The sequence below is a fragment of the Cricetulus griseus genome, chromosome 6 (genome assembly GCF_003668045.3).
Source record: "Cricetulus griseus strain 17A/GY chromosome 6, alternate assembly CriGri-PICRH-1.0, whole genome shotgun sequence".
NCBI classification, from domain to species: Eukaryota; Metazoa; Chordata; class Mammalia; order Rodentia; family Cricetidae; genus Cricetulus; species Cricetulus griseus.
Window position 1 is genome coordinate 154727488 of NC_048599.1, and position 138225 is coordinate 154865712.

Below are 138225 nucleotides of genomic sequence, written 5' to 3' on the forward strand. Positions count from 1 at the left end.
ACATTATGTATGTTAGTGGATTGAATCTATCTTCTAGGGGCAGTCCATCTCCCAACCAGGCATTCCCAAGGCAGCTCGAGTCAGCAGGCACTTAATCAGAAGGTCTCTCTCGAGGCCACTGTTGCAACTGTCAGTTCTCTTTATCCACCCATGTGTACCCGAGTTTTGGTTAATTGGAGTAATGATGTTGGAGGGCGTCGGTGGCGCACGCCTTTAATCCCAGAACTCGGAAGGCAGAGGCAGGCGGATCTCTGTGAGTTCGAAGCCAGCCTGGTCTCCAGAGCGAGTGCCAGGATAGGCTCCAAAGCTACACAGAGAAACCCTGTCTCGAAAAACCAAAAAAAAAAAAAAAAAAAAAAAAAAAAGAAAAAAAAGAAAAAAGAAATGTTGGAAATAGATTCTCTCTGGGGAGATTAATGGTATTCAAGACGTGGGTTGGCCATTCTCTTCATTTACATAAGATAACAAACCATTCTTGCCAGTGTCCTTAGGAACAGGACATTAGACTTGGTCCTAATTTTTACATCCCTCATCTTTACCACTACTCTTGGGGTGTGTCTCTTCCCTGCCCCCTCAGGTCTCTTGCCACTTCCTGGGCCTTGACTGTGTTTTCCCCGTCTCCTGTGTTCTAGAAACTGGGGATTGAACTCAGGGTCTTATGAATGCTAGGAGAACACTCTGCCACTGTTACACCAGCAGCCCAGTTTCTGTCGTCTGACTGTCTTCCCCACGGACTTTTCTCGGGTTCTATTTTCTCCAGAAAAGTTGAAGGGGCCTAAGAGACAGACACAGAGCTCAGGCTTGGACTGAGGAGGCGTAAAAACATGGTTTTATTCCAAACACTGCGGTGTAGTAGTGGGAGTGGGAAGGCAGGGTCAAGTGTGGGCTCCCAGACCCGCCTCTCAACCAAGCCTCAGACCCTGCTGAGATCTGGAAAGGAGGCCGGGGTGGAGTGTCTGCTGGATCATCACTGAAGGGTCACAAATAAGGGCTGGATTTGAAGATGTGGTTGGTGGCATCTGGGTTGGTAGGTTAAGTGGGAGAGGCAAGTGACAGTAGGACTTTCGTGGAGTATAGGTCAGAGCCAACAAGATCTTAAAGGAGGGTCATCGAGGTCTGATGTGAAGGGTCACAGTCTGGTCGGGGCACAGTCTGGGGTCAGATGATCATTTTAGGTGTTGGAAGTCACAGTCTGGGGTCAGGGGTTTCTGTGTGGCGGGGCCAAGGTCTGGAGTCACAGTTTGGCATACTCGTCTCACAGTTTTGAGTCCTGATGAATGAAAGGTTAAAAACAGGCTCCCCGGGAGGTGTGTGTGTGGGGGGGGGGGGCAGGGAGCTGCACAGTGATATGAGGGCCATGGCCCCGAGAGTGGGGGCGAGGCGCGGCGTGACCCCTCCCCATCTCCCGCCAAATCAGGTGACGTTAAAAAGCCCTTTTCGGGTTTAAAAAAAAGTCGGTGGGCTCCAAGAGCCCCGCCCCCTTGCTCTCAGGATGGGTGAGATTTGGGCGACCAAGTCCCCTCTGGCTCATGGTTCCCCCTGGTCGAAGGACGCTGCTCCAGGCGGGGTCCGGCCAAGTTCGTTTCCGTCCTTCCCAACCCATGTGGGTCCTGTCCGCTATAGCGCGCCCCCTTGGGCCGTGGCCTGCGCTGACCGAGGGGGCGGCGGGGGGCCCCCGGGAGCCGCGTCATACCTCGGACTCCAGGCTGGAGAAGTGCGCAGAGCCCCTGCGTGTGCCCAGGTCCCCGCCCCGGTGTCTCCGGTGCGGTGCGGGAGGCAGCTGCGGCCCCCAGTGTGCAGCGTGCGGGCAGCGGCGCGCATGGCGGGAGGGCCCGGTGAGCCTGCGTGTGGGGGGCCGCCCGCGGGCAGGTCCTCGTCGTTGGGTGCGGGCGGCGGGATGTCCAGCCGCCGGCCGCGCGCGGTGTCGGTGGTGGTCGCGGCGGCGGGCGCGCGGTGCGAGGCCGCGGCGGTGAGGGTGCGGGCGCGGACACCCACAGCGTGCCCGGCGCCTGGGGGGTGCCCGGCGGCCCAGGGTGGCGGCGGAGGCGCCCACCAGCCGCCGTCTAGGCCGTCGTGCGAACAGCTTAGGTGGCGCGGCGGCGGCAGCAGCTCCAGGCTGGCGCAGTGGCGGCAGTGCCACGCGGGGCCGCCGCGCGGGGCAGGTAGTCCCAGCTGCCGGCGCGCCAGCCCCCGAGCTTGTCGACCGACCAGTAGCGGCCGGGCGGCGGCCCGAGACGTTCGGCATACGGGTAGGGGAAGTCGGCGAACCACCAGGGTTCCAGGCCGCCAAGCGACGCTCCGCCCAGGCTCTCCGAGTCCTCGGAGTCGGAAGGCGACGGCTCGAGGTCCAGGTAGGCGCACGGGGGTGGCGCGGCGCGGCGCGGAGGTGGTGCGGTCGGGGCCCCCGCGCTCGGGCCCCCCGCGCCCCCACCCAGCAGCGGCTGGCTCTCGGGGTCGGAACGCGGCCAGCGCGTGGGCGCAGGCGGGCTCTCGTCCTCGAAAGCCAGGCGGCACAGTGGCGGCCCGACGGCGGCAGCTGCAGCGGCGGGCGGCGCGGGCGGGGATGGGAAGCCGGGGAAAGCTCCGGCCGGGGGCTCGGCCGGCTCCTGGTCGCGCACGATGGCGAAGTAGGAGGGTGGTGGCTTCTGCGGGGGCTGTGTGGCGGATGGGGACAGCGGGCGTCCGGCTGCGCCTCTGGGTGCCGCGCGCGCCTCGCCGAGGCCCAGCCCCTGCGGCTCGATGGGACCGTAGTATCGGTGGAAGCCGTCGGCCAGCGCTGCGCCCCCCGGAGGCACGGTGCCCTTGGCCCGGCGCCAGCGGTCGGCGGCGGCACGCTCTCGGGGGACAAAGGGTGCCGGGCCAGGGGGCGGGCGCGCGGTGGGGTATGCGGGGCTGGGCAGCGGCTGCGGCGGGGGCGGGGCTTGGCAGGCGGTGGAGTAGCCTCGGCGCTGCAGCAGCTGTACATGCCCTGGTGAAGGGTGGGGATGGATCAGCCGGAGGCCTGTACCCACTACCTCTTTTTCAGCACTGGACCTTGCCCATTTTGTCCTCCCCCTCCCCCCGCGTCTCCCTCCCATTCTGCTGGTGCTTCCCCTATCTTCACACTCCCTTTCCTACCCTGGAGAAGGCCAGCAGGAAATCCATGCGGTGGGTGGGCCCCAGGCAATGCCGCAGGCGCCAGTACACCAGATGTTCCCAGGCGAAGACCAGTAAGGAGAGGCCCATGGCCACGAGGAGCATGTAGAAGACACCTGCCATGTTGTCAATATCCAGCTTGCTGCTCATCACCTCGATTTTGTCATTGTGGCAGATCCCGGAAAGCCACAGCCGCTCCAGCATTTCAATCTCATCTGGGGATGGGGTCAGAGTCACTTACTATGAACACACCCTCCTCTGATAGAGCCCTGGCCCCAGCCCATCCTCCCCAGGATGGAGGGCCAGCCCTCCCGTCTCCAGGGTAGGACTTCCTGCCCAGAGTAGCCGCACCGTCCCCCAGGAACTGCAGCAGAGCCAGGTCGATGGGCCGCTTCCAGCGGGAGCCCTTGTGCAGGGCGATGCCATAACCAGTAGTGGCAAAGACCTTGCCAGAGCCGATGGTGACCAGCTTGCAGCCCTCATCCTTGCGGGCCATGTAGTTGAGCACTGCTGCGTCATAGATGAAGGCGTCCAGTTTCCTGAGGACAGGGACATGAAAGACAGAGTCAGTCTCTTTTAGATGACCTCATGGCACTACAAGAACCCCTTTCACCTCTAACCTGCAAACTCTCAGGAGCTCTTGAACAGGTACCTCTCTCTCCTACTGCCTCTTTTCAACACTGGTAAAGGATAGGCGGGGCTGCCAGGCAGAGAGAATAAACAGGAGGAGAAATCTGGGCTTGAGAGGAGAAGGAAAGGGACACACCTGGGGCCAGAAGCCAGGCAGACGCCAGCCAGACATAGAGAAGCAGTGAAAGTAAGTTATAAAGAAGTAAGAAAGGGAATAAGCCCCGAGGCAAAAGGTAGACAAAGAAAAACAGGTTAATTTAAAACAGCCAGAAGCCGGGTGGCGGTGGCGGCGGCGGCGGCGCAGCGCGGCGGCGGCGGCGCCGGCGGCGCACGCCTTTAATCCCAGCAGAGGCAGAGGTAGGTGGATCTCTGTGAGTTTGAGACCAGCCTGGTCTACAACAGCTAGCTCCAGGTCAGCCTCCAAAGCCACAGAGAAACCCTGTCTGGAGAAAAAAACAAAACAAAACAAAACAAAAAAACACCAAAAAACAAAAACCAAAACAAAACAGCCAGAAGCATGCCTAAGCTAGGCCGAGCATTCATAACTAATAAGTCTCTGTGTCATGATTTGGGAGCTGGTTGGTAGCTCAAAAGAAAAAGACACATAGTCCTCATGAGTAGGCCAGTTGAGAAGCACTGCACTGAACTTCTAACCCATCTCTTCAGCCCTTACAATTATTTTACATTTATTTCGGGGGTACATGTGTGCCATGGTGCATTTGTGGTCGGAGGACAACTTGCAGGTCAGTTCTGTCCTTCCATCCTGTGGACTCTGGAGATTGACCTCAGGCATCAGGCTTGGGAGACAGTGTCTTTATCTGGTGAGCTATCCCACCAACCTTACTGTTTGAATTTTTATTTTTTCATTTATATGTGTGGGAGGGCATGCCATGTGCACAGAGGTTGGAGACCAAGTTACAGGAGTTGGTTCTTCCTTTCTGTCACCCGAGTTCCAGGGATTGAACTTGGGTCTAGAGTCTTGGCCCTATGTCACTTTTGTTTTTTAATGCATGCCAGCATAGGTAAGTGCATGTGTGTGGAGGCTGAAGGACACCTTGGGTGTCATCCTCAGGACCACAGTCACCTTCTTTGAGACATGATGTCTATTGAGACAGGGTCTTACTATATACCAGCTGGTCTGGAACTTGATAGTGGACTAGGCTGGCGTGAAACTCAGAGATCCACCTGCCTCTGCCTCCTTAGTGCTGGCATTAAAGGTATGTGCCTCCATGCCCAGCAAGACATACATTTTATTGGCCTAGAGCTTACCAAGTGGGCTATACTGGCTGGCCAGAAAGTCCCAGAGATGTATCTGTCTTGGATTCCCTAGCACCAGTTTTTCCAGTCTGCATTTTATGGTTCTGAGGATTGTTGATTGAGCTGCCACCTCAACCCCAAAATTACTTTCTATGGAGGCAGGGGTCTTGCAGAATTCTGAGACTGGCACTAAGCTTCATATCCTCCTGCCTGAAGCTTCTTGAGTACCTGGGATGACAGGTCAACATCATCAGGCCTGCCCTCTGTGTTTATTCTTTAAGTGGTATAGATACTGGGGTTAAAATTTGGTCACACTTATTATAGACTCCAGATAACTTCTGAGAGGGAGGGGCCTCACCTTTTCTAGCATTGTCCAAAAATATTCTGCCATGACAAAATGGACCCTGTGCATGGACATGGTAGCCAGTGTCCATATAGAGCTTGAAATGTGGCCAGTATGAGGAAATGGAATTTTAAATACTATTTCCTTGATTTTTGTAAAGATTTATTTACTTATTAATGTACACAGTATTCTGCCTGCATGTATTCCTGAAGGCCAGAAGGGGGCACCAGATCTCATTACAGACAGTTGTGTGCCACCATGTGGTTGTTGGGACCATTGGAAGTGCTCTTAACCTCTGAGCCATCTCTCTGGCTCTATGTCCTTGATTTTTTTAAATTGAAATACCACTGGATAGAACAGATCTGTGGGAAGGCAAGATAAAGACATGACTAGAGGCGTCTCACAGAGAGGAAGAATCCTTCAGGAAGGAATACTTAACCTTTATGTGCATGCGTAAGTGTGTGTGTGTGTGTGTGTGTGTGTGTGTGTGTGTGTGTGTGTGTATGTGAGTACCTCTCCACTCGGCCCTGATAGCCACTGACCTATGTCACAGTCCCTAGCCCGTCAATTGATACAATCCTATATTAAGCTTCTGAGAATCTCATGCATAAATGCCTTGTGTGTGGACAGAGACGAGCCTGTCCATGCATTCACCTCTGCTGGGGAGGCCCACCAAGTAGATTCCTGGAATTGAGGTGAGACAGCCAAAGCAAAGAAGAACTTGGTATGGTGAGGTAGAGGTTAGGAGGCCCCAAGAATTACCTTTCATTTTGGGGAGTTCATTGAGGGTTACACTATGAAAAGTGGTCTTAGTTTTTTCTCAATCCCTAAATGGCAGAGGGATCCCAGCTGACATCTAGGAGCGTGTGTACATAGGCAAGCCTGCAGGCACTTCTGCCTTGTGGGCAAACTGTAATTTCTCTAGATTTCTCTTTGTTTAGGAAAATGCCCATGAGGGCAGAAAGTGAATTGCTCTCCACATTTAAGTGGAGATAATTCCATGCTTCCTGACTTGGGCTGAGAGGAGAGATAGAAGGCTGGGAACAGCATCTGCCTCCCGAGTGCTGGGATTAAAGGCGTGCGCCACCAACGCCCAGCACCAGAACTCAGTTTTTAAAGATTTTTTTTCTATGGTGTATGAGTGTTTTGCCTGCATGTTTATGTAGCACATGCATGCAGTGCCAGAAGAGGGCATTAGGTCCCCTAGAGCTGGAGTTACAGATGATGGAGAAGCATCAGGTGGGTGCTGGGAACTGAACCTGGGCCCTCTGGAAGAGCAATGAGTGCTCTTAATTGCGGAGGCATTTCTGTAGCATTCCATTTATTTATTTGCTCAGCTGTTCTGTGACCTAAGCATACTTCCCCTGTCCCCTAAATCTCTATTTAAATTCAACCTTGGGCTGGAGATGTAGCCCAGTAGGTAGATAGCCTGCCAAGAATTCCCCTGTGAGGATCTGGGATCATGACTCAGTGGCAGAGCCCTTGTGTCAAGTGGGGGTGGGCTTTGAGGTCCAGTGTCATCTGTCTGTCCGTCTCCTCCCCTGCCTGATGCCTGTGGATCAGGACATAAACTCCCAGCTATCGCTGTTGCCATGATGATAATGGACTAACCTCTAAAGCTGTAAGCCAGCTCCCAGTTAAATGCTTGCTTTTATATTGTTGCCTTGATCATGGTGTGTCTTCACAGCAATGGAACCTTGACTAACACATCTAGCAATGTTCAAAGCCAATCCACAGCATTGCAAAAAACAAATTCATGTTTTAGCCAGATGCCTTACTTCTGTTATCACTTGAAAAGGTGGGGCAGGAGGATTGCTGTGAGTGTGGGGCAATCCTAAACTATATAAGGATACCTTTGTGTAACAATTTTTTCCAAGATAAAAACATTCAATTCTGCTGAAAGCTCTTTCAGCAGAAGATGAATAACTTAATAGCTTCAGGAAGTCTCTGAAACTGACAAGATTCACTAGGCCCCTCCCTACCAGAGCAGTTGATAAAGCTGAGAGTCCCTCTCAGAAAAGCCAAGCTGCAAAGAAAAGTCTGAGACCAGACCAGCTGCCTGGAACAAGTAGAAACCAGCTGAGCTACCTGGGAGAGGTTAGGCCAACTGAGGCACCTGGAAAGGACACTCTCCAACCTGTTGCTCTGTCTACAGCTGTGCACTGTGCTCCAGGTTCCCAGCTTTGTGAACTGTCTGTCACCTGTGCTGGGGTGGGCCTTGGTGATGCAGCTGTCTTAGAGTCATTTCTGCTCCTGTAAGTAACCCCTCACCCATACTCCTGTAAGTAACCCTTACAAGACTCATTAGTTCACTGTGTTGGGCTTTGGAGGGATCTGTACTTTGGTTTGTCGTGGGCTCCCTGTCTGGGATGAGTAGAGGAATGTGAATGAGTAGATGTGTCTCCCCAGGAAAAGTTTTGTCAGACAACATAATTGGTACCTACAGTAGAACCAAAGATGAGATGGGGAGGATCCGGTCCTGGCTATGGGTAGCAGGCATGCAACTGAGGCTGAGCCACCTGAGGGGGCACATCGCCAGAGGAAATTCCAGCACGGTCGTCCTCTCCTGTGTGTGTGTGTGTCAGTGTGCCTTTGTGCTATGACAGCGGTTGCGTGGTTCTTTCAGGTAGTGAGACATGTCGCTGAGGCTGAGCCATCAGGACCAGGAGTATCTGTAGGAGGAATCCATGTTGGAATCTTCATCCGTGTGATGTGGGGTGGTGTGCCTGCTTGATGAGTGGGGTGCACATGTGCATACCAGGATGCCCTGAAAACAGTTAAAGGGTTAGAGGGAATTGTGAAGAGTTTGAGATTGGTCAAGACCTTTGGCAGGCAGCAGCAGAGCTGGCCTGACCTCTGCTGTGTAGTTAGCAATGCACCTGGGCCGAGATTGTGTGGGGACAATTGTGACAAGAGGGGGACTGCAGCAGCATCCTCCATGTTAGCATCTGATCTGGCACGTGAATTAGATAAACCAGAGGATGAGGTGTGCATGCTGGCTGGTTTGCCGCTTCTTAGGGTCGGAAGGGAAAGGGGACAAGTTAGATCTGTGTCACAAGCCCTTCTTGGGACCCAAGAGCTTTTGACCCGAGGGAAGATTCAGAGAGTGAGGAAGAAGGGAACATGATAAAATCAATAGAAGATACCCTGAGGGGCTGACCCTTAATAGGAAAAGGAAAAATCTGTGTCCAACATAACGACAGAGCCTAACCTGTAGTGCAGTACAAGAAACTAGGGTGATCAGAAAATTCTCACAACTTGAACTTCTGGAATTTAGGGAGACTTTTTTTTTTTTTTTTTTTTTTTTTTTTTGAGACAGGATTTCTCTGTATAATAGTCCTAGCTATCCTGGAACTCGCTTTGTAGACCAGGCTGGCCTAGAACTCACAGAGATCCTCCTGCTTCTGGCTCCCAAGTGCTGGGATTAAAGACGTGTGCCACCACCCCCTCCTGACTAGAGAGACTTTTAAATAAGCAATAAAAGAGCCAGTTAGAGCCTGGCCTGTGGGGCTGTGGGATATGGATTGGATGGGAGCCATCTGAAAGCTGAGCAGTGTCACTACCCACCCTTCCTGAAAGCAAAAGCTACACAGTGGGAGAAAGCATGAGGGGAACAGTCCCTGACAGACTGGCTTGTCCTTAAAGCTGCTAGGAGTGCTTAGTTAGTTAGTGTCCTCTGAAGTCCCCATAACTATCTGGGGCGGGAGGAACGCAGTGGAGGGAAAGGGGCCATTGAGATGACTAGGAATAAGGAAAGCTGTGTTTGAACCGAGGCTGGTGTGAGGTTTTAGAGACTCTGCTGAGCCCTTTGGTGGAGCGAGGTCTTTATAAAGCACGAATGGCTTTGGCAGATCTCAGTGACTTAGACCAGCATGTAGAGTGTTCATAAAGTGAGACTATGGTAAAGTGGAGAAAGAAGTGTCCGGGCCACCCAAAGACACATGTGGTACCATCCAGCTGGCATTCCTAAGGGGAAAACACATCAGGAAACCAGATTGTGTGCTATTGGGCTTCTGGGTGACTTTAAAACCAAGGAGCAGTTCACAGAAGACAGCCATGATAGAACAACAGAGGTGAAGACCAAGCCTGTCCTGGGGTGGTAATTAAACTCCCAGACTAAGAAGGATTCCCTCCAGCAAAGGATTATACTTGAGGTGGAGATGGTTTTCCAGCCAGGGCCTCCCCAACAGCCAGATATCATGAATGGGGGTCAAGGGCTACAGCCACTTTTACAGTGCCAACCCAGGGCCATTCTGATGCAGGGAGCCAGCGGGTGCAGCAGAGGAGAGCAGGACCATGTTCACCTTTGACCCTGTGTCCAGCTGAGCGGATTAAGTCAGGCTCATTGAGTTTATCAGGTGTGGAGAATGTAGGGAGACCACATTGAAAGCTCCAGGATATGGAGATGAAATGGTTCAGAGAGTGACCGGGGATTACAGGGAGCTAATTAAGTTACCACCTCTCCTAACTATGCTTTGTACCCAACCTTGGAAGCAATTGATCCAAATGGATGGAATCTTTCCACCTGTGTTAGACCTGCTATGTCGACTTTAGTGTCTGCCTAGGTGTGAACCTCTGGGTTTACCTGCCACTTCCAAGAACAGACGGCAACAGATTTTCAGAGTGCTTCACAAAGGTTGTCTTTGTAACCTCACTATTGTTATGGGATGGTGGTTCAAGATGTCCCTTGTCCTGCCCATCCTCTGGAAAAGGTCTTATTATAGAGACATGGGACTAGTGGTTTGCAGATTTGGAAAGCCACTGGAGAGACAACCTGGTACCATGGCACGTCTACCTCCCTTACAACCCTACTAAGGCTAGATTAAATAAGTGGGGGGAAAGGTTGGTAAAACAATAGCTACACAGTTTAAATCCAAAAGATAACCTACATGGGTGGGACAGAACATTGCTGGAGGCCATTAGGTTATTGAATGAAAACCCTAGTGCCAGGGGTGGGCTTCACTTCCCTGTAAATTGCTGGCCAGGAAAGCCCCTGAAACCCCACAGACCATAAAGGCTATGGCTACTGCTGTTGGTTATATACCCCAACTAGATGGTAAGACCATATTTCTGAAGACGCTGCACATACGCAAGCTGTGACTACAGAACATGGAGAAGTTAAGCCGGGACTGAATAGGAAACTCCCAGCCTGCTGGCTGGCTTCTGTATTGCCAGAGGGGACCATGTAGGCTGCTGGTAAACTGTCACCAACATTCCCATTTGGCTATGGACCCTTAGTTCTGAAATACCAGCATGCTAGGCAGGAGGTGCCTGCTTGTGCAATAGTGGCTTGGCTATCATGGGTAAAACCAACAGCCTTCCAATTGGATTTAAGGCAGGCTCTACAAGAGGGAGTTCAGGTCTTGTACTATAAACCAGGAGGTTATAGGTCCCAATGGAGAGACAACTTCTTTGGTTTTACTAAATGAATGTGTTGTGGCTGTCAAACTGCCTTCTAAATGTGCGCTTACACCCATAGATCATTGTTGTTGTCAAGCGAAACTCATAACCATTGGTGACTATGGCACAGTGGCCCAATTCTTAGCCACAAGTGGACATCTATAGTCATCTCCCTCTAAGATTCAGGAATCATTGTGGAAGAGGGAGCAAAAAAAATATAAGAGCCAGGGGGAAGGAGAGGAATGTTGTATAACTAATTTCTTCAAAATTGAAACATTCTATCATGCAGGGAAACTCCTTAGCAGGAAAGTAAACAACTCAAAATAGCTTCAGGAAGTCCCTGAAACTGAGCAGCTTCGATAGGCCCCTCCCTGCCAGAGTTAACAGTAAAAGCTGAGAAGACTCTCAGAAGAGAAAAGCTGTAACGACGACCCCGAGAGCAGACCAGCTACCCGGAAGAAGCAGAAGCCAGCTGAGGTGCCTGGGAGAGGTTAGGCCAACTGAGGCACCTGGAAAGGACACACTCCAATCTGTTGCTCTGTCTACAGCTGTGCACTGTGCTCCAGGTCCCCAGCTTTGTGAACTGTCACCTGTGCTGGGGCAGGCCTTGGTGATACAGCTGTCTTAGAGTCATATCCCATAAGTAAAACTCATTGATTCACCAAGTTGGACTTTGATCTGTGTGTCATGAGCTCCCTATCTTGGGTGAGTAGACAAATGTTGTGTCTCCCAAGGAAGAGTCTTGTCACACTACAACACTGACTAAAACAGAATAAACAAACCCCCGGCCATTTCTTCTATCATTTGCTTGAGTGTATATTGAAAATTAACAGTTCTGCCTTCAACCTTGCTTACCTAAGCGTGTAATCCCGCCCTGCAGACAGAAGTTCCATGTTTTAACTAGCACCCGTCTCCCCAACTTGATCTTGTCCTGTTTTCTCCTGTTCCCAGCTGGCTGTAGCTTAGCAGTCCTGTGCCATGGGACATCTCTGCACCCCTGTACCCTTGGCTCCCATACCCACCCGTCACTCTCTTCCAGCCACACTGGCCCTCATACCCAGACCTTTGTACTAGCTGCCCCTCTGGAAAGTCTCCCCAAACAGCATCCCACCTCAATTCCTCACTTTCTTCTAGTGTTTGTTCAGAGCCTCATACTTAACACAGAAGGCCTCATCACAGGTCTCCCAAACTTTTTATTTTACAAGCACGAGTCCCCTGCAATACAGCATAAAATGTTACTCAGCTTGTAGTCTGTTTCCCTGCACTGGATTTTAAGTTTCATGAAAGACTTTCCTGGTTATGTTTTTGTTTGTTTTGTTAACTTGACACAAGCTAGAGGTATCTGAGAACCACAACTAAGAAAATACTTCCATAAAATTGGCCTATAGGCATCAGGTGTTTGGTGATGCACACCTTTAATCCAAGCACTTGGGAGGCAGAGGAAGGCTGATCTCTGAGTTCCAGGCCAGCTGGGGCTACAAAGTGAGGCCCTGTCTCAACAAATGACAGTGTCTTCTCTTGGTCACTGTGGTGACCAACAGCCATGAGTGGCAATTTGTACCTGCATCTTGAAAATTAAACATCTGCCTCTTGAGTTAGAGCAACCATATTTCAAGGGCTCTCTGTCTTGCTGGACTCCGAGTCTAATAGTTTCCATCCACTGTAGGAATATGCTGCTGTACTACATATGGCTGTCTGCTGGAGAGAGGGAAGAGAATCAGTGAACTATCACTAATATCATAGGAAGAAGAAGATAAGATATTGCAACCTGAGTCATGAGCAGGGTTCTATAAAAGACCATACTGTGGAATTAATAAATCACTAAAAATTCTGAGACCAGAAGTGCCAGGTGTGGTAGAACATGTCTACCATCCAGCATTGAGAAGGTATAGACAGAAAGATCACTGAGAGTTCCAGGCTGGCCTGGCCTACAACATAGAGACCCCTCCTCAAAAAACAAACTTCTGCAAGAAGAAAACATTCAGGGAGATGGCTCAGAAGTTAAGACTATTCTTCCAGAGGCCCTGGGTTCAATTCCCAGCAACCACATGGTGGCTCCCAACTGTCTGTAATGAGATCTGATTCCCTCTTCTGGCTTGCAGGGACACATGCAGACAGAACACTGTATACATAATAAATAAATAAATAAATAAATAAATAAATAAATCTTCAAAAAATTTCAGATTGTTAACAGAGAATTAATTGGAAGTTTGTATTAGTTAAGCACAAGAATGCTCAGCCATTAAATAACTGAGACAAAAATGACAATTGGTAACTCCAGGAAAAACAAAGAACCATAGAGAGGAAGTAATCACACTTCACTATTTGCAGCAGCTGTGAGGGCATTTCCATAGCGCTAACAGAAACACGGGATTCAGTTAGAATCAGAGTGAAAGGCTGGGCTGATTTAAATGTTAGAATGAATATTCCATTGTGTAAAGTGGATGTAAAATGTTGAAATTAAAAATCAAGCGTTAGCTTTACAAACATGGAATTTAGAGATAAGGAGATTAAATAGCAAAATGATACAGCAAATGAGATGAACATGGCTTTTTTTTTTCAGGTGAGAGAAATAGAGGGTAGGCAGATGTTTTTCATTACGAAAGCAAAGTCTTGGGTTTGGCCTGGTGACAAAGGCCTGTAATCCAGCATTACAGAGGAGAAATCAGAAGAAGCAGAGTTCAACGCCAACCAGCTACATGTTAAGTCGGGGACAGCCTGGGACTCTATCTAAAAATGAAAAAAATCATCCTGTATTTCATCCTCTAAACTCTGGATGGGTAATGCTAATAGAAATAGAACTGAAAAATTTAAAAGTACAAAACAGCTTCCTGGGACAAAACAGTTGAGCAAAGGCAGGAGATAACAGTAAGAAACACAGATGTCCTTTGAGAGTCCGTGAAACTTGTAGGGGTGAGAGAAGGTGATTCTGAGAGAGGCAATACGGTGGGGAGGCCGGGGTCCTGTCAGCCCTCGGGGCTCAGGCCCACCCTGGCAGCAGTGGGAATCCCGCTGTGCCTCTGAGTCTAATGATAGACACCTGACATGGTTGTGGGCCCAGTTAAAGTCAGTCCCCTCCCGAAATTCATAGTCCAGAGTCTGAGCCTCTAGCACCCAAGGATGTGGCTATCTATAGAAAGGTCCTCACAGAGGTGCCAAAGGTCAGGTGAGGGCACAGGGCAGCCAAGTCCAACATGGCTGGCATCTTACAACACAGGGAAGTTTATGATTCAGAGGCACAGATCGGGAAGAGGAGCCGAGTGGCACAGAGCAGGGGTCACCCCACCTTTGAGTGAGGAGCTGAGAGGCTTGGCCTTCCAGCCTCCAGAGGACACAGAAGCTTGAAGCCTTGCAAACTCTCCAGCACAGAGGAGCTACAGCGAAACCAGAAGATGTGGCGGCACACATGACCTACACCCGCTGGGGAGGGTCAGTGTAAGGTCAGCCTCAGCTATGGGGCGAGTTCAAGGCCATCATGGCCTACCTGAGATTCGTCTTAGGGGGAACAACAGAGCCTGATGCATACCAAGCACTCTAACTTAGAGGATGACAGGAATGGAGCCACACTGTGGCAGGATGAGGGAGTTGTCCTGTCCTGCCCTGATGCCAGTGTCTGTTAGCACCTGCAGTTTGGTGGTACTGTGAGCACCTCCCTTTGAGTTGGCTGTGTCCTCAAAACCCCCACCTGAGACTGTCCACAGACACACACATGTGATGGCTACTGAAAACAGACAGATGTCACCCGCCGAGGAGGCACTGTGTATGGTTACGTGACACTGGCTCGGGCATATCAGCAAGTACCCAATGAACTGTCACCAGTGTCTAGCAATTCCCTGTGATGTTCCTTGGGGATCAGAAGGGCAGGGAAGTTTTCTGGGGAGCCCAAGGTTCTCCACATCACAATCTGGGTGTGCCCCCAGGATAGAGATGCACAGCTGTGCAGCCACCCTCACTAGATGTACATCTCACTGCTGTTTTATTTTTTATCATTTTGGGTTATTTTGTTTGTTTTTTGGTTTTCCGAGACAGGGTTTCTCTGTGGCTTTGGAGCCTGTGCTGGAACTCGCTCTTGTAGACCAGGCTGGTGTCAAACTTACAGAAATCCACCTGCCTCTGCCTTCCGAGTGCTGGGACTAAAGGCGTATGCCACCAATGCCTTGCTCATTTTTTTTTTTTTTTTTTTTTGAGACAGGGTTTCACTATGTAGCCCCAGTTGGCTTTGAATATGCAGTAATCCTGCCTCAGCCTCCTGAATTCAGTAATCACAGGAGTATACCACAGCACCCAGCACAGAACCTAACTCTTTTATTTATTTAAGATTTATTTATTTATTATATGTACAGTGTTCTGATTGCATGTATGCCTGCAGGCCATAGAGGGCACCAGATCTCATTACAGATGGTTATGAGCCACAATGTAGTTTCTGGGAATTGAACTCAGGACCTCTGGAAGAGCAGCCAGTGCTCTTAACCTCTGAGCCATCTCTCCAGCCCTATTTGTTTGTTTGTTTGTTTATTGAGACAGGGTCTTATTATGCAGTTCTGGCTGTCCTGGAACTGGCTCTGTATACCATGCTGGCCTAGAACTCAGAGAGATTTACCTATCTAAAAGACATGGGATAAGGATTCAAACTATTTTTACTCAATAAAGACTAGGAATGTGGCTGACAGTTTTGCATGTTAAAAAAAAAAATACAGGTGTCCTTGGTTCTTGGAAGTCAGGGGAGGCAGACCTTAGATTTAGTGTTTCCTGGGTGGTCCCATTCTGCTCATGTCATTCAAATCTCCTTCACTCCTTTCTTCTCTTCTTCCCTAGTACCCTGAGTGATTACAGACTGATGACACCATACCCAGATGGATGTTCACTCTTTGACTCTTGAGCACTGAGTCAGGCCAACAGAATGCTGTCCTGTCTGTGCCACGTCACCTGCAGAAGGCAGCTGGCACCGTGAGGTTGTGGTGGAGAGGAGGGCTGCTCTGTCCAAGAGGACCATGGAATTCCTGGGGCCTCCCTAGAGGGAGGGGCTGAGGAGAGGTGTCAGCTGACTGTCTGGGAGGCTGGCTAAGGAAGTAGATTCAAGGGTGTGTGGCCCGAACCCTCTGATGTGTTCTGTTCATGAGGGTCACTAGGCAGGTTCCTGTGTGCTGATGCAGCCCTGGCAAGCTATGTGCTGGCATCATACCTGCCTACTACTGTGCACGGGGCAGCTTTGAGCTCAGATGCACTGGGAACTGAAAAGCACATTGGGTTTCAAAGACCAAATGTTGGAGAAACGTAGGCATAAGATCTCATCTACTTGACCTGGTGTTAAAGGCCTTTTATCCCAGTATGTGGGAAGCCAGGGCAGAAGGCTAGGCGTTCAAGACCAGTCTGGGATACACACAGAGACCCTGTCCAGAAAACAATAATATGCAGCCCGAATCATGTTTATACTGATGTATCCAAGTCACATTTTGGACTTGTTCGGTTCCATAGAACATATTTGAAAACAAAATGTCTTTACTTGCTTCTTTTTGTCTCCCAGGGTGGCTGTAGGGTATGTATGGCTGCATTCCCACTGGACAGTGCGGGTGGAGTCCAGTCCCCCAGCACACACACATTCTGAGCAGAGAGACACATTCCAGACAGTTATTAAATCAACAAAGGTACCCAGGGGAGGCGGAGAAGCCTGGGCTCTGATGGGGTCCTTAGGAAGTGGATCAGAGCCACAACCTCAGTGGGCCTGGGGACTCTAGGTGACACGTGAGTGTCAGGGAGCCAGGGCAGAAGAGGGGGATGAAGGGGAAGACGGTCAAGAGAGTGGGAAGGAGAAGATGGCAGAAGATGAGGGAGAGGAGGGGACAAGGAAGGAGAGGGCCAAGGAGAAGGGTGAGAGGAGGAGGGAGGGGGGATGAAAAGGGAGACAAGACAAAACTAAGAGGAGGGTTCTTTTCCTTCTTCCTTCCTTCTTTATTTTTTGAGACAGAGTTTTTCTGTCCTAGAACTCACTCTGCAGACCAGGCTGGCATCTAACTCAGAGATCCACCTGCCTCTGCCTCCCGAGTGCTGGGATTAAAGGTGTGATCCACCACTGCCTGGGTTTTTTGTTTGTTTGCTTGTTTTTTTTTTTTAAGCTTATATACTTTATTTATTTATTTATTTATTTATATACTCAGAGCCTAGTGCGTGTTGGCTCTACCACTGTGTCCCAGCCACAAGGAGGAGGGGGTCACTGAAAATAAAAAGTAAAATTCCTGGCAAGATAAAAATAAAAATTTAAATGATACTAAAAAAAAAATGAAGAGGAGGAGTAAAATAACATAATGGAGAGAGTTGAGAGTTGAATGTGATGGCTACTAGCCAAGTAAGGCTGTTGTTAAACACTAGAGATTTGACAAGTTCAGTCCCAAGTGGTGGTACACTCAGGAGGTAGAGACAGTAAGTAGGATCTCTGTGAGTTCCAGACCAGCCAGAGCTACATAGTGAGACCCTGTGTTCAAATCCATAATAATGACAAAAAGAAAGAAAGAAAAGAAAATGTGTCAAGTCCAAACTGAAGTGTACTGGAGCCTAAAATATGCCTGGGACCTCCCCAAAGGTAGGTATTTTGTCAGTGTTTATATTAATTAATTACATGTGAGGGAGACAGCATTTTTTAGTTAATCTCACCTCCTCCTTTTCCTGTGGTTACCAGAACACCCTGACTTAGACAGACACTTAGCTTCCAACTCTGTTCCACAGGAAAGGATGGAGAGACTAGCACAAACCCTGACTTACAGAGGGAGAAGGCCTGCACTTCAGCCCCAGCTGTGATGGGCTAGACCATTCCATGGCAGAGGAAAGAGCAGTTTAGGAAGGAGGCCATAAGGCTGAGATCGGGAGAATAAAGAAGGCAGTGGGCCGGCTGGGGGCTGCCCAGCTTCAAGACAGAAAGGAGCAGAGGGCAGTGGGAGAAGAATTCTGACACAGCCGGTTCCCCAGACACTTGCTGACCTCCAGTCAAGGAGGGAAAACAAACCACACCAGGTGCAGCAGGATCCACGGCTCTGCCCAAACCCAGGTCACCTGGTTCAGAACCCACTGCTGTTGGTGTTCCTGAAAACTAATAGAATGCCAGGCCCTGGGGACCAGAACCACAGGGGCTCAGCACAGAGGCAAATGGCAAGGTCAAAAGACCAGGCACCTCTGACCAGATGCTAGGAGCTGAGACAGCTTCAAAGGACTGCCCCCTTCTCTCTCTCTCTCTCTCTCTCTCTCTCTCTCTCTGTCTCTCTCTGTGTGTGTGTGTGTGTGTGTGTGTGTGTGTGTGTTATATGCTTATATGGAGGTGTGTGCATATGTGTGTAGAAGCCAGAGGTCAATATTGGATGTCTTCAGTTACTGTCCACATTTTATGTGTGTGTATGGTGTTTGTGTGCCTGTGCAAGTGCACAGAGGCCAGAGGAGGACACAGTGTGATCTGCTCTGGTGCTCTCTACCTTATTACCTTGAGACAGGATCTCCCACTGACCCTGAAGCTAGGCTAGTAACTCGCCAGCCCCAGCGGCCCTCCTGTTCTGTGCCCCTACTGTGTCAGTAGTTCCTCTCTGGGATGCCCACGTCCCCATCCACTTGTCATTTACATTGGAGAAGGGGAGATGGAAAGGCTATAGAGATGTTCACTAAGTAAAGTGCTTGTTGTTCAAGCATGAGAACCTGGGTTTAAATCCTCATGACTCAAACAAAAGCTGGGAGCAGCAGCATGTGCCTGCAACTCCACATTGCAGAGCAAAGATCTCAGATGCACACTAGCCACACAGCCTGATGGAAGAGCTCCAGGTTCAGTGATGAGCCATGCTTGGAGAGGTAACAGTGGGTAAAAGCTCTTACTAAGCAAGAGTGAGGACCTTTGGTGTGCCTGTGCACTCATCTGTAACCCAGCACTGTGTGGGACACAGGACAGGATGACTGCTAGGGCTGTGCACGGAACAGGATGTGCTCTATGGAGCAGCAACAGCATTTGTGTGACCATGAGGAACTAAATCAGCATAAAGCTCTATATTGCAAGTTCAGTTGAACAGAAATGAGTAAAGAGCTTGGATCCTCAATACTGCCTCTGACCTGTCTTGCTGCCCTAGCACTGTTTGTTTTCTTTTTTTGAGACAGGGCCTCACTATATTTCTCAGAGTGGCCTTAAACCCTCAATCTTCTCGCCTCAACCCTCCCAAGTGCTAAGACGACAGGCATGAACCACCATGACTGGCTTGTCATGATTTGTCATCCCAGGAGATACAGAAACCAGTGTGTTAAAACTGGCTTTAGTGCCGGGCGTTGGTGGCACACGCCTTTAATCCCAGCACTTGGGAGGCAGATGCAGGAGGATCTCTGTGAGTTCGAGGCCAGAGTGAGTGCCAGGATAGGCTCCAAAGCTACACAGAGAAACCCTGTCTCGAAAAAACCCAAAAAGCTGGCTTTAGCATCCTCCCAATCTGGGAATCTGCTTTGTTGCTGACCATGGTTTCCAAAGCCAGGAACCAAACCTCCCCCAGAACTGCTCTAGAATGTACACATGAGTGAATACTTCCTGCTGTGGGCTCTGGGAAGTCCCAGATAACCTTGGGCTGACCCTGTTCTGTGCCTTCCAAAGACTGGCTGGGTTCCTTTTCTTGTAGCTCAACAATCCCCCTGAGACAAAAGGGGAAACAGATCCAGCCAGGATTGCTGCTTGGGAGGCGAGCAAGAAGGTGAGTTGAGAAAGGAAGGCTCTAGATGACATAATGGCCTCCACACTGTTCCTGCTCCCCTATGGTCCCCTCTACAGTGCAGTGAAGGACACGTGGGGACAAGAACAGAGGTGACTTTGGCACAAAAGTCAGCTCTGATGTTCTCAGGGGTCACTGTTTGTCCTACTCTTCCCTCTCACTCTAGGTCCCTGTCCTTCAGCTACCTGGTCTTCAGATGTCCCTTCACACCTACGTCAGGGCCTCTGAACACCTCTGCCTGCAAGGCTCTGAGTCTACCCTAAGAGCATACACATGCTCCCTTGGAGGCCACCAGAGGCCTGGTGACCATGACCCTGCTGAGAAACCACCCTGACACCTGGTGACTGTGACCCTGCTGAGAAGCCATTCTGACACCTGGTGACCATGACCCTGCTGAGAAGCCACCCTGACACCTGGTGACCATGACCCTGCTGAGAAGCCACCCTGACACCTGGTGACCGTGACCCTGCTGAGAAACCACTCTGACACCTGGTGACCATGACCCTGCTGAGAAGCCACCCTGACACCTGGTGACCGTGACCCTGCTGAGAAACCACTCTGACACCTGGTGACCATGACCCTGCTGAGAAGCCACCCTGACACCTGGTGACCATGACCCTGCTGAGAAGCCACCCTGACACCTGGTGACCGTGACCCTGCTGAGAAACCACCCTGACACCTGGTGACTGTGACCCTGCTGAGAAGCCACCCTGACACCTGGTGACCATGACCCTGCTGAGAAGCCACCCTGACACCTGGTGACCGTGACCCTGCTGAGAAACCACTCTGACACCTGGTGACCATGACCCTGCTGAGAAGCCATTCTGACACCTGGTGACCATGACCCTGCTGAGAAACCACCCTGACACCTGGTGACTGTGACCCTGCTGAGAAGCCACCCTGACACCTGGTGACTGTGACCCTGCTGAGAAGCCACCCTGACACCTGGTGACCGTGACCCTGCTGAGAAACCACTCTGACACCTGGTGACCATGACCCTGCTGAGAAGCCATTCTGACACCTGGTGACCATGACCCTGCTGAGAAACCACCCTGACACCTGGTGACTGTGACCCTGCTGAGAAGCCACCCTGACACCTGGTGACTGTGACCCTGCTGAGAAGCCATTCTGACACCTGGTGACCGTGACCCTGCTGAGAAACCCCTCTGACACCTGGTGACTGCTGGTTTGTGTGTTTGATGCTCACTTTTCACTATAGACCCTCAATAACTGAGAACAAGAAATATCTGTCTAATGTCCAGCACAAAAAGGCAAGAAGAAAAGAAGCATGCCGAAATACTAAGTAAAGAGAGCTACTGCACTTAGCTTAGGAAACTGCAGTGCTGGGGAAGGACCCCAGGGCTCCGGACATACTAGGCCAGCCCTTTGTTACTCAGCCACAATCCAGGCCCTTAACTAGGTTTGCCATACTAGAAGGCTGCCCTATGGGGCCTGAATTTAACTTTATCCTTATGATTTAGACAGCTAACATAAAAAACAATACCATCCTCTCCCTATAATCCAAGTATTTGTTGCACAGTTCAGAACTGATAACTATACAACAACTATAACAAAGACCTGTAGTGGAATGATCTTTGTGTACACGATGAAGATGTGTCTTTGCCAAACCCCTTCCCGTTGGTTTAGTAAAGAGCTGAATGGCCAATAGCTAGGCAGGAGGAGGGTAGGTGGGGCTTCTGAGAAGAGGGAAAAGAAGAGGAGATGAGTTTGAGTCTAAGAGCAAGGGAGACGCCAGAGGAGATGAAGAGGAAACAGGAGGTACAAGATGGAAAAGAGGTAAAAAGCCACGAGACAAAACAGATTAATATAAATGGGGCCTGGTGGTGGTGGTGGTGGTGCACACCTTTAATCCCAGCACTCAGGAGACAGAGGCAGGTGGATCTCTGTGAGTTCAAGACTAGCTTGGTCTACAAGAGCTAGTTGCTAGTTCCAGGACAGCCTCCAAAGCCACAGAGAAACCTTGTCTCAAAAAGCCAAATATATATAACTGTATATATATAATAATATATATATATATATATATATATATATGAGCTAGTGGTACAAGCCTAAGCTATAGGCTGAACTTTCATAATTAATAATGTCTCCATGTTGTTTTATGTGAGCTGGCGGCCCAAAGAAAAATCTGTCTACAAAGAGCCACATTGTTTTGAGACAAGGTCTCAGTCTATATCCCAGCTGGCCTGGAACACACCAAGAGCTGCCACCACTTTAATTCCAGATGGTAGAATTAAAGGCACAGGCCACCACTCCTGACCAAACTTTGTTCTTACATCAAGGAGAAGCCTTTGTGATGCTCACTGTACACATAAGAAACAGATTCAGGGCATTGAATCAAGTGTCTAAAGTTACAAAGCACAAAAGCCCTGACTCTTCCAGGCCCCCTTAGTGAGCTGCCCCAAGCTGACCTCAGACACAAGCCCCACCCCTTCCCAAGTGCTCTAGGGGCCCCACTGCCCGAGTCTGCGCTGACCCTGCCTTGAGCTGTGTGAGGGCCTCCTCCACTCGCGGCTGGTTGTATCGCACCATGTAGCTGTGCATATCAGGGTAGTTGCTACGGATATTCTTCTCTGTGGACCCGTTGGGCACCGTCCCAAACTTCAGGGGTGGGTATTGCTCCTGGGGCCTCTGGAACTGGAACAGAACGGGGAATTGTTAAGGTACCCTCTAGGAAACCCCCAATCAAATGTCCCATTCTGGAGAGCCAGCCCTTAATTTGCTGGATCAGGAGTGGACTAACCAGTCTATTCAGAAATATCTCCGTGTGTTAAGCACAAATGTAGCCACAGGGGTGTGGCTCAGTGCTGGTACAGCCACACTCCCTTACTATATAAGGTATGACAAACACTTTCTGTTTATTCTGCTATTCTACCTGCATTCCACTGAAAGCAGTGCTTAATGCAACCTATTGCATCTATTTCACAACCCTCTAACAGTTTGAGATACTGGCTTAGCCATTGTAATTTCACAGTGTCCCTCATGGCTGCTACCCCTGTGTACTGTGGATGGGTACCACAAGGCAAGAGTGCTGGAGGCTGGGTGTTTAGAATGTTTTGATGGAATAGTTTTACGGATGTTGAATCTAATCAGTAAAAATTTGGAGTTGACTTTATTGTTGTTCTTATTTGAGACAGGGACTTATTATATAGCCAGTCTGTCCCTGAATTCATGATCCTCCTGCCTCTGCCTCTGGAGGGCTGCAATTATAGGCATATATCATTAGCCTGAGACTGATTCCTGTATGTCCTGGTGTTAAGTGTTATTTCTACATTTCTAGTAATTCATTACTGATATATTTTACTCAATCATAGTCTCCAATGGATTAGCAGTGCCACAAATTCAGTCTTCATTACAGTGTGCAGGAGGCACTTGTCTAGAAAATCCTATTTGGCATTGCTGCTCCTGGGACATGGGGGGCACCGTCTTTCCCCAGGAAGATTTAAATCATTCATCTCCTTCCAAAACATTCCATCTCTACTGCTCTGGGATCGCTCTTGGGCAGTCTCCCAGAAACCCCTCTGCTCTGGGACAGGTGACAAGTCAGCCCTGCCTCCTGTACACACCTTTCGATCACTGAGTCCAGACACGGTGTCCACGTACTCCTCCTGGATCATGAAGGCAGCCAGATTGGCTGTGTAGCTGGCAAGAAAGATGACCGCAAAGAAGGCCCACACCAGAACCATGATCTTGCTGGTGGTGCCCCGAGGGTTCTCCACTGGCACCGAGTTGTTGAACACCAGGGCCCACAGCAGCCAGATGGATTTCCCAATGGTGAAGGTAGAGCCACCAGGGCCTGAGGGGAACCAGGACAGGAAAAGAACCTCACAATCCTTCCACTCCTCAGGAGAGGAGAAAGGACGGCCATTCCTAGCTTTACCCCAGAGGCTACTGGGAAATACAGTTCTTTGTAGGGTCGGGTAGGAAGGGGACTCACGTTTGCCCGTGGCCAGGCTGCGGTTATAGCCCACAGGACTGAGGTACTCAAAGATGAAAACGGTGACGGCGACCACGGTGAGGCACATGACGAACATCATCACCCACACAGCTGGGCTGTAGGGCTCTGGGGACACGGGAGGCGTCAGCCAAGCAAGGGCTTGGGGGACCAGGTAGAGCCCAGTTGACTCCATCCTGTTCTGTTGCCTTTTCTTGTCCCTACTTCAGGGACAGCCTATAGATTCCTTGTGGTAATCTTTCCTAAAGAGAGCTACTGTGGCCACTTCTGTGGTTTTCACCTCCTAAATTAGATGTCTACTAGGTGTTTCCTGAGCCCAGGACCTGAGTCTCCACCTCTCCAGCTTTCCTTCAGGGCCATTCATTCCATCCCAGACCCTGCCTTATGGCAGCCACAACAACCTAGCCCCAGGCCACACTCCTTGCTATCCATTGTCCTTATTCATAGTTGACAAACTTTGCCCTTGCTCCTTGCTCCTGTCCCTCAAACTCCTTGAGCCTGTCCTCCCCATCCCCAAGGCTAGTGAGGAGCAAGCCTGGTCTTCTCTCTGGGACCATCTCCCCAGCCTCATGGACCCCAGAGGAAGGGATCTTTCTCCTTCTGTCTTCTTCTCTGAGGAGCCTTGCTCAGACTGCCAAGAGCAAGGGGAAACTGACATGACCTGCTGGCCTTGACCTCTTGTCCACCTCTGTTGTCCCTGCTCAAGAGATGGTATTTCTACCCAGTGTACCACAATGTGGCTTCCTGATCACACCCCAAATCCAGCATTTGACCTTGCCGCTATGCTTCTGCAGCAGCCCCCTTGCCAGCTTCCTGCTTCCACAGAGCTATCAGCAATTCACATCTGAGCATACATTCTTCATTACCTTCTGAAGGCAAGCCCTTGCCACCACAGAAAGAATATAGCCCAAACTCTCTATCAGAGTGTCCACAGTCCAGAAGATATACTATGACCCCTCAGCCTTCTGGCCACCTCTCTTACCCATCTCCTCACCAGCCACACAGGCCAGTCACACATGTCTCAGTCTTCAAACCCTCCATGCTGGTCACCTCTGTCTCCAATGTTCTTTGCTTCAGATCTTTACAAAGATGAAATCCCTTCCTCAAAAAGGCGTCTACCACTCTCACCAACCTCCACCCTATGCCTCTCTGTCTTCATCTCAGCCTAATTTCTCATGGTATCTATTACCATTGGAACTGATTTAGCCTATCCCCCAAGGAGGCAGGCAGCACCTAGGAGACAAGAATTTGTCTGTCCTAGTCACCACAGTCCTCCAGGTCCCGGCTTCAATATCCAGCACTGAGGTAAAACTAAACAAACAAACAAACAAGCAAAAAGCCCTACACATTTTTGAGACTGGGTATACCTGGCCTTGGAGGGCCCTCTTTAGGAAAAAAAAAAAAAGAATATAAATCCTCAAATTCAGGAGACAGGGAGAGACAGAGATGAAAGGGTGGCTACATATTCAAGGCAAGTCCATATCTTAAAAAAACCAAAAATCAGCTGGCCTTTAATCCCAGCACTCTGGAGGCAAAGGCAGGTGGATCCCTGAGAGATTGAGGCCAACCCAGTCTACAGAGTCAGTTCTAGGACAGTTGGACCTACACAGAGAAACCCTGTCCCCCCTCCCCCCCAAAATATAATTGGACTGGAGAGATGGCTCAGTAGTTAAGTGCACTGGCTGTTTTTCCAGAGGACAGGTTCAATTCCCAGCACCTACATGGCAGCTCACAACTGTAACCCCAGTTCCAGGGAATTTGTCACACTCACACAGTAATACATGCAGGAAAAACAACAATGACTATAAAATAAAAACAAATCTTTAGATTAAAAAAAAAATCTGGCCAGGTGTGGTGGGGCACACCTTTAATCCCAGTACTCAGGAGGCAGAAGCAGGTGGGTCTCTGTGAGTTCTGGGTTCCAGGACAGCCAGATCTACATAGAGAGACCCTGTCTGAAAAAAAAAAAAAACAAATCCAAACAACTTGAGTGCAAACCCAGGATCAGAGCTAGGGAAGGTACTGCAAGGGAGGCTTCTGAGCTCAGGCTTGCTGAGCTTCCTGCCGAAATTTCTGCTAGGGAAGGTATTTCTCCCATTGTACCGATCAGGATCCAGAAGCTTGGAAGTGATGTCACTTCATGGGAGTCACAGGGAACTGGGACGGGACTCAGGGCCCACACTGTTGGAGACAGTTGTTCCAGCCTTGGCTAAGTGTGAATCCCTGTCCTGGCTGGCTCACCGAGGAAGGCAGAGGGGGACACAGTGCCATTGCTGCGTGCCACCATGACGCTGATGCCCGTCTCTACAAAGGGGACAGAGAAGTCCACGATCTCGGACCGCTCCTCATTGATGGTAAGGGAGCCGATGGCCATGTCCGCACGCTGATAGAACACCTGGGTGGATCGAGGAGTTGGCAAGGGAAGCAGCTCAGGGGACAAAGCCTGACCCTGGGAGACAGTGATGACGTGGGAGACAGACTAGGAGGTCTGGTTGATGAGTGAGGATGGGAACAGAGGGGCAGGGAGGTAAGGGAGAGAGAGCAGAAGCAGGGACAGAAGAGGTCTCCTCTACCCCACCTATTGTCCGCTTCAGTTGCTTAAGGCCCGGGGAACCAGCCTCCCCACCCGCCCCTTTCTTGGAGTTCCACCCCCAAAAGTCCTCCCCATGAATTCTACCCTCCTACCGTCACCCCAGGAGTTTCACCTTTCTAGTCCTCTCTCCAAAGTCCCTTCTGACTGCCTCAGAATTTGCAGTTCTCTTGGCCCCACCCCTGAAGATGCCCTTACCAAGCCCAGCAGTCTCCTTTGGCCACGCCCTCTGCTCCAGAATGCCCTCCTCTTGGCCCCTGTCCCTAGGATCCTCAGATTCCTCTCCCGCAGTTTCTGTCCCGCCTCTTACCTCACCAATCATGCCGTTCCAGACACCATCGATCTTCTTTCCATGCTTGCCGTTAGTGACTAGGTAGAGGTCATAACTGAAACCAATGGTGTGCGCCAGCCTCTTCAGAATGTCAATGCAGAAACCCTTGCAGCACCGCTTCTCCGGGCGGGGAGCGTCAAGAGGAGGGCTGCGGGGAGCGACCAGGCTTGAAGAGGTTGGGGACCACTGTTAGGCTCTCCCATGAGGTGAGGGACAACAGCAGCTAAAGCTAGTGCTTTCTTGGGAGACTGAAGCTTAAGAGTTTTCTGGCATCCCCCAGCTGGAGGGCCGAGGGGCTGGGGCCTGACCCGCTCTGCTGGGGAAGAGGATTCTGAGGATCCAGGGCTGTCACCTGTGGGTCCGGTTGAGCTGGCTCCTGCAAGGGACCGAGTCTCTGATGCAAGTACCGCTGATGGGGTCTGCTGGCTCTACAATGACAAAGGGTCTCTCTTCCAGCGTGGCCACAGTGAGGTGCTGTGTGTCATCCACTGGCTGCAGGAAGCGGCCATAGCGGGACCATAAAGGGTACTTGAGGCGGAGGGTCTGTTGTTCCCAACTGCCCACCTTGGCAAAACAATAAAAACAACAACAAAACAGTCATGCTTCCTGGGAGCATTCCAGGATGTCCTGGCTTTCCTAAACTGTGGGTTCCATCTTCCTCCAGAACTCAAATTCTTTGTTCCTTACTCCTTCAGACCAGATTCTGGCCCTCAGTTATGGTTTTCCATAGGACCTCGGAGTCTAGACCTGTCTCTCCTCCCTCAGATCAGGGATTCAGACCCCAGTCCTCCTCCCCCAGACCTTGGAGTCCAGGGGCCCTCCCATGTATGCCTGGAGTCTGGGCCACTCACCACTTCCCATGTCCTGTCTCTGGTGAGGGAGATGACCACCAGTGAAGGGTTCACCAGAAAGCCATCTTCATTGAAAGAGTAGTCTCGGTTATCCCAGGTGATGTTCATGAAGTACCTGCCCAGCAGAAAGGGTGCAGCCAAATGAGGACCTGGGTTGGGCTCCTTGGTTGCTGAGGACTGAGCCTCTTTTCTGTTACCAGCCCCACTTCATCTTTGAGTTCTCCCCTTAGGTGCCAGAACTCCAGGACCAGGTCCCATATCTCAGCTTGGTGTTGACACCTTAAAGTCCTTGCATGTCATGATTCCAGCTGTTTCTGAAACTCCCTGTCTATTCCCACACGAAAACTCTTAACAGCACTAAATACAGTGTCACTTAGAACATGGGAAGCTTAACTGTCTCAGGCCTTTGTAAGGGCTGTGCTGTACCTATAAAACCTTTCTCTCATCATGACCAGCTCTGATATGTGTACATACTCAGCTGGAATATCCCTTCTCCTGGGATGAAGCCCCGGAATCTCTGGGGCTCCTAAATATCTTCACTGTACAAGAGCGCAGCACGCTCTCGTACCATCCTTCTAGTCTGCTGTTCTGCTGCCCCTCCATCCAGGCTTCATTCACCACCTCTCCTCTACCCCCTATAGTCCTGGACCCTCCCCTGGGCCTCCTGCCTGGCTTTCCAGTCTGTATCCCACCCCAGAGAAGTCTTTCTATACCTAAAGCTGATTCTATGGCAGCCTCCCCTCCTCAGGACCTGCTGCTGGCTCCTAGAATCCCAGACCAGAGTCTTAAGCTGCACAACTGTGCACGCAAGGCAAAGCTTTGGTCCCACCCACCTTCCTGACCTCCTTAGCCCTCATCTGTTCTATGTGTGCCTGCATTTTTTTCTTATCTTTCTATGTGTTTTGATCATGCCTGGAATGAATGTTCTCCATATCTGGTGGACCTACTGAGCACCCTTAGATTGAGCTGGCCTGAAGGCCCCACCGGTGTCTCCTTTGAGCCATCTCATTCACACAGATGGATGAAGCCCGGTTGGCTTTAAGGCCTTGCTCTTCCGTCTTAACTCACATATTCCAGTGTTCAGTTCCATCTACGTGCAATGATTTTAAATAAGTGTGTGTGTGTGTGTGTGTGTGTGTGTGTGTGTGTATGCCTGAGTGTACTTACGTGCTCCACATGTGTACAGGGGCCCATGAAGGCCAGAAGAGAGTAGTATTGCATCCCTAGGAACTCTGTGCGTGTTTGTGTGTGTGTGTGTGTGTGTGTGTGTGTGTGGCTGTAAGCTAACCAATATGGGTATTGGGAACTCAACCTGGGTCCTCTGCAAGAGCCGCAAGTGCTCTTAACTGCTGAGCTATCTCTCCAGCTCCTCCCTCTTCTGTAACATTTTATCCTCTAACCTGATATAACTCCCTAGGCCTTTGTGTCACACATGCCCAATTTATTTTCATCTCAGAGGCTGCCACATGTGGGTAATTTTCTTGTCTGTTCACTGCTTGTCCCCCTCCCCTTCCCCCTCCCTCATTAGACTGTCAGCTTTGTGACAGCAGGGTATGTATTTGATTTTTTTCAGTTTTTTGAGTCTCTCTCTCATATATATATATATATATATATATATATATATATGCTGTTCATGTATGTATGTATGTGTGTATATGTGTATATGTATATATCTTTGGCTGGCTTGGCACTCACTATTTAGATTAGGCTAATTTTGAACTCAGAGCTCTGCCTGAGTGCTGGTACTAAAGGAGTATCCCACCACACCCAATTTTATTTGATTCTTTTGAGCCAAAGCAGTGCTTGGCACATAGATTCTCAGTAAAGGGTTTTTCAATGGATGGATGTTTGGCCAATAGTTCATCCATAGGTCTCAGTTTAGAAATCTCCCTGACACTGTACCCCACCCCCCAGTTATGAAGCCTGTATTGGGAGGTTGATTGTCACCAACCAGTTTCCTCTTGGGATGCTGTTTAACAGTTAAACCTGTAGGTTCTAAAATTATGAGGAAGGGGAAACTATGGATTAAGATCTGAACAGAGGCTAGGAAAGGTAAGCCCGTGTGTGTGTGTGTGTGTGTGTGTGTGTGTGTGTGTGTGTGTGTGTGTGCATGCTTGCACGAAGACAAAATCAGGAGATGAAAGAGTAGCTGGCCCGGACTTGGCCTCAATTCCTGAAGTCTGTTCTGTGCGTGTTTATCTTCCCAATGAACCCTCTTTCTCCTGGGGAAATTTAAATGAGACTGCTTTTTGCAACCAAAAATGTCCTGGTTGGATACGATTCCTCCCCCACGTTCCCTAAGGCTGCTGCTATCTCCATTACTGCAAGCCTCACACTGTGTGGTCATTATTCCCATCCCTGTATGTCACCTCTTTAGGCCCTTGCAGTCTTTGAAGAAGTCTGTGGTCTTATTCATCCCTGTGTTCCTGGGGCCCAGCATGAGCCCTGGTTCCTAGCAGGCGCTCAGTATTTATGAACACAGGATGCTTCTCTCACCCTCTTGTTCTGGGGTCCTGATTCCCAGCTCAGCTGTCCATTCTCTTCCCTAGGGCTTCTGCACCTCCTCCCAGGCTCAGCTGAGCTCAGGATTAATGGCCTTCCTTCTGCATTTTGTTGCTACAAGCCACAAGAACTGTTTCCCGCACTTCCCAAAGCTTCCCGTGGTGGTGGTGGTGGTGGTGGTGATGCTGTCACGCTCACTTTTCTCCTAAAGTCACAGTGTGCCAGCTGGACCCATGGCCACAACAAGGGTGGATACACCCAGCACTTTGCAGCCCATCCAGGCCACATGCAGGGGTGGTATTAAAATATCTAACAGTCAGCACAGCACAGGCCCTAGCCAACCCAAAGGGGAATCTAGCCAATCGGCAGAGATGGTTAACTAGTGCCTTGAACAACCAGTGTGTCAGTCCTGACCATGTGACAATGTTTTCAGTCACAAGGTGTGAGAACTGTGCCCTCCACATTACTTGAAGTTGCTTGCTTTTTGCTATGTGATTCTTCCTTCTATAGACTATGCTCATTCTGCCTACACCCCAACTTCTACTGCACAAGAGTAGAAAAACAGAATTACCACATGGAGCCAGCCAGACACTCACTCATCTATGGGATGTCACATGACAGAGGAGCTTCTGCTTGCATGGGCCACTCCATCACTGGGCCTTTTGTTATCACTGAGAGTTATCTCATGGAGTTTTTTTTTTTTTTTTTTTTTTTTTTATCCAGTCTAAGTGGCTATCAATTATCACTGTTTTTACTTACAAAACAAACAAGCAAACAAGCCCAGAAACACTGCCAATTAAAACATAACTGGTTGATTGTAAGGCATACCTTGATTTCAAAGACATGAAAATATAAAAAAATTGAATATTTCTGTTTTAGATATTTTAGCCTTGTTTCCTGCCCCCATCTTCAGAGTGCTGGGATGCCAAGTCTATACTGCCACACTGAACTAAAATTATACATTTTTTGTTTTGAGACAGGGTCTCAAAGTTGGCCTCCAAATTGATATACAGAAAAGGATGACCCTGAACCGCAGTCCTGAAATGCCTGGGATTATAGTCTTTCACTACCATGCCCAGCCTTAAAGTCATGAAATAATGGTAACAAACTCTGTACACCAGGCACGTTCCAAAGCACCTGGCTGAACCCCAGGAAGGCCTCTCCGTTGCTCCCGTTTTTACAGAAAAGGAAATGAGAGCCAGGGTGAGCTCCATCCTAGGTCACTCATTAGTTGAGTACTCCAAGTAGTCCCCAATCACCTGTGCAGGCTCTCCCCGCGGTGGGTGCGATTCTGGGTGCGGCAGTCATGGCCCAGCTCAGGCAGGAAGCCATAGTCTCGCAGCAGGGCTTGGGCACCTCTGGCCACCACCGCCACACCAGCAGCCACTCGACGTGCCAAGTCGTCACGCCAGCCAGCAGAGCGCACTGCAAACAGCCCTGCAGGCAGTGGAGCTCCTCCTGGCAGAAGAAGGGGCTCCCCAGGGACCCCGGAGCCCCCGCCTCCGGCCAGCTGGGGTCCCACCATGAACCAGACGTAGCCAGGCCCCGTGAGGCCAGCCTCCTCTGCTGCCCGGAAAACAGGCTCAGCCTCCTCGCGGGCGCAGAAGAGCAGGCGGATTTGAGCGCTGACACTTCGGAGCTGTGCGCCCAGGACGGCCTCACCAGCCCCCGGGTCCAGTGTCAGCGCTCCTCGATGCTCCCAGCCCACTAGGCTGCCATCAGTCAGCACCTCGATGTATGACAAGAAGGCCCGATGGCCTGGGGCACGCGTGGTCACTGCCACAAAGGATGTCCAGTCATACTCCTCCAGCACCTCAAAAATGACCTGCAGCTGCTGCTCTGTGGAGGAGCCGAGCTGCAGGAAGGTGGAGCCCTTCTCCTGCGGAAACAGGGAGGACCAGTGAGCCGACCACAGTTGCCTGAGCCAGTGGCATCACAGCTTCCACTATGGCTGCTAACTAGGCCTGGCTCCCTTTCCTTCTGCAGCACTGGCTTCGTCTAGGGTATGTTTGACCACACAACTGAGTTCTTCCAGGCTCACCTAAAAAAACTCACCCTGAACCTTACTCTCTTTTCTGAGGGCAGCTGTAGAGACCCAGAAGAAAACTCTGAAGGCCTAGGGTCTCACAGTCACAGGAAGGATGGAGCCTATGTCGCTCAGTATATGGAGGAATGGTAACTCCAGTCACAATGTCCCATTTGGAGTTTGATGAATGAGAAACAGCTTACTGGGGTGAGCTGCTAAGGTTTGAGAGTTTATCTGTGGCAGCATGTTATGTCACCACCATGAATTCACCCCACATCTTCACTCTAGTCCCAGTTGCAATGAGCAAGGCTACAGGCAGTGAGGATGCTGAAAGGTACTCTTCCTCCCAAGTGGAGTGGGCTGTCGCTTTAATTTCCCTCCTGCTGGCCCCCATTTCTGTCTCCCTGTTGGCTTCTGTTCCTCAGTCAGAACCCTAAATAAATGTAAGCGGTCTTTATGGTGTTCTTTCCTTTTCTGTCCACGCCTCCTAGCAAGGTCATTTAGCACCACGGGTTTAAATATTGTCTCAAGCACTATCCAGAATGGTAGCCACTAGCAATGTGTAGCTATTCAAATTAAAATTAAACTGAAAATAAAATGTAGTTCCTCAGCTGCACCATGCAAGTGCTCAACAGCCACCTGCTGGATGGGGCAGACACAGTCCATCTTCATCACTGCAGGAAGTTCTGTGCAATGTACCCAAGGCTCATATCTTTGTTTACAACCGTTCCTGTGAGCTCTAGACAAACCTATACTACTTTCTAGTCATCATCCATAAACCAGGACTTCCACAAGTATCTCAGGAACTTGCATGGCAAAAGCAGATTTCTTGACTCTTCACAACTCTCCTCCTCTTTGTGCCCCCAAGTCAGACCCCACTTCCTTCCCTCTAGGATCTCATATCATCAAATATACAACAGAAATGACCCCGAGTGCTTAGGCACTCCTCTGTCCTCTCCCGAGTGCTGGGTTACTGAATCCACCACTACATCCAGTTTACATGGAGCTGGAGGTGGAACCCACGACCTCATCTGTGCTAGGCAAGCACTAAAGCAAGTGAACTACAGCCCCAGCTCCATTCTTCCCTTGTTTCCATCATGCTCACATCAGGGCCACTTCGAAGGTTTCCTGGCTGTGGTTCTAACCTAATCTTAGTTATTTTCTTTCTGATGACACCCCCCCCCCACACCAAGGCTCTCCTCATCGTCACAGCTGCACTTGCCTAGACATCTGCAGCTCTCTGGCTGGCACGTTGCTGCTCCCATTCTTGTGTCTTTTAGTTTGTTCTCCAAACAGAACCAAAGTGATCATTTCAGAATATTAATTGGAACACATCTCTTCTCAATTGAAAACCTTCCAATAATTTTACTTTAGAGCCCAAATCAAAGAAAGTACCCACTGTGGCCCAAACACAAGGCCCTACATGACCCAACTCCCAACTCGATGTCTGTCTGAGCTCATCGTCTGCCTTCCCAGCTCCTCGGCTCCAGCCACTCTACCTTGTTCCTTCTCACACACATAATGCTTCTTGTAAGATTTTCCCTTAGCAGTTGTCCCTCCTGGGGACACACTCTCCAGTTCCTCCATGCCTAGCTACCCCTTATCATCCTTCTGGGCCAGCACAGACACTGCCTCCTCAGGAGGCCTCTCTTGATTACCATCTATTGGAGCCTTAACCTCAGTCATTACTGGTTTCCCCTAGGGCAGATTTCACTATATGTGGCTTAGTTTGTTTTCTTTATTAGAGTGCAAGTTCCATATGACCCAACCTCCCCCAACTCAGTTTTATAATCCAGAACCTAAACATAGTCCAGGCCTCAAGCCTCTCTGCAACTACATGCACACAGCCATCAGATTTTTTCCTTTGGCATATGCCAGTGGTTTGATGCTGGGTACAAGACAGCTGTCCTGAGAAGAGGGGGCTTCCCAGCATGCAGTGGAGACTCACAGAGGACCTCACCCCTAAGCAGGGTGTGGCTATAATAAAAGTACTAGGTCCTGGTATTCATTCTAGCTTAGCTGGAGTAGTGAGGATCACACTTTCTCCCACCTAACAGTGGGGGACTATATGTATCCCTGAAGGTGATAGGTTGCACACAGAATGGATAACAGTGTTCAGTGGGTCACACCCAACAGCAATGGAGGCACAAGGGACCATGTGTCAGTGTTGTATGGAGACAGCAGCCAGGCCTACAAATCTGCCTACACATCAAGCCAAGGACAAGGATGCTGGACAGAGGTCTTTCCCACAATGTTTTGGACAGACCTGTGAGTGGTAGGATGCAGTAGTGATCCAGGTACAATGCCACAGGTCTTTCTAGCTGGGAACTGACTGGTTTAGGTTCCATTCACCCAGATGGCTCCATCCTCCAGCCAATCCCATTTCTCTGTTTCACTTGCTCCCCCTCCAATACATTCCTTCTCAGGCTTCATCTTTCTTAGTCTGCAAACTAAGCTAGTCCAAGCGTCTTCTTTGGTAGCAAAAGCTCACTACAACCCACTGTCCCAAGGCCTCTGGAGGCAGGTCTCTCTTCGGCCGCTACCAGCTCCAGTGTCCCTGTGTGTCACTTCATGCTTCTGGTTTTCACTGGCTGGGCTTGTTCCTTGCTGCAGCCAGTTCAGAGCCCCTCATTTCCATACTTTTACAGTTTGACATGCTGCTTTTCAAACCCCACTCTGAGGGCCTATTCTTCTCTTGGCAAAGCCCTTTCATTACATCGCTTGGACCTGGTCTACCCTCAGCCCTCCCCACGGGTCCCTCTCTCCTTCCTTGAGCACTACTAGCCTTGTCCTTGGGCCTAGTATGCCATTCATCAGTCCACCTCTCAGAATGCATGGCTCTGCTCTCATTTCTAGAGCTGTAGGCACCATCCTTCAGCTGAGCTATCCACCATGCTCTCCTTCAGTACTTGACTCTCTTCTCCCATGGTCCCTGTCTCTGTCTCTGCCTTCCTGGACACCACTACCTCGCTAGACTCTACCTCTTGCTGAACCTCACTCCTTTCCATAACTCTAGTGTCTGACCCTGTCGCCTCTCGTTAGAATCTCTCTTCTGCCACCGGTTCTTCCTCAGTCCTCACTTGTAACCCACCTCCTCCGTGGTTATCTGACTGTTGTAGGTGCCCCCTGGAAGACGCTGTGAACCCTGTAGGGCACAGCCCTCCAAGTCAGAATCCTCCTCTTCTAGACTTGACTCTTAACACCCAAGTGGAAATTGACCAACGGACGGCTCCGCCCCCAAGCTATCCTAGGTCTCGCCTCTCAAAGTCTGCCTCCCAAGAGTCTTGCCCTTCAGCCTCCCCTAGTCACTGCCGCCCCAAGTCAATCTTCCCGTCCCCGCCCCCCGGCCGAAAGGCCCCGCCCTTGGCCGGCCCGCCCCCTCGCGGTCGCGCGCACCTTGGGCGTGAGCACGAGCGCGGCGCCGCCGTGCACGGCCACGATGGGCAGCGAGGTCTGCGCCGACAGGAAGTCGAGAATGGGCGCGACGGCGGGCGCGCGCGAGTCGTCCTCGAACACCACGCCGTGCACGCGCAGCCCCGACAGCAGGTCGCAGAGCTGCAGCACAAGGCTGCGAGGGTCCGAGCCGTTGAGCACCAGCGCCACCGGCCGTACGTCCAGGCCCGGGCTGCGCACTGCGGCCGCCACGGCCGGGCCCAGGCGCGCCGCCTCGGCTGCGTATGCGGGGCCCGAGAAGACCAGCGCCACGTTGAGCGGCGCGCCCCGCCCGTGCCCCCGCCGGCCGCGCCCGGCCCCGGCGCCTCCTCCGGGAACGGGCTGGCGCACGCGAGCGCCAGCAGTAGCAGCATCTTAGCGGGGCCCCGAGGGCCGCGGGGGCCACCGGCGCCGCGCATCGCCTGCGGGCTCCGCCGGGCGGCCTCTGCGCGGACGGGAGGCGAGGGCAGAGCCCGAGGGGAGGCACAGGAGAGACGGGGCGAGAGGGGAAGGTTGGGTGACAGAGAAGAGGGAGGGGCAGACGGGGAGAGAAACAGAGATGAGGGACAGAGATAAGGGGGGACCGAGACAGGGGGAGGGGACAGAGAGATATGGGGAAGGTGATAGAGACAGTGGGACCCAGATAGTGAAGAAAGACGCAGAGTCAGGGTGAGAGGGGAAAGTTGGGTGAGAGACGGAGAGGCAGAAGCATAGAGAGAAACAGATGAAGAGAGACAGCAGAAAATGGAGAGTAGAGAGGGAAAGAGGCAGAAGAGAGAGAGACACAGACCAGAGACGAGAAGAGATAGCGGGAAAGGCAAAGGAGGGAGTGGAAGGGAAAGATGGAATCCAAATAGAGGGAGGGGTAGGGGTGAGACGGAGGAATGGAATGTGGGAACCAGGAGACACAAAGGCGGGAGGGGGTGAGTAATGGGGTCAGGGAAGGTACAGAGGTAAGCGGGGGAAGACGGCAGGGATGGAATGGACAGTGATCATACAGATGGGAAAGACACCCAGAGATGGGACAGAAAACGGGAACAGAACCAGAATGAGGGCAAAGGAGAGGGGGTCGAGTGAGGAGAGATGGAAGGAGAGGTTCAGATGGACACAGACCCAAGAGAAGGACCCAGTGAGAAGATGGTAGTGAGGCGTGGAGACGTGGAGAGATGAGAGAGTTGCGGGGTATAGAAGGCAAGCAAGCCAGGAATTGGAAGGCAGGGACCCAGAGCCACCCAGAGTCAGGCAAACACCAACCTCAGGAAGAAGGAATGAGATGGAGGAAGGCAAGCCGAGCAAATGAAATACAGAGAAGACAGAAATAGCGAGGCAAGGCAGAGACCCAGACCCCCACCCGGGAGGTGCCCAGCACAGACATGAAAGCAAGGCAGAGCCAGGTGGCAGAGGGAATGGAAATAAAAGGAAGAGAGTAAGGGGGGAATGAGAGAGGGAAAGGGGGTCAGGTGTGTGGGGGAGAGAAAGAGGGGAAAATTAGTAGGCTATCCAAGGAGAGACAATACCCACCATCCCAAGCCATTCTTAGCCCCCTCCTCCTGTCGCTGCCCCCTCCATTTTCATTCTTGATGAAACTGAGTCACAGGCCAGTCTTGGGGTTGGGGGCACAGCTGTGGAGCGCTGGTGTGGGGGGTCCCTGGCTTCCAGCCCAGAGCAATTTAGTAAATTAAATGTTGCCTCCGGTGCCCCCTGTTGAATACTAGTTGCCTGGGGTGGGTGGGCTAGGATCCAGGCTCTTGGTACTAGGTATGTGGAGGAGGCCTTGGGGGCCTGATCTCTGCTCCCAGAAAGCACTAAGGGGTCTTTCTGAATGGGTCAGGGTCCAGATACAGAAGGGTTCTCTCATGGCTGTCAGTCTCATGTCTGGTTGCCATGGTAGCACAGGCTTGTCCATTCTAGACAGCAAGGGTTGGGGCAGAGGCCCACACCCCCTCCCCTGCATTTAAACCTCATCTTCCAAATTGCCATCCCACCTTTCTGGAGGTCCTGAGCCTCTCTCCCCCTCTTCCCCCCAGAAAGGGGGTGTCCCCTCCTGCAGGCCATGCCTTCTCCTGTCCCTCCTCTCCATTGCTTTTCCTTCCCTAAGCAGCTGGCCCAATCTGTGCTCAGAATAGCCCCCCCTCCTCCCCAAAATAACGCACAGCTGTGGCCTGGCCCCCGCGGGGTTAATACTGGCTCTCCTCTCCCTTCCTGGTAGCTGCTCAGCCATCAGCCCCCTCCTTTGCTTCTCAGACCCTGGCTTCTGAATTTTGGGGTCCAAGGTCCTTGTGACTGTGAGGCCTAGGAGGGCAGCCTCAACCCCATCCCATCATGAGGCACTGCTTTCCCATAAAAGACTCCTGAGGGCAACCTTTCTACCCAGCCCTGGTATCAGTCCTCTGAAAGCAAAGTCCCCAGAGCTCACAACAGGGCTGGCAAAGTCCACATCGACCTCCACCTCATGAATCTAGCCTTCTAATTTCGTCCCCACAGGGGCCTAAGAAGCAGTTCCCCCAGCCTTCTCTGTCAGGAGTCCTGGCTCTTCTTTCATAGGTGCCCTCCCTAAATTCCTGACTGAAGAATTGGCTTGGCAGGTGCCCACCTCACCCAGCACTGAAGTCCACTCATTTCTTTCTCAGGACCTGGGTATTCCGGCCTCCTCCAGCCCCAAGAGCTGGGAATCTTGGTTCCTGTCATGTTCTCCTTTAAGAAGTCCCCCTTTTGCCTCAGACCCCATCAGTCCCAACTTCCTTGCTGCCCACTAGCTCTGACGTTCCCAGTTGTTCCTCTCATATATTGTCCAGAGCAAAAGGAGGAAGGGGGTCTCTGTCTCCACTGCCCCCCAATCCATCATGGGAGTGGGGAGAGGCTCTGATCAACAGCTCCCCCTCCTTGTGCTGCAGAAAGCTGCCTGTCCCCACTGCATACACACGAACCAGTGTCTTCTCATCCCAGTCCTGGAAGGGCATTCCAGAACCTTGAGGAAGGGGTGACTGCTTGGGGCTGGGTGCCGGTCACTGGATGCCCTCAAGGTCCTTGGCAGGGGTATTAATAGCAGACTCATAGCTCTGAGGTGGGAGGGGAAAGCGAGAGGAGAGAGGGATAGCCAGCCATGGGGAGACTAATGCAGGGAGGGGTTGTAGAGAAGGTGAGGTAGAGAGATTGACAGAGGTGGGTTTCAGTTAGGCACAGCTGGGGACAGGGTAAAGTATCTGGAACAGAGGCCTGGGGTGATTTTGAGGTGTAGAAACCTAGGAAAGGGGCAGAGAGTGCGCACAAGAGCAGATGGAAGACAGTCCCTGAGGGACGAGGGGGCAGAGACGTTTGGTTTGCTTGCATTCAAACCCCTTCCCTCCTTTAGGTTCCTGGCTAACTTTCCCTGCCCTAGATTGGAGAGGGTCATATCCCCACCCCCACCCTGCATCCCCTGCCCCAGTCTTACCTTTTCATGACCCTGTTCTGTGGGGGGGATTGCTGGGGGGCCAGGACCAGATCTAGTGTCCAGAGACCCAAAGATTCCGTGGAGTGTCGGGGAGCTGGTTGGGGGCCAGGCCCAGGGCGGCAGCGAGGCAGCAGCAGCAGGATCAGCAGCAGCAGCAGCGCAGGCAGCAGTGGTGGGGACCTTTTGCCTGTCCCGGCTCTGTCCCTCCTCTTCTTGATCCTGCCCTGCCCTGTCCGCCAAGGTTGCGGCCACCAGACTAGGCAAGGATGAGGCTACACATGTTGCGCTGGAAGTTGGGCCCTGGACATTGCGGAGGCTGTTGGGGTGTCCTCTTGCGGCCTGACCCCATGGGGATCCCCCTCCACCCACCTGGGGTGCCTCCTCTGCCGGCTTCAGTGCAGGCTCCTCCCCTGGCTGGCATGTCCCATCGCCTCTCCCTGGCTTATTGGCATCCCCTTTGTGCTCTCAGCATCCCCTCCCTTGTCTCTGTCTGTCTGTCTGGGTCACCTCTGAAGCCAGTGGCTCCTGTGTGTTTGTATAAGGAGCGTGAGGCTGCCTGTCAGGGGAACTGCTTGTCCATTCCTTGCTTGGCCACCTCCGGACCTCCCCCCTCCGTGCCCCCACGTTCAAGCACAGGCAGAAACACACATGCACAGCTCTCTCTCTCTCTCTCTCTCTCTCTCTCTCTCTCTCTCACACACACACACACACACACACACACACACACACACACAATTTCACTTCCCTGGGATTTCCCCTCTACACCCCCGGAGCTTGATGAGGACACACACACACACACACACACACACACACACACACACACACACACACACACACACACACACACACGCTTGCGCAGGGCCCCCACAGGGGCGCGTTGTCACTGCTCTCAGTAGCTGTTTGGACAGACAGGAGGACACAGGCATCCGGGGACACACAGACACTCGGCTGGATGCAGGCAGGAGGCACAGAACCCAGGTGCACACCATCCATCCAGGTTTGGAGGCTCAGGGAACCGATTGGGGGTCCGTGAGGTGCAGGCAGGAGGCTCAGGGTCGGTCCAGACAGACAGACCCCTCCTTCCTCAGCTACAGCCGCTGCAACCCTTACAGACACACCCCCCCCACCAACCAGCCTGACACCAAGACACACATCCTCACCTAGCAGATGGCTGTAGCACGAGAGACCCCTGGGGGCCAGGCGGACCCACCCAGGCTGACACCCCTCAACAGGGCGCTGGTGGCTAAGGAGGCTGCGGGCGGGCGCTGGCGGAGGGTGGCGGGAGGCAGCGGCAGCGGCAGAGGCAGCGGCAGCGGCCACGCTTGCAGGAGCCAGAGCGTGAGGGACTCACACACTGGCTGTGTTCTCGCACACTCACTCAGGATGCGATTAACATTCAGTCCCCGTCCCTCCCTGCCAGGAGACCCACAGCCCTCCCGCGCCCCCCCTCCAGGCTTCCCTAGGGACCCTCCTCCTGTTAGGGCTGAGGGAGGGGGCCACTCTTCACCCCATTTGGAAGCCTCTGTCTTCCTCATGGGACATAGGACTGAGGGGCTGTGATGAAACCAGAGGACTCAAAGGTGGGTGGACAAGGACATTGCCTGGTACAGACAATTTGGGACCTAGATAGAACGCCGGGGGGTTCCTGAAATTGCCCCTTCTCTCTTGTGGACTTCAACATCCACCATGCTAAGACTCATACTGTGAGTTCTATAGCCCCAGAGCAAGATGCAAGCTGGATGTCTATCGTAGAGCCAGGAGTCTAGACTCCCAAGTCCCTTGACCCTTGGAAACATGTCCAAATGCTAGCTCACCTTCCTTATACCCATCGGACTAGACCCTAGTCTTCACCCCCAGACTAATGGGGTAGGACCCCAGTCCTCCCACCTCAGACTGCAGCCATCTTCCCTTAAACCCATGGGGCTAGGCTCCCAATTCCCTCCTCCCCTCAGACCTAGATGTCCGGTTCTCTCTCAGACCCAGGGGTCCAGACCTTGGCACTCTTTCCTGTGACCCAGGGGTTTAGATGCTAACCATCCTCCCTCCACCTCAGGGGTCCAGACCCTCCTAGGATTCCAAGCCTTGATTCTCCTTCCTTAGAGCACAGGTCCAGGCCTTAGCCCTTCTCCCGATTCTGAGCAAGTCCTTACAGTTGATCAGCGAGGGACTGGTCCATCACAGCCATGACTGCTCAGTCCCCTGGAGGGAAACTGCCTGCTTTGTCACAGACACTGCAATCCTCACCACAACCCTGCCTTTGAGGGACCATAAAGTCACCTCTTGCCTCTGGTAGGGCAGTCCTTAGCGTCTGCTTTCAGGACTCTCAGACCCCTGAGGATGGGAGCTGGGGGTGGAGGAAGAGAAAGGAGTGAAGGAGGGAAAAGAAGGAGGAGAAGGGAGAGAGAATATGGATGTGTGTGGGGGGATTATGGAGCAGGGGCTGGGACCTAGACCTGTAGCAATCTTATCAGACTTCTGCCCTTACGTCCACTATTGGAGTCCTGTTTCCTGTGTCCTAAGATCTGGGAGGACATGGGTGATGATGTTTCTGAAAGAGCCAGGACCTGAAATTTTGGGTCTTAGAAGAGAATGGGATTGTGGATGTAGGTTAGACTGTTGAGCAATAAAGTGATTGCTGAAGAAAGGGTTGTAGAGGCCGTAGGCTGGGTCTGGATCCCTGGGTGTGTGGCAGGAGGGACTGGGTCTTCTCACTGAATTAGAACTAGAGAACACTGAGGAAGCCAGAGTCTACCCTCGGGATTATTGCCGTTGTTGTTACTATTAGAGGTATTAGTATCAATACTTTGTGGGGGAATAGATTGTTATTGTGGAGGCCTGGAACTGGGGATGCCTCTGCTTCATTCTCCTAGTGGTAAGATTTCAGGCTGCACCATCACCCTAGGGAGCTCTAGGATCTTTAAGGTTCAGAACTCAAGTTCCGGGATTCCTGCTAAGGGCGGACTCTCTCCGTGTCCTTTACTAGAGAGGAGAAGTCTGGGAGTGTGGGATCCTAAAGACCCTACGGATTAGTAGAAGACAGTTGGGTTCTTCAGTACTACTCTGCAAGGCAGGTGGCGGGCGCCAGGGGGCGCCAGAGAACCAACCCGCCCTCGGGGTGGAGCTCCAGCCCAGACTCCTCCCTTTCCACCCTTGGCCCTCCTCCCTTTTCTCCCTGCCAGCTCTGCCACCAGCTCCGGCCTCGGCTCACCTCCCAGAGCCCCCTCCCCGGAGCTGAGCTACCGAAGGGCTCCTCTCCCGCCCTCATCCCAGCAGCACCGCAGCTCCGGGGCAGCCCGGCCGGTCAGCCTCCCCCCAGCTCAGTCCTGCCCGAGCTCCCCAGTCATGAACCTCTTCCGATTCCTGGGAGACCTCTCCCATCTCCTAGCCATCATCTTGTTACTGCTCAAAATCTGGAAGTCCCGATCGTGTGCGGGTGAGAGCCCCTCCCGCGGAGAGGGGGCGGGAGCGGGCCGCCCTGGGGCACCGGGAAGGCTGGAGCCCGGCAGGACAGAGCCCTCCCTGCTGGGTATCCGTGTAGATCTAGGGTCACCAGAGGGTCAGTTCCCTTTCCTAGACTAAGGGATGCACATAGTTTGGTGGGGGTTGGCTTCGGGCTCACAGTTCAACCTTCTGCAGCACCCTTTGGGACAACTATGGGTGTTCGGAGCTGGGAACCAGGAGCCATGGCAGGCGGGGAGGTGGCTGGGAGTTGGTGACGTGGACTGTAAAGGCCAGGAAGAGAGCGGGAGGAAGGTGATTGCCTGAGAAACTGAAGTCAGGCAGGTCTTTCCCTAGGTCCCAGCGTAGGTCCAGACTGTCAGGGGACCCTGAATGAGACAAGGGTACCAGCGAGGCCTAGCCTGGGACGGAGCCTCGGTCTGTAGTATCTTTGAGGCCGGCTGCCCCCTGGCTGTGGATGGTGGGAAAGGGCCCGTGCTCAGGCTTCAAGGCCTTTCAGGGACCGCTGTGTTCCAGAGTTTCAGGCAACCTGGCCCATTCGCCGCACTTTAGTTTATTGCCCAAGTAGCCTATCTCAGCTCCCCCTACCCTGTTTCTTGTTCTCTGACTCAACCAGGCATTTCAGGGAAGAGCCAGGTCCTGTTTGCTGTGGTGTTTACTGCCCGGTATCTGGACCTGTTCACCAACTACATCTCACTCTACAACACCTGCATGAAGGTAGAGCTCCAGTCAGCCCCCTGTGGCTGCGTTCTAGGACAGGGGTCAGAGAGGAGTCAGCAAAGAGGCTTGGGCCTGGAGTTCTGGTCTGAGGGAGGAGGGCTGGGGCCTGGATATCTGGTTCTGAAGGAGAAAGAGACTCATTATCTAGACTCCTTGGTCTAAGTATGGAAGACTGATGTCTAGACATTTAGGCACGAAGAGAGCTGAGGTCTGGACATCTGGTTTGAGGGAGGTGGGCTGGGAACTGGATTTCCCATGTCTGTGCCTACTGGATGGAAGCTCCACCTGTAAGTTGAGCTGCCTGTCACCCTCTCATCAGGTGGTGTACATAGCTTGTTCCTTTACTACGGTGTGGATGATCTACAGCAAGTTCAAAGCTACTTATGATGGGAACCACGACACTTTCCGGGTGGAGTTCCTTGTTGTCCCCACGGCTATTCTGGCATTCCTGGTCAACCATGACTTCACCCCTCTGGAGGTAGGTTTCTGCTGGGACTGAAGTGGCTGGATGGCAGTGGCAGCTGAGAGCAGGCCCCCTCAGTGTTTCCCTCATGCAGGAGCTCCGTGGCAGACAATACCATGTGCTGCTCTGTGCAGCTGAGTTCATATAAAGTGGAACCCCATTTTCAGATGAGGGAACTGACCCTTAGGACATCTGAATGTCCAAGGAAACCCAGTCCAATAAGGACTGGACCCACCAGGGGTCAGGAATGGGGAGCAGAACTCTAGAGTCAAGCTACTTGAATTTGAGCTAAGAAGTGTTGGAGATAAAGTCTGAAGCCTTGTGCATGCTAGGCTAGTGCGTGGCCCTTGAACCACAATGTCAGTCCTTGGTCTTCTGACATAGGTGCTTACTATGGTTCAAAGGTTGGCCTGGAACTTACACTCCTCTTGCTTCAGTGCCTGGATTTTGGGAGCTCCTATTTCTACTATAGTGAATTCAGCCTGTGACTTGTCCTTCTATGCCTCAGTTTCCCCATTGTGAGATGGGTCATGTGAGAGTTATTGAGTTCAGGGTTGCCTATTGGTTATATGAAGAGGCTCTGGAGCTGAGGCATGGGGATTGGAAGCTTGCTGCTTCAACTGGACAGGGGTGAGGCTATGGACAAGTGTATGCCTGCCTTTTTTGTAAAATGGGAAATTTGGGGCTGGAGAGGTGGCTCAGCCATTCAAAGGTAACAGCTAAAAGGACACACAACCAAGAGGACAAAGCGAAGAAGTCAGTTTCTGTTTCTTAGCATCCTTTCATATGGTGCGGGATAGAACCTATCCTGTGCACTCAGCGCTGCAGCCCTTAGCTATATGGGAGGTTAATGTTTATAGAGCGCTGTCTGCATGAGATGGGAAAGACTAGCTAGTGCCCTGTGTGGCACTTCCACCACCAGGTGTTGGCTATTTTGATTTTTACCTTTTGGTGTTTTGGTTGGGTCTGTATGTGCTCCTTGGAGGAATTTTAGGAGGGCCTGTGCTAAGTCTGCCAACTCAGGCCTCGTGGGCTGGAGGGAAGCATCAACTGGAGCACTTTCCCTCTGCAGCCCACCTGTGTCTTACAGGGAGCACACCTCAGTTATGCTGAAGTTTTCAACAGAAGCTGTAATATGGAAGTCCTCAGACAAGATCTGCTAGTTTCAAAGTTTTAGCCACATATCCAAATGTATTTCTTTTTTCTTCTTTTTCTTTTAAAATTACCAATGCCAGCTATACTTCAATTTGTCATGGTAGGGTATTGGGAAAAGTCTTTTTTTTTTTTTTTTTTTTTTTCCTTTTTAGTTTTTAAAGACAGGGTTTCTCTGTGTAGCCCTGGTTGTCCTGGAACTTGCTCTATAGACCAGGCTGGCCTGGATCTTAGAGATTCCAAGTTTGAGTGCTGGGATTAAAGGCATGCACCCAGTTAGCAAAGTTTTCAATTAGCAATAATTGCACCTTGGATAAACCTCACTGGTTATAATCTTGCCACTTTGCAAAGCCCCAAATGTATTTCTAAAAGCACTGTTCAGGCTAAAGTCAACATTGGCCCTCGGGCCCCCATAAGTTGCAGAGGGAGTGTGACTGTTGTGGTGGTAGCCCAGAACTGGGTTCCAGACTCTGCTTCTGTAAATGTGCCACCATCACTGTGTCGCATCAGAGATTACCTAAACTGTTGGTTTATTCTTTACTGTGGCTGAGTTGTGGTTACTGGACTTATTTTGCAGGTGGGGAGACTGAGGTGGGGTAGGCATAGAGGGGTGACTGTTTTCTGAGTTTATGCCCTAAAAGTTAACCAGAAGGAAAAATAACTTTTCTTGGTTTTTAGAGACAGGTTTTTTCCCCCTGTGTAGCCTTGGCTGTTCTGGAGCTCACTCTGTAGACCAGGTTGGCTTCCAACTTACAGAGATCCGCCTGCCTCTGCCTTCTGAGTGCTTGGATTAAAGGTGTGCACTGCCACTGCCTGGCTGAAAAATAACTTTTTGAGAAAAGATTTTGCTGTGTAGGCCAGAATGGCCATAAATTTAAGATAATACTATTGCTTCAGCCTCCCAAGTTCTGGGGTTATAAGCCTGTACCACCACACCTAGCCTGAAAATACTCTTTAAAAAAAATTCCAGCTCTATTTGGGTTTGGTGTTGCATGGGTCTTTAATCCCAGCACTCAGGAGGCAGAGGCAGGTGGATCTCAGTGAGTTTGAGGCCAACCTGGTCTACAGAGTGAGCTCCTAGACGGCCAAGAATACATGTGAATGAATGAGTGTATAAATAAATAGTTAAAATAAATAAAACAAAAGTTTAGACCTTGGGGCTAGAGATAGATCAGCAGTTAAAAGCACTGCCGGCTCATGCAGAATTTTGCTCCCAGGACCTGACCCATATCAGGCAGCTTATAGCTGCCTATGACTTTAGCTCCAGGGGTCCTGTGCTTTTTTCTGGCTTCCACAGTCATCAGTGTATATGTGGCATCACTTATACAGACATACACATAAATGAAATAAAGACAAACCGGGGCTGGAGAGATGGCTCAGAGGTTAAGAGCACTGACTGCTCTTCCAGAGATCCTGAGTTCAATTCCCAGCAACCACATGGTGGCTCACAACCATCTGTAATGAGATCTGGTGCCCTCTTCTGGTGTGCAGATATACATGGAAGCAGAATGTTGTATACATAATAAATAAAATCTTTTAAAAAAATAAGACAAACCTAAAAACAATTCAGAGGGCTGGAGAGTGATGGCCAGCAATTAAGAACATTTTCAGAAGAAAATAGTTCAGTGTCCAACATATGTTGGACATATATCATCTTAACTCAAGTTCCAGGGGGATCCAACACCCTTTTCTGACCTCTGTGGGAACAAGGCACAGATACAGTGCACATACTTACCTGCAGGCAAAACATTCATACAAGCCTGGAGTTGGTGGCACACGCCTTTAATCCCAGCATTTGGGAGGCAGAGGCAGGCTGATCTCTGTGAGGTCGAGGCCAGCCTGGTCTCCAGAGCGAGTGCCAGGATAGGCTCCAAAGCTACACAGAGAAACCCTGTCTCTTGAAAAACAAAAGCAAAAAAAAAATCCAAAACAAAAAAACCACTCATGCATATAAGTTTTAAAAATTTTATGTGATTCATGCCTTTTAATCCCAGTATTCAGGAAGTTGAGGCAGGTGGATCTCTGTTCAAGGAGACAGCCAGCCTTACCTACATGAGTCTCTGTCCCTGTCTCTCTGTCTCACTCTCTTACACACACACACACCCCTCACCACACACAATAGCAAAAACCACTAATACACATCAAACTAAAAATTAAAAAAATTGAGATGTCACAGAATAAACAGATGAACTGCAACAGGCCTGTTTTTTTTGTGCTGTGCTTCCATTCCCCTAGGGTCACCCCAGGGGTTCTTACTTAGTCTTTGGGCCTTCAGTTTATGCATATGTGTAATAAGGATAATAGCAGGGCCCACCTTGAAATAGTAAGGCTGAAGCCAGCCAATGCCCCATGGTGTAAGAGAGGTTCCTGGGTTGTCACCAGCATGTCCTGGTGTTTCTCACTTCCTTCTTGCAAACCAAAACAACCATGGAGAAGCCACAGCTGCACCTGGCTTTGTTCTCTGAGGGGAAGTTTCGGGTATGTAGCTGGTCATGTATCCCCCCAGGTGGGACTTTCAGGGGCTGTGATGACCTGGTCTCTCAAGGGTGGCTTGTTTGTACACATGGACAGCCCTTTGTAGCTGCTCACTCTAGTTACTCAGTGTCTCCCTCATTCAGGAGCTGTGCTGGTGCTGAGGACCCTGGGCGGGATCAAGACATAGGATTCCAGGCCTCACAGAATTCAAAGAGGAGCTATGACAAGATGGCATGCCACTTGCAGTGGCACTAACTAGCATGTAGTCCCAACAGGAAGTTCATGAGCACAATGCCAGCTTCGGCTGTGTAGTGGGTTCCAGGCCAACCTAGGCTTTATAACAAGATTTCCTCAAAAAATATACAAAGAGGCCAAGTTTGGTAGTGCATGCCTTTAATACCAGCACTTGAAAAGTTGGAGGCTCAGTGATTCCAGGTCATTCAGGGCTATGTAGTAATACCCTGTCTCAAACAGCACAGTATCAGGGCAGAGGGATCAGGAGGAGAGATGGTCCAGTGGTCGGTCACTTCCTGAGTTTTGCAGAAGACTTGGCTTCAGCTCCCAGCACCCCACATAGTGGCTCATAACTGCCTGAAAGTCCAGTTCCATTGAATCTGATGCTGTTCTGGTCTTCAAGGGCTCCTGAACACATGTTGTGTGCATCCATGTACTCTGGTGCACACACAGATACACATGAAATGAATAGGGCTGGCTTAGCTGTTATTATCACTTGCTGATCTTCCAGTATAGGATTTGATTCCCAGTACCCACATGGTGGCTTATAGTCCCCTGCTAACTTCAGTTCTGGACAGTTTGGTGCTTTTTCTTCTGGTCTCTGCAGGCACCATGTGGTGCACAGATATATATGCAGGCTAACCATCCATGCACATAAACTTTTTCTTAAAAATTTGTATGTGTGTGAGTATTTTGCCTGCATGTATGTCTGTGCACCAAATATATGTGTGGTGCCAAGAGACAAGAAGGGGGTGTTAGATCTCCTGAGACTGCAGTTACAGTTGTGAGCTGTCATGTGGGTGCTGGCAGGCAAACCCAGGTCCTCTAGATGCAGCCAGTACTCTTAACTGCTGAGCCATTGTTCCAGCCCCATAATTGTTTTTTTAAATTTTACATAAAACAAATAAAAATAATCCCAAAAGGCAAAATGCAGTGAGTCTTGGAGGAAGAGTGGCCAAAGTAGACCTTTTTCCAGGAAATGACTGACTGCTGAGGCTGGAGGGCCACAGCAGGCAGTGATGCTGGAGAAGAGCAATACAAAGGCCCTGAGGCCCAGAGAGGGAGGGGATGGAGCGCCCTGAGGGACAAGGGCAGGAGTCTAGACTTTACTCTGAGCAGTAGCACTCCACCACAGGGTTTTAAGCTAGAGAGCAATGTAGTCTGACTTAGGTCTTTGAAGGTCATATATTTAATATATTAATATATATATTAATGGTATCCCCATGAGAGCAGGATCAGATTTCCATTGTAGAGATGGGACAGGGGTGGGTTTGGAGTTGGGTGCCTTTTGCTGTCAGCGGAGATGTAGATGAAAAGTGTTCATGAACTCGAGCTCCAGTCAAGCCCCCGGTTCTGCTGCTCATGAGCTCTGCGGTCATGGGCAAGGGTCTTATCTTCTCAGGCTTTAGTTTCCTCTCTGTATAAGGTGGGTATCAGGGGGCTGTGATGAGAATACAATGATGGGCTGGTGATATGGGCTCAACAGAGTGGGTACACCTTGAGTGCTAGGGTAGTCTGTTCACAGTGCTCATCCTGTGCTGGTGCTGCCCTGGCTGCCTCACCCTGACCCTTACACACACACCCCCCCCCCCCCCCCCTCTGCAGATCCTCTGGACTTTCTCCATCTACCTGGAGTCAGTTGCCATCTTGCCACAGTTGTTCATGGTGAGCAAGACAGGTGAGGCAGAGACCATCACCAGCCACTACCTGTTTGCACTGGGTGTCTACCGCACACTCTATCTCTTCAACTGGATCTGGCGCTACCACTTTGAGGGCTTCTTTGACCTCATCGCCATCGTTGCTGGCCTGGTCCAGACAGTCCTCTACTGCGATTTCTTCTACCTCTATATCACCAAAGGTAAGCAGGATGCAGGGCTGGCTGAAAGACAGTCTCTCCCCAGTCCCCTATCCCTTGGGCCCAGGGTCTATGTTCAGCCACTTGAGGGACAGGGCTTCCTTTCCTGGCTTCTGGGATTCCAGACCCTGCCTCCCCAAGGCTTGAGTTTTGCCTCTCAGGCTATATTTTTTACAAGTGGAGATCAGACATAGCAGGGACTCTTGATGGTGAAATTCATGAGTTCTCATTGTACAAAGAGTATCTGCTATGTTCAGGGCTCAACCATAGAGGAAAAGGTAGTTGAGGCCCTCTCCTCCCTTAGACCCTACTAAGGAAGATGACACATAAAGAATCTAGTGATTCGAGGAGCACTGAATGGATGAAGACATGTGTCCTTGGGGTGATGAGTTAGAAGGGTGGGACCTGCCTTACCCCAGGGTCCGTGGGCATCTTGAGGTGATGTTTAAGCAGAAACGGTAAGACCAGAAATCAGTATGTGAAGGAAAGAGGCAATAAGACCAGGCCTGTAATCCCAGCACTGTGGAGGCTAAGGCAGGATTGTGTTGAATTTGAGGCTAGCCTGGGCATCACAAAAATACAAAGTCTGGGGCAAGCAAGACAAGAAAGTAGTGATCCATGGCTATAGTTAGCACTACTGAGAATAAAGACGGCTCTTGGCCTCTGCTCAGCACTGTGACAAGGTCGATTCCTGCTCTACCCCCTGGTTGATCTAGACTCAAACTTGTAGTTCAGGATGCAGAGTCCTGGGGGTTCCCTCTCCTTGCACAGCTCATCTACAGACCTTGCTCAGGGTGGGAGGTTGCCGCTCTTCAGGGTGGGAGGTAAGGCCCATTTGTCTCTTTCTTCACAGTCCTGAAGGGGAAGAAGCTGAGCTTACCGGCATAGCCCTGGCCTCACCAGCCTTCTCCGAGGCAGGACAGGAGGAAGAGGAAGGCTGCCGAAGACCCAGAGCCTTCCCACCCAGAGTTGACTTTTTAAAGAGCTCACCTCTCCTGGCTTCCCACCCCTTCAGCTGGGTTTGGGGGTCAGTGGAAGATCCCTATCCTGGGCAGCTCAGAACCTGAGCTGTTTGTAGCCTTTTGCCTTTTAGAGAAGAAAAACAAAAAACAAATCTTTCCACTATTTAGTTTTTGATTCTGATGACTTTTTTCTCTTCTGCCTGGCCCTGATTTTTTATAAACTGTGTTTTGAGTGTTCTCTGGACCAGAGCCAGCAGAGGTCTATTCCCTTCTCTAAGCCACTTGTCTTTCTACAAGATCTTACCCTGCCCCATGGTTGCCAAACACTACATCTGCCAATGCCTGCCTGCCCACCTTGGCTATGACCACGATCCTCCCCATAAGTTCCTGGATTGGTGGTAAGAAGGAAGAAAGTTAAGGAGGGTCTCCTAATTTTTCATATTTTTTTCCAGAATTTGTTAGCTTTTTGTGGGGGGTGGGGTGGGGAGTTGTCCTTTTTTTTTTTTTTTTTTCAAATTAGGGGAAGCTTTGGGCTTAGGCGAGGGAAGGGAGCTAGCTGGCCTGCGGGTCACCACACTCTAACACCATGTTTTTGTATAGAATTTGATGGCTGAGTCTTTGTTCTCTTGAAATAAACTGAGGAAAACTGTCCTCTCTGCTGTCCCTGCCCTCTTTGGTTTGTACTGGACCATGGCTTGTTCTCTTTTTTGCATCATGGACCTTCTGGGGATCATCAGAGATCTTGAAGGAGCAGGAAGATGAGAAATGGGTTTCCTAGAACTCTCCAGTGCACCTTGATGCCTTGAGGTTTTGCAGGGAAGAGGTTGGGAGAATCTCATTTTTTTGTTGGGTATAGAAATAGCCTGATGACTCTCCAGACCTAACTGACAGAGGACCTTGAAAAGCATGCATGTCCTACAGCATGGATGATGGGACAGCCCTCACCCTTCCCTCAAGCTGGCATTTTAAAAAGTTGTTTATGTGTATGAGTGGTACCTGCATGTATGTCTGTATACTACTTGTGTGCCTGGTATCTATAGGGAACTGAAGTTAAAGCAGTTGTGAGCTACCATAAGCATGCTAGGAATTGAAACCAGGTCCTCTATAAGAGCAGCCAGTGCTCTTAACTGCTGGGTCATTTCTTCAGCCATCCCCCAACCCTGGTTGCCAGCTTTTGAAACCAGATCTTTATAGACAGTTGGGATCTCTGGCCTCTTTAAAAGGAGTTTGTCAAGTCAGCAGTGGTGGTCCTCACTCTAGATGGCAGCAGATGGCTAATGCTGAATAGATGGGATGCCTGCACTTTCCACATAGTAAGGGCATGGCTTTGGGCTGCTACCATTTACTAGTGGGCTGATATTGTGTTTTTTGTTTATAGATTTAAAAGGCAAATGAAAGCAGGCCATGGTGGCGCATGCCTTTAATCCCTGCACTCAGGAGGCAGAGCAGGTTCAAGGCCAGCCTGGTCTATGGATCAAGTTCCAAAACAGTCAGGGCTGTTACAGAGAAAGAAGTCCTGTCTCAAAAAAAAAAAAAAAAAAAAGCAAACTTTTGAATCCTTTCTGGCCTTTTGAGATGGGTGCTACACCTGGCCGTTTCTGACTTGTGTTTCTGCCTGGCTCTGTCAAGGCAAGTGGTCCTTCACTGAACTCTGTGTCATCCAGCATCTAGATGTTGATCCTTGCTTCAGCCAAACTTCCTATTTGTCCTTTGAGAATGTCCCATTCTTAGTTGTGTCCAATCCCAGTTCTTTGGATATGCTCGTGGGCCTGGGACTGACTTTCCAGAAGATTTGCTATGCCCTGATAACCACATGGATGCTCTCATTTGGCCCTCAGCCCCCAAGGAAGAAACACTTCAAAAATGAGAAATCTGAGGCACAGGAGGATAAGTGACAAAGATGGGGCTTGTTCCTGGACTTCTAGCTCCAGAGCCCTTGTGTTCTGTGTGTTGTTTTTGTGGGGACCCAGAAGCCTGGTAGAACAAAAGAAAGTACAGGGTATGGGCAGGGCCCTGAACGCGTACCCCTGAGACACCTCTTTGCACATGAGTGGAGAACCAATCCATCAACAGATTAGTTACATGACATGTTGACCGTCCAGCTCATGACAGCATAGAAGGCTGCTTTCCAGTCAGAGAGTGTTTCCTATCATTCTGCTGCCTTCTTCCTCTCCATAGGAACCAGGCTGTGTGGTTTTTGTGCCTGACACACAGCCTAAATTTGACCTCATAGCTTGTATCTTTGTTCAGTTTATAAGTGAATGCTCTGCAGGTTATGCCAGCCCTTGTACAGGGGTGTGTGTGTCTGTGTGTGTCTGTGTGTGTGTGTGTCCCATGTATCCTAGGCTGGCCTCAAATCCTAAGTACTGAGGTTGACCTTGAACCTGTCTCCCCTCCTGAGAGATGAGATTATAGATATGCACTATCATGTTTGGTTTATGTGATGCTAGAGATTAAACCAATCCAGGGATCTGTGCATGTTGAGCAAGTACTCTATCAACTGAATTATAGCCCTAGCTCCCTACTTAAAAAAAAAAAAAGTCTGTTATCCACTAATTTCACATACAAAAACAAACCCAAAACCAAAATAACAACAAAAAAGATGTTTAGTTGTTCTAGACAAGCACCAGAAGGATCAAGAGTGGTAGTACCAATGGGTTGCCCATCAATGACACTTGTCCACCGAGCACATGACACAGCAGATCCAAAGTGAGCTGTCTTGTCAGGAAAGGCGCACAGTGGATTTTCATAGTGAGAATGATGACAAATGCTACAATGGTAACTTTCAATGCTGGGAACGGTGGCATCCTGCCTGTAAACCCAGTACTGAGGTTGGAAAATAGTTCCAGGCCAGCCTCCGTTACACAGTGAAACCATGTTTTACAAAGAAAAAAAGCTGAATTTTCATATTGACTATACATTGAAACAGTAACACATTGGATATATTAAGTTAAATGAAATATATTAAAATTGACTTTCTTTTTCTCAGTGTAGCCTTGAGCAAGTTTCTGCATCCTTAGCCCCATAGCTGGGTGGTGGATAAAGGCTGTCACTCTGGCACAAGGTGCCACCTGCCTGATCCCTCCTAGCAGGTCTGTAGTCTGGTGATCCTGGGGGTGTAGAGTAGAGACACTTGCCTTTTTCCCAGGCCATATTTAATGTATTTGAAGACACAGGTCTAAATCTCATCATGGACTCAGTGTCCTGTCTGACTCCATATACACATGGCTCTGTTGAGTATTATGGGGTAAAGAGCTTGGGCTGCTGGGTTAATGCTACTGTTTCTCCCTGGTGCTCTGAGGGGAAGGTCTTTTCTCTCTCAGCCTCAGCCTTAGCTGTGTAGTATGAGGTCCTTGTGCCTCCACTTCAAGGCCAGTGTGGGCTCAGGGTACAGGTGATGGCAGGGCTTCCTGCCTATCAACACTTTCAACCTGCTGTCAGCAAGGTGATTGGGACTTGGGGGTAGCACAGAATTGTAACCTCTTTCAGTGGGTCTCCTCCCCCTGTCACTCAAGTAATAAGAGGAACAGACAGGACAGGGTTATTCAGAAACTCCTCAGAGGGAGAAGAGCTCTTTACTGATGTAGGTAAGGCTGTTTAGCTGTCTGGCATCATGGCCAGGCGGGGGGCCTTTGAAGCAGTCAGATAGGGGGACAGGGCTGAGCTGGTGTAACTCACACTGTTGGGGCCTGTGGTAGGAGGGTTGGCAGGGCTGGTGGTGGATGATGGGGAGAGAGTGTTCAGCACCACACCACCTTCATCCAGGGAGCGCTTGTAAGGGACTGGAGCCTCATCTCGGAGGTCCTGGAAGGCCAGGTAGGCCTGGAATATCTGTGGGCAGGGAGGGCAGGGTCTAAGTTAGCTGTGATGGGATAGGAAGACAGGGAGACCCAGGGACTGGCCTGGGGGATGCAGTGAACATCTGTCTGCTCACCGCCCAACAGTGCCCAGGATGGGGATGCCTGAGGAAGGTAGGCTCAGAGGATGACAGCAGAGGTCCAGGGAGAGTCCTGGTCCTAGTCACCAGATGTACAGCCCTCCCAGCCCACCCTGGAGGGGTGCCAGGACTTGTCCTCACCCAGACAGGGACGGAGAAGAAAGCAAAGGCAATGGCTGCCTTGGCGCTGCTGTTCCCCAAGAGGAAATGCTTGAACTTCGAATGCTGCCACTGGCGGGCTAGGAAGCAGAAGGCCACAAACCAGACACCTGCCCAGAGGACTGGAGGGGCAAGGCAAAGGAAAAAGAGAGGTGGAGAAGCATGCTGGGGCACAGGCACAGTGTACTAGGGAGGAGCAGGGAGTCCTGTGTCACCGTCCCCCGCTATGCTAATCCAAATCCCTCAAGTGTCCCCAAAAGTCAACTTCTAGAATAGAGCTCCCATGTCTAACAGAGCCGGAGCTACATGATGTAACTTCATCAGAATCTCAAAGGAACTCAGTTTCCTGTGGGCCAGCCCCATCTCATGTGCTCAGGGGCTGTTAAGTGAAGGGTCTGTCATACAGAGGACAGCCCCTTCTCACTGCAGAGAAGCCGTCTCTGGCCCTGAGGTGCTGGGAATGACTCCTGAAGAGGGGAAGGGAGGGCCTAGTATAGAGTGGCTGGGTGCTATCTGTGTGCTGAGCCCTACAGATACCATGGAATGGTCATGGAGGCCATGCCGTGCTTTGAAGCATAGGGCTTGCTGTTCCCTGGACAGCAGCGGCTCACTCACGTGACTACCTCAGCCTCAGCCTTTCTTGTAAGATGAGAAGATGAGCAAGACTTACCCCGAGGGTTGTTCTTAGAACTGGAGGAGAGGAAGCCCGTACCTTCATGGTGTGCCTAACACTGTAAGGTGCTCAGCAGATGTCCACATGACTATAGGCACCCCTTAACTCATTTCACACTCAGAGATCCCTGCAAGGCAGTCTCCATCCTACCTCCACTGAGGCCCACCTGGCTCAGTGCTCTGAATCACATTCCCGTCACAGGGTGGGCTTTTCAGGCTATGTTTAGTGGGCCAGGGGGTGGTCTATGAGGGGAAAGCAGCTTGGGTTGGAGGCAGTGGGATGAGAGGAAGGACTAGAAGATGCTTCTGGGAGGATCTGGAGTCAGGCCCTCACAGTGTGAGGGCCATCAGGCGCTGGTCTGGGCTAGGACTGTGACCTTAGGCGCTGGGGAACCTGGGAGAGCTGAATAGAAGGGGAGTTGTGCAGGGTCCCTTGGGACTCACCAGCTAGGATGAAGTCCAAGAGCTGGAAGGCTGTCTTAAAGCGGGTGCCTGTGATACGGCTCTCACGGGCGTCTAGGGCAAGGAAGACCAAGCAGCTGAGGAAGGACAGGAAGCCAGCTCCAACTGCGAAGCTACAGGCCACATAATTGCTGTTGAGGACGCAGTGGAGCTGAGGAGACTCTGTCCTGTTCTGGTAACCATCAGTTAGGAGAGAGGAAAAGATGACCAGGGAAAAGACCTGTGAACCACAATGGACAAGGTGGAACTCAGTCACTCCTTCAAGAGGCCCCTCCCCTTGGGTGGGCACCCTGGGGACCAGGCATTCTGCAGCTGCCCTTCCTGATACAGCCTCAGAGCCCCATCTCTGCTCCACATCACCTTTCCTCCATCCGGGCTCTGGCCTCACCTTCCCCTACCCTCGTCCTAGTCTCCCCTCTGCCTTCCTGCCCACAGTCCCTCAAGGCTTCCCAGGACGCACTCTTGCCTTAGCTAACTTAATCTTTGTCCACTCCTCCTTGCTCTGCTCCATACTCTCCTGCCACCACCCTTGTTCAGGGCACAAGACCCAGTAAGAGGTGTCCCCCTCTCCTAGCTGTCCTGTGTCCCCCTCTCCTAGCTGTCCTGTGTCTCCCCCCTCTCCTAGCTGTCCAGTGTTGCAGGCTGACACCAGTGTCCTTTCTTGCAAGTCAAGCACTCTACCACGAGCTCTGTGTTCAGCCCCCAATTTATTATTATTGTTATTGGTGTTTTGAGACAGGGTTTCTCTGCATAGTCCTTGGCTGTTCTAGAACTCTCTCAGACCAGGCTGGCCTCAAACTCAGGGATCCACCTGCCTCTGATTCCCGAGTGCTAGGATTAAAGGTGTGTGCTACCACTGACCAGCTCAGTTTTTACTTTCTGAATTCATTTGTTTAACATGTATGGGTATTTTGTCTGTATGTATGTCTGTGAACTACATGCATGCAGTGTCCGCGGGGGAACTGGAGTTACAGATGGCTTGTAAACCACTCTGTGTGTTGAGACTTGAACCTGGGATCTCTGGAAGAAGTAGCTAGTACTCAAACAGCTGAGCCATTTTTTAAAAGGATTTATTTACTTATTATGTATACAGTGTTCTTCCTGCATGTATGCCTGCAAGATAGAAGAGGGAACCAGATCTCATTACAGATGGTTGTGAGCCACCATGTGGTTGCTGGGAACTGAACCTCAGGACCTCTGGAAGAGCATCCAGTGCTCTTAACCTCCGAGCCATCTCTCCAGCCCCCAGTTGAGCCATTTTCAGCTTCCAATTCCTTCCTTCCTTCCTTCCTTCCTTCCTTCCTTCCTTCCTTCCTTCCTTCCTTTTCTTTTCTTGTTGTTTTTTGAGACAAGGTTTCTCTACAGAACTAGCTCTTGTAGAACTAGCTCTTGTAGACCAAGGCTGGTCTCATAAAGATCCGCCTGCCTCTGCCTCCTAGATGCATGCGCTGCCACCACCACCTGGCTCCAACTCATTTTGAAAAGATTTTAAATTACGAATATTTGGCCATGTCTATGCTGTATGCATGTGTGCGTGCGCCTGATTGCCTGTGGAAGCGAGAAGCAGGTATTGGATCCTCTGGAGCTGGAGTTATAGTTGTGAGCTAGGTTCGGGAAACTCAGGTTCTCTGCAAGAGTAGCAAGCACTCTTAGATAACAAGCCATTTTCCAGCTCTCTCCTTCCCAATTCTTCTTCTTCTTCTTCTTCTTCTTCTTCTTCTTCTTCTTCTTCTTCTTCTTCTTCTTCTTCCTCCTCCTCCTCCTCCTCCTCCTCCTCCTCCTCCTCCTCCTCCTCCTCCTCCTCTTCTTCTTGGTTTTTCTAGACAGGGTTTCTCTGTATTGCTTTGGAGCCTGTCCTGGAACTTGCTCTGGAGACCAGGGTGGCCTCAAATTCACAGAGATCTGCCTGCCTCTGCCTTTGCCTCCTGAGTGCTGGGGATTTGCTTTAGAATTTGCTGCCCCCACGCCTGTGCACCTGCCTTCTGTGATGTCATTCTATAGTCACACTATGACAGAGGCACTTTTCTGATAAGTGCCTGGATGGGTTTTTCAGATAGTGAGCGGCAGAGCCTCGACTTGGACTCCAGCCATATAGTTCTTCACCTTTTGTAGTCTGTCTCATGCTGGATCCAGCCTTGAGAGCAGAGGTTCCTATTAGCAAAAATCTGTGAAAGACGGAAGCCCCTGTCACACTGCAGTGTGGCAAGCCCCATGTCAAGAATAGAAGGAATCCATGTGTGTCTCCTGGGTAGAAAGTGAAGTTGGTTCAGGGGACTTTCTACATGGAATGTTAGAAGATGAGAAGGGTTGAGTAGTGGGACCATTTCTTGGAGGGCTGTGAGCAGGGCAGGGCAAGATGGGCTGTAAGTATGGGAAAAGCCTTCGGGTGGTGTTGAGTTGGCTGGAGGGTAAGTCTGCATTCTGTGGAGTCAGGGCAGAGTAGAGTGGGCACGAGCTGAAGTTTGGGTGGAAACCAAAGTTCTTGGGCTGAATTTAGGAAGTAATAAGTTGAGAGCTGGACCTTAAAGGAATTTTGCCGGGCATGGTGGTGAATGCCTATAATCCAGTGGTTCTCAACCTTCCTAATGCTGCAACCCTTTAATATGAACTCCTCACATTGTGGTGACCCCAAACCATAAAATTATTTTTGTTACTACTTCCTAACTGTAATTTTGCTACTGTTATGAATTGTAATGCAAATATCAGATATGCAGGATATCTTTGTAGGCAAGAGTTAACCCTCAAAGACCTCAAAGTCAGACCTGAGGAAGCGTGAAAGCCAGAATTCTCATCTGAACTTTTTTTAATTCTGAAAGATTTATTTTGTGTGTATGAGTGTTTTTCCTGCATGCATGCATAAGTACCACTGGTGTCTCTGGTGCATTCAGATGAGGAGAGGGCATTAGATCCCTGGAACCAGAGTTAAGGATGGTTATGAGCCACTGTTTGGGTACTCAGAGTTGAGCTTGGATCCTCTGGAAGAACAAGAGCCATCTCTCCATCCCCTCATTAGAATTTCTTCAAGCATGGAAGGGTTCTAAGATGGCTAGGACCAGACCCAGGAATAGAGAAGTTCTCTGGGGTCATGTGGCCAGTGAACTGGATAAAGGGTAAAGATGAGAGAGTTCACAGAGCAGGTTGGTAGAGAGAACAGAGCCCTGAGGAATTCAGAGACATTTTGGATGTAAAACTGGATCTGTGATTGATGGGATGTAACTACAAGCAATGGGAAGTTGTGCAGAAGGAAAGATGAAAACTTTGGTAAAATATGAACTCCCAGGGACAGGCTCTGCAGGGGTGTGTGTATGTTTGCACTAGTGCAGGGAGGGCCTCAGTAAATGTGTGAGAGTAACTCTTTATGGTGTGCAAGTATGAGGTAAAAGACTGACCCTAAATTACCTGTGTTTGTCTGTCTTCCCTTCTCTCTCCTTTGGTTATTGCTTTATAACCAAAATAACTAGTCTCTAGTCTCTCTTCTTGCCAAACACTTTATAGTCAAGTTCATGAAGATGGTCTAGCACAATGGTTCTCAACCTTTCCTACATATCAGATACTTACATTATGATTCATAACAGTAGCAAAATTACAGTTCTGAAGTAGCAATGAAATGGTTTCATGATTGGGGTCACCACAACATGAGGTGGTAACATAAAGGGTCACAGCACTAGGTAGGTTGAGAGCCACTGGTCTGGGAACTAAGGATTCAGTCTTGAGGAAGTACCTTATACTGCTCCTGCCAGGATGAAGCAGAGAAAGAACAGGAAGGCACATCTGTTATTTTTTATCTCATATTCTTTCTACCTGTGCTACCTCCTTGGGCAGTGTACCATCCCATAAAGGGAGGTACACTTTTTTTTTTTTTTCCAAGACAGGATTTCTCTTGTGTAGCTTTGGAGCCTATCCTGGCACTCGCTCTGGAGACCAGGCTGGCCTTGAACTCAGAGATCCACCTGCCTCTGCCTCCCGAGTGCTGGGATTAAAGGCGTGTGCCACCAACGCCTGGCCAAGGGAGGTACACATTATCTATCACTTCTGTTTTCAAAGGTGATACATCTACCACATTACAACTGAGTAGAAACAGCCACATGTTTCTGACTCTGCAAAGCTGTGTGGGTTTGAGCAAGTTCTACACACCTTGGGACCTCAGTTTCCCAGTGTGTTTGTGTTGCTCAGGACAGTGATGGTTCTCAGGACTCACCTAGGGAGAGGCAGCAGACCCTTAGAGTTAGCTGCCTTAGGGTGGGGCTTGAGTCCAGCCTTCCTGACTTCCAGGATCCAGGGCTGTTTGTCCATGGTGGAGCCTAGGGTATTGGAAATGTGGGGAGGAGCATCAACTAGTTGGGGATGCTATTTCCTTGTAGCCTGTGTCCAGTCTCTTTCTGCACCCTCCCTGGCTTGTCTCCAGGAAGGGAGCAAAGATTCATGAGTTCAGACACCAGCTGGCAAGAAGCATGGAGGGCATGAATACCAGCTGCCCTGACTACCACTGAGGAACCAGGCCAGAGAAAGAAGGAGACTGGGGGTAGGAGGATGGTAACACAGGCAAAGCCCGTGACCACAAGGTCTGGCTTGGCTGGCTGCCTTTCCCCTCGCTTGCCCTTGGCCATACCAGCTGGGCTCCCAGCTCCCTCAGGTTTGCTTCCCCTTTCCAGGCATTGGAGACACTGAGTGGATCTGAGTCTGACTCCTTCATCTGATGGGAAATGACCTTGACAAATCACTCAACCTCTGTCTGGGAGTCTCAGTTTCCCCTTGGATTATACATATTAGTGTGTCCTTGTCATAGGTTGTGGTGAGGAGAGAAGGCACCAGGGAGTAGTCACAATCCCTGTCTTCTCACTAGAAGAAAGACAGTGTGCACCAGTTCCTGTCATTCCCGGTTCCTCCAGCCACTCCACCCTTACAGATGAGTTATTCCAGTGACAATCTTTGCTATTTAAGGAGAGCTTAGTCTATGCCAGCCCCTGCTAGTCAGCCTGTATATGCATTGCCTTGTTGTCTTCACAGCAGTCCTGTCCAGGAGCAGGGTACTAAGACCCTTTTGTTACAGTTGGACACGGGTTTGGAGGAGATGCTTCAGGCCACAGATAGTCTCATGCATGCTACTGAGCCAAAGGGGCATTTCTGGGAATGAAAGGAGCTGTTGCAGCTGCTGGTTATGCCTGGGCAAGTCCAGCCAACAGGGTAGTGACAGACACATGGGCCTAGGACTCAAAGCCAGGACTGTTTGGACTGTTCCAAAGGACAGAGAGAAGATACTCTGGATTGGGAACCTGGGGAGACTTTGGAGTCCAATCCATGAATATGAATGCCAACTTCCCAGAGACTCTCTCTGAGGAACCAGGCCAGAGGGCTGGTTCCTGCTCCCATGATCCTAATCAGATCTCATTGTTGGGCCTCAGTTGCCAGTTCTATGCAGAGAAAACTATAGCAGTAGTACAGGCTTCTGAGCATGGTGGCTCATACCTATAATCCTAACACTCAGGGAGGCTGGAAGAGGAGATCCATTGTGAGTTCAAGGCCAGCCTGGGCTAGGCTACAGACTTAAGACCCTGTCTCAAACAACAACAAGAAAAACAAAGACACCCCAAACATAAGACAGGATGTGTGGGGCACAAACTTGACAGTTCAGTGGTTAAGAGAGCACACTTTGTGTAATGATTTGAATGAGAATGGCCCCACTGGCTCATATGTTTGACTTTTTTGTCATCGTTGTTGTTTTGTTTTGAGACAGGGTCTCTCTATGTAGTTTTGGTTGTCTTGGAGCTTGTTATATAAACCAGGCTGACCTTGAACTCACAGAGATCCTCTTGCCTTTGCCTCCTGAGTGCTGGGATTAAAGATGTGTGCCACTATGCCTTGGCCAGGCTCATATATTTGAGTGCTTGGTCCCCAATTGTTGGAACTATTTGGTGAGGATTAGAAGGTGTGATCTTGTTGGACGAGGCATGTCACTAGGGGTGGACTTTGAGGTTTCAAAAGCCCATGTCATTCCAGTTTGTTCTCTTTCTGCCTTTAATTTGCAGATAAGAAACAAGCTCTCGGCCACTGCTCCAGCACCATGCATTCATGCCTGCTTGCTGCTTTGCTCCCTGCCACGACTGTCATGGACTCATCCTCTGAAATTCTAAGCAAGCCCCCAATTAAATGCTTTCTTTTATGAGTTGCCTTGATTATATGGTGACTCTTCACAGCAACAGAACAGTAACTAAGATGCTGCTTTCGTAGAGAATCCCGGGTTCCAATCCCAGAAGCCACAACAGGTGGCTCACAATCAGCTCTAACTGCAGTTCCAGGTGATCTGACACCCTCTAGCCTCACCAGCGCCTGCATGCATGTGGTGTGTGTAAACTCATGAAGACACTCTCACATAATTGAAAACATCTTTTAAAAAGAGAAGGAATTGGGGCATTGGTGGAGCACGCCTTTAAGCACTTGGGAGGCAGAGGCAGGCGGATCTCTGTGAGTTCGAGACCAGCTTGGTCTACAAGAGCTAGTTCCAGGACGGCCTCCAAAGCAACAGAGAAATCCTGTCTAGAAACACACACACACACACACACACACACACACACACACACACACAGAGAGAGAGAGAGAGAGAGAGAGAGAGAGAGAGAGAGAGAGAGAGGAGGGGGGAGTCCTTTTGTGTATATGTTTGTCTTATTGGTTGATAAATAAAGCACTGTTGGCCAATAGGAAAGCAAGACAGGGGGGTCTAGGAGTCGAGGAGGATTCTGGGAAATGTAGTAGAGATTCTAGTCACCATATGATCGTTGGCAAGAGAGGACACATACTGCCAGCGTCCTCCACAAAATAAGTCCTTATAAAACATATAGATTAGTAGTTATGGTTGATAATTAAGACTGAGCTAGCAATTAAGAAATCCTAGTCATTGGCCAGCAGCATTGTACCTAATATAAGTCTCTGTGTGTTATTTTGGGGGTCCTAACGTTGTGGCAGAACTCAGGCGGCTGGCAGAAAAATTTATCGTTACAAGAGAGAGAGAGAAGGAAGCATCCATAGGCACAGATAGATGACTCTTCTACTGATGTTCAGAGAGGGACAGTGATTGGTTCATGTCAAGGTTACACAGCTGAATGAGGCTTTGGCTCCCAGTGTCCAGATTCTTTGAGAATATGATAGTGATTAAAGGATGCACAGGAAGCATCAGCACCATGGTGCCTACTCACATCTGGTGCCTACGTCTGTTGCATACTGTCTTCCCATCTGTATGCCTTTTTCGTTTTTAAATAATAGACCTCAGTCCCTGTTTTCCCCATCCCCTCCTGAGAAATGGAAAATAAATGGGTTCTGGAATCTCATAGAGCACAGTGGTACTGCCCGTTTCTGTGTTTACATTATTGGATGCTGGTTAATGGAACTTTCTGGCATGATGAAAATGTCCTGAATCTATGTTGTTCAATTGGAGAGTCACAAGGTACCTGTGGCAGCTAAGTACTTGAACTATGGCCACACTGAATGTAGAAAGTCCATTGGAATTGAATTAGTTGGAATTGGAGTAGCTCATGTGGCTTGTGGCTACCCCACTGGACAAGCAGTCTTCAAACACTCTTGATTTCATTTATCAAAAGTATGGTCTTTTTAGGAGAGGGTATTTTTCTTCTCCTTTAAAGGGTTCTTTTTCATGTTTTTATTTTTCTTTCTTTCTTTCTTTTCTTCTTTTTTGAGACAGGGTTTCTCTATGTAGCCCTGGCTGTCCTGGAACTCACTCTGGAGACCAGGCTGGCCTCAACCTCACAGAGACCCTCCTGCCTCTGCCTCCCAAGTATTGGGATTAAAGGCGTGCACCACCATTGCCCAGGTATGTTTTTCTTTTTCTTACATTGTAACCAAGGCTGGCCTCAAATCCATGACAATTCTCTTCCCACAGTCTCTCATGTGCTGGTATTATAAACCATGCCCAAATATGTGGGGTTGTTTCTTGTGCTGAGTTAAGTGGTATTGAAAACGGCTAGTGGCATGACTACAGATACTCAGTGAAAGGTGGCTTCAGTTTTTGGCTCCAGTTTGCTTGTTTCCCTATCTGACACATATGACCCCTCCCTCTGTTCCCAGATCTGAGAACTGATCTGTCTGACCCTCAGCATCTCACCCCTCCGCAGATCCTCAAGATGCTCTTTGGTCTCCTCAGAAAGCGCACAGCCTCACTGTCTGCCAGGTCCTGCAGGCTCTCAGGAAGATGCATGGTGGCTACTGTTCTTTGGGTGTTCTGGGAGGTAGGAGCAGGGGTGTTGGATGCTGCTTTCTAGGCACCACTGCCTGTGTGCTTCAAGCCCACCCCAGGGCTCAACTGCTGCAAGACAACACAAGTGGGAATGTCAGAGTCAGGGCTCTGGGAGGGAGGAGCACTCGCCCAGGCTCGGGTGGGGTGAAGGCTGTGAGGCTTTTTAGGAGTCAGCATCTGGTGTGAAGGGAGGGCTGGGTGTCCAGAGGTGAGAGCCAGAATGAGACTGAGGGGCCTCTGAACTGGAGCACAGGGTAAAGGTACTATTGAGGATTCCCAAGGTGGGGATGGATGGACTGAGGGGCCGTTCGGAGCCAGAGGGGAATAGGGCGAGGGGGCTGCTTCAGTGTTCAGTAGTCAGGAACATGGGGTGAGAAACTGCTGGGTGGTTCCAGGTGCTGGGGATAAGGGATGAAAGGGTATGGGCAAGGTTCTGGGAATGGGAACTGAACTGAAGGGCTGTTTGAGGTCCTATAAGTTAGAAGTGTAGGGTGAAGGGCTATTGGAGGTCTCAGGAGCTGTAAGGGGCCAGAGGGTCCTGGGTATGGGGAATACAGGATGAAGGTGATGAAGAATGACAGGCCTTCTGGGTCCTCAGAGTGGTCAGGAACCCCAGGACATGGGAGCTGTAGACTAGATTCCCCCAGGGAGTGCGGCACCCTTGTCATAGAAGACCATAGTGAGCCCAGGCGTATTTGAGGTGTTCCCTGACTTGGGTCATTTCCCATAACATGAGCCTTGCTTAGGTTTCAGCTCTGTCACAGGAAGACACACTGTCTCGTTCTGGGGTCTGGCCCGTGAAGTCTTGGAAACCAGCCTTCGCTCAAGAATAGACACACGGCAGCCTTCTTAGAACAGGGGCCTCCCCTGCAGGGACGTGGGGGTGAAAGTGCTGAGACCCCAGGGGGACGCTGCCTAAAGAGGACCACCTATTATCCGAGGGCCAAGGACCAGCAGTCGCCTCACGGAGCTAGAATCTTCCGCCTGCCAGCCCTCTTCTCCTGCTCCCGGGCGCCACCTCTAGGCTCTTTTTGGGTCCTCTTTTCCCGCCTTTTCTGTTCTCTATAGGTGATTGGCTTTATTTAAGTCCCACCCCCTTCTTTTCCACCTATCCAAGCTGAGTAGAAAAGGGGCGTGGTCTCGACAGACGTTGGGCGGGTCGCCGTTGGCCCGGCGCGCGCTCCAGCCCGGCCCCGCCCTAGCCTCCGGACTTGTCGCCCGGCCCCGTCTCTCCTCTTTGAAACAGCGAACCGGGTGACGCTTCTTTGGCGCGTGCGTATTACCAAAACCCAGATTAGCGGTGAAGCATGCGCAGTCGAGATAAAGGCTCTAAAAAATGGTTTAAAAGACCCAGGCTTTGCGCATGCGTTTTACTGCTTGCTGAAGCCTTTCCTTTGGGCCCAAGACCTCTTCCTGCACATGCGCAGAAGGCTCAATGACGGTCGCTGGTCGGCTAAGGTGAGGGAAGTGTGGGGGATTGCATGGCCCAGGTAGGACGCCCAGTACCCGCTATTAACTTTTCCTGGTTTCCCAGCACTCCTGAGATCCACCTCGCAGTCAGAGCGCCACAGTAACCACTGTACCGCTACACGGTCCCCGGGCCTGCAAAAGGCTCCAGACTACGACCTCTGACCCGAGTCTGGTAGAAGGCAACAGTTAAAGATTAGCTAGAGCCTGGATACGGACTATCCCCCTGAAGGGCAGGGTGTGTGGAGGTACTACCTCCAGCTGACCTTTGACACCTCCTCATTTGCTTATTTAGGCTCTGGGAAAGGGGTCTGGCCATGTTGCATGTGACCTGGGGGTCCAAGGTCCGAGTATGGTCCCTGGTGCCTGCTCTCTTCGGGACTCCCCGGTCTCTGTCGTCCCTGGCGAACAGGATGGGGGCGTACCGAAAGATGTGGAACCCCACGGAGCCCCGCGACTGGGCCCAGCAGTACCGCGAGCGCTTCATTCCATTCTCCAAGGAGCAGCTGCTCCGCCTCCTGATACAGGTACTGCCCAACAGTGGTCCAAGAGCCTAGGGACTACAATTTCCAGCCGACCTTGCGATTGTGCCACTATACTCGCTGTTGAGGACTGCTCTAGCGCCCCCTGGGAGTTGTAGTTCCTGGTCCTTTGTTCCTAGTGGTTGCAAGAGTTGGAATGGCAGGGGCAAGAGCTCCAAGATGCCTAGTGGACTCCAGACCCGGCTTCTTCCCGGCCTTGACCAGGCACTCTGGGACATGAGTTTCCCCCTTGAAATAGATATAACTGTCATCCTCATCATTACTTCCTACCACATAATAAAATTGTACCTACAAAGCTGTAATCATAATTATTTTTTTAAACTTTTAAAAAAGATTGTATTTACTTATGTATACAACATTCTGCTTCCATGTATATCTGCAAACCAGAAGAGTGCACCAGACCTCATAATGGATGGTTGCTAGGAATTGAACTCAGGACCTCTGGAAGAGCAACTGGTGCTCTTAACCTTTGAGCCGTCTCTCCACCCCCCTGTAATCTTAATTATTATCACACTTTGAGTTCTTACTCTGTGGCACGGTGCTACATGTTTGTCATGTGTAGAACCATCATAACGACCCAGTAAGAAAGAGATTGCCACTATCCCATTTTACAGGTGAGGTAAAAGCAGAGTGACCCATCTGAGGCTAGGTAGTTAGTGGCTTGTGCTTGTTTGACTCTAAGAGATTGCCTTACCTCATCCCTGATCTATTCCAGAGTTTGAGCTCTCTGCCCACCATACTGTCAGACCTACCATTGTTGAAGATGACTATTAATATAGCAGTTATTTGTTGACACCTTCTGTGTATACCAAGTCCTGTGCTAGACTTTGTATACACATGTGTACGTATGAGCACATATGGTCTCATTAAAATTTTCTCTACTTGGGCTGGGAACATGGCTTAGCAGTTAAGAGAATTTGTTACTCTTGCAGAAGACCCAGGTTCTGTTTCTAGCACCCACATGGTAGTTCATAACCACCCATAGCTCTAGTTCCAGGGGATCTGGTGTCCTTTTCTGACTGCTGCTGGCACCAGGCTCATGCCTGATGCATACATATACATCCAGTCAAAATTCACACACAACGAATGAATGAATGAATGAATGGATGGATGAGGAAACTGAAGCTCAGGTAGGTTTGGACATTTGTCTGGATAATGGACATCTTCATATGCTGCTCTGGAGCCAGATGGGCCTATCATGACCCTCAGCAAATGGCTTTACTGAGCCTTAGTTCCCCCTTTGAAGAACTGGGGTTCTGACTCCATCAACCCTGTCCTTCTCTGAGAGATCATGTTCTGCCAAGAAAGAGCACCTGCCACTTGCCACACATTCTATGAATGTGCAAAGTTAGTGACAGAGCAAGTGCCCAGCCTCTGGATCTGGAAGCCTTCTGCTCTCCCTGTGCTATGTATGCTGGCTCTGTACAATTGGCCAAATCATCTTTTAAATAAAACATTTAAAAACCCAGAATTCTCATCTTGTATGTGGGTTGCTGTGAAAGGGTTTCTCTGGAAACACTAAGACACTGTCTTAGGAAAGAGACCTAACTCGGTTTTCTTTCTGGGTGCCAGGAGTTCCACTCCAGTCCGGCAGAGAGAGCAGCTTTGGAGGCATTCTCAGGTCATGTGGACTTCTGTACCCTGTTTCACTACCATCAGCTCCTGGCCAGGCTGCAGGTGAGGATGGCCATCCCGTCTTGTCATGCATGTTTGCTCTGTCTGATTAACACATAGTGACTGACACATGCTTGGACCCTGGCTGGCTTTTAAGTTCAGGACAGACCAGGACAAATGTCGCTATACTTGCAGAGAGTTGGCATTTCAGATGGAGAGCCAGTAAATAAAATGAATGTAAAATGTGATGTCTGGTTGTGGGATCTGCAGGGAGAAGGGACTTAGGTCTCTTCCTTCCTTCCTTCCTTCCTTCCTTCCTTCCTTCCTTCCTTCCTTCCTTCCTTTTTTTCCCTCTTTCTTTTAAATGAGTCACTGTCTTACTATGTAGATCTGACTGGCCAGAATCTATGTAGACCAGGATGTCCTTGAATTCACAGAGACTCACCATTTCTGTTTCCTCTGTGCTGGCATTAGAGGTGTGTACCAGAATGCCTGGAGGAAGTTAGTTATTTGCGAAGCTTGTTGGACTGCGGAGGGTGACTGGAAGATTCTGTTTGTAGTAAAGGAGAAGCTTTGGAAGGATAGGATGATCCTGAGACTAAGAGATTGGGTTTCAAACTAGGATATGGTAACAAAAACACTGTCAGGTTGGTGTTTGCATACTAGTGTTCGTCCTCAGGGATATCAGGCTCTAAGTCTGAACTCAAAGTGTCTAGGATCTAGGGTCTAATGGGGTTGCTTCCTCTTTCACACCTGATGCCCTCAGCCTTGTCCTCACATGTGGGAGGGTTGAGCAAGAGCTCTGTGGTCTCTTATAAGGATTTTGATCTCCATGAGGGCTCTATCCTCACCTTTTCAGTCTAACCTGTTAATGTCATGTCTTGGCATGGAGGCTGACCTTTTTCCTCTAGCTTTTCCATAGATTAGACAGAGCTGAGTGCTTCAGGCACAGTTATAGGTTACAGTGACAGCAAAGGCCACTTGAAGTAGTTAAGGCTGCATGCATGTCAACCAGATTCTCACCATGAACTATATCCCTGGGTTAGGTTTCCTTCCCATCAGCTGGTAAGGGGCAAAAATTTCTTGAGATGTGTGAGGTTGGGACCCCATAGACTGCCGAGTTGACTCCACACTCCAGCCCCTGGCTGCCCTCCCTGCCTTGAACAACAACCCCCCCCTTCAAGGCCTAGGGTGCACTGTGTCAGGCTGCAGCCCTCTCTGCTACTGCAAGCCCCATTTGTGCAGACAAAAAAGCCAGGCTCAGAAGGACCTGGGAAAGTTCAAGGTTACAGAGGTCACAAGTACATTCTCAGTCCCAGGCCTCCTCACATGCCACCATGTTCTGTCATTGGGGCACATGTGCTTCTAGACGTAGAGTTTTGTTTGTTTCTGTTCAAAATATTTTGCTATATAAAATTTACTGTTCTTCCCTCCCTCCCTTCCTTTGAGATGGGGTCTCACAATATAGCCCTGGCTGGCCTTGAGCTCAGAGAAGTGCCTGCCTGCTTGCCTCTGCCTCCTAAGTGCTGCCATTAAAGGCATGTACCAGCATTCCTGGCCCTGCTATGTAAAATTTTAAATACGTAGAGATGCAGAATAGAATATGAGTATACCCCTATTGGTGGGGCAGATTTCCTGGTGAGGTGCTAGGAGGTGGAGGTGCCTTAGGTTGGTGCTTGCACACTACCCACCCCCCAAAACAAAAAAAGTAATTATGGAGGTTTTTGCACAGGGCAACAGGACCTATGGGCAGTGTGAGCAGGTGCCCTCTGGTGGTCTCTTAGTAGAAAGTGAGGTAAAGGCATACTGAAGTCCTGCAACCACAACCCCAATCATTGGTCCTGTGCCTCAGCTTTTTGGACATGGGAAGTGGAATTGGTGAGGGGGAAACCTTGCAGGTGGAGATACTGCTGGCCTTGGGTTCTGTGTCACCAGCTGTGTGCTCAGATCAGGTCCATGGCTAGATCCCGGGTCTACTGTCCTGATAGTGTGTTCAGGACGACTCAGGCTGGGGCCTGTTTACTGAGGCAGGCAAGATGGTGAGTGGGCAGGATTTGGGCCCTGCTGGGGGTAGCCTGAAACTGCACAGGAGAACTGGGTCAGTTTGGGGTTGTGCAAACCTAGGACTCAGGTGGGAGGCCCCAGGATATAGGTTACCACCAGATAGCCATTGCTCTTTATTCTCTTGCAGTGTGGGGGCTTTGTTGAACCTTGAGACCAGGCCTGTAGCTGCCCTCAGGGGGCTGAGTGTGAATGGTGGGGAAAAGCAAGAATTAGAGCCACTTGTGAGTGGAGAGGGACCGGTCGTCTGTGTAGTGAGTGCAGCCGGCTATGACTCTGCATGGAGGTCAGTGTGCAGATTCTGAAATGGTGCCTGCTGCAGCTTGGCAGGACCCACTGTTATAGCAACTGACCTCATGTGGTTTTTAAGTTTAACCTTGCAGGGACCAAGTCTGGTAGTGTACTCCTGTATCCCAGCATTGGGAGGTAGAGGATCAGGGGTTCAAGGTCAGGCTTGGCTACATAAACCTGTTTCAAAAAACCAAGCAGGACCAATAGCTCAGTTTATAAGGGTGCTTGCCACCAAGCCTGGGAACCTGAATTTGATTTCTGGAACCCACATGGTAGAAGGAGAGAACTAACTCCTTCAAGTTATCCTCTGACTTTTACACATATGTCATAGTGTGCACTTTCATACTAAATTTATATATATATATATATTATATATATATATATATATGTATGTATATATATATATTATACACACACACACACACACACACACACACACACACACACACACACACACACACACAGCTGGTTTGGAGCGTGTACTGCTTTCCTGGAGGACCTCTTGGTGCCTAGCACTCACATCAGGTGTAATTACCACCTGTAACTACAGCATCTGTGATCCTCGGCTTCACAGTAAGCACACATGCATAATTAAAAATAAATCTTAAAAAAGTCTTGTAATAAAATGAAACCTGTTGTTCCTCAAAAGCTGTATAGTGGGTAATGAGATGATTAAGCAGGTGAAAGCTCTTGCCATACAAGCCTGATGACGTCAGTCCAACCCCAGGAGAATCAACTCCACAAAGCTGTTCTGTGTCCCTCCGTCATATACAAACACACCAATATTACACAAAAGTTTTGTAGGGTCTTGTAGGTGTATGATTCTGCTTCCCAAGGGCAATGGAAACCTTGGCAGGACTTTTTTGTTTGTTTGTTTTTTGTTTTTCGAGACAGGGTTTTTCTGTAGCTTTGGAGCCTATCCTAGCACTCACTCTATAGACCATGCTGGCCTTGAACTCACAGAGATCCACCTGCCTCTGCCTCCCGAGTGCTGGAATTAAAGGTGTGCGCCACCAGTGCCTGGCCAATGACTTTATTTGTTGTTGTGTGGCCTCATTGGTAACCTGGGCTGACCTCAAATCCACAAATGCACAATCCTCGTGCCTCAGTCTCCCAAGCACTAAAGGGCTTTTGTAAATAATTGGCAGATTTGGGTGTGTCCATAGCTCAGTTTTCATATCTGTAAGTAAGGATGGCAGTGGTCCCATTTTCACATGCTGGAAATGTGCCTCTTACTTGCTTCAAGCATAACAGAAAAATGTGTAGGATTTCTGTTCACTATTCCCATCCTTCATTGAAATTTCACAGCAGAGTGCATAGGATGGGCTGGCTGCAAGGCCAATGGGACTTGAGGGTATCTGTGAAGTCTTGAGCCCATCCAAATGGGGAGGCCAGGAATGGAGAGATAGTTCAGCGGCTTCCAGATCATGACACAGAGACTTAATCAGTTTTGAATGCTTGGCTTTAGCTTAGCTCCTTTCTTGTCAGCTCTTATAGTTAACCCGTTTCTCTCTATCTACATTTTCCCTTGGGGCTTTTTACCATTTTTCTTTCTTTATATCTTACTTTCCTGCTGTCTTTATGTCTGTCAGGTTACCTGGCTTCTGCCTGGTTTCTGGTCAGTCTCCCTCATTCTCCTCCTCCTTCTCTGCTTTCTCCTTGTTCTTCTTTTTTGAGCCTAGATTTTTCCTCCTATTTATTTTCTCTGCCTGTCAGCCACACTATCCTTTATCTGCCTAGCTCTTGGCTAAGATGCCTTAGGTGGGCAAGGTAAAACAAAGGCAACACATCTTTTATATAATTAAACAAATGCAGCACAAATAAAAGTAACACACCCTTACACAACGAAAGTAATATTCCACAGCTTAAACAAATGTAGCAATCTTTGCTTAGTTAAAATAATATTCCACAGCAGTTTTGAGGGCTTATTGCTCTTGCAGAGGACCTGTGTTCAGTTCTCATCATCCACATGGTGGTTCATGACTATCTACAACCCTGGTTCCAGGGTATCTGATATCTTTTTTTGATTTCTGTGGGGACCAGATAATGCATGTGGTAATATACATACATGTAGGCAAAACACTCATACATATAAAATAAAACAAACAAGCAAAACCAAATGGGAAGCTTGTGGAGGTTAGATCTGCATTGCTAGTGGGAAAAGCATGTCTGTGCTGGGACAGCAGATTCATGAGGAGGGGTAAGGAGGGAGAGGAGTGAGCAGGGAGGCAGGGGGAAGGGAGAGAAAGGAGCATGGGGAGGAGGTGCATCAGACCGTATGCCATGCCGAGGTTTCTAACTTGAAGCTCTCAGAGGAGAACCTGGTTAGTGGTGATGCCTGAAGAATACAGTCCCTCCCCTCACCCTCATCCTTGAAGGCTTCAGTCCTTATCAAGGTCATTCTGGACATCTGTCCATGGTCTATGGCCAACTTTGCTTGAGCCCTGCCCATGGCCTCCCCATCTGGATAGGCTCAAGACCTCACTGCTATCTTCAAGTCCTATGGGCCCTGCAGCCAGCCCATTCTCTGCACATTGCTGTGAAATCTCAATGAAGGATGGAAAGAGTGAATGAAAACCCTGCACATTTCCAGCATGTGAAAATGGGACCACTGTCATCCTTACTTACAGATGTGAAAGCTAAGGTATGGACACACCCGGCATCTCCCTGACACTGGCATTGGAAGTCTCAGTACTCCCTCTGTCAGCCTTTGCTTAAGCTGTCCCGTATGGAACACCTTCTACTGCCTTGGGTACGTGCTCAGAGATTGCTCTGATACCCTAAGACCTGTTGTCTCTCAATGGTGGGCTGGGTTCCATTTCTCCCAAGGTGAGTCACGCTGTCACATCATGCTGGGACCAGATAGGCCAGCAGCTGGGGTTCTCCCTGGCCTGGGACCAGATAGACCAGCAGCTGGGGTTCTCCCTGGTCTCCCCCCCCCAGAGCATTGGGGGTGGTTGTCAGTACAGAAGATGTGGATGGCTAGTGCAGATTTGAGGGGCTTCTAAGGTCCTAAAAGGATTCACATTTCATTCCAAATTCAGTGGAAAGCTGTGGAGGGTGGCTTTGTGTTCATTTTAAGTGGGGAAAGCCAACGGTAAATGGAAGGCTAAATGTCACCCTTCAGGTGGGAGTGGAGGGGGTCAGGAGAGATGGGGGTGCAGTGTGTGAAATCAGGAGTTGAATATGGGGTAATGGTAGGAAGGAACCTGCAGATGAAGTGCCCTGTGAGGGGAGGGCTAGAGGACTGGGAGTGACAAGCTGATGGAAGCTGAGGACACTAGAACTGCATGGGCATCTTGGAGAAGAAACAAAGTGCTGGTGTTTTGATGGGATGATGGGGCTGCAGGCGTGACATACTGATGTGGGGTCCTGATGCAGCCCTGGGACAAACAACTCCTTCCATGTTGCTGTCCCTCTGTCCCTTGAAATGGCTGCCCATGAAGTGGCAGCATTTAATTTCCATGCAATCTGCTGGGTCTGTCTGTTTTACTGTCTCCTTTTAAATTTTTTAACCTTCCTAGGACCCAGGATGCTGAGCCACACCCTCAACAGGGGATTCTAGGCAAGTGCTCTACTACTGCACTTCTTCAGGAGCCCCATTCATTCACTCTTTCCCATTCATTCACTCATTCATTTATTTGTTCATTCATTTTTGAGGCAAGATATTGCTAACTTCCCCAAGCTGTCTCTGAGCTTTCCGTGTTCTTGCTTCAGCTTCTTTAGAAGATGGGAAGATAGGCCTTGGCACCAGGTCCAGAGTGCTTTGCATTTTCTTTCTTTCTTTCTTTCTTTCTTTCTTTCTTTCTTTCTTTCTTTCTTTCTTTCTTTCTTTCTTTCTTCCTTTCTTTCTTCCTTTCTTCCTTTCTTCCTTCCTTCCTTCCTTCCTTCCTTCCTTCCTTCCTTCCTTTCTTCCTTCCTTCCTTCCTTCCTCTTCTTGTACGGGAAGATAGTCAGGTACAGCCACAGGAGGGCACACGGGAGACCTGGGGAAAGCATTTACTTTCCTCACTATCCTGGAGGCAGGTGCCACATCACATTGTGCTGGAGCACATGAGGCAGGCCCAGGATGGTGGGAGCTCTCTTGGGTCAGAGGAAGTAGTCCCCATGGGGAGGGCCTGGGGGCTTGCAGACAGCTTTTAACTGATCATCACTTTACACAACTCAGACACATCCCTGGCTGGGCCTTTGCCACTGCTGAGAGGACCATGGCTTCCATAGTTCTGATAGAGTCTTACAGAGGCCAGGCGTACTCCTGTTTCAGTTTCCTGAGAGCTAGGATGACAGTGTATGCCCCCATGCCCTGTCAAAACATCTCCCTGCCCTCCTCTTCAAGGATTCCCTAGCCAAAGTACATGAGGCCCACTGCTCTGACCTACAGATTTTAAAGCACTCATCATTCATCAGGCCAGGCAGGGCTTACACAACAAGTAGGAGTCGTAGTTCAGAGGGGTGGTTGTCACCTCCATTCAGTCCTTATGTGGACCTATCTCCTAGTGACCTGGCCTTGGCTGCTGAGAGATTAGTCTCCACCTACCAGTCTGGCCTCCTACAGCTGCTTTGGAGGAAGAGAGATCATCTACTCAGGGCAGACCTCAGAAGGAAGCTGGAGATGTGGCTGAGCTTGACTATACAATGTTTTGTTGTTTTTCACTATGCTGCCCTGACTAACTTGGAACTCTTTATGGGCTTTAACTCACAGAGATCCTCTTGACTCTGCCTCCCAAGTGCAGGATTAAAGATGTGTGGCACCATGTGTATGGCAGTGTAATACTTGCTCTGGGCTTTCTCAGTCCCCAGAGGCTCACATCCCCATGCCATGACTTCCCTGTTTTTCCTGTCGTCTTTCGTCAGGCCTTGTATGACCCCATCAACCCTGACAGGGAGACCCTGGACCAGCCGTCCCTTACTGACCCTCAGCGTCTGTCCAGCGAGAAGGATGTGCTCCAGGCTCTGAAGCCCCTGCTGGCTCAGGCCAACTTCTCTCCGCTCTCTGAAGATGCCCTGGCCTATGCACTTGTCGTCCATCACCCTCAGGATGAGGTCCAGGTACCTGTCCCCTGAGGAGCCATATTTGCTTGCCTAGAGGAAGCTCCCCCTCTCCAGCCACTTGGGTGCCCTGTCAAGAAAGGACCATCAGATGAGGGTCTCAGGGTCAAGTGCCATGCTGCCACCTGATAGAATTCTATGATAAACAGTATAAAATGCATTCCAGGGGCTGGAGAGATGGCTCTATGGTTAAGGACACTTGTTGCTCTTTCAGAGGATCCAGGGTCATCTGTTCCTAGCACCCACATGACTACTTATAGCAGTATGTAATTCCAGTTCCAAGAGATTCAGTACCCTTTTCTGGCCTTTACAGATGGGCACCAGGCATGTCTGCAGTGCTTTCTTTCTTTCTTTCTTTCTTTCTTTCTTTCTTTCTTTCTTTCTTTCTTTTTCTTTTCTTTTCTTTTCTTTTCTTTTTTTTTTTTTCTGGTTTTTTTGAGACAGGATTTCTCTGTGTAGCCTTGACTCTCCTGGCACTCACTCTGTAGACCATGCTGGCCTCAACCTCACAGAGCTTTGCCTGCCTCTGCCTCCTGAGTGCTGGGATTAAAGGTGTGCACCACCACTGTTAAACTGCAGTGCACTTTCATAAATGAAGACCAAACACCTATACATATAAAATAAAACTAAATCTTAAAAAGAAATCCAAAGGCTGGGTGTGGTGGCACACCCCTTTAATCCCAGCACTTGGTAGGCAGAGGCAGGTGGATCTCTGTGAGTTATAGCCCAGCCTGGTCTACATAGTGAGTTCCGGGACAGTCAGGACTACATAGTGAAACCCTGTCTCAATATTCCCTGAAAATTTTTTTGTCTCTAAAAAAACCCACCAAAAAATAACAACAACCAAAAAAATTTCCCTATCCTCCTTCCACCAGGTCAACAAAACTGAAGAAATGCTAAACCTTCCAGTTCCACATTTTAGTGAACTTCAAGATGTATTTTGTCTAGACATATTCTGTCATATTTTAGGATGTGATCTGCCAGTGATGGAGAGTCATAGTTCAAGTGACAATGTCTTGTCTTTGTAGTTACTTCATAAATGGAAACTCTTAAAACCAGCGCTACTTTAGATTCTAAGATGTCTCCTGTGTGCAGGCCCAACCCCATGCAATGTACATGAATAGTCATGCATGACTCCTCTACCTACACACTGCATGATCAGCAACAAAAGACAGGGTCCATTTCTGGGTAGGATGTGTATTCTGGCACCCCGCCCTTAACACCCGACTCATGTTCAGCTACTCTGCTTCCTTTTTCCCCCTTGGCAGGTGACAATAAATTTGGATCAATATATCTACATGCAGTTCTGGGCCCTGGGCCAGAGAGTTGGGCAGATGCCCCACATGTCCAGTGTGGGCTCCAAGCGTGGCTTCTTCAGAAAGTTGCCCCCTGTGGAGAGGTGAGGAGGCCCCGTTCCCTAGTTGCAGCAAAGGGGAACAAGCTTTGAGTTGAGAGGGGACTGACAGGTTAGTGTCTGGCTTTGGTGTCTTGGGCCCCAGGGAGAAGTGCAGAAATGGAAGGTACAGATTGTCAAAATGCAGCCTTTTCTTCCCGAGAGAGTGAGAACTACTGTTCCTAGAGGAAGAGCAGGATGAGGAAAACTGAGAGCCAGGGAGAGGAGGCCACATCCAGAAGAAGTGGCACAGCCATGCTTTTGATGAACAACTGATAGGTCCAATAATAGGAATATATAATTAACCAGTACCCCATGGTTGAACATGTGACTTCCAACTCCTTGCGATCAAGTAGCTTTCTAAAAGGCCATTCCACATGGAGATGTGAAGTTTTAGGTGTGTATTAGTCAAAATTCTTTTTTTTTTTTTCTTGTTTTTTTGAGACAGGGTTTCTCTGTGTAGTTCTGGCTGTCCTGGAATTCGCTTTGTAGACCAGGCTGGACTTGAATTTAACAGAGATCTGCCTGCCTCTGCCTCCTGAGTGCTGGAATCAAAGGTGTGCGCCACCAGGCTAGAAGGTAGTTGCCAAGTGTGTCACCACCTGGCTAGTCAGAGTTCTTTAAAGGAACAGAGCTGATTTTGTGTGTGTGTGTGTGTGATTTATTAGATTAGCTTCCAGGCTGTAATCATGATGGAAACGGTAAGAATCCAATAGTTGTTCAGCCCTAGAGGTTTCTGGAGAGCTGCCAATTGGAACCCTGAAGTTAGGAAGAGGAATGCCTCAGCAACAGAATAGATTTGTCATTGAGAGTGAGAGCAAGCAGGCAAAAAGTAAAGGCTTCCTCATTCCTGACCATTTATTCATTTATTTAGAGACATGGTCTTCCTTTATGTTACTTTAATTAGCCTGAACTCCCTATGTAGACCAGGCTGGCCTTGAACTCAGGAAGATCCACCTTCCCCTGCTCCTGAGTTCTGGAATCAAAGGTGTGTGCCACCAGGCCTTTTATATAGGCTGTCACTAGAAGGTGGTTGCAAGGGATAGGATGGATCTGCCATGTCAACAGTCTAGTCAAGTACTCCCTCACAGGAGTGCCCAACTGCTTGGGTTTTAGTTGATTGCAGATGTGGTCAAGGTGACAACCAAGAGTATCCATCACAAGCTGAGAGGGCTCTGGCGCTCACACTCCTCACTCTGCACTCACGCCCTCCTTTCTGGCCCTCAGGAGATATTTCAAGCGTGTGGTATTGGCAGCCCGGACCAAACGTGGGCACCTGGTTCTGAAGAGCTTCAAGGATACCCCACTGGAGGGCTTAGAGCAGCTGCTTCCAGAGCTGAAGGTGCGCACACCCATGCTGCAGCGTGCCCTGCTCAACCTGATGCTGGTGGTCTCTGGAGTTGTGTTCTTCGTCAATGTTGGCATGGTGATACTGTCTGACCTCAAGATGGCCACCTCCCTGCTGCTGCTGCTCTTTGCTGCCTTCATGGGCCTGAGGGCCTCCAAGGTGAGTACCTTGGGTCCCTGCCGCTTAGACTGCCCAGCCCAGCCCCCTGTCCTTTTAGTTCTTCCCTGCACTGTTCGTCCTGGTACACAATGCCCTTACCCACTCCTTCCTTCATTTATCAGCACCTTCACATAGGCAGGGCTCTTATTCCCAGTGCCTCGGTCATAGTAGAGTGCAGGCATTTTAAGGACATTCCGAAGGGTATATACTTTGGAGCTTGACTGGCAGGATTTGAATATGATTACTGTTCTCCAGCTATGGTCTTAAGTAAATTGCTTAACTTCTTTCTGCCCCAGCTCCTATACTGCAAAATGAGAATGATGACAGGACCTGAGGTAGAGGCGTGGGCAAGGAATAAATGAGTCAGTCTGAGCATGTGAGGTCACTGTTGAGGTGATTATGGTTACTACAGTGGGATTCTTTGTTCCCTGAGTTTCCTTCCTGGAGGGCTACTGTGATCACTAAGAGAGCCAGCTCCAGCCCCCAAATATAGGTTTAGAAACTGGAAGTCTGGGCCAGGAAGTTGTATAGTTAATAAGCTTCCTCTCTGAGCTGCAGCATGGAGTTCAGGGCCTCCTCATGTAGGTGTTACCCAGCAGCTAGGATTCAGGGTCAAGAGGGCAGGTGGGGCTGACACCCAACTTGTGTTCTCCTTGCCATTGCACCCCCTGTTGGCTGAAATAGATGGGAAGGTTGGCCTTTCTCAGTTCTTCTGGGGTTGCACTACCTCAGGAGTGCTGCCTGCCACAAGCTGTGCGTATCCCATCATTTACTTGCCAGCTCATTAGTTCCCAAGCTGCTTTCAGCAGTTTTGAGGGCTCTCTCTCAGGGAGCCCTGTGATAAATCATACAAAGAATGGCTAGGCCATACTGGCCACCAGGGAGACTGGATACTAAGGGCAGCACAAGGGGTGGGGAGAGGAGTGCGCAGCAGGGTTTTAAACAAGGCCCAGGGTGGCCCATGCCCACACATTCTGGGCTTTCTCCTCAGGGTTAAAAGCAGGGAGGAGCTGCTGTGGCACAGCACAGTAGGGGTGAGACTGAGAGCAGGGGGTCCAGTGAGGGCACCCCAGTGTCCTGGGGACCCGGTGAGGGCACCCCAGTGTCCTGGGGAGGAGATACTGTCCAAGGTGAGCCTAGTTGGCTACAGAGCCTTATGGGGGTAGAAGGGCCCAATTTATCCAGTTTTGGTCCTCCAATTACCATTTTTATTTATTTTTTTTTTTAAAGATTTTATTTATTTGTTATGTATACAACATTCTGCTTCCATGTATATCTGCACACCAGAAGAGGGCACCAGATCTCATTACAGATGGTTGTGAGCCACCATGTGGTTGCTGGGAATTGAACTCAGGACCTCTGGAAGAGCAGATGGTGCTCTTAACCTCTGAGCCATCTCTCCAGCCCCTCTAATTACCATTTATTCATACTCCAGTTGGGGTCCCAGCCCCAACTGGCCCACTAGAATGCCCAGCCATCCATGTCGCCAAGTATTCATCCCTTCTGTGGGTCAGTGTTTCTGGGTCTGTTGACCCTTTTCTGTCTCAGCCTGTTGGAATCATAGGCTCTCTGCCTGGCTTCTCCACTCCTGTCTTGGAGCAGGGTGCAGACCCCTTTCCTGTTGGGGAGCTCTTCCACCTTGAGTCTCTGGCCAGCTGGGCCTGAAGCAGTGCTTCTCACTGGCTGCTACAGCCAGCATTTCCCGTATCTTCTCTTTGTGGGAACATGACCATTGTGCCTGCCTTGTTCCCAGCCTCCAGGTGGGCCTGCAGCCCATTCCCAACTCCACCCAGGGCAAGCCCTACCCTGCCTTCTCACTGTCTGGTGGGGTTCCTGTTCAGCTTACCTTGTGGTTGGTTACAGTCCTTCACCATTACTATACCACCTCCACCCCTAGTTTCTGCTCTTGGTGTGCTGTGGCACCTGACCTCTCCTTCTTCTCCAAACTCTGCATTCACATGTGCTGTCCCTCTGAATGTATTCGCTGTCACTGGGCTAGCCACCCCTGTGCATTCCTTATCCCTTGTCCAGAGGCCATCAGCTCCCTGAGGCCTGCCTGGATCACTTAGTCTTGGATGGGTCTCTGGACACCCTACCTTTTGCCTGTCTTCTCTGTGCAGAGCAGGACAGGGGAAGCTGGAGGCTATGGAGAAATGTAGGCCCTTCCTGGGGCTGAAGGCCTGTGGACACAGATGTGGCAGCGTGGGTTGCAGGAGCCTGAGGATGCATCTACTGTCTGGGCAGCCTCGAGGAAGAGGCAGTGTTTTCTAAGAACAGACTGTGGGGCTTGCTCATTTGAAGACCAGGATCTACGGGGACAGGGGGAATGTGGGCACAGCAGTATATACAGTGTGGGCTGCACTGGGTTGGGAGACGCAGAGTCTAAGCCAGGGAGGTGATACTGTCTGACTTCAAGGGGATGGGAGATGAAGCCAGGGAGGAGGCAGGGAGAAGGATGGGTCATGGACAGACAAGCTGGCCAGGAGGGATGAGGATGGTGATAGGTTGTGGACTGTGACACAGAAAGTAGGGTGACCAGAACAGGGGAGTGGGTGATTGGGGAGTGTGTTTGCAGGCCAGTGTGTGGCGTGCTCCTTTAGCACTAGTCTCGGCAGGTGAAGACAGGAGACCCAACTAACTGTTGCATGCATGATGGTCCTTAGCACAGGATTCCTGCCTTTATGGCAACTGGCTCTAGGGCAGGGATAGAATCCATGGTGTGGGCTCTTCAGAAGTTCCAGCCACTCAGCCATGTTGTGAGGTCCCCAGCTGTGTCAGTTCAGGTTGAATTCTTGGCACAGGTGGGCATAGCATCTCAGTCCTTACACTGTCTGTCATGTGTACTGACTTCCTGGGCCCTTGCAGCACCAACCTTGTAGTACAGACAGTGCTTCTCCAGGCCATTCAGTCAAGGCTTGGAGCTTGTAGGGGATGGCAGAGGCAACACAAAAGCACAGGATTACCTTGAGCTCATCCATCCTGGCTAAAAGTGGGTGTGCAGTGTGGGAGAGGGCTGGGAGGTGGTGGAGGGTTCAGGCTGCACCAGTAGTGCCCTTTACCTGTAGTTTTCTTTACAGTGTAGTATCTTCAATTGTTCTTTTTCAATTATGGAAAGGTTCAAATAGATGCAGAAATACCGTAGCCTGAATTCTCATGTAGCTAGCACCCAGTTTTCTGATTGCATCACAACACCATAGTCTCTCTGTACTGGGTCACTATAAAGCAAATCTTAGACATGTCATCTGGAAATAATGGGAGAATACTTGACAGTGACATATTGGTACTGGAATTTCCTAGGCTAAAACTCATGTTTAAAATCTTTGCACAAATCCATTAATGTGTTGCCAGATAGCAAAGCAGGGGGTGGTGCATTTTGGCCTCAGCCCCAACCGAGGCTGCCAGGGCACTCTGGTTTTGAGTGTCCCTGCACCTCTGTTTCTAAGCCTGTGTTCCTACAGGTGTTTGGGCAGCGTAGAAGTGCCCAGGCGCTAGAACTGGCACACATGTTGTACTATCGCAGCACATCCAACAACTCGGAACTGCTCAGTGCCCTGGCACTCCGTGCACAAGAGGAACACATCAAAGAGGCCCTGCTGGCTCACAGTTTCTTAGCCCGCAGGCCAGGGGGCGCCCAAGGCCTACCTGAAGGTAAACCTTCCCTGTCACCTAGGTCCTTCCTGCTATTGCTAGGCCTTCCTGATTACTTCCCAGGCCCTCCCTGCTGTCCCCCCAGGCCCTCCCTGCCTTCCCTGGGCCCACCCCATTTTTCTTCAGTCTCAGGTCTCCTCTAGCTCCAGCTTGAACATAGTTTGTTTTCACAGAGACCTCCAAGTGGCTACAGTCTGAAGTGGAGAGCTGGCTTCTAGCCCAGTCTGGCTGTGATGTGGCCTTCAATGGACCTCGGGCCCTGGCTCACCTGCAAGCCCTGACTCCCAGCTTCGGGTTGTTCCCACCAGCTGAGTTGCCACAACTTGACCCACTGGTCCTAGGCACTCCAGAGGCCTGGCAGGCTACTGTGCCAGGTGGTAGCTACCCATCACCCTGACCATTTACTACCAGGTCTGACATTGGCAGGGTGCCAAGCTCCACCTCCTCTATGGCAAGGTGTCAATCGTGGCAACTGAATCTCCTACCTGGACTCTTGGTTGTTGATAGGCTATTATTTCTGCTAGGCCATTAGTTTTGCTATGCTATAGACTTAAGAGCAGCCAATCAGGATCGCTGGCAGTTGCTAAGCAGCCTCCTGAGGCCAGCCAATCAAAGCTATTTATTTCAGCTTGTAATTTATTTCTCAGCCCCGCCCCTGACAGAAACCTCACCCTGGCCTGGTGTAGGGGGCGGGGCTTGGGGAGTTTTGACACAGCTGTTGGATTGCAGTTGCCAGAGTTGGCCACAGTGAGACCGGCCAGACTGTGAAAGCTGTGCCTGGAGACCCACCCTGCTTCATCATATGTTTAGCCTGCACAGGATCTGCCTGCCACATGCACCTGGGCAGGCCCACTGCAGCCTGCAAGCCGTCTGGTCCTGGCACACGGAGGGTGACAGACACTGGGCACCTCAACCACGGGCAGCCAATCAGAATTCCTGGAGGAGTCTGCTCTGTGAATCCATGTGAGATGAACCATCTGTTCTGCAGCTGATCCATTCTGGTTGAAGGCACTGGGAACTTCTTGCCCCAAAGAAGACGTGGGCTTGCAGCGTTCCATCCCAAGATCGAGCCAGCTCAGGTGCCGGCAGCCTCCTAGGCCTGCTGTCTTGCTGCAGAAACCACTTTGCCTGGGTCTCCTTACATGTGCAATATTTATCACTTTACCTCTTCCAAAGGAATAAATAATGTTTAATAAATCTGGTTAGTGTGGCTACAGGTGAAGGGGGCTGTTCAGATCCCTGGAAAGAGGGTGTGGCTGGGTCCCAGACGGGAATCTTAGAAGCACTGATGCTTGAGGGAAGCCTAGATTGCAAGAGTCTGGGTCTCAAACAAGAAGACCGAGTGCAGGAGTGCAGATTGTCAGCACGCTATGGTACACAGCCAGGGTGGGTGCCTGTGAAACCCAGCTGGCCCCCACTGCCTGAGTATGGCAAGGTTATGTTGGCTGTAGAGGTGGCCTCTGCTGGTGTGGGAAGTTAGGTTCTAGAAAGAACAGTTTGCAACAGGAAACAACTTCCAGTGTCGGGTTAGAGAGAAGGTATGGTGGAGATCATCAACTCAGAAATGCAAGGCAGCCTGGGTCCCTGAGAGCAGGGAGAGGGACTGAGACAGTTCTAATGAGGTCCTCAGGGAGGAATGGCTGCATCCTGATCTTACCTAGGTAAGTTACCCTTAGGAAGCTGGTGTCCCAGGGAAGAGAGTCTGGGAGTTGAGCTCTGGATGAGATTGGAGGGGATGGGTGTTGTTAAGAAGAAAGGAGCTGAGTTGGGCTCATGGTTAAAACATTTATTTTCTAGGGGATACAGCATTCATTCACGTTTCCTCAGGTGGATGTAGACGATGCCACTGACAAGGGCGAGTGGGAAAGCCACCCAGGCCAGGGCGAAGCAGTAACCGAAGCTACCCCCGCTTGGGTGCTTTGCCAGGATCTCCTCAGCATGGATGGCATAGATCAGTGCCCCAGAGAACACGGCTGCACCTGTGGAACCAGGAGCACAGCAGTGTGAGGCTGGCTGTGTAGGTAGGCTGCACTGCCCTGGGTCCTCAGAGGTCCCCCAGATACCACAGGCACCCAGCTGCTGCGGAGTGGCTTTGGCCACCTTGTTCACTCCTGGTGCCCAACTGCTCATCTGTGATACCAGGCCATGACAGCTATCCATCCATGGAATTCTTTTTGAAGGGTTTGTTTGTTTGTTTTGGTTTTTTGAGACAGGGTTTCTCTATGTAGTCCTGGCCATCCTGGAACTAGCTGTGTAGACCAGGCTGGCCTCAAAGTCACAGAGATCTGCCTCTCTCTGCCTCCCAAGTGCTGGGATTAAAGGTGTTTGCCACCACTGCCTGGCTCTTTTTTTAGTTTTTCATGAGCCAAACATGCAAACATGAGTGAGTAACATGAGGGGGTTTCTCTGGGAACCCAGGAAGATGTTTCCAAAACCACCATGATTAACTCAGCCCTTTGCACTGAGAGCCAAAGAAAAACTAAAGAAAAAATAGAGCCCTGTGTTCATTGACCTCTTCATCCCCCAAACCCTTCAAGCCTCAGATTATTTGATCTTAAAAAAAAGTGGAACATGACTTGGTAGCCCATGCCTACACTCTCAGCTACTCAGGAGGTGGAGGCAAGAGCATAGGGAGCTCAAGGCCAGTGGAGATGACTTAGTGAGACCCTTTTTCCAAATTAAAAAGAGGGCTGAGACCATATGCCCATAATCCACCAGTATAGAGCTGGGCATGTACCTCAGAGATAGCTTGTCCAGCATGCCAGAGGCCCTGTGTTACATCCACAATACCGAGTGATGAGAAAAAGTAAACTCCCTGAACAGGTGGACAAGAAACAGCAGTTGGATGATATGATTCAGAATATTCCTTTTATGGTATTTCTTAGCTGCCTGAATCTCTGGAACTCAAATTGTTTACCAAAACCTACTTCTGAAACACTAGCTCACTAAAGTACCAAGACTACCAGAGCCTCTGAGAACTGCAACTCCACTAGCTCTGGGGTTCAGAGGCTGTCCTTGGGGGAGGGCCTTGCATGGTATACCCCATTCCCTTGATCTTGGGGAAGTGCTTACTGGTGCAAAGCTGGCAGAGGCCGGTGGCGTAGAAGAGCCCTCCTCTCCGCATGGTGTAGAGCTGGAACATGAAGAGGATGAAGGACAGGCAGCAGAGGATGAGAGAGAGCACCATGAGCACCTGCACTGCCTTCAGCCAGCCTGTAGGGGAAGACAGGTGAGGTTACAGCCCACAACCCCGTCTCCACTTGCTGGTTCAGCCAGGCAAGCTTCATGGGTGCATCTGTAACTAGGGTCACATACCATGCAAACACTGATAGCTACATCCCCACCCTCACTTGCTGTCACTTAGAACTCTGGCCCTTTCCTTCTCTCCTCAGCTTCAATGAATGGCTCCATATTCTCAACACTAGCTCTATTTCCTTACAACTCTGGAAAGCCTATCGTCTCAGAATTTAGGGAGCTTTCTCCCCATTCCTTAAACCTGCAGCATGTGACCTCCACCCTTTCTGGATCCATTGGAACAGAGGCAGTGGCCTTTCCATCCAGACAGGCTGCCTCTGCCAGCCCCAGATGCTCACAGCCTAGGCTCCGGTCCCAACCCTGGTCCCGGCCTATTTGGGGCCCTTCTGTTGCCCTCAGCTATATGCTCACCATTCTCACTGACGTTACTGCAGGCCCACGTTTTGGCAGTGGTGTTCCATGTGCAGTCATACCACAGGTTTAGGGACTCCTTCTCGGGGAGAGTCCACCAGGACTGGGAGGGACAGAGATCAGGGAGAGTGAGGAGAGAAGGACAATGTCAGGGAGAGTGGGGATGAGGCACCTAGATGTGCACCGAGGGGCTAAAAGGGTGGGCAAGGCTAGAGAGAAGCGTTGCTTTAGAAGTAGGGAGGTAGAGGCTTAAGAAATGGGCTGTAGCTAGGTTTCACAGTGAGTTGGAAGCTTACCTTGTCCAAAGTGGCCACAAAAAGCAAGATGAGGATGAGGATGTGAAGGGCAGAGACCACTAACAGGAGGAGTGACATGGCTGCCAGATGCCTGGCTCAGAGCAGGAGAGACAGACCTGCAAAGGGTAGAAGCACTCAATCTGGGCAGGAGGGCTAGGGTCTGGCTTTTTAAGTCTGAGGGAGGAGGGCTTGGGAAGGCTCTTGGGTGTGAGAGAGAAGGAGAGTAGGCTGAGCAGTCCTCCCCAGGGAGTAGGAGGGTGAGCCCAGGGCTCCTGGGCTCCTGTGCTCCTGGAGCGGCCTAGAGAAAGCCCTACGTGGACTTTAGGAGATGGATGAACAGGACTGACTATATGTTGGTGCATCTTCAGTGCTTTCTCCCCAGGCTATATGGGTCACCATATGAAAGTTTAAATTGACACCCCTTTCTAATCCATCAAGAGCAGGAGCTGCCCAGAGGACACACATCCTTGACTCACTCTCTTCTCCTGGGGTGAGTCATGGGTGACTCATCCCCCTCCCTTCAGCACCAGGGAAACTCCAGCCCCCGGCTGAGTCTCTGTGGCCCTCACCCCACCCTACTGCAGACCTAAGGCTCTGGATACTTGGGGAGATGGATTAGAAGGCGGATGTCTGAGTGGTGAGAACACTTCCTACCACCCTCAGTGTCCAGAGAACTCAGCCTGGGAGCCCTCCTGCACCCCTTAATCTCAAGAGAGAATGGAAGACCCCATGGAGAAGCTACAAGATGTTTCCTATGGTGTGCTCTCTTGGGACCACACATCCTATAGATGGCCCTACTCCTTCCTGTGTCCCCACTATAAAGGCTGAGAGACCCCCTTCTTCAATTACTAGTGTCCTCGGGAGCAGGGTGGAGGGTTTCTTCCTGCCTAGGGCGCCCCTCCCACAGTGCTGTGATGCCCAGTATATAAGTATATAAAGTCCCGTCTGAATAACGGATTGAAAACTTACCGAGAGTCGCTGAAGAAGTCAGAGTTGGAGTCTGTCCTCGTTTGGGCCTCTTGCCCCGCCCTTCTGCTCCCTCCTTCCACTCTGAGGCCCCCGCCTCCCTCACCGCCTTCCTCCCAACCCTTACTACCACCCTTCTCTCTCTCTCCCTCCCTCCGTCTTTCTCCTCTGGTGGTTTCTGCTTCTCTTAGCTCTCAATATATACCAACCCCTTTATATCCACTTTGGCCTCGCCCAGCTGAGCTCTGCAGGCAGGGGAGGGCACAAGAACTTGGTTCCTTATTCTCTGCCCACCAGTGGTACAGTGGACATGTTCTGGGACCTCTTTTCAGGGCTCAGATGAGAAGTCTTTGGGGCCTTCAGGTGGGGCACATTACCTCCTTGGACCGCATGTCTGCTGTCTTTGACGGGGTTTGGGGCAGAGTGGATGACACAGGAGTCTGCAGAAGGCTAGACTCTTGTGGCATAGATCAAACTTTGGGCTGACTCTGAGGTGGGACAAAAAGTATGGATCCATGGAAAGGAGCAGGATGTAGACTTTAAGAATGCCAGTGCCACCATTTTCCAGTTTTGTGACTTTGAGTAGGTTATTTCACTTCCCTGGGCCTCAGTTTGCTAATCTGTATAGTGGTTACAATATACAGCCAGTAAAGAAAATAGAGTGATGGAAATAATGACTGGGTGGGTGGATGGGTGGGGGGCTAAGTAAAACAGTATAACCCTGGAAGGCCTCTTGGAGGACATATATGACCTGAAATTCAAGGAAAGCAGTCATTTGGACATTGGGGAGAAAAGAAAAATTCTCAGGCCCTGAGAACAAGCTCCTGTTGTTTGGAGAGCATACAGAAGGGCCAGTGTGGCTGGAGCACAGGGAGCCTAGGGTGTGGTGACCAGGGACATCAGAGAATTCCCTTCAACATTCACGGAGGAACCTGGATTTTACTGGAAGTGTTGTGGCAGCCCATTAGAATTCTCACAGCAAGGTAATGTGAGCTGTCATTGTTTATTCTCAGGACACTGATTTCAGGCTGTGTGTGATGACTGAGTATATCTGCATTCCTTATCAGGGGACCGAGTTCTGGTTCTGATGAAGTAAGGGCTGGGGACCTGGGTGATGGGATGTGTGGCCATCTGATGGGGCCAGAGCTGGGGGTGAGAGCTGGCTAGACTGGAGCCACTTGCTGGCTGTGTGGCCCCAGGCAAATTATTGACGACCTGTCCATGCTTCCTCATCTGTAAAAGAGGGGTAGAGTACTGGGTAACATAGCTCTGGAGCAGTGCTTGGCAGTTTTGTGCAACTTACAGCAGGCATTGGGGTTTCAAGTGGAGTCAGGGGAACTCTGGTTCAGAGGCTCTAGTAATTGAAGACAGGGCAAATACTTCGGTCCACTGAGTATCCTAAATGAGGGTAGCTGGAGGGGAGGGTGCCAGACTCGGGGAAATCTAACTCTGATCCTCGAGGGAGTGGAGAGTGGGTCACTGAGGACAATACTGGGGTATTGCAGGGACAGGAGGCTGCATCCCAGGCCTGGGAGGGGTGTTGGTGCCAGGAGCACGGAACATGCTAACGGGTTGAGGAAGCTGGGAACGGCTTTAACACTCCTTGAAAGAGTAGAAACAGTTCGGTACCTAGAGGAGGCGTTTAGGGAATCCCCAACAACAGTGACCCATAGAAGTGTAAGTATCTGGAGACCAAGGGTGGTGGCGGGATCTCCCCTGCCCAGGCCTCGGAGGAGCTCAGCATCGCAGCCACTTCCTCCACAGGAAACCGCAGGCGTCAGGCACACCCAGCCTGCTGGCAGCGGCGCCCACAGCTTGCTCGTAGAAGGAACACGTGGGATGAAGTGCTTGGCCCGAAGAAGGGACCGCTGTAGGCTCCGCCCACTCTCACTTCCGCCTCGGCCCTACGCGCCCACAAACCGTTGGTCGCGCATGCGTAGTGAGCCTGTGTAGGAACAGTGGTGAGCGTTTCTCCGAACCATAAATTCCCCAAATAACCAGTCCAAGGCGCGCATTTCTTGGACAGGTACCGAAGGATCCTGCCTAGCCCCAAAGTCTAGTCTTCTAAACGTTTCTCTCCAGGCGCCTTCAGTTTCAGCTCCCCGGATTCACGCTGCCCAGAGTCTGAGCTTCACGCATCCCATTTTGACCTCCCGATCCCGAGGGCCCGCCCCCCACATCCTGACAGCGAGTGTCCCTCCACGACTTCGCTCCGTTTAAATAACAGGGCCCGCCCCCAAGCCTAGAGCCCCGCCTTTTACGGTCCCTAAGCTCCGCCTTCTCACTAAACCCTCTGGCCGCTCCCTCTCAGTCCCCGCTCCCTACAGGCCCAGAGCGCCTCCCCCATAGTTCCTCTCTCTCAGGACCCTGACTCCACCCCTCGGCCTGCAGTCCCTCCCCTTAAAGTAGCGGAGCCCCGCCCCAACAACATCCAAGCCCCTCCTCTTTCCTGTTTACACTCTGGCTCCGCTGACCCTCCCTGTTTCAATCCGAGACCTTCCCGAAGCCCCGCCCCTCCCTGTCTCTCTGTGTCTCTGACTCTGTCTCTCTGTCTGTGTCTCTCTCTCTCAGACTCAGCTCCTTACAGACTCCTGGCTCCTCCTGGGGCAGAAGTTCTCAACCTTACTAACGCTGGACCCTTTAACACCACTCATGTTGTCGTGACCCCAACCATAAAATTGTTTGCGTAGCTACGTCACAACTGTAGTTTTGTTAGTATTACGAATCGAATCGTAATGAAAATATCTGACAGGCAGGCCCTGTGGGTGGTGGACCCAGGGTCGCAGGTCTTCTCAACCCCGCCCCTCAGCGGGCATCCCCTCCTTCCAAAACTCGTGTCCCCTGAATTTTGCCCTCCTCCTCCTCCCCCTCAACCCTCCCCCCGGCCCTCCCCCTCAACCCTTCTCCCCCTCCTCTCTCTGTGTCTCTCTGTCTCTGACTCTGTCTCTCTGTCTGTGTCTCTCTCTCTCAGACTCAGCTCCTTACAGACTCCTGGCTCCTCCTGGGGCAGAAGTTCTCAACCTTACTAACGCTGGACCCTTTAACACCACTCATGTTGTCGTGACCCCAACCATAAAATTGTTTGCGTAGCTACAATTGCGGCCCTCCTCCCCCTTGGCCCTCCTCCTCAGCCCTCCCCATCAACCCTCCCCCTCGGCCCTCCCCCTCAGCCCTCCTCCCCCTCGACCCGCCTCTCCCTCGACCCCCTCGGCCTCCCCCTCGGCCCTCCTCCTCCTCGACCCGCCTCTCCCTCGACCCGCCTCCCCCTTGGCCCTCCTCCCCCTCGGCCCTCCTCCCCTCGGCCCTCCCCATCAACCCTCCCCCTCGGCCCTCCTCCCCCTCGGCCCTCCTCCCCCTCGGCCCTCCTCCCCCCTCGGCCCTCCTCCCCTCGGCCCTCCCCATCAACCCTCCCCTCGGCCCTCCTCCTCAGCCCTCCCCATCAACCCTCCCCCTCGGCCCTCCTCCCCCTCGACCCGCCTCCCCCTCGACCCGCCTCCCCCTTGGCCCTCCTCCCCCTCGGCCCTCCTCCCCTCGGCCCTCCCCATCAACCCTCCCCCTCGGCCCTCCTCCTCAGCCCTCCCCATCAACTCTTCTGCCCATCAACTCTCCTCCCCTCGGCCCTCCTCCCCTCGGCCCTCCCCATCAACCCTCCCCCTCGGCCCTCCTCCCCCTCGGCCCTCCCCTGCCGCTGCCCTCGGCTTTATTGGCTTCTTGTCTCCTCAGTAACCGGATCACAACAGTGAGTGTGGAGCAGCTAGGACAGGACCTCAGACAAGTGGAGCCGAGACTTCGCCCCCGCCCTCCCGCAGCAGGCCGGGGCCGGGAGGTGCGGAGAGGCGCCTTAGGGACCGAGTCCGAGTCAAGCCGCGGGACCCCGACTTGTGTGTTTGGGGTGAGCGATGTCCCGGCGTGGCCCCTGAGGAGTGGAGGCCCGCAGAGGCCGCAGCGCTGTCGGTCGCCCTATGCTCTGACTTGCACGCCCTGGTGTCCTCCGCAGGAGCGCCGCCTCTGTGCCCAGGATGCGTTTGGGCCTGTCAGCCAGGAGCGCCCGCTCCGAAGAAGGAAGCGAGTTCTTCCTGGAGGGACCGGGTAATTCATGATTCCACCTCTCCTCCGAAGTTCCTTTTCTGTTCCCAGTTTCTCCAAGTTCCAGAGCCAGACTGGCGAGGCCTCCCAGGAGCGCCCTTTCCTGGGGGCAGATTCGAACCGGGACGTAGGGGGCTTCTGACATATGGAGGAGCCAAGTGGGGTGCCCGGGAAGTCCTCGGACTTCAGGAGAGGTTTGAGTGGGGCCCAGGACATCCAGAAATAGTCAGGGGAGGACCGGTGAGACGGTTCAAAGAGCAAGACTTTTGGCACCAAGCCTGACAGCCTTCCACGTGGTAAAAGAAGAGAGCCACCTCCCTCTGGCTCCTCCTTACACTACATAAATGTTATTTAAATCAGAAAAAGAAAAAGCACCGGTGTGGTGGCATACACCTTTCATACCAGAGCCGGGCAGGCAGAGGCAGTTTGAGTTTCAGGTCAAGCAGAGCTACATGGTAAAAAACCCTGTCTTAAAATAAAATAAAATAAAATAAAATAAAAAGCCCAAAGAAGAGAGACAAGCATAAGCAGTATATGCTTAGGGTAGGAGAGTAGGATTTCTCAGTCTTGGTACTGAGGGCACTGATTTGGGTCAGTTCTCAGTTGAGGGGCTGGGAAGGTGGGAAGTTGATGGGAAAGACTGAAGGGGTAGGTAGAGCAGACTCCTTGGTATCCAAGAAGGAAGGGCCCATTCCAGGTGTGGGAAGTCCGTGGGGACTTTGTAGGGAGATGAGTGGGAAGCTGGGTAAGAGGCTCTGTGGGAAGGGGTGAAGCATTAGCCCAGAGCACAATCAGAGAGGAGGGAGGGAGGGAGGGAGGGAGGGAGGGAGGGAGAGAGACATGAAAGAGAGAGAGAGAGAGAGAGAGAGAGAGAGAGAGAGAGAGAGAGAGAGAGAGGGACAGACAGACAGACAGACAGACAGACAAAGGAGAGAGGCCACCCACTGAAGGCTAAGAGGGAGCCACTTTTCTCTAGTCCCTGGTGCCAGAGACCAGGAGGCCTCTTGGGAGCCAGAATGGGTTAGGAAAATAGCAGAGGTCAGCTTGGCTTGGGAGACACAGGGTTAGGATTGCAGCACAGTTGCAGTTTGCAAGACCCTAAAGGGACCAGGATGCCTAGGTTCTGGGGATCTGGCAGTCCTGATCCCCTTTGAGTCCTTTGCCTGGTCTCACCCACAGTGGATTGGGAGCTCAGCCGCCTGCAAAGACAATGCAAGGTGATGGAGGGTGAACGCCGGGCATACAGCAAGGAGGTTCATCAGCGCATCAGCAAGCAACTGTGAGCTGGGAGAAGAATATAAGCAAGACTTCTGAGTCCTAGGAGGAGGGAAGGAGGAAAGAGGGGTAGGGCAGTGCAGGGGCAGGAGAGGAGTAGTGGGGAAAGGGACAGAATATGGGGTAGGGACTGGAGGAGGTACAGAGTGCCAGGGCTGTGGGATCTTGGAGAGTCAGGTGCTTGGGAAAGGAGGAGGCAGGGGAGGAATAGATGAGGGCAGGGGTTGGGAGAAGTGCAGGGTCAGGGGGAGGTTTGGGTCTCAGTGAGGGGCAGCAGGCAGGAGCTGGTTGTGAGCGCTGTGCTGCTGCTGCGGGCTTGCTGGTGTGGACCTTTTTGCCTGCTGCTCACCAACAGCGAGGAGATTCGGCAGCTGGAGGTATTGCGAGCCAAGCTCCAGATGCAGATCAGCGTGGCACAGAGCCAGGTCAAGCGACTGAGAGACACCAAGCATTTGGAGGACATGGACAAGCTACTCAAGTGCAGGGTCCAGGTTCAGGTCGAAATCGAGGCGCTGCAGGAGCAGACCCGGGCACTGGACAAGCAGGTGGGTCATCCCATCAGACGTTGTAGGAATTGTAAGCCTCGACAGCGGCGACCTTATCTAAAAGATGGAGCTACCAAAAGCCTCCATCCAGAGCTAAGGATGGTTTTTACTTCTGTAAAACCAGCACTCAGGAAACTGAGGTAGGAAGGTTGCTGTAAGTTCTGAGACCAGTCTGGGCTACAGGAGAATCCCATGTCTGCAGTGTACCAAGCATAATAAAATTGTCTCCCAAGCTCTAAATTTTAGCTTGAAAAAGCAGCTTTGAATACCTTTAACCATTGGAAAAGACTGCTTCCTAACTTTGGGAAGTGTGGGGTTTTTTGTTTTGTATTGTTTTTTTCAAGACTGGCTCTGGCTCCTTGTGGATAGGTTTGTTTTGATGCTGACACTCCACCATCCTTATCTAGCACCTTCTCCCAGGCATCCAAAGCAAGAGGAGGGGATCTAGGCTGGAACTCCTAGATCTGTGAGCCACATAAGCATTTGCTCTTACTAATGCAGTTGCTTCTACATGTTTGTTGTAGTAATAGAAACTGACTAGTACAGTTATGCAGACAGAGAACTTTAAGAGTGGTCAGTTCCCACAGCAGCAGCAGTGTGGCACTGCCTTAGAGTCCTGGCAAACCTGTGGGTTTGAGTCATCCCAGCTGACCCTAGTGCTGTGTGTTTGACAGCTATGTTTTAGCCACCACAGGTCAAGTCAGGAGCCATCTGTAAAAGTAATATGCATAGATTGGAAAATGTTTATATTTCATTCTTATTTTTTGTTTGTTTGTTTTAGTTTTAGTTTTTCGAGACAGGGTTTCTCTGTGGTTTTGGAGCCTGGCCTGGCACTCGTTCTGTAGACCAGGCTGGCCTCAGACTCACAGAAATATGTCTGCTTCTGCCTCCCCAGTTTGGGGATTAAAGGCACGTGCCACCAATGCCAGGCCATATTTGTCTTTTTAAAATTTCCCTTTCTTTCTTTCTTTCTTTCTTTCTTTCTTTCTTTCTTTCTTCCTTCCTTCCTTCCTTTTTTTTTTAACTTATGTGTGTCTGTGTGAAGTATGTGGATGTGTATTTTGCACGGAGGTACCTGTGAGTACAGAAGAGAGCATCAGATCTCCCAGAACTGGAGTTACAGGTCCTTGTGCATCATGTCAAGTGCAGCAAGTGCTCTTAACTGCTGAGACCATTCTCCAGTGCTCTATTTTATTCCTGAAACTCACCATTTAGGTGTGTGTTTTTGGCTTGGTTCCTTCTTACATTTCTGAGTTGGCCTGCTGGTCAATCGATACCCAAGGCCCTCAGGGCATCTGCTTCTGTATTGCACACAACTCAACTCTCAGAATTCAAAATTAACAAAAAGTATTATTGAGAAAACATTTTCTTTTCCAAGACAGGGTTTCACTGTGTAGCCCTGACTGTCCTGGAACTCATTCTGTAGACCAGACTGACCTTGAACTTCCAAGTGCTGAGATTAAAGGTTTGGGTCACCACCACCCGGCTTTCTTGTTTGTTTATTTGTTTGGTTTTTTTGAGGCAGAGTCTCACTATGTAGCTCTGGCTATCCTGGTCTCACTGTGTAGGCCCAGCTGTGCTCAGAGACCCAGCTGCCTCTGCCTCTCCAGTGCTAGACTTAAAGGTGTAAACTACCCAAGCCCAGTGTTGTGATTGGAAACTTAACTGGGGTGTTGGTGGATTTTCAGAGTCCCCCTGTACATTTTGCTCAGTTTCCCCCAACAGTAACATTTTTGGGTTTGTATTTGGTTTGATTTTTGTCATAGCAACCACTGAAAACTGGTTCAGGAGAATGTCACCTTGCTGGAAGACAAACACTGCCACCTTGTGGTTAAACCCTCAAGCCACTAGGCGTGTCTGTTAGCCCATGTAGGTATGACCTATGCCCATGTGTCCTGGCATCACATGTTGCATGTCCATGGGAGACCCTAGAGTTGGCACGTGGGTGCATGTGCATTTGCTTCCTGGAACAAGGTCTCCTCATGGGGTGATCCACTTGAAATTGATTCTCAATTCCAGAGACCACTGTCCAAGATCAAGGTACTGGCTGGGTTGTTTCCCCAGGGCTCAGCAGGAGTCCATCCCCTGCCTCCTCAGGGTCTCAGTGTAGCTCAGGCTGTCCTGGTCTCATTCTGTTGGTAACTTGTCTCTAGGTCACATTCTGAGCTACTGGAGGTCAGGATGTTTGATAGGCATTTCTAGGGACACTATCTAGCCTATAACAGTAACTGGGGGCTCTTCGGACCCTGGGTAACCTCAGTACCTGCTGCTTTAGTCTTCCATCATCCTTCTCTTTCTGGGGACCATGAAAGCAATGACAACTCTTCCATCTCTTGTACATCTCCAAAAACACCAGGAGAGGCAGAGGCAGGTGAATCTCTAAGTTGAAGGCCAGCCTAGTCTTCATAGTGAGTTCCAAACCAGCCAGGGATGTACAGTGAGACCCTGTCTCAAAAGAACACAACCGAACTAAATAAAAAATAAGAACACCACCAGGAGGGGTAGAGCTGGCTCATCTTGGGCTACAGTCCCCATGGTTGCCCAGACTTGGTTCCAGTGACTACAGGGATGGCAGATACTGATGCATCTGTCCCAGGCATGTGACAGGTGCTGCTTCTCTCCAGATCCAGGAGTGGGAGAACCATATCCTTATCCAGAGGAAGGAAGTCTCAACTCCTGCTGCTGTCTTGGATCAGAAGATGAAGATACAGAGAAGGATCAGGATCCTAGAAGACCAGCTGGACAGGGTGTGTGTGCCTCGGGCTCTCTGGGATGGACCTGAGGCTCCCAGGAAGACAGACACTGTGGGTTTGGGGCTCCCATTAGAAGGAGAACAAAGGATCCTGGGGTGGGTAGGTTTCAGGTTCCCCTGGAGGGAATGGGGTGGTCCCCACCTCTGGCAGGTACCCAACCTCATAAGTGCTCTAACACCCACCCCAGGTCACCTGTCACTTTGACATCCAGCTGGTGAGGAATTCGACCCTCCGGGAAGAGCTGAACTTGCTACGCATTGGGAGGGGCCGATATCTGAACATGGACCGCAAGCTGAAGAAGGTGGGGAAAGGGGGCCCACGCCCTGTCACCCCTTTCCAGCTCTGTGCCACAGGCAGAACTCCTAGGGCCCAGGACCACCTCAGTGCAGGGGGAGAGAAGGAAGAACACATCTCTCATTTCACTCCCATGCAGGGACAGCAGCTTCACTCTGAATTCCGTCCTCTGGGCCATCTTCACTATCCCTTCCCTGCCCTCTCTCCTGTTCTCTCCTGTTTCTTTTGTGAGTGGCTCTTTACTTTCTGGCAGAGGAAGTGCAGTGAATGGTCTCCTTACTTTTTCTGCCCTTTAGCCCCGCACTTTGCTATTTCTCCAAGTTCCCATTTCCTTTCTCTTAAAAATATTTTGTTTTTAACATTTAATTATGTGCTTGTGTGTCTGTTTGTGGGTTTGTGTATATGTGCACAGGTCATCTGGAGCTGGAGATACAGGTGCTTGTAAACTGCTCAATCCTTGAGCCATCTCTTTAAAGTCCTGGTTTTTTGTTTTTCTAGTGGTGAGTAGGCATTGGAAAATCTAGGTTTAGGGCCAAGTGATACCACTGTGACTATGTCATGGGGTTTTCCTTGCCCTCTCCTCTCCTTCCTCCGTATAGCTTATGTCCTCAGGACATAGCAGATTGCCAGCACACTGTAGGCAACCCCACCCTGTTGGATGGCCCACCCTTGCTGTCAGTCTCTCCCTAGGAGGGCTTGAGCGTGGACCTATTCAGAAGATCTGTTGAGAGTCTCCCTGGCTAGTTCTTGTTTCTCAGTCTTCTGCATGGTTTTGTTTTTCATCTGAAACAGTTAGGTTTGTTTGCTTTTGTCTGTAATCAGTTTTTATGCTGTGGTTTTGGTGGTTGAGCTCTGCCCGCCGAGGGTGCAGCCTGCCTTGTTCCCTTTTAGTGTTCTCTCCTGTCTTTGTTGACTTAATTTATCTTATAAATCTGTAAAACACTAACAAGCCAAACAAAAAAGTTCCAAAGGGGCTGGCACAGCGTCATATATCTGTCTTCTCGTCACTCCGGAGCAGAGGCAGGAAGGCAGTTGCAGGCCAGCCTGGACTATAGATCTATACCCTGTCTCAAAATAAAAAGAACCGTAGTGTGGCTCTTTGGCTCATGCCCAAGCCCCTGCCAAGACCCCCATCGCCATAAAACCAAGCCAAACCTCCAAAAGCCATCCTAGGAAACATATCGGCAAAGCTTTTCTTCTATCTCACATCTGGTGGTCCTGCATTACCAATTTCTTCAGTTTCTGGTTATCTAGCCCTGGTTTCTTTTTGAAAAGGTGTGTGTGTGTGTGTGTGTGTGTGTGTGTGTGTGTGTGTCTATATGCACATGTGTTTGCTGCTTTGTGTCTGTAGATGGGTGTGTAGTGTCCCAGCTGTTCCTTCTTTTTTACTGAAGACACATGGCTACCTCCAGGGATCTAGAAAACAGAATTATACGGTCACAGCATGTGTTAGTCTGTCAATATAGCAAAGTAGTTTGAGGCTGGGAATGTTAGAGAGTAAAGAGATTAACTTAGCTCACAGTGTCAGAGGTGAAGAATCCAAACTGCACAGGCTGCTTTGTCTAGGGCCTTGGTCCACCACAACATGGCATGAGGGGAATGTCAACTCAAGTGAGATACAGAGGGTTGGACCTGGAAAGCCTCTGTCTCTTCTGAGGTCAGTGCCTTTAGCAAGCTTATAGTAGGCTCTACCATTTAAAAGTCCAAGTACTTCCCAGTATTTTCACCCAGGGACCAAGCTCCCATCCCAAGACCCTTGGTGGATACACCGTACAGAATCCCAGTATAGTAACAACTTCCAATCAGATTTCCAAACTGAGGGCAGGTTGGGTGGTTCTTCTGGGTGAGCAGTCCCCAAGTGAGCTCCAGTTATCTGTCCCACTCGTCCTCCTGGTTTTCCTCTCATTTGGGACCTCATTAAAACCCTTTTTCTGATTCAAGGTCAGTCTGCTCGATATAGGTTCAAGATAGCCAGAAATACACAGTGAGACCCTATCTCAAAAAAAAAAAAAAAATCCACCCTCCCCCAACAAAAACAAAAACCCTTTCTTTGACAGCTGCTCATAGGTGGGTCTGTGGTAGAGGCCTGGGACTGCCCCTTCTTGGTGGGAAGGCTGGAGGAAGTCAGCTCATTGTGTCCCTGTAGGAGATCCACCTGCTTCGGGAGATGGTGGGAGCTCTCAGCACTTCCTCTACCTCTGCTTACACTGCCAGGTAAGCCCCCAGGGGCACTTAGGTAGCAGAGGCAGTAGGGGTGGGGGACAGGAAGGTTGGAGATTCACAAAGATGGGCAGAACCCCCAAAATGTCCCTGACTCTACACTCTGTTCCCTGCGTGTGTGTAAATAGGGAATTCCACCTGTGACAGCTTCAGGCCTGAAGACACACTCAGGGCTGGTTACCAGGGGCTGGGAGCCCCGGAGGCCTCTATGGAGAACCGTTCTGTACTCAGAAGCAGCTGTAGCTGTGGGAGCGCACAGTCAGCCTTCTCCGCACCTCAGCTGACCTGTGACCTCTGTCCTTCTGTCTAGGCATCCTCCTATCCTTGGTCTTGTTTTCACCTGCTCTCTCAGTTCTGACTCTGAGGGAGGGAATCTGATTCTCTCTGCCTGATGGCCTAGTGGTCAGTTCATTTAGCTACCTGCAGTGGACAGTCAGGTGGGGCACAGGGACAGGCTGATTTCTGTTCTGGGGATGTGTGGCTTGACCAGCCAAGAGGTCCCTTGGGGCTGGGGCTTACTATTGCCTGGGGAGGCTCTGTAGGTAGGAGAATGACCCAAACTAGCTCTCAGGGGCGGCTCTGCGAGGAGAACCCCAAAGTTGACAGAGATGAGATCAGAACTGGAATGGGCCAGGGCAGGGACTATTTGCCATTTATGATAAGAAAGCTTTAGACCCATATTAGGCAAGGGTCCTCCAGCCTTAATGTGGTGTGCTGGAGTGTGGAAAAGACCTGACTGCCCAGCCGCACCCATTTCTAGCTACAGAGCATCCACACTCCAGTGTTACCCAGGCTGCCCTTTCTGAGTCTGGGGATCATCTCTGTCAGGGCCTGATCACATCCCTTGCCTTTCTGAGTAACGGGGCACATGATTCCTGGTCTCTATGTCTGGCTTCTGTGCCCCCTGTGTGTCCACCAGGCTTGTTATATCTAGCCCCATTCTGACCCAGCCCTTCCAGCCTAGAACATTCTTTGCCTTTTGTGAGCATCCTCGGGAAGCCAGCTGGCACTGTCCGCCCTCATGCCCAGGCTGACCCCAGCTCAATCACTCGCCCATCTTCTGTTTTTACTGATATGCCCAACCTCCCCCAGGGAAGAGGCCAAGACCAAGATGGGCGTGCTGCGGGAGCGTGCAGTGAAGGAGCTGGCTCAGAGTGAGACAGAGGCCCAGATCTTGCTGCGACAGATATCACATCTGGAGCAGCTACACCGATTCCTCAAGCTCAAGAACCATGACCGACAGCCGGATCCCGACATTGTGCAGAAGCAAGAGCAGAGAGGTGAGGCCAGTGCTCCAGCCTAACCCAGGGCCCCCGCGTTCAAAATCCCCAGCCCCTCTGAGAGGGAGAAGCCCGTTGGGAGAAGGTGGGGGCAAAGGAGAAAGGGACCCGGCCTGGTGGGAGAGGATAGTGGAGCCGCTGAGTGGGCAGATCCTGTTGGGGAGAGTGGGCTTTGCTCAGGATCCTGGAATCCTCAAAAGCCCTGTGTTACCCACAGCCTTGGAGGTGGCAGAAGGACTCCGAAAGACCTCCCAAGAGAAGCTAGTGCTGCGTTTTGAGGACACTCTGAGCAAATTGGCTCAGCTGACCGGCGAGAGCGACCCTGACCAGTTGGTGGAAAAATACCTGGAGCGTGAGTGGGTGGAGGGTGGACGAGGAGGTGGGTCTGCCCAGCACAGCCTGCATCGCTGTGCACCTTGTTTTGGCCTGGGGACTTCAACCTGTTTGCAGTTGTTATTTGGGCTCCCTCCCTAATCTTTCTCCCTCCCTTGGGTCCCTCCCTTGAGTCTTCATCTCTGTTTCTTTCCTCTCTCCACGCCTGTCCCTCAACACTCTCTCTCTCTCTCTCTCTCTCTCTCTCTCTCTCTCTCTCTCTCTGTTTCCTCTCTCCCTACTACAGATTGTTTCCTGGGGTCTTCTGGAATCTCCTTTTATCGTACACCTGTCTCTCTAGTGTGTTGGTGTCCCTCTGTGGCTGTCACTGCCTCTTGCTATGAGTGAAGGTTTCTGCATCCTTGTGTGTACTCCTTCTTGTTTTTTTTCTGCCTTTGTTTCTGTCATCTTTTAGCCCTTAGCCATCTGTCTTTTTCTAACTCCATCCCTCTGGACCCTGCCTCCAGTGGAGGAACGCAACTTTGCTGAGTTTAACTTCATCAATGAGCAGAACTCCGAGCTACACCACCTTCACGAAGAGATTAAAGAGGTGAGCCAGGCCCACCCTCCCCGAACCCTTCCTGCCTCCCCAGGGCTAGAGCCGACTCAGCTCCTGCCCCATGTCCCTGTAGATGCAGGAAGCCTTAGTCAGTGAGCATGCCAGTCAGGATAGCCAGCACCTGCAGCAAGAGCAGCAGTGCAGAGTGTTGCAGCAGGATGTGGACAAGGTGCGCTCTGAGTCTCAGCAGCTGGAGGTGCGCTTGCTGGCTCTCCGAGCTCAGGTGGAAAAGCTCAAGGCTGGTGAGTGCCCAGGGTTCCTCTCTCAGCCCAGCTTCTCCATTAGGAAGGATGGGTGTGCCTGTGGGGAGCTGGCCACTAGGAGGCATTTGCATTGGCTTCTCTGTCCATACCTTTTGCCAGCCCATCTGGGGTGCATCTGTCTGTCTATCCATTCTCTCATCTACCTGTCTGTTTATGAGTGTCCAGGTGTGTGATTGTTGGGTCACAGGCCAGGGTACTTATATATTTATTGGAAAATGCTGAACAGTCCTTTGGAGCAATTTCTCGTTTTCATCTTCCTTCCTTCCTTCCTTCCTTCCTTCCTTCCTTCCTACCTTCCTTCCTTTCTTTCTTTCTTTCTTATTTTTATTTTTGGTTTTTCAAGACAGGGTTCTCTGTGTAGCTTTGTAGACCAGGCTGGCCTCGACTCACAGAGATTCGCTGGGATTAAAAGCATGCATGCATGCTTGGCTTCATTTTCCCCCTTCCTTCCTTCCTTCCTTCCTTCCTTCCTTCCTTCCTTCCTTCCTTCCTCCCTCCCTCCCTCCCTCCCTCCCTCCCTCCCTTCCTTTCTTCTTTCTTTCTTTCTTTCTTTCTTTCTTTCTTTCTTTCTTTCTTTTCTCTTTAGTTTTTTCTGAGGTAGGGTCTCTCTATTATGAAACTATGAATGTTCTGGAAGTTGCTATGTAGGCTAGCCTGGTCTACAAAACATGTTTCAAGGCAGCTAGGGTTGTGACACAGAGAAACCTTGTCTCAAAAAACCAAAAAAGAAAAAGAAAGCTATGGGCCACTATGGCAGTGTCTCCTTTTGCGCCTCTGTGTGCACACGTGTGTCACAGCCCCCGCCCGCCTCTCACGTCACCTTCTACAATAGCTGTAGCAGTCACTCACTTTGGCCCCTATGTAGTCAGTGGTCAGTAATAGTGTCACCCTATGGCTACCTCTGTGAATTCCTGTTTGGCTTTGTGCATTTTGAATGTTAAAATTTATTTGAGTGTGCATGAGTGCACATGAGTGTGCCATGGCATATATGTGGAGGTCAGAGGACAGCTTACTGTAGTTGGTTCTCTCCTTCTACCATATAGGGTCTTGGGATCAAACTCAGATGTCAGCTTGACAGCAAAAGCCTTCACCTACTGACTCACCTTGCCAGTCCATATTTTATTTATTTATTTACTTAAGTAATTAAACATTTAAAAAATTAGTTTTACGTATTTTACGCAACAGTGTTTGCCTACATGTATTATGTATGTACGCCGCGTGCATGCTTGTTGCTACAGACATTAGGAGAGGGCATCAGATCTCTTGGCACTGGAGTACGGATAGTGTGAACCACCATGTGTGGGAATTGAACCCTCTGCAAGAGCAATAAGTGCTCTTAACTGCTGAGCCATCTCTCCAGCCCCGCCATGAATTAGATTGTTCTTCCTGTTCTGAGGTATGAGGATTGTCTATTGAATCTGTTATTGATTGTATGTTGGGTACTCTCCCACTTTTTGTGGAATGTATTTTACACTTGATCAGATGTACTCAACTCTCGTTTGTGATTAGTGGCTTTGTGGTATAAGAAGCCTTTACCTATTTGAGGTTACAAAGTTATTCTCTTGTTTTTTTTTTTTTTTTTTTTTGCTAGAACTTTGTTTGGCTTCCATATCAGAGCCTGGACCTGTCACAGAGGAAGTCAGTCACATGTGTGGGGTCATGTGGTACCTAGAGTGTTTTCTTGCTTCTCCCGATGGGGAACTGGTCCTGTTATCTGGTCCTGGCCCCCTTTCTGGTCTTCAGGGCAGCTGAGCAAGCTTTCAGGAGACTGCCCACACTACCTTTGGGTCCCAGGGCTACCTGCGGTTGGCCCAGGTGTGCACCTCTTTCTGAGTCTCTGGAGACTTCTCTCGGGAGTCAGCTAGGGTGCCGGTGGAGGGAAGACAAAAAGGTGGGGGTGGCAGGAGGCCTGCTGTGGCTCACAGCAGAGCTCAGCACGCAACCTTTCTCTCTGACACATGCATGTCTGTAAATATATGAAGTCTGCACAGAGTCTACAGCTTATTGTTGGCTTTTCATTTTTACATTGATGGGGTGAGAGCCCATTAGTTACTCTGCCGTTTTCACTTATCTCTCATTGGTCAGTATCTTGGAGTATAACAGCAATATCATAATTTGATAGTGTGGTAACACTGTAGGATGTTCAGTGCTGTCCAGATCTTGCTATTTGAATATTCCATTTCTTGGCATGAACATTATCTTGTGGGTTGTCTATCAAAACCAAGGACTGCATAACTTCAAGCATAGGCATTTCTTACCCACCAGTCTGGAGGCCAGAAGGCTGGTACTTCTGAGGGCTATGAGGAAGGATCTGCTCCTGTATGTCTCTTTGGCTCTGGCTGGCTTCATTTCCCTGTCTAGCATCTTACCCCACCTCATATCTACACCATATGTTACCTCTTCTTTACTTTTTTTTTTTTTTGCCGGCGTGGGGGGGGTGTCTCGAGAGTCTGTGTAACAGCTCTGGCTGTCTGGAACTCGATTTGTAGACCAGGCTGGCCTAGAACTCACAGAGATCCGCCTGCTTCTGCCTCCTGAGTGCTGGGATGAATGGCGTGCGCCACCACATCTGGTTGTTTTACTTATTTTTATGTGTGGGTTTACGTGTGTGTGTGTGTGTGTGTGTGTGTGTGTGTGTGTGTGTGTGTTCTCTTCTGTTTTATAATGTCACTTTCCTCTTGTGTTAGGAGCTACTGTGCTCTAAGTGGCGTTGTCTCTTCCTAATAAATCCCATTCTAGGACCCTGGGGGAGGTTTAGACTCCCAACATTAGACTCTATAGGGACACCGTTCACCTATTATAATCTGGCTGTTGCAGAGTTGTCCCTCTCTCTGCAGAGGGACAGTTAGGTAATTTCTGGTGTTTTGCTGTTATTAGCAGATTAGCCAAGAGCCCTTTAGGAAGTCAAATACAAAACAGAAACCCAGCTATATGTTTAAAGACTATCCAGTGATGGCATGCAGCTTCTAAGGGGGGCTGCAGGAGCGACAGACTCACGGCTCACCCTTGTGGGGAGGTGGGACTCAGCTGTGGAGCTTCTGCCCGTTAACCACAGGGCCTGGGGGTGAGGGGCCATAGTGGGGTGTCTCCTGGGACACGTGTGCTCCAGGTGGGATCTGAGCCCTGGCATTATTGGGTTGGTAGAAAATAGGCTTGTTTCCAGCCAAGGTGCACCACCAAGGCAGTGTCTTGTCATATCTCCTGTACCCTCTTGAGCTCTGAGGCTAAATGGACCTTGTGCCTGGCTGCCTGGGCCGGGCAAACCCAGTCAGTCTTTGAGCCTTGCCTTTTCCAGTGAGGCTGTTGTTATTATGTACTGAGTTACCTTATGGTATGTTCTTCTCTGATCCCAGATATCCAGCTTCTCTTCGACAAGGCTCAGTGTGACAGCAGTGCCATCAAGGATCTCCTTGGGGTCCAGGCCTACATGAGGGATAGGGACGTGGGCCTCTTCCTGAGTACCATTGAGAAGCGGCTGGTGCAACTCCTCACAGTGCAGGCTTTCCTTGTGGTCCAGGTGGGTGGCAGGCACTTGGGCATGGGGCTGAGCTGGGCTAGGCCTGAGCTAACTCCAGGCTTCCACACTCTCAGAACCATGCCCCTTTGGCTGATGCTGCCCTTCTGGCACTGGGACAGAGCCAAGATGACCCTCCAAAGAAGACCACTCCACTCCAGCCTCCTGACACACTGTGAGGCTTGGGCAGAGCAGGGAAGGACTGACTCTATGGGGCAGACAAAAGGGATGGGATGGAGGGCTTGGTATAGCTTGTGGGTGTGGCCTTCTGGGGCACAGAGGGTGAAGTGGGTGTTTGGAGGGAGTTGGGAGAGTAGAGAGATGGAGTTCTGGGGCTCCAAGGGGAGGGATGGCACAGGACAACTGTGATCTGTGTGTGAGGTAGAGCTATGACACTGGACTTTCTTTCTCTCTCCCACCCGAGGGAGGACTCCCCAGGTTTTGTGGTCAAAGAGGACTACCCTATGAGCAAGGAGGAGCTGCTGAGTCAAGTGATGAAGGCGGTAAGCGTGGGCCCGCAGGGCTGGGATAAGGACTTCTACTGCCTGTTGGGACCCTAATGCTGCCCACCCCCAGATGGAGGTCAAGAACCTGGAGGAGACCCCAAGGAAGCTGGACAGCAGCCCGAGCTTGGCTTTCTCCACTACTGAGATCTCCCTGTCAGGCCCCACCCTGGGGATCCCCAAGAGGACCAGCACAGTCCCTGAATCCATTCTGAGCCACAAGACAAGCCGAGGCCGTGGCACTGGCTCCATAAGCCATGTCACCTTTGGTGACTCTGGCTCTGCCGCAGGCCCTGGGACGTTGGGTTCTGCCAGTGCCAGCGGACCACTGGCGTCCAGCCGGGGCTCTATAGTGGGCCGTGGGAGCTTCAAACATACCAGCTCCAGCAGCTACCTGGGGTCCACTGGCTATGTGGAGACCAGCCGAGGCCATGCGAGCACAGGAGGTGGCGTACAGAGCCAAAGCATTGGATCAGAGTTGAGTAGAGGCCTTGGCTCCAGCAGTGGCCAGGCATCCAGTTTTCTCCCTGCCTCCAGGCCCACTTCCTCCACTAGCAAGGACTCAAGGGGCTACAACTAGAGCTGCAGGTGCCTTCCTGCCTCAGCTCTTGGCAGGTTTTCTAATATTTGCCTTCCTTTTCCTCAGAGACTCTCCAGTCCCCCTACACCCAGGCCTCTCGAGTCCCCATCTCTTCCCATCTCCTGCTCACTCATTGTTAGGTCCTCTGTTTCGTCTTTGACTCTCTGTTGTCCATGTCTCCCATCTCTACCCTCTTCATCTCTCTCCTGAGCTTCCCTGCGTCCGATGTCTCTGTCTCCTAACTGGATTCCCTTCCATTGACTAGGTGAACTGTAACCATAGGCAATAAAGGTCAGAACCCAGCTTTTCCTTCAACCTGGTTCCTACTAGTGTGCTCAGATATGGCTTCATCTGTTTCCAGCTCAGGGAAAAATATTTGTGAACCCACTCCTGTACCTGCCTGTGCCTGCATCCAACCACCCCTACATCCACCTGCCCATCCATCCATCCATCCATCCATCCATCCATCCATCCATCCATCTTCTGATTCTTCCCTATTTCTGGCTCTGCTGGAGTCTGTATCACTCACAACAGGCTGGGTTATGCTGAAGTAGCCAACATTCCCCCCCCCCCACATCTGGCTCTTATGTAGCCATTTTCTCTTGCTCCAATATTCTTGCTTCTTGTGGGTGAGTTAAGACCCCTATTCCACATCATGCTCTTGTCCTAGGCTGACAGAACAACCTCAGTCTGGAGATGTAGTCCTGGAAAAGAAAAAATGGCAAGGCAAAGGGCAACTCTTGGAGGTTAACATGCACCCAGTGGTCCCATCATACACATTTACTAACAGAGCAGGCCTTGGCTGGGGATGGGGGATAGGGCTTTACAGACAACCCTAACTGGCCCCACAGTGGGCCACAGTGAGTTGAGTTTTGAACTGAGGGGCATCAGGACACAGTGATGACTCCTGTCTGTAGTGGAGCCATGCCTAAATGCTCTGTCAAAATTTAATCTCGCCAAATCCAGATGAAACACCCTCTAGGTCTCCCTCCCTCCCTCCCTCCCTCCAAATGGGCAAAACCTATACTTCAAGGGAATTTGTGAGAATAAAACACCTGGATGCATGTGAAGTCTGTCCTGACTGACACAGATCTCAGCAGAGCCAGTAATGGGCAAACCTCAGAAAATGGCTGATGGATGATGGATGCAGGTCAGATGGCCCAGCACACTGTCAGTGCTGTGCACCTGGCTGTTACACCGTCATTTGTAGATGGAGAAAAAGCCTGCACATTTTCAGTTCAGATGCTCTTATAGAAGCATCCCCAGAGGGTGGGAGGCAAGGCTGTGGAGAGCTCTGAGTGGCTGGGCATGCAGGCAGCTAGGAGGCAGAAGCTGGGGGCTGCATGGGATCTTTGGGAAATATCTCCTCATCCAGGCGATATCTCCTTCTGGGCCACGGGGCAGCCAGAAGGCTCTTGTCAGATGTGCATCTTGGACTTTCAAGCTCCCAGACTGTTAAGAACTTTTGTATTTTATCTTATATGAGGATCTCACTTGGTTCAGGTTGGCCTTGAACTCCACATGTAGCAGAAAATTACCTTGAAGTTATGATTCCTATTTCCACCTTGCAAGAGCTGGGGTTACAGATGTACACCACCATGTCTGCAGTATGCAGAGCTGGGATCTGACCCAGTGCTTCATGCATACCAGGCAAGCACCCTTCCAGGGCTGTTGATTTTGTTCTCCAGCAGTAGTTTGGATCTGGAGTATCTCGGAGGCCTGTATGTTGAAGGTTTGGTTATCAGCCTATGGCTATTTTAGGAGAGGCTGGGACCTTGGAGAGGTGTGGCTGGTGGAAAGAAGTGAGATCACTTGGGGGGGGGGTGCCTTGGAAAGAGCCACTGGGACCCCAGAAATTTCTCTTCTTCATGCTTTCTAGACTCTGTGAGCTGCCTTGTCCCACAGAGGCTCCCTCTGTGTTCTGCCTCATAAGCCCGAAGGCAACGGTGCCAGGCGACTGTTAAAGCAAACATGTCCTTATGAACTTATTGTGTTAGGTGTTGTGTCACAGGTGCTTGGGTGGCTTAGGGCTGTTCAGTTCACCTTTACTAGATACCTGTCTTCCCCCGGTATCGTGAGTTTTAATTTCTTAACCATATTTCATAGAATGAGAATAAAACAAAACCAAAAGGAAGTGTCCAAACTCCTGTGCCTCTAAATTATCTACAAATGCATTATAAACATCAGCAAAGATAAACATACTGGTTGTTTTTTTTTTTTAAACCTAGACATTTCTGGGAAGAGGGGATCTTAATAGAGAAAATGCCTCTATAAGACAGTCCTGTAGTCTTGATTAATGGCTGATGTGGAAGGTTCAGCACGCTGTGGGTGGGGCCACCCAGGGCAGGTGGTCCTGAGATGGATAAGATAGCTGGCTGAGCAAGCTATAGAGCACAAGCCAGGAAGATGCGCTTCTCCATGTCCATGGCTCTTGCTTCAGTTCCTGCCTCCAGGTGCCTGCCTTGAGTTCCTGTCCTGATTTTTCTCAGTGATGGAGTGTGACCTAAAGACAAATAAAACCTTTCCTTCCCAAGTTACTTTTGGTTATGTCCTTTTTCACCGCAATAGAAAAACTAAGAATAAAGTTTTGATAATCCATTTGTAGAGTGGTTTTATTATAAACTTGCTCAGCAAGAGGCAAAAAGCCGTGTGTGTGTGTGTGTGTGTGTGTGTGTGTGTGTGTGTGTGTGTGTGTGTGACCATTTGGACATGTGCTGAATCTGAAACCATCAATGCAGAAGAAAGCAGTTTTGAACACCCAAGAAGCAATTATAAAAAGCTCTGAGCACACACTATGTTCATCATTTGGTGCTTATTTACTGCTTACAGAAATGTTTACTAACTAAGCAGAGGTTTATCTTATATAACAAGTGCAGAAACACAAACTGCAGCAGCCACAGACTCAGTGTCACAGTCACTGTTCTATTGCTGTGAAGAGACACCACGACCAAGGCATGCTTATGAAAGAAAGCATCTAATATTGCTTGCTTACAGTTTCAGAGGCGAGTCCATTGTCATCACAGTGGGGAGCATTGGTAGGCAGGCATGATGCTGGAGCAGGAGCTCAGAGCTCTACATACTGGTCTGGAGGCCAGGGGCAGGGGTAGGGCATGAACAAGAGTGACACTGGGCTTGGCTTGGGCTTTTGAAACCTCAAAGCCTACTCCCAGTGACACACTACTCCAACAAGGCCACACCTCCCAATCCTTCTCAAATAGTGCCACTCCTTGACCAAGCATTCAAATATATGAGCCTGGCTCATATTAGTCACACCATCAAACTCAGGGAAAATAATTTTGCGTTTTGAGGGAGATATTAGTATTTTTCTACTAGTCCTTAACGTTACTCAAATCAGGGTGCTTCATCTAATTCCCAGAGAGCAGCAAGGACAGAAGGGAAAGTAAGCAACAGCTGTCTCTTTCTGACACTTCCCAGAGACTTGCAAATTCCACACTCCTGGTTGGCTGGAATCACAAGCTCTGCTCACCACTGTTAGGAGACACACTGGGAAATTTGTTTAAAGATATTAGGCAGTTCTGAGACATCTGCATGAGTCCATAGGAAGTAAATGAGATGAAGGAACAACAGCAGTGCCACAAGAAGGATCAGCCATGTCATTCCAGAAAAAACGTCAGGGCAAGTACCCCTAGTCAGAGCTGCAGAGACAGGAGCTTTGACCACAGCACCACTCAACTGCTCTTTGCATGAACTGACAGAAATACATCTGGAGCAAGGGAAGGCCACCATATGCACGGGAGCATTGCAGATGCATGGCAGCCACCATATGCTTGGGAGCATTGCAGATGCATGTAGCAGGGTTGAAAGGTTGCACCAGGAGGAGTTAGCATTGCATAGCATTTAAGTAGAGAATGAAGTGGAGAAATGAGGAATATTGATAGAGCTGCAGCAGTCATTAGCAGTGTCTCAGTGTCACTGCACACTCATTGTGCACAGTGATCCAAAGCCTTTCATAAAAAGGAGCTATAGTCTCTCCAGTCTGCGGCTCACATGTAACCTCAGAGATCTGTGTTTACAATGATAAGGTTAAGTTCATGGCCAGTGCTTTCATGTGGGAGAGAGCTGGCAGGACGGGAAAATGGAAACCCTGAGTGTACAAGTAGAGTAGACACTCAGCTTTTCCTGGACCATGCATTCTGTATTCTCATTGAAGTGACACAAAGCATACATGAAAGGATTTAAAAATGGGCTGTGAAGCCAGGCGGTGGTGGCACACGTCTCTAATTCCAGCGCTCAGGAGGCACAGGCAGATGGATCTCTGTGAGTTTAAGGCCAGCTTGGTCTACAAAGCAAGTTCCAGGTCAGCCAGGACTACAACAGAGAAACCCTGCCTCAACAAACAAACAAAAATAAAATGTGCAGTGAAGCATCGTGGTGACCTCCTGTCACCTCAGTACTTGGGAGGCTGAAGCAGGAAGACTGAGAGTTGGAGGTCATCTCAGGGAAAAAGTGTTCAACCTAGCAATACTAAGCACAGTGAAGTATTGCACAGCCCTTGGTTCCATATAGGTCCTGGACAGTTCCCCTCAATGGACTCTAGGACACACAAAGTAATCCTCTCCATTTCTTCCCCCTTCTGCCCTGGGAAACCTCAAGTCTGCTTTTAGTACCTTGGATTTGTCTGGTCTGCCACACAAACAAAATAAGACATGCCGATCAATCAGCATCATCCATGACAGTATCCTTTCTTTTCTGTGGCTGAATACTATTCCACATGTTATACCACATTTTCTTTCTCTGTTCATTCACTGATGACCATTTGACTTGTGTGATGCTCTGAGTGAGCATGGTCCCCATAGGCGCACATGGGTTAGGAGGTGTGGCTTTGTGGGCATGTCTTTGGGGATTGTCTTGATGGGTGGTACCATTGCCTAGGAAGGGGATCCAGGATGGTGTGAGAAAGTCAGCTGAAGCCAGAAATGCTTAATTCATCAATCTTTGCTCTTGACTGTGGCTGTGTGTGACCGGTCACTTCAGTACCTGCTGCCCTGATGGACTGTGACCTAAAACTGAACCAAGTAAACTCTTTCTGGAGTTACCTCTGTTAGGGTACGCTATCACAGCAACAGGAAACAAACTAAGACAGTGAGTTCCTGAAAGCACACCTGGCCATCCCCTTAATTATCGTGATTGTATTATTGGTATTGTACCAACCACCTCCTAGCCAGAGACAGGGCAACTTCGGTTCTTGAAAAAAAAAAAAAAAAGCAAAACTCCATAGTGCCTAACCAGCTGCCAGCTGCCAGCTGTGGAGATGCAGAAGGGACAAGGAGGTACTTAGAGAAGATGCTGGATCTGAAGCAAGTGGCTTTTGGACTTGCTGAGTATCCCCTGGATCGTGGGGAGTGACTTTTGAGTGGTAAAGGAGAAAGTGGCTTCCCTTGAGCTGAGTATAATTGGTTTATCCCACAGCACCATTAAAGACATTTGGAATATCCTAAAAGTTATTCAGAAATAAAAAATATTTTATAGATTTCCCTAGATACCTCAAAATGAAGTTGATTTTTAACAAAAGGGTTTTACTATGTAGTCCCAAGTGTTCTGAATTTGCCATGTCTCTCCTGCTTTTGCTTCCCAAGTGTTGGGGTTACAGGTGTCTAACCCCTCCACTAAACATCCAGTGAAAAACTGTAGTTTTATTCTGAGATAATATATAGGCCTTGTTGCCAGAGTTTAGGCAAAGCCTGGACTTTAGAGTTGCAGTTGCCTAGGCTCTGCCATGGTCCTGCTATGGCAGACATAGAAGTGATCAGGGGAAGATCATATTGAGAAGAGCAGATAAATGGGCCCAGGGAGCACAGATCTGTGTTCAAGGGAAGGGAAACCATCTCTGCACTAACTTTTTAAAGGGTTCTTGAAGTGTCATCATTTCAGTAGAACAACCTGGCTCCTTTGAGATGATTCTGCCTTCTCTGAGTGCATCCTCAGTTTCCAGGGACATTGGGTTCATCAGTGCGTAGAGTGGGTTTCCCTGACTTATCATGAAGTCCTGAGCGCCTCAAGAGGCAAAACACCCAGAGAGTTGGCAAAGCAGAGTCAGGCCAGCCCGCCTGAGCTGCCTTCACCCTTTAGAATTCATGTGCATGTGCTTATGACCTGTCCAAATCCCTCTACATAGCTACACTTGCATTACTTTTTCTAAGTTCTCTCTGTATCTTATTTTTCATTTGTGTTTTTCCCATAGAGAGCTACAAGTGGCAGGTCCTTTCAGTTTCTATGACCTATGTGTTATCAGGACCTGCTCATAGTGGCATACTTTCTCTCCCCCAACCTTCTATCATCATGTGGGAACTGACCAAAGGTTCAATTCAGTGATCCTCAGAACCCAGCCACTTCTCGAAAGCCCCTCAGATGAAGCCAAGCCCCATACATAAGCTATGCATATCATTTCTTCTGTTCCTTTTATTGTTTGGAAGGAAAGAGTCTAAACTGAGAATGTCACCGAAGGAATTCCCTGTTGAAAATGGCTGCATAGAGCCGGGTGGTGGTAGCACACCTTCAATCCCAGCACTGGGGAGGCAGAGGCATGTGGATGTCTGTGAGTTCAAGGCCAGCCTGGTCTACAGAGCTACACAGAGATACCCTGTCTTGAAAAATCAACAAAATAAAACAAAAATGGCTGCATAGGGAAGTGTTTCCCTAGGATCAGCATGCAGAGGCTAAGGCAACTGTGGTTCAAGTGAGGCTAGGCTCCATCCTGAGCTGCCAACAGGACTTGAGCAGTGTTTTCCATGCAGGCATGTAAGATGCAAAAGCAAGGGGGTCTTGGAGGCTTGTGCCATGGATCCAGAAACTGCCGAAGGCAGGCATTCTGTTACAGGGTCAAATTCCCCACAAAGAACGTCTGAGATGCCATCGCAAGAGCTGAGAAGGTGAAGCCTATGTAGCAATGGAAACCACAGGATGCTGAACATGCCAAGAATGTGACACCTAAGGAGGTCAGGTGCAGGCATGGAATGGAGTAAGTAGCCTGAGAGAGAATCTGTGTACGCTGTCAGTGACTGAACCAGAAGGGCGTGACTGCCCAAGCACAGTGACATTTTCATCACCATTTCCAGTGCCAGACATGAAGCTACAGAATTTGATTTTGCCATATTTGGTTTCTGTTTTGCTTTGGTGCCATTGTGTAACAAAAGTGTGGAGTAAAGTGTTTGTTTAACTATGTGAAGATGTGTTGCACGTGTGTGTGTTGCAGAATAACTGTTTAACTGTGTAAAGGTGTGCTGCTTTTGTTTATGCTGCATTTGTTAAATTGTGTAAAGATGTGTTGCTGTTTCCACCTTGCCTGCCTAAGGAACCTGATTGGTCTAATAAAAAGCTAAACAGCCAATAGCTAGGTAGAGGAGGGATAGGCGGGGCTGGTGGGCAGAGAAAAAAGGGAGTCAGCCAGTCAGCTGGGGCCCATCTAGCTGGGGCCAGATAGACAGACAGACACACAGGAAGCAGGAGAGTAGGATAGACAGAGGGGTGTTTAGAGACCCTTTCTGTGAAGCACATGCACTACACTTAAGTGCTCTCAAATGCTCTGGTCTCACATGTATCTTGTCACGGTAACCACTGGGGAAACTTCAGGAAGTTCCTCAGCCTGGTTTGCAGCCCGTTGGGCTGAGATGCAGGGTTAACTTTCCAGATGCCCCCTACTTCCTCAATAAGCTAACGGTTACAGTTACAGTTATAATTCTACACGTGGTGTTGGCCCCATGTAGCTGATAAGGGGTGTTCCATCAGAACTTATACCTGAATGTTCACACCACCAGTACTGACAATGACTAAAGTGGAAACATCTGGAGCAGCCCTAGATGACCGGTGGATAAACACAAGGTGGTCATCAGTAGAGGGGAGGGCTCCTTAGTGGGTAAAGGGGTGAAACACCAATGCAGACTGTGACATGAATATATATGCCTTGGTGGCCTCTGCCCCAAGGGAGAGCAAATGCAGAAGGCCATGCAATGCCTTCCACTTTCTGAAATGTCCAGTGACAAATTCTTAATTTCCAGAGTCTGGGGCCACTTGCTAGGTGTGGGGTACTGAGAAGGTTCTGGAACTGGACAAAACCAAATGAAACAAAGGCTTCGGGGTAGTACATTTTCAAATGGTTAAAGTGGTAAATGTTGTGTTATATCGAAGGGACCAGCTCCCCATTTCGGCAGCCATAACAGTCTAGCACATGCTTGCCTGACCTTGCCTTGGCTACTAGTAGGTCAGATGCCTGCCTCGTGGCAAGGAACCAATCAGAAGTTAGCTGGCTAACTTTACGGCTCTGGGTGTGCTTTATGGACAAGTGCACAGCAATGACGCACAGAGCATAGCAACCACCCTGGGAGGGCCTATGGGCCATAACAACCAGTTGACCAATCAACACAGGGCAAACCCTCCAAGTCTGGAGGCACACCAATCCTGAGTCTGTGCGTACCCCTAGACACTCCCCTTACACTGCCCTATAAGATCTCTATGCAGACGCTTTGAGCCGTCTTTTCTAACCACCCACCATGGTGGGTGGATGAAAGACCTGAGCTAACATGGGGTTAGCTCGTTAAACAACTACAATAAGGCCTCTTGCAGTTTGCATCAAGCTTTTGACTCCGCCTGGTGATTGGGGTGACCGAGGTCCTGGGCTGAGATCCTGGGGGGCCTGAGCCTGGGGGGTCTTTCAATATGTCAATTAGCAAAAGCCCCATCTAGGAGATGCATTGTGGGGACAAGTTTAGATGCCAATGAATTAAATGATTGTTACCATAATTTTGGGAAATCCAGCCCATCCCTCTCCAGTCTCCCCCATCCTCTTCTTTTCTTTGTTCACCACGGCGGCGGCCTTGGGCCCAGGGTCATCATGGAATTAGTTCGCTGACTGATCCTTTGGCTGCAGCCGTGCCCGAGTGCCAGTTTGGTTCGCCCTCTTTTCCCTCCCCACTCGGCCGGGCTCTTGGTCCCATGCTGAGGATCATGAGGTGGTAATGGGCACCCAGATGACCCCATGAGATTATCTTTCCTATCGGAAAGCGCAATCTCCAGGGAAGCCCAGTGGAAGGTCAATGTGCTGAAAATGCCTATAAATCCAAACGTTTCTCCATCCTGGAGAGATGAGCTCATTCAGTGGTTGGCCAAACTCAAATACCAGTTCAGCATTTACCCAGAAACAAGCAGCCTTTTGAACAGGTTTTTAGCTACGGTAAAGCCCATCCAAAATATTTGAATTGTATTGCAATCAACTGTCTTTTCTAGCTGCTAAAACTGTTAAGAAGAGGAGAAAGCCGGGCGGTGGTGGCACACACCTTTAATCCCAGCACTCGGGAGGCAGAGGTAGGTGAATCTCTGTGAGTTCAAGTCCAGCCTGGTCTACAAGATCTAGTTCCAGGACAGCCTCCAAAGCCACAGAGAAACTCTGCCTCACCCCCCCCCACCACCAAAAAAAAAAAAAAAAAAAAAAAAAAAAAGAAGTTGAGAAATTTCCAGTACTAATGGTATTGGCAAGAGACAGTTTCTGTGGTTGTTCCACATCTGAGATTTTGAGAATGGAGAGAACTGTTCTGGATAAGTTAAACTGGGATCATCACATAGCCACACCGTTGGATTTTCTTCACATTTTCCATGCCATTGCAGTGTCTAGCCACACCGTTGGATTTTCTTCACATTTTCCATGCCATTGCAGTGTCAACTAGGCCTCAGTTACTTTTCTGTTTGCCCAAATTGAGCCCATCTCAATATTTGGCAACTATTCCACTGTATGGCCTGCGGCCAACACAATCAATTGTAGTTTGAGGTTATCATGGCTACTGCCCAGAGCTATTGAGTATGCCATTTCATTCTCGGAGGTTTTAAACTTCCTTTCAAGCATTTCTTTTTAAATTTTGTTACAAAAGTTACTCTTTTGAGAATATATTTCTACAAGGGTTTTGCTTTATTTTTCTTTCCTTGTTTTCTTTCCTCCTAGTTAGAGGACTGGGAATGGAACTCAGTGTGGTGGCTTGAATAATGGTCCCCATAGACTCACACTTTTGAATGTTTGGTCCCTGTCTTAGGGTTTCTATTGCTGTAAAGAGACACCATGACCACGGCAACTCTTATAAAGGAAAACATTTAATTGAGGTGGTGGCTTATAGTTCAGAGGTTCAGTCCATTATCATCATGGCGGGGAGCATGGTGGCATGCAGGCAGACATGGTGCTGGCTACATTTTGATCAGAAGGCAACAGGAAGTGGACTGAATATCACACTGAGGGAAGCTTGAGCAAAAGAGACCTTAAAGCCCTCCCCCCCAGTAACACACTTCCTTCAACAAGGCCACAACTCCCAATAGTGCCATTCCCTATGAGTTTATGGGGCCAATTACATTCAAACTACCACAGTCCCCAGTTAGTAGAACTGTTTGGTAAGTATTTGAAGATGTGGCCTTGTTAGAGTACGGTGACATTTTTGGAGGAGGTGTGTCACTGAGGGTGGGCTTTGAGGTTTCAAAAGCTCCCAAAGGCCCAGTCTCACCCTCTTTCTGCCTGCTGCCTTCGGATCAGGATGTGAGCTCTCAGCTACTGCTCTAGAGCCATGCCTGCCTGCCTGCTGCCATGCAAGTGAGTCCCCAGTTAAATACCTTCTTTTTTTTTAAAATTTTATTATGTATACAACATTCTGCTTCCATATATATCTGCATACCAGAAGAGGGCACCAGATCTCATAACAGATGGTTGTGAGCTACCATGTGGTTGCTGGGAATTGAACTCCAGGACCTCTGGAAGAGCAGTTGGTGCTCTTAAGCGCTGAGCCATCTCTCCAGCCCCCAAATACCTTCTTTTATAAGTTGCCTTGGTCATGGGGTCTCATCAGAGCAATAGAACAGTGACAAAGACTCTCGTGGATTTGCACATGCTAGGCAGGTGCTTTACCACAAGTCACAGTCCCAGCCACTCACTGGGGATGGGGTTCTGTAGGGAGCCGGTTCCTGCATTATCCATTACAATAATGGTGCCTGAAGACACCAAGATGTAAATTACTTCACAGGCGCTGGGTAATCTCCATTCCTTTGATCTCTGCCTATCCCGTGGCTCATTTGGCCTGAGGAGCTGAAGCCATTCATAGGGTAACACGTCCCAGGTGGCTGGCCAGCCTTTATAAGGGATGGTTTTCTTGGTTCAGTGTCTCCGCTCTGGTAAGCTTATGCATTAAAGCTTGTCTGCAGAAGGATCCGAGTGTCCTGCGTGTATTTCTTGCCGGCCGAGAAAATACAGCGCGCGCGGGACAGGGTTCTAGGCAGGGGCTCTAGAGCTGAGCCTTGACCCTAACTCCATTTCTGTGAGTTCTGACAGAATTATCACCATGCCAAGGTACTGTAGGTGTAGGCTGGGTTCCATTTCTGACGCAGTTCACTCAAGTTAGCTGGAGGTCATGCCCTGCCCTGAGCTCTGGCTACTGGGGACTGTGCTCTTGCTGGAATTTTGTTTTTCTAGAAGACCATGTGAGTTGAGCCCCAAAAGTGTCCTTCTCTATGTGCCTGCTTCCTCTTGTGTGATGAATGGCCATAGTGGACAGGTCAGCATCTTGTTTCTGGGTACCACTCCTTTTCAGGGATATAGTGGTTTCTTCTCCATCTACCCAGTGAAGGTCACTGGGTAACTTACAGTTCTGGGAACAGAGCTGGGATTGAATGTGCATTCGTTTTCAGTTCTCCAGAACCTTTTATCTCCCAGAGGCTGAGGCAGGAGGATTGTTATGAGCTCAAGGCCAGCCTGGACTGCATGTCTCACGAAGAGAATCAGATACTTTGTTGGGAAAGATTACACAGGACTGGGAGGACAGAGAGATTTATCTCAGTTAATTCTAGAGACTCCAGAAAGGCAGTGGGTCCTTTGGGCTCCTTCTAGAGGCTGGGCACCCCCTTCTAGGTCTCTCAACAGAACTGATGGGGTCACAGAAGCTGGGGAACCCTCAGTGCCACTGCTCAGTCGCCCTCCCTGAAGGCTAGCAGCAGGAAGGTTGTGTCAGCATCCTCACCTGTGCTGACTACACACACCAAATGCATGACTTTCAAGTTGTCTTTAATGCAGAAACTGCTCTTCCCCGAGACTGTTGGGGAAGAAGAGACAGGCTCATCTGAGAAAAATAGTTCCCACTCTAGTCTCTGTCAGGAAGGGTGTCCCCATCAGCGAGGACACTTTACAGACTACCTCCACGGAAACAAAGAGGCCGCTGTGTCCTAGTTTTTGAGAGCCGGTGTTAAGTACCCCTGCCACAGAAAGACACCTGAGCTGCTGCAATCTCTCTCTCTTTTTTAAAGATTGTAAACTAGATTAACGTTCCTTAAATTTATCATGTGTTACTAAGAGTAAGCTGCCACTGTGGCACAAAGCATATTGCATTTGGGAATTCCTTTTCATTCTCATGAGAAGCATTTAAAACAACACTGATAGCTGGGTGGTGGTAGCCCACACTCTTAATCCCAGCACTCAGTAGGCAGGGGCAGGTGAATCTCTGAGTCTGAGGCCAGCCTGATCTACAGAGTGAGTTCAAGGACTGCTAGAGCTACCCAGGGAAACCCTGTCTTGAAAAACCAAAACCAAAACAACAAAACCAAAACCAAAACTAAAAAACAACACTAAAAAACAAAAAACTAAAAAACAATACCATGAATGCTAGGTACAGAGGCATGCATGCTTGGGAGGCTGAGGCAGGAGGATTGATGTAAGGCCAGGCTGAGCAATTTAGCAAGACCCAGACACACAAAGAAAGCTAAAGTGGATTGCTCTCCCTTTCCCTTCTAAGACATTAAGTAGCTCATTAAGGTTTGAGGGGAGCAACTGGAGATTAAACCCATTTCTCATTAAGTAGCTGAAGGCTGGCCTTAAATTCAATTTGTAGTCCATATTGACCTCAAAGTAGTGGTATTCCTCCTGCTCCAGCCTCCAGAATGCACACCTTTGACTAACCCAGCACAGGAGAAACAGAGGCAGGAGGGTCTCTGTGAGTTCAAAGTCAACCTGGTTTACATAGCGAGTTCCAGGTCAACCAGAGCTGTATTAGCTATATTAATTGAGACCCCATCTCAAACAAACAAACAAACCTTAGGGAGAACTTGCAGATGGTGCTTCTACCATTGATTTAGTGAACTTGGCTCTCCATGCACCTCATCTCAGGCAGTGTCAGGATATTTGCAGACGTGACAGCCAAAGTCCTTTATGCCTCCTGTGTGAACCAACTCGGCCCTATGTATCTGTGCTCTGTAAACTTTAAGAGAAGCCGAAGCTCCAAGAAGGGCCCTGAAGTTCAGAGGGAGACAACTTGCTGGTCACAAGTCCCAGCTGCTGTGTTCTGGGAGATTCACTAGCCAAGTTTTTGGCCCCGGCCCAGGTGTATTTCTGAAGTATCTGCCCTGCAGCAAACTTGACCAACCATCTGTGTTATGAAGGCAGATGTGTGCACCAAGCAGTCAGGCAAGGGTGTGGCTACACGTCATCTCCCAACCTCTCCATTGGAGCCCTTGTTTATACACAATGCTGGGACCCTGTGGAACCTTCATTGTGTAACCATTCCTCTTCTGTCCCATAGACCCTTCCCTTTTCTACCTCTTTCTTTTGTAAAATGCCTTCCTCTTGTTTTGAAAAGCCTTTCTTTTTTAAATTTTATTTTTTTGTGTTTGAGTGTTTTGCCTGCATGTATGTATGTGTACCACATGTATGCCTAGTTCCCTTAGAGGTCAAATGAGGGAGTCTGATGCCCTGGAACTGGGTGGTGTAGGCTGCCATGTGAGTGCTGGGCCCTCTGCAAGAATAACAAGTGTTCTTAACCACTGAGCCATTTCTCCAGCTTCTCCTGTTTCTCGTATTCTTTCCTAGTGAATTTTGTTGACAGAGACTTCTTCAGATATCCAAGGACCTGTCAGGAAGCTGAGAGGCAGAAGGAAGGCAAAGGCTACCAAGAACCTGGATAGCAAAATTGACAAGAGAAAGAAGTCTGGACATAAAGCATAAATGTTGAGCAGCAAAATCTAGGTTGTTACTGAGCTGGGAAAATGAATAGGAAGAAGCTGCGGTCTGGATGTGGCACTGTAAATACTGCCCAAAGCCTGCTGGCATTTAACCCATTCCTACCCTTGGTGGTTGTGGTTGGCAGAAAACACAGCTGGCAACTCATCAGGTGGTGTTTAGAATTCCAGAAAATACTAGTGTCTCCACAGATGTCACCATGAGTCAGCTAATGTCACATAGTGCTGGAGGGTGCCACACAGGGCATGACAATGTCATGCAGAATGAGAGAGGCAGCACCACAAGGACAAGGCAGACAGTGCCCTTGAGGGCAAGGAAGCACCATGAGGGCAACACAGTGCCAGGTAAGGCAAGACTGGTTTGGGGAGCCATAGTAGACAGCTCTATTGATTGTTAAAAATAACTGTGGGCCTATGGGGACCATTTTTGTTCAAACAACCACATTCCATTCCAGACCTCAAAGTGTCCGTGTATCCATCCCTTCTCCCCCCTCTCTTTCTTTTCTCTCACACCCTCCCCACCACCGAAACAGTTTCTTTGTGTAGCCCTGGCTGTCCTGGAACTCACTCTGTAGACCAGGCTGGCCTTGAACTCAGAGATCCTCCAGCCTCTGCCTCCCGAGTGCTGGGATTAAAGGTGTGCACTGCCACCAGCCAGCCATACATCTATTTCTAAAGCACTACATGATAGTGTCTTTGCAGATATATTACTACTGTATGTAAGCCAACAGCATTTACAGCATAGAAGATGGGTGTGCAGCTCCGCACACTTTGGATTTCAAACAAAAACACACACAGTTTTAGAAGCAGAGCAGGGCACCCGGCTGTGCAGCTGCTCAGTACAAACGGAAGTAACTGCACAACATCAAATACGGTTGTGTTCCTCATGCACTGAGCACAACAGCTGCACTGTGACAGAAGCCACCATAGATTTACTCTTTTAAGAGTGCGTACAAGGACATTGCTGTAGCAAGGCACATGGGTATGGAAGTAGTTGTGGAGAAGTAGAGCAGGACACTGCTGTCATATTGCTGATGTGTCTATGTGTTTTCTAGCACACCTGAATACACGAATATCCATGAACAACGGACCACATAAGGGTAGGACTACAGCAGCACACACGGAGATACAAGTGAAGAAGTGCACATGGATTCACTATTAGAGGTGACAACCTATGTCCTCTTAGAGCAGCACAAATGGATGCCCGACTGTACACAGGTGTGCACTTACCGAAACATGCACTAGCATACCTAGCAGGACCCATGGGTGTAGGTATCAGCACTTAAGGCTGTACTAGACGGGATCACAAAGGATGTTTTGGGACGTCACGACACGTGAGTGTGCCATGGAGCAGTGCACACGTGTGTTACTGAGGCACCGCAGCATTTCATCTTTGTAAAAACCTACACAGTACTGCTGCAGCAAATGTTGATCGCTTTCACAATTCAGCAAACACATGTACTTGTACAGACCTAAACTCGAACAACAGTTCACACGTTTTGAGGAGCAGCGCACTGCGCCGGGATGGACAAGGACAAGGACAAGGACAAGGACAAGGACAAGGTGCAAATGGAAGAAATGGTGCAGCATCAAGAATGTACGGTTACAGAATTTATCATAGGCTTCCTGGACAGCAGCCCAGCAGATAAGTAGAGGGAAGCTCACTGTGTCCTGTTGTTGGTGTGTTCGTGTATTTACTAGCACACCAAAGCATGTGGATGTCTGTGAACAACAATCCCATGGGTGTACAATTACAGCAGCACACATGGGAGTGTATGTAAAGGATCACGCAAGGATTCCACGAGAAGTGAATGATCAAGAATGCTCTCATGAATACAGATGGACTGTTACAGAAACATACAAATGTAATAGTATAGCAGGACTAATGAGTGTGCAGCATGAGCACTCAAGGACACACCAGACAGGAGCACGCAAAGACATAGTAGAACGTCACTGCAAATGAATGACTAGTGGAGCATTGAACATGCGTCTATTACTAAAGCCCCACGCAATGGCCTATTTGCCACAATTGATGTAATACTACTGCGGTGTACACTGATGTAAGTTTACAACAGGGTGACAGATATACATGTCCTGCTCTGCACATACCTGAACAGACCAGTGTCCGGAATGGACAACAGCACATTGACAATGGAAGCATTGTCACAGCATCAACAATGGTTGTGATACCAGTGCACTGCACACAGATCTCCTGTGACAGAAGTGGTCACAGATTTACTTGAAAGCAGCACACATGAGAATATTATTATATCAGTGCAACTGGAACTGAAGTACCAGTGCAAAGTAGGGGGTGCACGGTGATGTTCCTGCACCTGCTGTACATGTATTTCCCAGCACATCCTAGCACGCGGACATCATGAGCATCAGTCCACACTGATTCACTATCACAGCACACACATGGGAACAGAAGTAAAGGGGTGCACATGGACTCAATAGTGAAGCAATGACCACACATGTCCTCATAAAATAGCACACAAAGATGTTGTACACAGCAGCTGTTCTGTGACAGAAGTCATCATAGATTTACAGCCACACACCGATGTCCTAATACCAAACACAAACGAATGTAATACTACAAGAGGACTAAGAATGTATGACATCGTCACTCAAGGAAGTGCCAGGCAGGAATACGCAAGGATGAACTAGTGAATCACATGGACTCGGTAGCACAGCAAATGCATCTATTACCAAAGCACTGCACAGTGCTACCCATGGTAAACTGCGGTGCGTACAGTGTGGCATAAACTGACGTTCATCTTCCACAAAGCAGAAGGATGCACTCGGCCAGATCTGCACAGGCCTGAGATGATAGGACAGCAGTGCCCGCGTTTCTAGGTGTGAGCAGCATAAGGGGGTGGACAAGTACACAGCACAATTGGAAGTAATAGCAAGGCCAGTTACTACTCGTGTAGCGCAGCTAAAGATACAGTAACAGGAGTGGTCACCGGTCTGCTGGGAAGCAGCGCACGTGAGAATCTTATTATTCCAGTGCATTGAAGAACCAGTGTAGAACTAGATAGAGCAATGCACACTGGCGGTATGCTCATCAGAGCACATGGGTGTCTGTGAACAACACTGCACATGGGTGGTTTATTACATACAAGTAAGTAACACACATGGGTTCAGTATTGAGAGTGGTTGTGAATGTTCAGGAAAAGCAGCCATGTGAAAGTCCGAGTGCAGCCACACTCAGATGTACTGTCACAGGGATACACATGAAGGTCATACTACAGCAGGACTCAGGGACACATGACCTCTGCCCTCTGGAAGTACTAGATAGGAGCACACAGGACATGGTAGTTCATCTCTGCATATGGCTGCGCTAGTAGAGCATGCAAACACACCTTTCACCAAGGCACTAGACAATGTTGTCTTTGCAAACACAGATGTAGTTCCACGGCAGCATAAAGTGGTGTGTGTTAACAACAAAGCCGACAGATATACTCACGCAGCTCTTTGCAAGCCTAAGTAGAAAAGTAGCTGGCATGTTTTTAGAAGCAGAGCGGTGCAGTAGAATGGGCCACTACACAGTGCAAATGGAAGTAACAGCAGCAGCCGGAACAGTAGCGCTACTAACGCACTGCACACAGACAGATGCACGGTGACAGAAGTGATCATAGATCTACCAGGGAGCAGCACACATGTGAACATTATTAAAAGCGTCCCCTGGACACTGAAGTACTAGTTCAGGCATAGAGTGATGCACACTGAGGTCCTAGTATTGGTGTTTCCAGGTTTACTAGCAGATCAGAACACATGGGTGTGCATGAACAGCAGAAGGTAGAATTCTAGTGTAGCATTTATGGAAATGCATGTAAATGAGCACACATGGATTCAATATCACAGGAGTTATCATGCGTGCTTTCATAAAAGATCACACATGGTGTCCCAGCACGGTGGTACACATTAAAATGGTCATGAATGTAATAGTTCAGCAGGACTCACGGATGCACGACATTTGCACTCACGGATGTGCCGGAGGAGCACTCAAGGATATTCTTGTAAATCACAGTTGTGAATACACTTATAGATCATAGCATGTATGCTTATTAGCCAAGCACTGTGCAATGGCATCTCAGCAATGATTTAGCAGTACTGCGGTGTGAGCTGATGTGCATTTACCTGTATGGCTACGAGTATGTCTGAACTAGAACTACAGCACACACATTTTTAGGCATAGAGGAATGCACCTGGATGGACAAGTACGCAGTGCAATGAAAGTAACCGCAGCAGCAGGAATGGTTGCATTAATGCACCACATACAGATGGACTGCATCAGAAATGATAGGAGATTTACTAGAAAGCAACACACATGAGGATATTATTTTAACAGTCCACCGGGACACCGACATGCTAGTGCGGGTGCAGGGCGATGCATACTGAGGTTCTACTGTCAGTGTCTCCATGTGTGTAGCAGCACATCAGTACACTTAGCTGTCAGTGAACTGCAGTCCATACAGGAGTACTACTCCAGCAGCAGCCATGGAAATACAAGGAAACAGCGAGTCCATATTGCAGGAGTGATCCTGCATGTCCTCATAGAGCAGCACTCATGGATGTCTACATACAGCCAAACACAGACATAGTGCTTCCGAAAAGCACATGAATGGAGTATTACAGCAGGACTCTTGGATGTTAGAGGCACTCATGGAATAATACACAGGAACACTTAAAGGTGCACCAGTACAACGCCGCACAGGAAAATCTCAGCCACCACACACGTACATTACTAAAGCACCACACAACGGCCTCTGTGCCAAAACTGACACACTACTGCTGCCTAAACTGATGTGAATCTACAGCAAATCAGATGGGTGTCCACAGTAGCGTGCTAACATAGCAGCACACACCTAAACACAAGAGGAGAGTGTGCGGGGATCCAGTATTAGAATGAACACACATGCCGTCTTTTTCGTAGCATACAGCTGTGCATGGCTGTACTCATACATCCATGTGCACTGCTTTAGTTGTATTTCTGTGTGTGCTGCTGTGCTGGCACACAACGTGGGCTGATGCTGAGCAACTTCCATGCATTTGGATGTGATATTAAATACATGTGCTTGCAGATATTAGGACATCCATTCAGCAATGGTAGTTCACTGTAGAGAGCACTGCCACAAGCACACTCTCCTTTGCACCACTTCCTAGAACACCTATGATCACTCCTGGTGCACATGCCTGCAGCAGTGCATTAGTGCTGCAACTGTTTGTGTTGCTGTCATGTGCACTGTGTACAGCTCTAGTTCTAATACTGCGCACGGTGCTGTTCTACCGCAGGCATGTTCGGAGACACACAATTGCATCTGTCTGCTCTGCTGTAATGCACACATAAGTTCTGCTACAGTGACACAGCAGCTTTTGAGGGGGCTCTGTGACCGCTTTGGCCTGCAGAGAGAGAATCCACAGGAGGAAGTTCAGTTCAACATGGCTAGGTAGCCGGCTTTGAAGTTCAAACTTCCCGAGTCTGACCCCAATTAGTTATTGTAGGCATATTTAAACACAACAAAATTTGGTAAAACAAACAAACAAACAAACAAAACCTATTCTGGTGATAAATAATCCAAGCCCACATGCATAGCAAAACATACAGAAATCTCTTAAAGAAACAAAGTAAGCTAAATACAGATCGGCTGTGACTATATCAAAACACTTTGTAAAGTCCATAATGATGGATTCTGTGACTGACTGAGAAGAGAAAGCTCACAATAAAGGTCTGGGGGAGAATCCGGTGTGGTCTTGGCCACACAGATAGCGCAGAGGTTGCCAGGACACATCTGCTAATAACACCCCCTCCCAACCTTCTGGGCAGGTAACAGGTTATGCATTCTTTTCTTTGAGGGACACCCTGTGTGTTTAGTATTCCAGGGTCCCCTAGTGCTCATCTGTGAGCAAAGGACCCCTGTGCCTTCTGCAGGTTTTTACAAAGATGCCATTGTGGAGTGCTATAGTAATAGATGCATATGTGGGACTCTACTCATACAATTCACGTGCAGAAAATGCTAACATTAGCTTTACTAATGTAACTTATGTGCGAGGAACACATGTGATCACTGCTCTAATAGTGAATCCATGTGTACTATTTTACTTTACATTCATGTGTGCCTGTCTACCTGTGCTCCCCGTGGACTGTTCATGGAAATGCATGTAAAGGAGCGCACATGGGTTCCATCTATATTAGAGAAGTGATCACACATGTTCTTATAAAGTGCTACTCATGGATAAATGAATTCAGCGGCACACAGATGTACTATTACTGCAATGTACACAAGTATAATACTACAGCAGGGCTCATGGGTTGTGGACATCCACACTCATGGAAGAACTAGACAGACGCATACCAGGAAATGCTAGTCCATCACTGCTCATGAACGTACCAATAGGGCACCACACAGGCATCTCTCACTACACCCTACATACATAGTGGAATCCTTGCAAAAACCAATGTACTACTACTGCAGTGTGCACTGATGTGCGTTTACAACAAAGTACAGCGTGTGACAGAGTGCACATAGAGTCAATATAACAGGTATTACCCTGCATGGTCTCCTATAGCAGCAGTCAGAGATCTCCAAGTGCAATCGTATCCACATGCATGATTACAGGGAATCACTCAAGTGTAATACTGCTGCAGGACTCCTGGATGTAGAATGCTAGCACTCATCAAAGTTCTAGACAGGAGCACAAAAGGGCATCCTAGCAGATCAGTGCACATGGTAGACAGTGCACACATACCAGCACAACGCAATGGTATCTTCCAAAATCCGATGTAGTGTAAAGTAGTACACAGTTTCAAGATAGCAGGTAGAATACTTACACGGCTCTGCACATGCCTAAACTAGAATAGCTGAGCCCATATTTAGGAATAGAGCAGTGCACCAGATGAACAATAACGCCATGCAAACGGTAGTAAAAGTACAGCGGCAAGAACTACTGGACTGCTGAAGCCCCTCCCACAGATGTACTGTGAGAGAATGGATCATACATTGACCAGAAATGAGGACATTGAAGTCCTAATGCAGAAGTAGGTCAATGCTCACCGAGGTCCTACTGTTGGTGAGTGCATGTACAAACGCATACATGTACACATAAATATGCACACATGCAAACACAAACATACATGTACACACATGACATATATGTGTATGCACAGAAACATATAAATATACACATAAAAATACGTACACACACTCATATACACATACACACATAAATACACACTTTTACACTCACAAACATAGATACCCACACATATAAATGCACACATGTACACACACAAATATATACAAGTACAAACAAAATTATATACATGTACACACACTCAAATATACACATGTACATACATGTAGATATAGACATGTACACAGACATAAATTTAAACACAAAAATAAATGTGTATTAAACACAGAAATATACACATGTACATATATTAACATACATAACATACACAAACATACACGTTTACACACATACATAAACATGTGCACACACATAAATTACCACTTCATTAAGGAACTGGAACATTTATGGATTTTGGTAATTGGGGACTCAGTAAGACCCAGTCTTTTCTGCCAGCTGCAGGAGTCAGTGTGTTAATCTCTAGCACTTCTCAGAGCTAAGCCACAAATAGGAATCCCTAGACTCATCCCTGTGGACAGCAGTTCCCTAATAAGTTGCCTTGGTTGTGGTTTTTTTCCCTTCACGTTTCTCAGACAGTCTGTGCTGGGGTGGGGTTGGGCGAGTGTGTCAGTTGCTTTTCTGTCGCTGTGATGAAATACCATCACCAGAAGCAACTCTGAGAAAGGGGCTTTTGGCTCTCAGTTCCAGGGGCAGTATATAATGGCGGGAAAGGCATGGAAACAGGAGCAGGAAGCCATTGCATTTCATCCACACACAGGAGCGGAAAGGACAGGATTAGGGCTTATAAACCCTCCAAGCCCATCTCCCCAGGGACCGACTTCCTCCAACAAGGCTGCACCTCCTAAAGGTTTGTAACCCCCAATCAGCACCACCAACTGGGGACCAATTGTTATGATAAAGCTTGAAGGGACCCTTGGGGGATCTTGGGGATTCCATTGCAGGCGAGGGTGACCAAGGGACAAACTTGCTAGGCAGGCAGAACTTAAGTGAGAAGTTTTATTAGAAAGGGGAGGGAGGGGGAAGGAAAGAGAAAAGAGGTAAAAAGACAGAGAGGACAGAAGAGAAGAGCGAGACAGGAAAAGTCCTGCCTACCACCCAGCGGGGGTTGGGGAGAGCGAGAAAGAACATAAGTGGGCGGGGTCTGTCTTTTAAAGGGGTCTTTTGCACTTGCGTGCAGACTATGCAACCATGGAACTCTGGGCTGACCAGGTTACTGCCAGAGTGCATTCTGCCAGGTGACAGGGGCGGTTCAGCACAATGCCTGAATTCTTAAACCAATCATTCAGACACATGGGTCTGTGGGGGCCATTTCTCATTTAAACTACACAGGAGGTCTCCTCAGTTCTGTAGGAATTGCCTGTGCCTCATTTTCCTTCTAGGAAATTCCTAGCACATTTGCATATTGAAAATTTTGTGAAGTTGTGCAAAAATACCGTTTTTGGTCCAGTTAACTCAGGGGTTTCCAAATATTTCCCATTGCGAATGTTCCTCGGAGTTCATGCTTCGGAGGGACTCTGAGGCCCCTCCCTGTTCTAGTGTGAAAGTCTCGTGCCTTATCTCTGTGAGCCACCCCTTTTCAATGTGGTACAATTATCACATGCTATTCGTTACTTTTCTGATAGCTGTGATGGAGTCATCTGTGGGGAGCAGAGGTTTATTTTGATTCACAGTGCTCAGGGTTGCTGTGCATCATAGCGCAGGGCGGGGGGGGGCGTGTCGAAGGGGGCGGTGGCTGGTTTTGTGCTCGAGTGTGTGTGCACACATTTGTGCTTGTGTGTGTGTGTGTGTGTGTGTGTGTGTGGTGATGACTCTCCAAGGTAGGCTCCACAACATCCCAAAGTAAAACCGCCAGATGAGGAACATGTGCTCAAAGCATCAGTCTGTGGGGAGTCTTCCAGATTCAGACCCTCACACATGCTATCTGCTGTCCTTGCACAGTGCTGTTTGGTTCTCAGAGTTCCTCTGCATGCAGACTCTGTTCCCATGCTAGGGTGGTCAGCCAGGGACTGTACTGCTGATCTTGGTTGGTCTCAGTTGTGGGGTGGGAGTAGGGAGGACAGCACTGTCGACTGATCGACTTGGCCTCTCAATGAGATCATTACCTGTATTTTCACCCCCAGAAGGCTGGCCACAGCATGTTGTCATGGTGATGGGAGATGTATAAGCCTTTCAGTGTTCATTCTCTTATCAGCTTCTACCAGCATCCCATTGGCCAGGGACAGGCACACATCTGAGTTCAGCCAGTGCTGTGGCCCCTACAGCTCAGGATCCATGGATACTGAAGCTCTTTTTCCATTGTCAACTGTACCAAACTGGACTGATACTTCAAATATTACCTCTGAGCCTTGTACTGGGAATGATTCTAAGCTCATTTTCTGCTCACCAGAAAGTGTATCCATTAGTAATGTCTGCCATGGGCATAGATACGAGGATTATTCCCCTGCCCAAAGTCTCCCCAAACTGCTAGCCTTCTCCCACCCCAGGCCTGGTTCAAGATCAGGGTAGTTTGAGTCTCTGTCTCTGGGCTTTTCTACCTTTCTAGCATCAGGTAGTGCCAACATGTGTGCCTAGCCTGGGCTCTACTGAGGAGACAGACATTCTAGTGTTGGATGGGACCAGAGCAGCTGAGGACCTAGAGACTGTTGACCTCATTCATTCCATCATCCAGATGCAGTCTGAAGGCTGTATCACACTCACATTGCCCTCTGGCTGAAGACCATCAGATTATACAAGGTGGACCTGTGGGCTACAGGGCTGACCCTGTTCACAGACATGCGGGTGTGTTTCTGAGCTCCACTACCAGGCCTCAGAGTGCTCACTGAGGAGACAGGTGGGATGGGCACTGGGCTCCAGTTTAATCTGCTCTGTGAAGAGGTAAACTCTGCTCAGTTTACTGCCTGAGGGAGGCAGTAACCAAATTCTCAGATCAGAGCCCAGGAGAGAAGGGGCTAGCTCTTCCTCAGGGTTACAGCCTCTATCCTTGACAACCCCACTCAGTCACACAGTCTGGTCATCTGTCCAGCAGCCATATTGACCCCAGGAACATGAGTCAGTGGTGTAACCGTCACAATCCTTCTGTGTCCTCTCCCAGGTCTTGTTCAAGCCGGCTTTGCTTCACCAGCCTCTGTTATCTGTGTTTTTCTCAGGCCATGTTTCCTCCACTAGAGTGCCTCACATAGATCCCACACAGAGCCAGGGTTCTCTGATGGGACAAAACCTAGACCTGTTGTCATCAGAGTCTCTTGAACTTATCCCTTTAGGTACTGCAGATCCTGCCTTGGGGCTACTGGCTGGGGTTTAACCAGCATGAAACAATTCAGAAAAAAACACCTGGTGCAGTGAGACCACTTGCCAATGGATGGGCTATATTCACTAGTCACTCCTTCCTGTCCCTGGCTCACCCAGTCAGTATGTATTGAGTGTCCATGCTGTGTACTGCGCAAGGCTCTGGAGACACATGATAGGCAGACCTACACCTTCTCAAGCAAGTCTCTCGGTTTAAGGAGGCAGGAAGCTTGCCCCTGGTCTCTAGGGTGGAAGTCAGTTCCGGGCATACGCTGAGGAGGCCGGGAGGCTGGGCAGAGATTAGCATTAAAATGTCCAGGCCCCAGTTTTCTCTTCTGTCAAAGGGATTCAGTGACTGTTAAATATGTCCACAAAGGGACATAGGAGGGAAAGGGATGACTGCCGACACCTGCTTCTTCTGAGTTGCCTGCATCTACAGCCACGCCTGGTACACAGCTGTATCTGCAGAGAGGAGGGTGACTCGGGTACAGCTGAGACCAGGCAGGGAGGAGTATGAGGGGTAGCATTTTCAGGCATAGGTTCCATCCCCAACACGACAGAAAAGCAAAAGGCCCTCAGGGACAGCCAGAGGCTGAGGATGTGTGCCTACGGCCTGCTGGACCTGGTTTCCTGTTCCTCCCACAGGCTGGACCTGGTTGCTGGCAGGCAACCTTGGCTGAAGGTTAATGGGCTGGATCACCCTGCTGGCCTGCCAGGTGCTCCCATGTGTTGGTCATCCTGTGACTCAGGCTCTATTCCCAGACCAAGGTGGGGCCTCTACAGTCTCTCCAGCATCCCCAGGTGGATTCACAGACAGACAGACAGACAGCAGCCTCTGTCCTAGGCCAGCCAGATAAATGGCAGGCCGAGTATTGTGGGCCCATCTCTGGTTCCTCCAGAGCAGGAGTGCCCACAGGACCACTTGAACTGGGTGGTAAGAAGCCCAGGGGAAAGTTGTTACTTGGCCACTGGGTACCCTGTGTCCTCACTTTTCGGCTTCAATTCCCTCTTTTGCACAAAAAAGTAGCCATAGTGATGAGACTGGCTCCTCACATGTCACATGGACAGCCTCAGGATGAGCTGCAGGCAAAGAGGAATCACTCTGGGCTGAAAGGAAAGCCTCAAAACGATGTATCAAGGCATCAGAGAAGCCTCAGGGAAGAGGGAAGAACAGCCCTGTTTCCTAGAAGCAGGTAGCAGTCCTCTCCTCTCCTGACCCCAACGTTGTCACTGCCTATGAATCTATCAGTGAGTCATGGGTGGTACTAGGGTAGATTAAATCAGTGATGTGGTCCCGGGAGACCATGGCAGTATGTGGAAATAGCTTTGCCACAGCTATAGAAGGGCATTTCTGAGAAGAAGTCAAAGATGTTATTCAACCACTATCATGCACAGGACTCACCAGCCCTGGCCCATAGCCAACAGTGTCAGTGATGTGGCTGGTTAACTGTGATGACTCAGGGTGGGTGTGGTGGCCCATGCCTGTCACTCCAGCACTCTGGAAACTCTTGAGTTTGAGGCCAGCCTGAACTCCATAGTGAGAGACCCTTCACTGTTACAATTTTAGGTAGGGTAGAACTGAATCCAGAGCTGGGGATGCCAAGCTTGTCAGGTTTGTCAAGTATACATACAGCGTTGGGTTTGGAACCCACAAACAGGGTGTGGTGTCCTGTAATCTCAGCACTTGGGAGGGGAGGCAGGAGCATCACAGACTCAAGGCCATTCTCAGCTATAAAGAGAGCTCAAGGCTAGCCTGAGCTATGTGAAATTCTGTCTCAAAAAACACTGGATCAATACACAGACGCACAAGCAATAGAGGAAATGTGAACGCAGCTGTTGGAGTCTGCCAGTGTCAGTGTGACACTTGATCTTGTCCTAGCGTTGGACAGGGTGTCACCCCTGAACAAAAAGGGCAGAGGGTCCACGGGTTCTCTCTGTGTGATTTCTTAAAACTGTGTGTAAAATCTACAATGACATCAAAATGAGGAGTTAGGGAAAAATATGCACACCATCACCCAGATTCAGGGTGTCCAGCCTAATTGGCCTAGGGTGGGTGTGGCCTTAAAGTAGAGTTTGAGACTCAGCTGAGAGTCACTGTCCACTTTGGTTGCTCAGGTCAACCTGGGCATTCTGGGTTCTTCTGGTATTTCAATCGTCTGTCATTTTCTCTTTCATCTTTCTCCCAGAGAGGAGTCTAAATTTGATATCCTGTGGAGCCCCAATGGTCCTTGGGTCTCTGCATCCCCAGACACTGCAGGCTCTATGGCTGGCTCGGAGGAGGTTGTCAAGAGTCCCAACTCAGGCAAGGCCTGACTCCTGGGCTAGCCTGTAAAACAGGCCTTTCTGGGCCAGCAGCTGGGCTGGACTGCCACTCTCTGTCACCTGCCCCTCATCCATGACCAGAACCCTGCAAGGAAGACATGGGGCAGTTCTTGTGACAGTTGCTGAGGCCCTCGTCAGCTGAGAACCGAGATCCACTTTAAATTCACTCCCCAGAAGTCTTCCTGATCCTCCCAGATTCTTGGATGCACATTCCTGAGCTGAATGCCTTTCCCTGGGGACTTGGTCATGCTCCCTAGACAAAGGCCCTTCTTGATCCAGGACACATACCAATGAACACATCGCAAGCCTTCCTGGACCTCCTGCCCTGTGCATCACTGTCAGGAGGGCCACCTTACCTGGCACAGTCCATTACAGAGTGTAGGCGGTGAGCAATGAGCAGTACTGTGCACCGACTAAACCAGTGCTCGAGGGCTGCCTGCATCTGCATCTCTGTCCCTGGGTCCACAGAGGCGGTGGCCTCATCCAGGATGAGGATCTGGGTTTTCCGGAGAAGGGCACGTGCCAGGCATAGGAGCTGCTTCTGACCCACACTGTGAATAAGCTGCATTGTTAGGCTACGTAGGTGTCATCAGTTAGTCTAGGCCTGTCTACAAGCAAGCTCTGGGGACAGTGTCTGACAGTGTCTGTATGTGTGTCCCCACCACGAGGGCCCAAGTCTGCAGGGTCTGGGACAGTTCCATTTCTGCTATCTTGGTGTGGGCTGACTGTGGACAAATCATTCACACCTTCTGTGCCTTGGTTTCTTTACCTGTAAAAAGTCTGTGCATTGTGTACACTTGTGGGGACACACGACTGCAGGTCCGTGTGCATGCATGTGTGTGTGTGTGTGTGTGTGTGTGTGTGTGTGTGTAGGCCAGAGGTTGGCATCAGGTGATTGCCTTAGCTACTCTCTACCTTATTAACAGAATAGGGTTGTCTCCATGAACCCAGAGTGGGCTGTCTAAGCTAGTCTGGCTAGCTAGCTTGTTCCAGGGATCCCCTAACTCTGCCTCCTGAGCTTGGAGCTTATAGGCAGCTGCTGAGCCCACCTAGCATTTACATGGGTTCAGGGGATCTGAACTCTGGTCCTCACACTTGCCCTCAGAACTTGCCCCAATCACAACATGCTAAGTGTTTAGCAGATACCAGTCACAGAAGGTGGCTATTGTCCCTTTTTTTTGTTTGTTTGTTTTATTTGTTTGAAACAGTGTCTTACTATTTGGCTCTGGCTGGCTCATTATATAGACCAGGTCTCACACTCACAGAGATCCACCTGCCTCTGCCTCTTGAAAACTAGGATTAAAGGTGTGGAACAGTCTTACTTGGTTTTGGTTTTTTGAGACAATGTCTCACTGGGTAGCCTAGCTGCCTTCAAACTCAAACTTTCTGTTGCAGCCTCCTAAGTGCTGAAATCACAAGCCTGCACCACCAGGATGAGCTATGCATAACCATGCTTCACACTGCTAAGCTATATACATCCAGGGAAGGGCAGGGCTGGAGAGCAGTGCTAGAGCATGTCCACAGCATGCCCAAGGCCCTGCAGTGAAAATTTTTTTTAAAAAGGTACAATGCATCTCCCAAGTCCCTGTTTATGTTATGTGTGTTTCATCCTTAAAATATTTTAGCAAAAGGCTGGAGAGATGGCCTAGTCAAGAAAATGCCTGACATGCAAACATGAGGATCTGAATTCAGATCCCCAATACCCACATAAGAGCTGGGCACAATGGCTTGTATCTGTAATCCCAGCTCCTGGAAGGCAGAGAGAAGACGATCCCTGGGAGCCTATTGGCCAACCAGCCTAGGAGAATCAAAGGGCTTCAGGTTCAGTGAGAGACTTGTCTCAAAACATAAGGTGGGGAGAGGTAGAGGACACCCAAGGTTGACTTTTGACTTTCACACACATTTTAGGGAAAGAACACACACTATCCCTTAGCCACATTGAATCTGAGGTCAGTCAAACATCAAGTATAGTATTTTTGTAGCAAAACAAATACTGAGTGGGACAGAGTCTGGGCTGGGCTTTGCCATGGGGAAAGGAACATGGCCCTGAGATCCCGAGGCCTGGGACTGCAGGAATGGATTGGGACCTGTGTTAGCAGATGGGGGTTGAGGATCCCCTGGAGTACGCTCAGAGCCCAGGCTGTCCCCACCCTTATCCACTTCATTCTGGTCCTGCCACTGGTGGATGGCCATACCTCAGGTCATCTTCCTGGCCCGCACACTCATACTGCAGCTGGCCGGGCAGGCTGGTCACGAACGTCTTGAGCTGCACTGTCTCCAGCGCCGCCCAGATGCCTTCATCCGTGTGCTCCTGAAGCAGGTCCAGGTTCATCCGCAGAGTGCCTGGGAACAGGACAGGGTCCTGGCCAGAGGGATGCTGGGTCGGAACGGCCATGCTGGCTCCCTCTTCCACCACCTCTTTCCCATGGTTCTAGACCTCACCTGAGGGATAATGGTGATTCGGGACCGCAGTGTATGCAGCCCCACATGGGTGATGGGGACCCCGTCAATCCAGATATCACCCTCAGCAGCCTCCTGAAGCCGCAGCAGGCCCCAAGCCAGGGAGGACTTCCCGGCCCCTGTCCTGCCCACGATGCCCACCTGCCAGGCAATAAACGAGTGAAGCCAAGACCAAGCAGGCTTGCCCTGGGTTGGTTCCTGGGTACCTATCATGGGTACCTATTTGAAAGACTTCTTTCTTGCACAAGATTTGTCTCTGTTCTCACCCTCCATTGAGCATGTCCTCTCAGTACAACCACTCTTCCTCCATTCCACCTTCCATTTGGGCTCTCTCTAGCTCTTCCTCCTCTTAACATTTCTGCCCCTTGCTTTTCCTTTATGTCCTAACCACCTCCATCACTCCCGGCTGGCCAGTCCTTCCAGCTCCCCGAGTCCTCCTCTGTATCCTCTTCCACCTGTGTCTTCTCCTTCCAGCCCCTGTTCTTTCTTCTACCCACTGGTCAGTCCATTCATCTTTTGTTTCATTCATTCCCAGTCTTTCTTTCTAGTCATCCCACTTATACATGGGTCTCTTTCTTTCCCACACTCCATCCTCTGTCTGTTTCTTATCCATCCTTCCAGGCAGCCCAACATGCGTCTCATCCAGGGACGTCAAGGTAGACACAGGAAGCCACCCCAGAGGCAGATGGGGTCTGGGAGGTGGAAGCTAAGAGAGCTGGGCAGGGTTTCAGACTTGGAGCCTGGTGCCCACATGATGTAGTTGTGGGTGGATGCTCACCTTCTCTCCTGCATGGATCTTCAGGGACACGCCCTGCACAGCCAGGGGCAGCTCTGGTCGGTGTCTGAGCCCAAAGTCCCGGAATTCAATCTTTCCCCCACTAGGCCAGAGAGGCCGGGCTGCACAAGTGGGCAACCTCCAAGGAGCCTGGGTCAGGGAGTAGGTTGGGCACAGGTCAAAGGAACTATTGTCAAGCTCTTCACAGGTGCCTACCCCTCAGAGTCTCAGCTTCCCACATACCACACTACACCCATCATTTGAAACTCACGGAAGGTCATTCTAGCAGTGTTTCATTGCTTTAAGACAAGGTCTCAGTATATAGCCCAGACTGGCTTCTAACATGCTACATAGCCAAGGCTAGCTTCTAACTTTCCTGTAACCCAGACTAGCCTCCAACTCACTATTTAGTCCAGGCTGGCTTCCAAATCACTGTTTATCCCAGGCTATACCCCAACTCTCTATGTAGCCCAGAATAGCCTCTAACTTGTTATGTAGCTCAAGCTAGGCTCCTGCTTGCTATATGGCCAAGATTGACTACTAACTTACTATGTATCCCAGGATGGCCCCTAACCTGTTATGTAGTCCAGGGTAACTTCAATATTTTCTACCAGAGTAGCTTCTCACGATGTAGCTCAGACTAGCCTTAAACTCACTACACAGACAAGGCTGTCTTCCACCTAGCAGCTATCCTCTTGCCTCAACTTCCTGATTGCTGAGGTTTACTTGTGAGCTGTTGTGCCCAGCTTGATGCCATGTCATTTACCTTGATGCTCTTTTCCTGTGGCATTGCTGCTATATTCCTGAAGTGTCATGTGCTACTGGCCTGTCCTCAGCACACCGTAGCTGTGTGGTTGCTCTGTTCCTGGCTTTCTGCTAAGTTAAGATGTCACTACAACACCATTGTTCTTGGCTTGGGTGACAGTCTTGCCCTGTCCTATGCCCTGCCGCATGGCTGGAGCATGGCTGTCACTTTAAGGTCTTCACTAGGCTGAGGGAATGCCCTTCCTGCTGTTGCAGTGACAGTATCACTAGTGCTTGTCACTCAAATGAGTGACCTGCCTGCTCCAGCAAGAAACCAGGACTTTAAACCCTTGGCTCTCTCTGTCACCCTGGCTGTGACTCTAGCTCCCACGGATGCTGCTTTGTGGGAAAGGAAGGGATAGGCATCACCCTGGACCACTGTCCCTCATCCCATCTCCCCACTGTCACCTCTTTGGGGATGTGAGCATAGTCCTGAATGCGCTCCACCGCCACCATGCTGTTCTCTAGATCTGTCCAGCTTCGGACCACCCACTGCAGAGTCTGTGTCACCTGGGTTGAGAAGACAACTCAGTTGGGCTCTGGGCTCTCCTCCGACCTCCTCCCTAGTCAAGTGCCAGGAAAGGCAGATAAAGAGGGACTGTAGGAGCAGGGAAGTTGAACCCAGTAGGAACTGGGCCCTCAGGGATGGGACTTGGCTTTGGCCAATAAGATAGTGAATAGAGCAAGTCAAATTCAATGGCCAAATTCAATGACCCTAATCAGAGAGACAGGACCAGAGAGGGTGCCTGGCCTTTCCAGGACATACAGCAAGACCTGGGTCTGTGGGTTCCATTCAGGCAGCATCCACAGTAGTGCTGGGCCTCCCCTGATTTCCATCCCATTGAGCCTCCAAGTGCCTTGCCAGGACCTATGAGCACTTCTACGGCTGGCCCTGCCCTCCTTTGTCTCCCTCTTCTGGCTCATACTCTCCAGCTGTGCCTACCTGACACAGCAGGGACAGCCTGCCATTTGCCCCTGCCATGATCTTTTCTGCTGCTGCTGGTTCTGCCCAGAGCACTGACCCCCAAAGGAAATGATCAGTAGTTTATGAAGAAGCTGGTAGAGCAACACCTTCAACTGACACTGCTGTGCAGATGAGACAGTGTGTGTGTGTGTAAGACTGTATGTGAGTGTGTGCAAGATACAGGGTAACAGTGTAAGAGAAGAGTGTGTGTAAGAGTGCAAAATACAGTATAAGATGGTATTGTGTAAGAGAGGTGGCAGTGTGTGTAAGACTGTGTATAGACACTGCAAGAGACAGTGTGTGTGTGTGTGTGTGTGAGAGAGAGAGAGAGAGAGAGAGAGAGAGAGAGAGAGAGAGAATGTGTGTGTTAAGAGTGTGTGAGTGTAAGAGATCGTGTATAAATGTGCATGTATGTGTGAGAGAGTGTGTATGTGTGAGTTCATGGACACAGATATTCTAACCCAACATTGCATATTATCAAGTGCTAACAACAAACACTCCATTGAAAACCTGCTCTCAACACTCTTCTCCTGTCTCAGCTAATTGGACGTGGCAGAGTGCTGGCTCATTACTTGGATGGGCACACAGAGGGTCTTGAGCCACTTGCTTGAGGTCACACAAGGTTCCCTGAAAACTATACTTCCCTAGCACTGAGCAGTGGAGACTTGGAGCCCCAGGAAATACTGCAATGGAGGTCCATCTGTCTCTGCTCTGTCCCATCTCCAGCCAGGGGTGGGGTGCCGGATTACCTGGAGGGCAGCGGAGATGGAGAAGCCCACCAGGCCGGCACTCAGATGAGCCTTGCTCAGCACAGCACACATAGTGGCCACGAACACCAGGCCATTCCCCAGGAGCTCCAGGTTGGCAGCCAACCACCTGTAAAGGGAAGCAGGGCTCAGTGGGACCAGCAGGACACACTTCTCTGGCTATAGTAAACACTCAGCACCCACTGGGAGCCACAAGGAGAGATAACATTATTCGTCTTGCCTAGTGACCCAGCCGAGGGCCTGGCATGTTCCACAGAGCTTCCTGTTTTGGAGATGTCCCCTCCCTGGTGAGTGTGTGGCTACATGCACACACATGTGTGTAAGCCAGAGGACAATCTTAATTGTCACTTGTTGTTTTACCTTCAACACAGTGGCTGCACCTTAATCTAGTGTTTTTCTTGCCAGCCAAATCATTTAATGTAACCAGCTGTTGTCACCATTAGGAGTCCTGGGCTCCGTGGGGACAGGGATCTTGTTTTCTTATTCCTGGCTCTAGCTCCAGTCGTAGTTCAGCATGAAGTATGTTCTCAACAGATACATTCTGAATGGATAGATGCAGCATACCACTCTCACTGAGTTCTGTTCTACAATAATTCATTTAACAGATAGTGGGCATGTAATATGAGCCAGGCATGTTCAAGGAGCCTGGGACCTATCATGTTGCTGGGAGCCTCACATATGCTGCCTGGTCCTCCTGCTACAAGAGGAGAAGATAACTGCTTCCATTTGACAGCTGAGGAAACTGAGGCTCAAGAAAGGCTGGAGCAGTGCCAGGCATGTAGTAAGCATGTTACAAGTACTCTTTGTAACCATTTAATCCTTAAAGCCACCTTGAGTGTGACAGCAGTTGAATAAGTAGGCTCAGAGAGGTTGTGTGACTTGTCCAGGGTCTATCGGCTTGAAAACACCAGAGTTGGAAGTTGAACCCAGGTCTTGCTCTTGCTTACTCCCCCAAAGGAGATTAAGGATGCTTGATACCAGCTCACCAAGGAAACAGAGGTTGGTACTGTTGTCTGGCAATCATACCTCTTTCTGTACCTCCAACTCACTGGATGTCAGGGACTCAGCCTCAGATTGTCCCCAGCTTGTAGGACTGTGCTCAAGCTATTTGACCCTTCTAACCACGCAGTTTGACTCTACTCTTTCGGGGAGGGGATTTCCAGGTCTGCTCTCGTCCCCGGCTCTTCCTACCTGTCAGCCACCAGTCGTGGGAAACTGACCCTCTGGTTCTCATCCATAAGGGCGTGGTGCTGGGCCATGAAGGGTTCCTGGGCCTGGAAGGCCCTGACCACCAGACTGCCCTGGAAGGTCTCAGCCATATGGGAACACACAGATGAGTAGCTTGCAGATTCCAGGCGCCTCAGCTGGCAAGATGTGGCCACATAGAGGCTCTGTGGTGGGAGAGGGGAGGAGGGACAGAGACACAGAGAAGGAGCTCTTAGAGTACAAGGAGCAGCAGGTGTCCTCTGCTGTCTGCCTGCTTTGAGCCACCTGCTTGGTGGTGAGGCAGAGCAGCAGGCAACTGAGGTCAGCACACTTGGC

At 50.0% G+C, this 138225-nt stretch overlaps 7 protein-coding genes and 1 pseudogene across 18 annotated transcripts in view; 3 read left to right on the forward strand and 5 right to left on the reverse strand.

Moving 5' to 3' along the window:
* Window positions 1–1536: 1536 nt before the first annotated feature.
* Grin2d (glutamate ionotropic receptor NMDA type subunit 2D) lies at window positions 1537–35609 on the reverse strand. The gene is given in 18 exon segments (XM_027420576.2): window positions 1537–1852; window positions 1854–1921; window positions 1924–2019; window positions 2022–2159; window positions 2162–2920; window positions 2923–2968; window positions 3118–3350; window positions 3487–3674; window positions 21980–22140; window positions 23070–23299; window positions 23441–23566; window positions 25700–25853; window positions 26359–26527; window positions 26732–26943; window positions 27231–27345; window positions 30992–31611; window positions 35155–35474; window positions 35477–35609. Coding segments are annotated over 18 exon segments (3933 nt in total). The 3' UTR covers window positions 1537–1687.
* Window positions 35610–41772: 6163 nt separating this feature from the next.
* Window positions 41773–50594, forward strand: Kdelr1 (KDEL endoplasmic reticulum protein retention receptor 1). The gene is made up of 5 exons (XM_027420577.2): window positions 41773–42056; window positions 42699–42799; window positions 43122–43280; window positions 48732–48984; window positions 49835–50594. Exons 1-5 carry the CDS (start codon window positions 41966–41968, stop codon window positions 49867–49869), a joined length of 639 nt encoding a protein of 212 aa, XP_027276378.1. The 5' UTR covers window positions 41773–41965; the 3' UTR covers window positions 49870–50594.
* LOC113830945 lies at window positions 44622–44770 on the reverse strand (annotated as a pseudogene).
* Window positions 50595–52531: 1937 nt separating the features above from the next.
* Syngr4 (synaptogyrin 4) lies at window positions 52532–65435 on the reverse strand. Of its 4 annotated transcripts, none has more exons than XM_027420570.2 (5): window positions 65311–65435; window positions 63287–63487; window positions 55156–55393; window positions 54022–54161; window positions 52532–53774 (listed from the first exon to the last, which is right to left on the reverse strand). In XM_027420570.2, the coding sequence occupies exons 2-5, from the start codon at window positions 63377–63379 to the stop codon at window positions 53541–53543; spliced, it is 705 nt and encodes a 234-aa protein (XP_027276371.1). In that variant the 5' UTR covers window positions 63380–63487; window positions 65311–65435; the 3' UTR covers window positions 52532–53540. The 4 variants fall into 4 exon arrangements, with proteins under 4 accessions (XP_027276371.1, XP_027276372.1, XP_027276373.1 ...); XM_027420571.2 differs by lacking the exon at window positions 65311–65435 and adding an exon at window positions 65152–65286; XM_027420572.2 differs by lacking the exon at window positions 65311–65435 and adding an exon at window positions 64348–64452.
* On the forward strand, window positions 64577–82187 carry Tmem143 (transmembrane protein 143). 5 transcript variants are annotated; one of them, XM_027420566.2, is made up of 9 exons: window positions 64727–64876; window positions 65181–65412; window positions 67000–67104; window positions 72024–72037; window positions 74248–74442; window positions 75711–75841; window positions 77063–77342; window positions 80801–80990; window positions 81164–82187. In XM_027420566.2, the coding sequence occupies exons 1-9, from the start codon at window positions 64838–64840 to the stop codon at window positions 81385–81387; spliced, it is 1410 nt and encodes a 469-aa protein (XP_027276367.1). In that variant the 5' UTR covers window positions 64727–64837; the 3' UTR covers window positions 81388–82187. The 5 variants fall into 5 exon arrangements, with proteins under 5 accessions (XP_035303053.1, XP_027276367.1, XP_027276368.1 ...); XM_027420568.2 differs by having other exon boundaries at window positions 64860–64908; XM_035447162.1 differs by lacking the exons at window positions 64727–64876; window positions 72024–72037 and adding an exon at window positions 64577–64690.
* Window positions 82188–82761: 574 nt separating this feature from the next.
* Window positions 82762–86062, reverse strand: Emp3 (epithelial membrane protein 3). The gene is made up of 5 exons (XM_027420575.2): window positions 85922–86062; window positions 84953–85068; window positions 84657–84759; window positions 84063–84203; window positions 82762–82969 (listed from the first exon to the last, which is right to left on the reverse strand). Exons 2-5 carry the CDS (start codon window positions 85028–85030, stop codon window positions 82800–82802), a joined length of 492 nt encoding a protein of 163 aa, XP_027276376.1. The 5' UTR covers window positions 85031–85068; window positions 85922–86062; the 3' UTR covers window positions 82762–82799.
* Window positions 86063–87749: 1687 nt separating this feature from the next.
* On the forward strand, window positions 87750–106695 carry Ccdc114 (coiled-coil domain containing 114). Of its 5 annotated transcripts, XM_027420560.2 has the most exons (16): window positions 87750–87879; window positions 89642–89810; window positions 89916–90007; window positions 91184–91283; window positions 91635–91824; window positions 94449–94571; window positions 94765–94878; window positions 97018–97085; window positions 98184–98371; window positions 98589–98723; window positions 99211–99293; window positions 99376–99544; window positions 102919–103082; window positions 103157–103254; window positions 103504–103582; window positions 103656–105232. In XM_027420560.2, the coding sequence occupies exons 3-16, from the start codon at window positions 89938–89940 to the stop codon at window positions 104160–104162; spliced, it is 2088 nt and encodes a 695-aa protein (XP_027276361.1). In that variant the 5' UTR covers window positions 87750–87879; window positions 89642–89810; window positions 89916–89937; the 3' UTR covers window positions 104163–105232. The 5 variants fall into 5 exon arrangements, with proteins under 5 accessions (XP_027276361.1, XP_035303049.1, XP_035303050.1 ...); XM_035447158.1 differs by lacking the exon at window positions 87750–87879 and having other exon boundaries at window positions 89560–89810; window positions 103656–106695; XM_035447159.1 differs by lacking the exon at window positions 87750–87879 and having other exon boundaries at window positions 89560–90007; window positions 103656–106695.
* A 23709-nt stretch (window positions 106696–130404) lies between these two features.
* Abcc6 (ATP binding cassette subfamily C member 6) overlaps window positions 130405–138225 on the reverse strand; it is a 42956-nt gene continuing 35135 nt past the window's right edge. The window contains exons 22-29 of the mRNA XM_035447112.1: window positions 137875–138074; window positions 136666–136792; window positions 135361–135462; window positions 134152–134298; window positions 133356–133514; window positions 133109–133275; window positions 131270–131464; window positions 130405–130998 (exon numbers count right to left, since the gene is read on the reverse strand). Of these exons, the coding sequence (XP_035303003.1) occupies window positions 130890–130998; window positions 131270–131464; window positions 133109–133275; window positions 133356–133514; window positions 134152–134298; window positions 135361–135462; window positions 136666–136792; window positions 137875–138074 (1206 nt within the window). The 3' untranslated portion in view covers window positions 130405–130889. The remainder of the gene's footprint in view (window positions 130999–131269; window positions 131465–133108; window positions 133276–133355; window positions 133515–134151; window positions 134299–135360; window positions 135463–136665; window positions 136793–137874; window positions 138075–138225) is intronic.

What these genes read in the sequence shown, in the direction of transcription:
- Tmem143 (XM_027420565.2), top strand. Translation starts at nt 64,838, where the DNA reads ATGCGCAGAAGGCTCAATGACGGTCGCTGGTCGGCTAAGGTGAGGGAA. An exon ending in TGCTCCGCCTCCTGATACAG is followed by an intron (nt 65,413 to 66,999) that starts GTACTGCCCAAC and finishes TCTGGGTGCCAG; the next exon opens with GAGTTCCACTCCAGTCCGGC. An exon ending in ACCCTCAGGATGAGGTCCAG is followed by an intron (nt 74,443 to 75,710) that starts GTACCTGTCCCC and finishes CCCCCTTGGCAG; the next exon opens with GTGACAATAAATTTGGATCA.
- Ccdc114 (XM_027420560.2), top strand. Translation starts at nt 89,938, where the DNA reads ATGCGTTTGGGCCTGTCAGCCAGGAGCGCCCGCTCCGAAGAAGGAAGC. An exon ending in TAGAAGACCAGCTGGACAGG is followed by an intron (nt 94,572 to 94,764) that starts GTGTGTGTGCCT and finishes CACCCACCCCAG; the next exon opens with GTCACCTGTCACTTTGACAT. An exon ending in ACCTCTGCTTACACTGCCAG is followed by an intron (nt 97,086 to 98,183) that starts GTAAGCCCCCAG and finishes AACCTCCCCCAG; the next exon opens with GGAAGAGGCCAAGACCAAGA.
- Emp3 (XM_027420575.2), bottom strand. Translation starts at nt 85,030, where the DNA reads ATGTCACTCCTCCTGTTAGTGGTCTCTGCCCTTCACATCCTCATCCTC. An exon ending in TTGTGGCCACTTTGGACAAG is followed by an intron (nt 84,760 to 84,952) that starts GTAAGCTTCCAA and finishes TGTCCCTCCCAG; the next exon opens with TCCTGGTGGACTCTCCCCGA. An exon ending in CCTCTGCCAGCTTTGCACCA is followed by an intron (nt 82,970 to 84,062) that starts GTAAGCACTTCC and finishes CTGGTTCCACAG; the next exon opens with GTGCAGCCGTGTTCTCTGGG.
- Syngr4 (XM_027420570.2), bottom strand. Translation starts at nt 63,379, where the DNA reads ATGCATCTTCCTGAGAGCCTGCAGGACCTGGCAGACAGTGAGGCTGTG. An exon ending in TCTTGAGGATCTGCGGAGGG is followed by an intron (nt 55,394 to 63,286) that starts GTGAGATGCTGA and finishes TGTGGTTCACAG; the next exon opens with GTCTTTTCCCTGGTCATCTT. An exon ending in TCTTCTCCGTCCCTGTCTGG is followed by an intron (nt 53,775 to 54,021) that starts GTGAGGACAAGT and finishes CCCTGCCCACAG; the next exon opens with ATATTCCAGGCCTACCTGGC.
- Kdelr1 (XM_027420577.2), top strand. Translation starts at nt 41,966, where the DNA reads ATGAACCTCTTCCGATTCCTGGGAGACCTCTCCCATCTCCTAGCCATC. An exon ending in TCTACAACACCTGCATGAAG is followed by an intron (nt 42,800 to 43,121) that starts GTAGAGCTCCAG and finishes CCCTCTCATCAG; the next exon opens with GTGGTGTACATAGCTTGTTC. An exon ending in CTACCTCTATATCACCAAAG is followed by an intron (nt 48,985 to 49,834) that starts GTAAGCAGGATG and finishes CTTTCTTCACAG; the next exon opens with TCCTGAAGGGGAAGAAGCTG.